At 49.3% G+C, this 103,940-nt stretch overlaps 1 protein-coding gene across 1 annotated transcript; it reads right to left on the bottom strand.

Moving 5' to 3' along the window:
* Window positions 1-43,676: 43,676 nt before the first annotated feature.
* Window positions 43,677-88,704, bottom strand: Dmbt1 (deleted in malignant brain tumors 1). The gene is given in 26 exon segments (XM_047553880.1): window positions 43,677-44,134; window positions 46,453-46,841; window positions 51,189-51,373; window positions 52,277-52,485; window positions 54,538-54,688; window positions 54,921-54,953; window positions 55,815-55,832; window positions 56,402-56,722; window positions 57,080-57,282; window positions 57,557-57,710; window positions 59,379-59,420; window positions 60,345-60,698; window positions 63,257-63,286; window positions 63,362-63,391; window positions 63,954-63,986; window positions 67,006-67,332; window positions 69,892-69,921; window positions 69,997-70,026; window positions 70,587-70,619; window positions 73,640-74,054; window positions 74,664-74,686; window positions 76,617-76,646; window positions 77,541-77,895; window positions 81,779-82,183; window positions 82,616-82,626; window positions 88,644-88,704. Coding segments are annotated over 26 exon segments (4,194 nt in total). The 3' UTR covers window positions 43,677-43,812.
* Window positions 88,705-103,940: the final 15,236 nt, after the last annotated feature.

Below are 103,940 nucleotides of genomic sequence, written 5' to 3'. Positions count from 1 at the left end.
CATACGTAGTGAGTAAATGATGACATAATTCTATGAAGTGGACTTTATATTCTTTAAGAGCTGGCAACTGGATTTACCTTAGGGTAAGTGGTCTTTCTTGGGGAAAAATACCTTACAATTTATTTGGGACTGGCAGGGTGTCATTTAGGGAACCAATAAACAAAAAAAGAATGGTTAGACTCTTGGCATGTGGAATGAAGAAGTATTTCATGTTTTCCTTGATAAGAAAGGAAGAACAAGGGAGAGGAAAGAGGAGTTGGGGAGACAGAATCAGGCTGGACACTGTGCAGGGGTAAAGGACCTTATAAAGCACTCCGGAGACAGGGAGGCTGTGGGCTTTTGAGACTACACGTGCCTAACGTGTCGCTCTTGAATTGTTCGCTCTGCAGAGCCATGATTTCTCTCTGAGGCCCTCAGCATCAGAAAAGACCACTGAACTCATGAGTTCTCTGTCTGAATGGGGTGGGGGTCTGGTGTTCGTGCATTGAGGAAAGGGCAGAGGTTCACATCCAGCAGAGATGCAGAAGGGAGACGGCATGTGTGGATCCAGAAACCCAGAGGCAGGGGGTTACTGAGACTGCCTCCTGGTAATCCAGAGAAATCCAAGGAAGACTTTGGACTTTAATCAGGGTGACATTGGGAAGTTGATCCTGCCGTGTATAGAGCTTTAAGGAGCACTGAGCTCAGGCTGGCTTTTGGTTACAGATGAATAAATGAATAAATATGTGAACAAAATGTAGGTATTTAGAAATGAAGGCAGTTTAACTATTGGGTCAGGCATACGTTATATATCACCCATATCACCCTAGTCAGCTGACCATGAGCACCGAGCATGAACACCCATGGTTACCTTCTATTGCCACATTCTCTCTCCAGAAAAATTCAGGGGTTGGGTGGTGGCATTGGTCCCAAGTCCACTTGTCCTAGTCAGGATGGGTTTCTAATATGGTTCTCGGAGGGAGCCCCGGGGGCACCAGGATGCTATTGTTTGCTGAACTTGTGGTCATGTTACACTGAAGACATACTGAACCATCCTTATTGAGATACTTGAGGGCAGTAAACTTAAACTGGACCCCTTTGGGGTTGGTGGAAGAGCAAGCAGAGCATCTGGAAAATAAAACAACTGGAAAAAGTGGGGGGAGGAAGAGAGAGAGAGAGAAGCAGAGAGAAGGCTTGGGCTTCATCCCCAACAAGCTAATAAGCACTTACTGAATGAGACGCTGCCACTAGGAGCCCAAAGTCTCCCACCTTAGTTCCCTCTTGGCACCATGAATCTCTGGATCCACTACAGGCCTTCAGGCAGACTGGGTGGGAACCCCTGTGCCATTATGTGGTGAGCTGTGGGATCTCAGCCAAGTCCCAAACCTTTCTCAGCCTCGGTTCCACCTGTGAAAGTGGGGCCAATAACACTGCCTACCTCATAAGCATAAGAGGAGTATGTGGGATAACTCGTGGGAAAATCAGAAACAGATAATGAAGCAGGAGGCTTAACAAGCACTTCATATTACTTCATATTAGCTAAGAGTTTATAAATCTGAATCTGCATTATGTTTATGGACTTCAATCTGGTTGTTCCCATCCACTTGCCTCATATCCTGTCTATGCCACTCTCTTAGCTCAAGGCCACTTCCAGGCAGAACTTTCTCTCCATCTCACAGCCACCTCTTGGCCCAAACCACCACCATCTCTCCCATGAACTAATGCATGATGTTCCTCAAAGGACTCACTTATAACTCACAGCCCACCCAGCAGCTAGTGACAATTGAAAAACCACAAAGTAGTTATGGCTGAGAGCTTGAGGGGAGGTTCTAGCAGGGGAGCACGCTTGACTGAAGAATGGTCCTCCTGTATTGGGGAAGGCCATCCTATTCAACAGCACATAGCTTCGGAGGGTCACATATGGAGCAGTGACAGAGGAAGGGGACACCTGCCTAGTCAACCAGATCAGCCAAATCAACCCTGGTGATCAGTGGGGTGGCAGGAGTTGGTCAGGTCGTCCTCATATCCAGAAAGTGTGGTATATACGCACAATGCAATTTACTCAGCCATAAAGAAAAATGGAATCATGGCGTTTGTTGGTAAATGGATGGAACTGGAGAACATCATGCTAAGTGAAATAAGCCATGCTCAGAAACTCAAGGGTCAAATTTTTCTATCCTATGCAGAAGCCAGAACAGGGAGGATTAAAGTCTCACAAAAATAGAAGGGGAACCAACAGAGTAGAGGAATAAGATCCAGAGGGGAGGGGAGGGGAGGGCGTGAGGAAGTGCTAGGGAGTGAAGTCTACCACATTATGCTGTGTCCCTATCCAGATTCAGCACATGAATCCTGCTCGGACGTAGATCATCATAGCCCACTAATTAAGATGATGATAATAATAATAATAATAATAATAATAGAAGGGAGATCAGTAGAGAGAGCAAGTGGATTAGGGGAAGGGAGAAGGGAAGGAAAAGGGAAGGTACTAGGGAACAAGATTGGTCAACTTATGTTATGTGTATGTACAAATGAATCCCACAATTAGGTATAATAGTAAATCACAAACAAAAAATAAATTAAAAAACTGTTATGGGTTTAATTGTATTCCTCCAAAAAGATAAGCCAAAGTTCTAATCTCTAGTACCTCAGAATGCAACCTTATTTGGAAATTGGATTTTAACAGAAGTAATTAAGTTAAGGAAGTTTGGGACCTTAAGCCAATACTATAACCCAAGGTATTTACCAAGATAATAAATGATTTTTTTCAGGATTTATTCAACTTGGAAGGGGGAAATATATGGAATTAGAGAAATATATATTGTAATATATATATATATTTATTTATCTTATGTAGAAATAAATATTAATTATGCTTCCTACCTGACTCATTATTGTTCTTTGGAATAATGTGAAAAGTACTGAATCAAATTAATATATTAATACATTAATGGATGTTAAGTTGGTTCACTAGAACACTTAACTTTTCACCTCACCAGAAGACAATATCTCCACAGAGTTTCCTCAGACACGTCCCAGTGGAAGACCCTTAGGAGCCCTCAAAGCTGTTAAATGAATCAAAGAATAATCGGAGAAGCCACCAGCCCGTAAGTGACAAGTGAGACAGTTAGATCCCACCTCAAAACATCAAAGAGAACATTTATAACCAACTTTGAACTCAAAGCAGGGACTTCTCATCTCCATAAACACTGTAAAAAGTTTCACTTCATGTGTGGTAGGAACAAAATACATCTGTGGGCCAACTACTATCCTAAGTAAAGCAGAACTGTGGGTTTTATGGAGAGTTGGCTATATATATGGTCATGCACATTTGGGCGTGATGAAGAGATTTCCATTCCCTATTCTACATGTCAGAGATAAACCCTAGTTGGCTAGGTCCAAAGTGATACCCATGTCTGACCAAAATGTGACATGACAGCTTGACAGCATAGATAGCTGGAGGATCATTATCCCACAAACTTCTTAATTTGGCTCTTTTCGGAGCTTTTCACGGGACTCATGCACATAATATAATTTGTTATAACCATGTAATACGATTTGGTTTTGATCAGTGGGAAGTAGGAGAAGTTCAACATTCCCTCACAGAAACATTCTTGATCATCAACTGTACTGCCAGAACGGATCACAGAGACCAACGCCATCTCATTGGTTGCCTGAAGATCCCTTCCTAATGCAGGAGAGATGAACAGCAAGTAGCTCTTCAGCCCTAAGAGAGGCCTTGACACATGAGAATCCATCCTATATTTGAAGCAGATCAGAAGGGACTTCATGGTCCCTCCCAGTGATGCCATGGCTCCAACTCAGTGACAAGAGGACTTTGAAGTAAAAAGACAAACCCCAACTTAGCTAAAGGGAGACTTCAGTTGAAGGATGATAGCAATGAGTCGGATGCTCCAGTCATGGCATTGACTAGTCTCGGGGTCAGAGAGCAAGGAACTTTGCTTCCAGGGTGGAGGACAGAAGCCAACTGGACTGACGGTTGCGGGTGGGCTGGGCTGGGCAGGCAGTGTGACCAGGAGGTTGACCAGGAATGCACCTCCTCAGGGGCAGCCGATTTCCTGAAGGGTGTTTGGGAGGGTTCTGCTTTGCAATGTTCATAATCCTGTGTGAGGAGAGAAGCTTGGTTAGGCCAACTGAGGAGCAATTCATTCTGGGAAAACAATCATTTATGAGGAAAAGTAGAGGGAAAAAAAAAAGAATGTGAATTCGGGAGACAGTGTTTAGGTTATCCTAGAAAGTGAGGGCTTTTCCTAGACTTCACCAAGTCTAGGACACTTCTCAAAGAGTGGTCTTTTAAGGGGTCCTCTCCCTGAACACAAAGGAATGTGGACTTTCTTTCACCTTCCCCTTTCCCAGTATCACTGGGTTCAGTCAAGTCCAGCATTGCCAAGCCGATGGTTGCCCACCATGGGGTGTTCTTGGACCGACTGTGTTCTTGTTTCTACAGTGCTTAGCTCATGCTTCTGCCTGGTTAAGCATAATGCAAATAAACATACCCAAGGTCAACTGCATCACCAGGTCAGCTGCCCCCTCCAGCCCATACCCTCATACGGCCCTGTCCCCTCTTCCTTCAGTGCTTCTCCTGTTGTAGATGGAGCTCTGCAGACTCCAGGCCTCAGAGGAGGCTCCTCCTGCTGCAATACAGGCTCTCTGGAGAGATGGCACCCTTCCCTGCCTCCTGAGACTGAGCAGGCAGAAGGGCAGAGTGGGCTCCCTGAGGCTGTCAGTGGGGAGGGATGGATACATTTGGAATTAAAAATTGAGACTGGAAAGGAGGATTTAGGGATTGTTAAAGCTGCAGCAGTTACTACTTTGTTTTTGGCCATGAATGTGTCCCTGGTACACACATCTCCCATTACCATTTAGACTCCAACCCAAAAGCACATGCCGTCCATGGAAGGCAATGGAAAGAGTGGAATACTGGCCGCACTTACTGCTTTGCTTGTTGAGTAAACAAAATGATGCTGAAAATTTGTCTAGACAGGAAAAAAACAAAGAGAAGAAACTGGAAGTCACTGACTGCTTCAAGGAGAATGGACAATAGGCACCCCATGGGTAGGGTTCAAGTGCAGAGGCCTGGAGCCAAGCAGAGAAGAAAGGGCATCTCCGTCCCCATCCCTGGAGTAGCCCTGGGTGGGTGGAAGGAAGGCCTGGCTCTCAGCATCCAAACATCAGCTCATTCCCTGCTTTCTCCTTGACTTTGTGACTCCAAAGTGCAAAGTCCCCTCTCTGGAGTTAAGTGAGAAAGCTCACCCTGATGGGAGTGACCCACCAGTCCTCTCAGCCTCCTGTCCCAGAAAACCCTCGGTTCCAGGCAAACCTAGAGAGTTGGTGACAATCACTCTGATCCAGACGTTTCCTGTTTTAAATTCTGTAATGAGATTTATTATCAACTTAATGTAAAATAAACTGATTGAATACAATTTTATAGTGAGGAGAAATTTCAATTTATGGAAGTTATATCCTTTCTGAGACCCAAGTACAGTACTGAGATGCTCAGAACTGCACAAACTCCTGGCATGCAGGGGTGTGGTGCAATGTGAACTTTCCTCATTATCCACTCTGCACAGTGTAAGAGGCAGGTGGCCCTGGGTTCAAGATCTGATTGGCATTAGTAATTGTGTGCCTTGGACAAGTCATTTACTCTTTCTATAGCTCAACTTCCTCATCTATAAAGTTAAGATATTAATACCAACCACATAGAGTTCTTTTCAAGAAATAATCACTAAGATTTCCAATTTATCACCTACAGTGGTGTGTATACCATATACTATCTATACCACACTTCATGTATAAGTCCATAAGTAAGCACAAAGTGTTAGAATACCATCAATCAAGACAAAGGCTTATGTATTCTGCTTGCATGTCCATCATCTGGGTGAAAGGTACAATTCTGAAAATACTTCTAATCATGGGTCTATTGAATCTCAAAGTTCTAGCTAAATTGAAATTCTGGGGTAAGATCTCCCTACAAAATAACAGGACATGTGTATGTTGCTGAAGAGGGTCACAGAGTCACACTGACTCTCCCTGGCCCAGTGGTGATCCACCAGCATATTTGCTCAACCTTATTTTGACAGTCACACAAACAACCTCTTACCCATCATGACACACAGCCATGTTTTGGGGGCAGGTAGCATAAGCAGACACCCCACTTCCACCTACCTTTTGAAAACTCATAGAAACATGCCTCAGTGTGAGTGACTGGTGGGGTTGAATTTGCAGAGTATGAGATATTTATACAGCTGCAGAATGGTTTATATGTAAGAGATGCCTTTACAAAGTCTCTTAAGGTAGTCCCACTCAGAGGTCCACATGCGTCTTCTGCCTCTTTACTCACGCAGGTGAGGCTGTTGGGGTAGAGGAAAAAACAAGCATCAGCCTTTGGAATCATGGCCCCCTGCAGCCTGTGGTCTCCCTCCACCAAGGGCTGGAAACCAGATCACGCTGGCTTTGTTGGTGAGAAGAATCAGGCCAGATGTAAACAAGGGAAGAAAAGTCTCAGTTCTCATGAACAGAGGACAGTCACCTGGGAACTCCCACCACCCTGGGATGCTGCCCCTCACTGGGGCAGCAGGTGGCTTCCAGATCTCATGGTTTCCACTCTCCCAGGAAGCTCTGCCAGTGGCTCTGGGATTCTCACACAGGAATTTTAATTTTAGAGATCAGGTTATGGTTCAGGTCTCTGGTACATCAAAACAAAGGCAGAACAGTGGAGTGTGTCCTTGTCCAGGGTCTCAGCAGCAGGATGAGAAGCCCCTCAAGTGACCGAGTTATTCTTGTTTCTACTGTCCCTTCCCATGGCAGGTGAGGTGTGGAGCAGAGTAGCAGAGTCCAGCAGCACAGCGTCCCTCCCTGAATATGGGCAGGGGAAAGGGGTTGTTCCTCCCTATCTACCGAGAGACAAACTTCACAGGGGCCCTGTCAAACCTGGGAGGGCTCCTCACTTCCCTCTTCACCCTCTGCTTTCACAAACTGTCTTCTATCCCTCATCCTCATGTACCCATCCATGCCTCGTGCTCACAGGAAGGAAGCCAGGGCTTTCAATGTTATAACAAAACAGCAGGTGTAAGATCCCACCAGGGCACATACTACGACATCCTTTATACTAGTTACACGCTTGACCAAGCCTGGATTCCTCCTTGGTTCTAAACCTGGTCAAATCCAAATGTAATCTTTGAAAAGTACAAAAGACCAAAGTAAGGACATTTTCAGAACAGTGCACACTCTGATATTTGGAGAAAGGGTAAAGCAGGAAATACCTACTTATCTCATCTCTAAGCCTCTCACAAATCTCCTCCTCTTAAGTACCCGCCTGGTCTTCTCCACAACACCTTTTTTTCCATAATCCCTGAGTTAAGATTTGGTAGATAGAAGTCATGCTTTTTTATACAACAGCTCTTAAGTTGTCCTTACAAAGCAACTCCGTAACCTAAGGATGGTTTTACTCCTGCATCATCTAGAGAGACCGGATCCCTTTGCTACAGAATTTACATCATTTGTAGCCTGCTGATTCAGGCTGTATTTGGCTTTGATCTATAGTTGATGAAGAGGTGAATTCCACAATAAATGAAGAAGACTGCCTGGGATATAAATGCTGCAAATTGTTCTTCTCTTTGAGAAAGACATTTGTGGCCTCCTAACTACTGTCTGTATTTCTTATTTTTTTCTTTCTTTCATCTCCTTCCTTCCTTCTTTCCTTCTCTTTCTTCCTACCTGCCTTTCTATCTTCCTTCCTTCCTATCATTCAAGAACTATTCCTGGAATCCCAAAGATAGATCAACTATTCCATTAGAGACAAAGAAATAAGCAAAGACAACTGCATGCTTTAAATTCTAAAGGGAGAATTTAAAAGTGTTAGATAAGCATGAAGAATATAGAGACCTGTTCACCTGGGAAGAGAACCAGGAAGTGTTTTGGAAAACTTAGCCTCAATCATAAAATACAAACAGAGGTCCCTAAACATAGAACAGATGCATCTGGTAGGGATAGAGTATGCATTCCAGGCAGAGGGCATAGAATGAGTCAAGTTATGAACCTATTAAGTAATTTCCTGTCCAGAAATCTAAGTGTGTTATGCCTCCAGCACAGAGATGGGAAGCTGGGGCCAGGGGCATCCAGGAACATGAGAGACTGTGTAATGTCACACTAACTAGAATCAACTTTATCCAAAAGGCAAGTAGGCATTGAAAGCCTTTCAGCAGGGAGTCAAAAAGTGAGTCAGAAGAGGGACAAAATGGAAGATGATGGAGCATGAAGTTCCAGGCATGGGTCCCTCCACTGAAACAGTGACTGAGCTTGCAACACCTCTCAGGAGTAATGGCATTAGCCTGTGGAGTCCATTCAAACTTTGCAAATGCAGGGAGTGTTCGATGAGGAAAGAGGTTAGCCTTAAAGGAAATCTCTGCCAGGACTATGGCTAGTTCAACAAAACTGGAACAGATACTCAGGAACTTTAACAAAAAAGAATAGAATCTTTGCAAATACAGTTTGGAAAAATCTCTGAACATATTGACTTCTGTAGCCCTCAACAAGAAACAATTTCAGTCCCCTGGGGAAGGAAGAGAAGCTTATATCCATGGATAATATAGTAAAATATCCAAATGTCCATTATTCAACAAAACTTGAAATATATATATTATTAAATATATATATATTTAAATAAACTTCCTAGATATGATCAAAGAGATAGAGGATACCATGGGTACAGACATAAAGGAAATCAGGAGAACAATGCAAAAGCAATCCTAGAATATCAAAAAAGATATATAAATGACAAAACAGGGTTGATATTCTGAAGACAAAAAGTACACCACCTGAAATGAAAATTAACTAGAGGAAAGAGCAGCAGAATCAAACAGGTAGAAGAATTACTGAAGCTGAAGGTAATGCAATTGAAACCATCCATTTCTAGGGAAGAGTGAGGAAACTCATTTTTCAAATGAGGAATAGGGAATAGAACCTAAGGAATCTATGAGAAACCATCAATCATATTGACATTTGCTTTATGGGTGTACTAGAAGAAATAAGGAAAGAAAAATATTCAAGATATAATAGAAGAAAACTCCTCAGATTTGATGAAATGGGTAAGTGCATTCATTGGCAAAAGGAAAGTCTCTTCAACAACTGGTGCTGGGAAAGTTGGATATCCATATGTAGAAGAAACTAGACCCCTCTCTCTCTTTATATGCAAAAAGAGTCAACTCAAAATGGATCAAAGACTTAGATATAAGACAAGAAACTTTGAAACTACTGGGAAAAATGTAAATATAAGGGAAATGCTTCAGGATCTGTACAAAGACTTTTTTATATGACTCCAAAGTTCAGGCAACAGAAGAAAAAAATTGACAAATGGGATCAAACTGAAAGCTCTGCACAGCAAAGAAAATAATCAACAGAGAAGAAATAACTTTCAGAATGGGAAAAATATTTGCCAACTATTCTTCCAACAATGAATTAATTTTCAGAACATATAAGGATCTCAAGCAACCCAACAGCAAAATGACAAGTAATCTGATTTTTCAATGGGTTAATAACCTGAATAGACATTTTTCAAAAGAGAATATATGAGTGATCAACAAGTATATTAAAAATGCTTGACATCACTAATCAAAACCACAATGAAATATCTTCTCCTGTCAACTAGAATGGCTATTAACAAAAGACAAAAATTAACTAAGTGCTGGCAAGGATGTAAGGAAAGGGGAACTCTCATACACCATTCCTGGTAATGTAAATTAAAACAGCCATTATGAAAAACACCACAAAGATCAGCAATCACACTGCTGGGTATCTATCCAAAGGAAATGGAATAGTGTATCGAAGAGATATCTGACTTGCATATTTATTGCAGCACTATTCACGATAGCCAAGACATGGAATCAAACTAGGTATCCACCGGTGGATGAATGGATAAAGGCAACATTGTGTGTACACACAATGGAACAGTATTTGGTCATAAAAGAACAAAAAATTTGTTACTTGAAACAACATGGATGGAACTGGGGGACATTGTGTTGGGTGAAATAAGTCAGAGACAGAAAGACAAATCTGGCATGTTCTCACGAATATGTGGAAACCAAAGTTGATCTCAAAGAAGCAAAAGATAGAATGGTTGCCAGGCCCTTGGAGAGGTGTGAGGGAGGGAGGAAAGGAGAGAGGACGGTCAGCAGGCATGGGGAGGAACAATTTCTAATATTGTACAGCACTGAAGGATGACTCTGATTGACAGCAATTAATTGACTATTCAAAATAGCTAATAGAGAGGATTTTTAATGCTCCCAACACACACACACACAAATGATAAACGTTTGAGGTGACAGAAATCCAAGAGCCCTGACCCATCATTACACGTCGTGTGCACGTGATGAACACCACACTGTACCCGTCAATATGTGCAGCTACTGTGTGTCCATCAAAAATAGCATTAAAAAAAAGTAAAACGATAAAAGCACACAAGGAAAGGGACACCATAGGCAAGATGGCGCACCACCACTACTAGGGCAGCTGTAATTTGAAAAAAGCAAAACAGAAACAAAACAGCGGGTGTTGGCAAGTGTGCAGAGAAGTGGAAGCCCCATACATTGCTAAGGCGAGCATGAACCTGGATAGCTGCTGTGGAGAAGAGCTCAGTGGCGCCAGTTAGTTACCATGGGATGCTCCAATTCTACGACTAGGTGTCAACACAGAGAATCTAAACAGGGCCTTAACTAATATTCGTTCATGAACGTTCACAGCAGCATCACAGTAGTCAGTAGTGGAAACACTCTCTGTCTATCGAGAGATGATCCCATTGACAAATTAGGGTACAAACATATAATGAAATAGTATCTATTACGCAGGCATGAAAAGTGCACAGAAGTAGCTCCAGCGTGGAGGAGCCTCGAGTACATTGCTCCATGAAGAAAACCAGGCACGAGCCACAAGCTCTCTGAAGCCATTTGTAGGAGATGCCACAGGGGCAGATCTGGGAGAGCAAAGATTTGACATTGCCCAAGGGTGGGGATACGGGAGTTTGAGAGTGATGCTTAGTGGTCGCAGGTGTTCTCCTGGGGAACTAGGGAGGTAGTAGGTGTGGAGCAAGGCCCATTTAATAAACACCCCTGAGCTAAAACACTCAGTCATCTTTATTTCAACAATTTTTAAAGAGTCCGATTGGGTTTTAATTCATCGGGGGCTGCATAGTGGGCAGATAGGAAGAGGCCGAGAAGGGTTCCTTGCCTGAAGAGGAAAAGATGGGTCGTCGCACCAGGACCTGACGACAAAACACGAATTCTCCATTTGAAGGAAAGGTGAAACAGTGTTGACTGTATCCACCTCTTGTGCTTCGTGAAAACTTGATTTCCTCTGAAAATACACAGAGAGAAAAACGAAATGAAAAGAGAGGAGTTACTGCTGGGTCGAGGCCTGCGGTCAGAGTGTGAGAGTCACACTAAAGAGGAGCCTGTGCTAGTGCCAGGGCTGAGCAGAGAGGCGGGTATCACTGTCACTGTCCCCGTCCTGGGGGAGCAAGCTGGGGCTCACGAGGGAAGGGCAGAAAGAAGGCAGGGCTCCCCAATCCAAGGGCCAGCTAATTCCCTGCTTTCTCTGTTTAGTCCTTCTTGTTCCTCCACACCCCTCCCCCACATTCCATTTAAGTGCGAAGTTCCCGAATCGCAATCAGGAAAGTAAACTCTAATCAAGAGCGCTGATTTTGGGCCCGTTTATCCAATATTTACACTTTCAGCATGTAACATCCCAGGAATGTCCCAGGAATCCCATTCTGTCCCGGACAAGGCAGGACAGTCTCTGGCCCTAATTGTGATCGGAATGTTTCTTGTTGACTCTTCTGTTATGACATCAAAAATCTATTTGATGCCGCAGTAAGTTGATCAAATACAATTTTCATTTGAGAAGAAATGGCACATCTGAATTTATGGAAGTTACACAATTTCAGGGACCTGGGTCAGGTACTTGGTTTCCAAAAGACCCTCCCATACACACACAGCGTCCCATGACTGACAGGGCACCGTGGTTTTTCCTCCTGTACAACGTGATAGACGTGAGCACAGATTCCACATAAGACGGCTCTGGTCAGAGTCTGCTATGATCTGCGTCGAAATGTGCCCCAGAGACCATTTGTAGCAGGATCTGCTGCCAGTCAGTGGTGCATTAGGGGGTGGTAGGAACTTAGTGAGGTGGCACCTCATTAGAGGAAGAAGGTCTCAGGGGGTGGGCCTTTGAGGTACACATTTTGTCCTGTCCCTGGCACACACTCTCTCTCCTCTCTCTCTCTTTGCTTTCCAGCCACCGCGAGGCTCACCGCCATGATGTTCAGCCTTGCCTCAGGTTCAAAGGAAGGGGCCAAGCAACTCTGGACTGAAAATTCTGAAACCACCATGCCAAATAAATCGTTCATCCTTTAGGTTATTTTACTTGGGCTTTGACACAGCAATGGGAACCTGGTCAGCAGCAGAGTTCTTGTTAACAATTGTGTTACGTGGCTCCCAATAAGTTATTTACTCTTTCCCTTTCTGACTCTCAGATTCTCCTCTGTTCAGTGGTCACCGTTATACCAACCGCCGGGGGTTCCTTTCAGGATGAAATAGAAAGCCTATCTAAAATACCCAATAGGGTTCCTCTGGAGTCTTAAGTACTCAAGAGTGTCACCTGATTGTGATTGTCATCATATTACATATTTAATGTCATCATGTTCCATTCCCAATTTATAAATAAGGACACTGGATTTTTTTGAAAAATGAAAGTTATTACCTAGAGGCACCTGGCAACTACATACCAGTTTGCTATTTTTGCTATTTTTGCTCTCTCGCACATTTAGCTTGAGTTTGATGGACCCACTGTAATTAAAGGAGATACATGTACTAAACAGGAAGCAGAATGCAGGTGCTGAAAAGTTGGGACCTCCTGTCCTCCCTGTGCACCATTACCCACGGCATAGACAGAGCAGCAGTCCTGAAGAGCGAGGACTAAAATTTGTTTTTCTTCTCCACAATGTCACTGAACTTCAGGCAATGGCTTCCTGTCTATGCTAACCTTCTGTCAGGATTCAAATGAAGAAAAGGCACTCAGAAGGAAGGTGTCACCCACCTACCTTGGCAGTCACCATGGACATATGCCCTGGAGATCAAAGTTGGAACCTGGAATGTCCTGGATATGTGAGGACCAAATGGTCAAAAGAGAAATGAGAGCCAAAAGGCATAGTTGGACAAACTTTCCCAAAGGTAGGGGCTCAAGAGCTGACCCAGGACTTGCATATGCTCCTCTCGCAGAGGAAGCTGCTGGGGCAGAGGGAAGAGCGGGCATTAGCACGGGAACTGCCCTCCTACCAGGCAGCGGCCCAGCGCCAACCGTGGAAACCAGGCTGAAGCAGCTGTCCTTGTAGAAAGGAAAGGCCAGGAAGCCCAAGGGAAGGGATGGGTGTCGACTCTGCTGACACCAGCCACCCAGGAACCTTCTGGAACCTGGAAAGCTTCCCTCTACCTGGGCTGAAGCTGTCATCTAGGTCTACCAGGGAGCCTTACCTCTGGTCTGAGATTCCAACACAGGGATTTTGATACCGGGATCCAAGTGTATTTCGATTCCCCACCAGTGTCAAAATGCAGTCAACAAAGTGATTAGTTTCATCAGGCCACAGACTCTCTGCCAGGATGAGAGGACTTAGCCGTAAGTGCGAGGCTGTCACTCCCTGACTCCTGCTTCCCCCTGCCCTGGAAGATGGGGCAGGAGGGGGACAGCTCACCCCCACCCTGAACCAAGCTTGTCCTCCCTGACCTAGCCAAAGGGGAGGGGGGCTTCCAGGTCCTTCTAGTGACAGACCAACTATACCTGGGAAGCTCCTGTCCTGGGAGGTTCCTCCCGCTTCCCTCTTCTCCCCAAACTTTCAATTCTGGTTCCCTACCCCTCTTCTTCTTGTAGCCCCAGAATGTCCTATGATTGTAGGAGAGGGGCTGGAGCCTCTCTGGGGTATAACAGAACATACAAGGCTCTCTTTAGTGTGGCCCTTGGCCCAGTCCACGTCCTTCCTCAGAGTCAAAGACAGTCAGATCCAAAAGCCAATCTTTGAAAAGGGCCCAGAGACAACATGGGGAATGCTCAGGACAGTGCATCCCCCTGAGGCCTGGAGACAGTGTGACATGGGGAGTCACCAGCTTCTCCATCCCTGGGCCTCTCCTCAGCCTCCTCTGGTCTTGTTTCCCCACCTTGGCCTCCTGTGCCACACTTCCCTTTTCAGAATCCCTGGATCCCAGGTTGGGTAGATGATCTAAGTCCTAAGTTTAAGGCAAACATCTCAAGGATGAACTTCATCCGACAGAGCACGGCAAACCTATTGTGGGTCCATCCCCTTGGTAGATCTGGAAGGGGCAGGAGAATTGGCCACCCAGATCCCATCAGCCTTCTCATCCACCGTCATGGGTATGGTTGGCTGGGTCTGGAATGGATGCAAATGTGTGTCCATGCCAAAATCCGTGAAGGCTGTCTGGGAATAGAAATGCTGCGATTTATGGGTGCATTGGAAATATCACCTGTGGTATGATCAGGGCATTCACTCATTCATTGAGTCGTTCATTGAAAAAATATCCCTTGGCCCCAAAGTTAGAGCTCTCCTTTGGGTACATTTAAAAAAAAATAAGCAAGGGTAATTTCAGGCTTCACGTTTCACCTTCAGATTTCCACGGAGTAACTGAGAAAGTGACAAGGAGACGGAGATCCATCCATCCAAGAAAGGGGTCATAAAGGCATTTTGGAAGAGTTAAACCTCAGACTGAATACACACACACAGAGGCCTAAGCAGGGGCGGAGGCGTCAGGTAGGAACGGAAGGAGGCCTCCAGGCAGAGGGGATGACTTGAGCGGAGCCAGGAGCTGTTAGGACTCAGAGCAGAGGAGCGCGGAAGAGAGAGGAGCTGGGAGGAAGAGCAGGCGGCGGAGGATTTCGTAAAGCCGACCTAAGGGCCACTGGAGGGTTCGACCCGTAGTGGAGACGGATTGTGTCCGCCCTTAGAAGCCTGCCATGGCGGGCGGACCCGTCCCCGGAAGCCGCAGGAGCACCTGCAGAGGAACCTCACCGTGGGCACTCGCCCAAGGACAGGGAAGCCCACGAAACCGCAGTGAGATGAAGTCAGTGTGTCCAGACCCAGGAAGGGTCGTTCCCGACTGCTGAGCCAGCCTTCAAGGTCACACGTCCCAGGCTCTGCAGAGAGAAGGAGACATCAGGGTGTCCAGGTGGCTCCCAGCCCCAAATCCCAATGGCATTCACGGGGTTTATTTCCTGAGTCTGACGGTCCCACAGACAGTGTAGACTTTAATTTTTTTTTATTTCTGTCTTACTCTTCTCGGAGGTGTTGGGAGAGCCTCTTCCATTTTGAAGTACAATTTATTGATGGTCCTTGAGAAACAGAGGAATTTTAGCGTCTTTGAACTAAAACACGTTTCATTTGGCCCGCATCACCAGGTTGGGGAGCAGAAAGTTAATCCCAGATCTCATTGGTGTTCCCTGGGGTTCTTTGCCTAGTGCAGGCCAAAGACAGAGCCAATAACTAGTTCTACCTATGAGCGGCCAAACTCCCCTTCAGGAGAGGACGCACCGCAGGGTGAAGATGCGTGGGACTGGCCCACAGCACTGCCTCTGCTGGAGCCTCATCTCCATGCCTCACGATGAGGACAAGAGTAGCATCTCCTCAGGGGTGTTCTAAGGTCACGTGTGTTCATGTTTGTAAAGCTGTGGGCAGGACTCAGCACATTTGGAGTCCTCTACTGACAGTTAGTAAGGCCTGCCTGGGAGGCCTGGTCCCTCCTCCAGCCTCATGCTGCCCTGTCCGCTTTTCCTTGCCTTCTCTCATTTTTCCTCCTGCATGTGGAATCTCAGGCATCCAGGGGCAGCTCCATCCTGCTGCGACACAGGCTCTGTGGACAGAGGTCCCTGTGAGGCTAACCTTGCTTAGGGCCAAGGAGGCTCTCTGAGGCTGTGGAGGATTGTGGGTGGGCTGGGGAGGATGGACTAGGCGAGGGTCTCTGAGAAGTGGGGAGAGGACTGTAGGGATCGTAGAGGCTGAAACCGATTGCAAAGAGTGACCATGTTCTTTTGGACAAGAACTGTCCCCTGAAATGTCCTCCCCAGGAAGCCATTCAGAGTTCAACCCCAAGAGGGAAATGGAAAGAATATTGTCCATAGTTACCTCTTGTTTTTATTGGTGATACTGCTGAACCTGAAAACACACCAAAACAGAAAAACAACTGAAATTTCTGACAGTCTAAGATGATGGACAGTGAGCACCCAGTGGAGAGGACCCTGATCTCAGAGGGCTGCAGCCAAGCAGAGAGGAGAGAGCGTCGCTGGGTCACCGGAGGCAAGGGTGGAAGGAAGGACTGGCTCTCAGCGTCCAAACACCAGCTCATTCCCTGCTTTCTCCTCGTTTTATGATTCCTCTCAAAGCACAATGTCCCCACTCTAGAGCCACAGTGAGAAAGCTCAGCTCTCAGCTGGCGGCCATCTTCCTGGTTGGTCCATGACATTCACACTTTTACAATGAAATCCCTAGCCCACTCAATGAACCGCACTGTTTTTCCTCTTGCTACTTCGTCAGAAGACATTTAGGAGGAGGAGGATCAACTTTCCCAAATTCCCCGGAACTTGCTGAGTCGGGCACTGAGTGTTCCACTCTCACAAAGCTCCCTAACCATGGACTTACCAGGAGACTGGGTCATCTTAACCTGACCGGAATATTTCTTCTTGTAAATTCTGTAGTAAAATGAATGATCAATTTGATGTTGTAGTAAACTGATTGAATAAGTTTACAAGTGAGGACAAACTTTCTTTCTTTTTTATTTTTTTTTTTTAAGACAATTTACTATTCAGGGACCCAAGTAAGATAGTTGGAGCCAAGAGATGGGACTATAATCACTTTGAATCCCACGGGTGAGGGATACAGTGGTCCATCATATGGCAGGATGTAGTAGACGTGACCTCTGCATCAGATGGCCCTGGCCTGGGTCCTGGTTGGCATGAGAGCTCCAGCCTCACATTCCTCATCTGTAAAATGGGCATGTGTACACCCACCACTCAGTGCCCTTTTCAAAACGAAACCCCGAAAGCATGTTGTCACCAGCGGCAAGGAGGAGTCAATGAGTAAATTTGGTCCAAAATCAATTGGTTTTTATTTGATGCTGATCACACAATTATTTATCGTTATTCTAACCTTTAGTCACACCAATATCACACATAACTTAATCACTGAATTATTATAGGCCCCAAATAAGCAAGACTCACTCCTTACTGAGACCCGTTCCTAAGGTCCACTCCTGTGTGTCGTGTCTTGAGTCAAAGGGCAGCGACTCCCAGAGGTCAATCAGGAAGACAGTTCAGGAGGTCTCGCTGGGGAACTCCCTCCAGCCGGAGTCCTGATGGCGAGGACGGTTGGAAGGTGAAGGAGGGCGACGAGGTCACGGCAGGCAGGCCGGGTGGAGACGTCTCAGGCAGGATGCACACGGGCAGCTCCGCGGTTGTCGGGGTCTTAAGCCCCCTTGCTCTTCTCGACCAGCGACAAGGGAAGGGGACACTCCCCAACAAGGTCAGATCAGGATAGGTAGGGCCGACTGACCGCCCGCTCCCAGCCCTCCGGGCAGAGGACAATCAGATGCGTCAGGGAGACCAGTCACAGCAGGAACTCGTTTATTGAGGAAGTCACACAGCTTTTATGTAGGGTGGAGGCTAGGCGGGAACCAGTCAGCTTAAAGGTCAGCAAGGCAGGGGGGTTCACGCAGGCCAGAGTCCCTTAGGGCTATATGGCAAGCAGGAGCTGATCATGTTCGTGGAACTGTTGTTAACCAATCCCTGACGATGGTCCGGTTTATCGTCATTAACTTTTTTTTTTTTTTTTTTTTTTTTTTTTTTTTTGCGGTGCTGGGGATCGAACCCAGGGCCTTATGCTTGCAAGGCAAGCACTCTACCAACTGAGCTATCCCCCCAGCCCTATCGTCATTAACTTTTGAAACCGCCTTTGAGGCCTTGATCTTGCTCACTCGCCAGGGAGTATGGAGTCAGCCTGAGTTAGTTAACGTGTCATTAGTCCCAACACGCGGTCACTTCCACAGGAACGTCTCGGTCACGGTCAGGATGATGGATGGTCCATCAAGCAACAAGCAAGTCAGTGAGTCCCCTTCAGACTTGGCACAACACTGGCGTCATTGGTGTAAAACGGGGACTGGAGCTAGGCTCATCCTGAGTCCTTTTAAACCCTTTTTATCAGACCCTGCCAGCTGGTCTTGGTCTGAGGGAAGTTAGTTATCTTATTCAGGGTCAGTTGCACATGTCTCCAACTTGGGGGCAACGTCAATCCTATCTTGGGGCAACACCACATCATTACCTCATTACAGCACAAGCAAGTTGTTTTTGTAAGTTACACAGCACACAGAATGTCACACATTTAATTGCGCTCCTTACAGGTGTCTTTACAGGGGTGTCTGGAGCCTGGCAAATTCCGTGTGACCCTGCACTGGCTGTTCATTGGATTAGACAAAGGGGAATGAAGGGAAGGGCGGGGGATGGGAATGGGAAGACAGTAGAATGAATCAGACTTAACTTTCCTATGCTGTGTACGCATACGCGACCAGTGTAACCGCACATCACGTACAACCACGAGAATGGGATCAAAATGAGAATGGGCTGCATCCCACGTATGTACAACATGTCAAAATACACCCTACTGCCATGCATTTATAAAACAACAGGTACATTTTTTAAATCCTTAGGGGTCAAAAACATAGACAAATATAAATTATAGCAGATGATTTGTTGACTGACAATGATAATAAACTTGTATTTGTGTGGGTATTTGGTGGTGTGTGTGTGGAAGTCACAACGGGTGAAAAGGACAGGCAGATAAATCCCACTATCTCCTTCCAGGTGGATGTTCCAAAGAAACATTTGTAATGGTAACAACCAATCCCTCTTAACTGCAGACAACTGAATAGTGCCCCTTGTATTTGCTCTGTCTCCTTTTTTCTTATTTTATCCTTAACTTTTGCTTTCTGGACAGACCATAAAATACTTATATTTAAACAAACAAACAAAACACTGCTGCAGGTTGAGTGTCACTTTGTTCTACCCCAACTTGTAAATGAGGGAACCCAAGTCAGAAAGGGCAGAATGACTCACCTGAGGCCACGTGGAAGGTAGGTAGCAGAACAAAGGTGAGAAGCGTCATCACGGTCCCCCCACCCCGGGCTCCTCGTGGTCGCTGATAGACTGGACTCTTCTAACCCAACACCAGAGCAAGCCACCAGGAAGCCAGGCCTTCGCTGGTAACATCATACAACTTGATATCAAGGGCTCTCTTGGAACATCAAAACTTCTAGAACTGCATACACGAAGTCACACACTTATTTTGTACTTCTAATTTATATGCATGCATTCATCTACATACCGATGTTTACATGTGTGTATCTGTACATGTAATTGCATATGTAATTGGGTAAATGAGAACGTACACGTGCATAGAGGGTATATTTATTTTATGCAAGTATGTTCAATGTTATGAAAAACACACTAGAAAATGTGAAATCACTTATAGTATTAACAAAAAAAGAAAAAACACTATATTTTCTGAGGAATTCATGCCTAGTCACCTGGACAAAAAGAAAGATTTTGAAGATAGTTTTCTTATTGGTTTGACCCAACAAGGAAAATCTGGGTCTCTGGAAATGCTGGGATCAACACATCCATGAAATAGTAGAACCCAGAGAGGTGTCACAAGAGGCTCTCTTATTCACACGCTCAGTCATGGTCCAACAGAATGTTGACTCAACTTTATTCCAGACTCATTTAGTTCACAAATTCTGTAGAGAGGAACACAATAGGATATTGTCCCACTTACCATGTGGAGCTACAAAGTAAATCACATTGAAGATGGGCACAGCTTGCGGCAATTTGAGGAGTACTTGACAGTGGCAATGTTGGAAGATGAATGTAAGTCTAAAGAATCTCTACCACAGACTTTCTCAGGCTCCTGGACTTGGAGGGCCATGGAAGACTTCCAGTTTCTCATATGCACAACTGGGTCTGTTGGGCAGAGGTAAGAGAGGCACGAATGAGTGTTTGGAAGCACCTCCCCCAGCAGACAGCCTCCCCCCACGATGCCTAGAAAACAGGTCACACCAGACTCACCTGTGAGGAGGGCAAGGCCAGAGGTGGACAAGTTCTTCTCTAAGTTCTTTTGTTGAAGGGAAGTTGCCCCAGGGATCTTGCATCATGCCGGAAGCCTCTCCTCCACATGCGCTGCAGGTGGCTCCTAAGGGTGAGCAGAGGCAGGGACTTGCCAAACAGATCTGAGCTCCAGAAGATCAGCATGATTGGCTCAGTGCAGAAAGGCGAACAAGAGATTCTACCAGAAAAGATCAGTGGCCAGACCGGGAAGGACTTTCCTGGTAAACAGCCTAAGTTTACCCAGAAGCCCAGGCACCACTGAAGGCTTTTCCACAGGGAATGGCATGGAGTCAAGTCGGTGGTGGAGGGGTGGGAGGTAAGCTGGAGGAAGCCAAGGCGGGGACTTTTAGAAACTGCCACACTGTCTGCGAAGAAAACCCACAGCCCAAGTACTCCCCGATGAAGAAATCTGCAGCCTGACCTACTGTGGTGCCCCAAACACGCCATCCATGTTCAGCTGGGGCAGCTCCCGGCAGGTTTCCGAAAACTGCCAACATGATTCAGGCAAAGGCGCCCACATTCGGGCTTCTCTACAAACAGAATAGGACCAGGGCAGCTCCAGTCACTGAGGAGCTGCCACTTGTGGGTGGAATTTTTGTTAATCCTCCTAAATTAACAGTTGACAAGAGAGTGCGGGCTGCCTCCCCAGAACCGCATGTGGACAGGCTTCCCGTGTTTTCCTCGCTCGTTTTCAGGGGCGCTGTACTCACTGGCAGCACAGTTCACTTCTGACCAGTGGAGAAGGGAAGACATTTAACCCCTCCTCGCGGAAATACTCTTTATCATGGAGCCCACGGCCAGACTTGTGAGCAGAAAGTCGGCACAGAACACCTCAATTCTACCTCCTGGAGAGCTTCTGACGAGCCAGGAAAAGAGCGAACAGGCAGCTCCTGCCCCGAGAGAAGCCTAACCCATCCATCTAAGGACGATCCAACTCCTCAGAAGCCTGGGGAAGCGGACCCACCACCCAGCTCAGAGACACTGCCAGCTCCAACACTGGGAACCAAGCTGTCCACAGCATCTGCACCAAACCCCGTTGGCAAAGGGCTGGGCCTGCACCTGGCACCTGCCTTTCACCAGATCAGTCAGTCCGTCCGTCAGCAATCCCGAGTGCCTGCTTCAAAGGCCTTCCCCTCCCTGCAGCCTGTGTCTGCGGGCTGCCCTGGTCCCCTCTGTCTTGCACGCTCTGGTTTCTCCTCCTTCACAAGGAGGACCCTCAGCTCCTGACTCCACATGTTCAGAGGAGGCCCCCATCCTCCTATGATATAGGATCTGTGGACAGGAGGCCCCTGTCCCTGTCATGAAGCTGAGAGCAGAGGGGAGGGCACAGGGCAGGGGCCCCTGGAGCTGTGGGTGAGTCATCAATAGGAGGGGGAGGGGCAGTGAGGGGGAGAGGTGAGAGGGAAGTTTCAAGCAGACAGCGAAAGCATATTCCGCTTCCCTTTTACCAAGAACAAGTACCACCCAGTAAATGACTTTTCTCGGTGAGAACATTAGTCTCCAACCAAAAAGTACATCGTCTCCATGCAAGGTGAGGGGCAGACTGAGATGACACTGAGCATCTGTACCTTTTAGCGGTGCTTGCTCATCTGGTAGACCTATAATGAACCAAATCAGAAAAGAAAAAAAGAATCTGTAGTTTCTCAGTAGTGAGGGCCAGAGGAGGGACAATGAGCAGCCTATGGAGAGCAGCCCAAGAGCAGAGGAGAGGACATCGCTGTCCCCATCCCTGGAGCAGCACTGGGTCACACGGAGGCAAGGGTGGAAGGAAGGCCTGGGTCTTGGCATCCAAGCACCAGCCCACTCCCTGCTTTCTCCTCGTTTTGTGATTCCATTCAAAGTACAATGTCCCCTCTCTGGAACCACAGTGAGAAAACTCAGCTCTCACCTGGCAGTCATCTTCCTGGTTGGTCCATGACATTCACACGTTTACAATGAAGTCCCTAACCCCAGATCCTGTGAGTCCTGGACAAGCCAGCACATTCACGCCCATTAACTTTAACTCCCAGCTAAATGCTTCCTCTTGTAAACTCCATAAAGAGACCAAGCATGGAACTGACGTTCAAGGAAACCAATGGAATACAACTCTCGCATTCAGAGAGATGAACCATCTAAACTGATGGAACTCTCACCACGTCAGGGCCCTGAGTTAAATATGTGTAGCCCAGAGACCCAAGAGCACTCGCATGGCATACCTCGGTGATATACACTGTGGCTCCTTCTCATGACCTGGCATGACGGGCAGAGCACAGCCTGTGTCTGACAGTCCTTGTGGGCAGGACAGTGTGCACCTCTAGACAAGCTCTTTTCAAGTTAGCTGCTTCCCAGAAGCCTAAGTAAACTAGGGCTAATAATATGGCCAACAGAGGGATCTTGTCTTGATGAAATTAGATATCCTGTCTTCCTGAGATTAGCCCTCCTATCTAAAACAGGATATCTTGCTGTAGAGTGTATATGATGTCGAAGAGCACGTTACGTGATGAATAAGCACGAACTAATTTCTACCACTATGGTCTACCCAATATTACCTGTTCCTGTCCCCACCTCGTAATTGAGGGAAATGTGGCAGAAAGACACGCGAGAACTCCCCTGAAGCCACATGTATGTCAAGAGCAGAATGGAGACCAGGCAGCTTGTTAGTGTGACCTTTCTGGCTCCTTATTTGCCACAGTTTCACAGATCCTTGCTAATCAAAGAATCGGAATGATACCAGAGAGTCCAGGAATCTGTTGGCCACATCTCTCCAAGTTTCCCTGGGAATAGAGAACTGGTTTGGAACTGCTCCCAGTAAGTCCCCTGACACAGTGAGCTGAGAGCCATGGCTAGAGGACAAGTCTGTCTACAGTGGAGCCAAACAGGAAAACTTGGAAAACTTGGACCAGGAATGTCAAAGAGAACCAGGACTCATTTTCTTCTGTAAGCAGGTCAGTGAGTTTCAGGTGCTCCTTCAAGCTCCAGGACAAAGCACCAGCCAGCGAGCAGATGGGAGAAAAGTGAAGCCCACAGCATGTGTGGTTTACAGGGACCAGACCTGGCCCTTCTTCAAGTGTGGAGTCAGACTCTGCAAGACTAGTTCAGGAAGATCCTGACTCTGTGTCCTTTCCTCTTTCCTGTCCACATTCAGGGAGGACTCCCGATTTCTCAAGGCCTGCCAAGTTCCTAGAAACAAAGTTGGGCCCACCCAGAACCACTCTGTCCCCAGAAGGACCTCACCAGTCATGAAACCAAAGGCAGTCAAGGCAGCAAAATATCTGACCTGTCTTCCCGTCCTCAGGAGAGGACCCAGAGCCAGCGTCCAGCATCCTAACACACTCAGAGGGACAGGGGAAGAATGGCTTTTCTCTGTGGCCTCTTTGTTCCTAAATTTGTCCACCATCATTGACTCTCCACCTCCACTCCCATGCTGCCTCCTGCTCAGCATACCCCAGGCTGGCCTCTGCAAGTCCGCCTGCCCTGTGAGGCCGTGCTGGAGGGCCACCTCACCAGGAAGCCTCCTAGGACCACTACATCTGGGAGCAAGCCTCTGGACCTCAAAGTCAGAGCTGCACCACTGCCTGGTGCAGGTGTCCTGGTTTTGCTCTTCTCTGAGCTCTTTGAAGGCTTGTGTGCAAGTTGTTCTTAATTCTTGACTGAATGATAAGGCTTTGAAGGGTAGAGAATTACACTGTGTTTCAGTGTGTCTGAAGAGATGACAGAAACTGGGACAGAAGACTAGTCATATTATATATATATATATATATATATATATATATATATATATATACACACACACACACACACACACACACACACACACACATACATACACATATTCCTATTGGTACAAAGTATGCATATTTTATATTCTACATATTATGTAGTTTAGATACTATATATTTTACATAAACACATGGGAATATACCCAGAAGATAGGGATCATGACAAGATCAAAGAAAAAGATGACATGTTCTGAAAACATATGCTCATCTTCAGGGTGACAGGTACAATTTCAACAATAATTTTCCTATCTGGTCAACCAGTCCCAAAGATGTAGGAATGACAAAGTGGGAGGGAACCTCTGCCTGCGTCTGAAAGGGTCACTGATTCATGCTCACTCTCCTTCATCCCAGGGAGGCCCAGGGGATGCTGACTCAAGTGCATCCCAGCTGTCACCTGCACAGCCTCAGAGCACACACCACATGGCCAGCCTTACACAGGGCCGGGGAACATCCGCAGGAAGCCCTTCACAACTACCCGCCTTTTGCATGATCAACAAAACATGTAGTAGAAAGAAGCAGGGCGACTGGGTTTTCTGATGTAGTTGAAAATCCAGTGTGTCTCACCCTCCTAGGAGAGGGCAGCAGCCTCTCTGGGGTATATCAAGACATGGACAGGATGTCCCACCAGGACATACATGGGTCCCTTTAGTGCAGCCCTGGGCCCAGCCTGAGTACTTCCTCAGAGCCAAGGACCACCAGAGCCAAAATCAATCTTTAAAGAGAACCAAGGAACATGTGGAAGAAAGTCCAGGACATTGCAACCCTCTGAGACCTGGAGAAATGCCGGCCCAGGGGACGCTGACTTCCCTAACCAGGTTCCCCACCAACCTCCTTCTCTCCTAGTCAAGTCAGCAAAGTGAACTCAAAACCCCAGCACGCATTTGAGCGAAGGCATTCCCAGGGAAATATAATCAATGTTGTTCAAGTCGATGGTCCATGTGCAAAGTGTTTTTGTCCCCACATAGTCGAGGAGTCCTCCCTCCATTTTTGTGATCATGCCCCCACAGTCTTTATATTCTGCAATAGAAGGAAAAGAACCTCAAACTCTAGGGCACCTTCAGGCCTGAGATGGGCTGTAGCATTCCTGGGCCCCATAGCTGATGATCCTCCTAACTTCCCATCCTGAGGACCAATGACCACAGCATCGATGACCCCATCAGGGTGGCTCTGTTCAGTCTTTTCAGAGGTTTGTAGGGGACCTGCATGCCTTTTACAGTACCATTTGGGTTGGACCAGTTAGATGTGGGAGAATGTAGCACCATTAGCACATTGTGAGCAGAAAGTAGCACGAACACCTCACGTCTGCCTCCTTGGAGGTCTTTTCCTAGGACATATTAGAGAAATAATAAAGAGGTGTCGTCCTGCCCCAGGAAAGCCATAACCTATTGACATGTGGGACTCCATGTCATCCTAAGACCTGTTGGAGGGACCCACCACCCTGCTCAGGGACACCTCAGGCTCCAACACTGGGATGGAGGATGAGAACAGCCCCTTCTTCCAGTGTTCTAGGATGCCAGGGGCCCACCTTTGTGCACTTCTTTTCTGTATTTTCCTGGTCGCTAAGGGTACAGGTCAATCAGTGGGCGCCTGCATCACCAGGCGACCTGTGCTCTGTCAGGACAGCATCCTCTGCTGCCCTGTACCTCAGGGTCCTCATTTCTCCTCTGGCACATGGAGCTGCCCTCGATTCTGCAGCCTCTAGGTGTCCAGAGGAGGCTCTGTCCTCATGTGGCACGGGTTCTGTGGAGAGGGATCCCTTCCCCTCATGGTGAGGTTGGGAGGTAGGGAGGGTACAGGGTGCTCCCTGAGGCTGTGGAGGAGTCCTCCGTGGGTGCACGGAGAGGGATGCTGGAGGCTGAAGCATATTTTTAGGTACAGAAATACTTGTTTCGGCCATAATAGTCCCCAGGACAACCCCTACCATTGGGAGTCCAGTCAGAGCACCTATCTTCTGTCTGGGGAGAGGGATGAGGGATGATGATGTCTGCATTCATATGCCCTTTTTTCTGCAGTGGAAAGGACTGTGATTGAGAGACACCGATAGAAAGACAAATGAGAAGTTGTAGCTACTCCGTGGCCCAGGCTGGAGGGACAATGAGCACCCCATGGAGAGCAGCCCAAGAGCAGAGGGCTATAGCTGAGCAGAGAGGAGAGGACATTGCTGTCCCCATCCCTGGAGCAGTCCTGGGTCACACGGAGGCAAGGGTAGAAGGAAGGTCTGGCTCTTGGCATCCAAACACCAGCTCATTCCCTGCTTTCTCGTTTTTGTGATTCCGAAGTGCAATGTCCCCTCTCTGGAGTCACAGTGAGAAAAGTCCGTGGTGAGGTCCCGACAAGCCTTTACCTGTTTGCCCACGACATTGACATTTTTGCACTGCAAGTCCCAAGCCCTAGGAACTCCACAGGCCAATACTAACCTGAACACTCCTTATTAAATTCCATAACAAACAATCAATTTTTTTTATTGTAAACAAATGGGATACATGTTGTTTCTCTGTTTGTACATGGTGTAAAGGCATACAATTTGTGTAATCATAAATTTACATAGGGTAATGTTGTTTGATTCATTCTGTTATTTTTTCCCTTCCCTCCATCCCTCCCACCACTCTTTTCCCTCTATACAGTCCTTCCTTCCTCCATTCTTGCCCCCCTCCCTAACCCTAACTCTAACCCTAAAACTAACCCCTCCCATGCCCCATTATGTGTCATCATCCACTTATCAGCGAGATCATTCTTCCTTTGGTTTTTTGAGATTGGCTTATCTCACTTAGCATGATATTCACCAATTTCATCCATTTGCCTGCAAATGCCATAATTTTATCATTCTTTATGGCTGAGTAATATTCCATTGTATATATATTCCACAGTTTCTTCATCCATTCATCAATTGAAGGGCATCTAGGTTGGTTCCACACTCTGGCTATTGTGAATTGAGCAGCTATGAACATTGATGTGGCTGTATCTCTGTAGTATGCTGATTTTAAGTCCTTTGGGTATAGGCCAAGGAGTGGGATAGCTGGGTCAAATGGTGGTTCCATTCCAAGTTTTCTAAGGAATCTCCATACTGCTTTCCAGAGTGGCTGCACTAATTTGCAGCCCCACCAGCAATGTATGCGTGTACCTTTCTCCCCACATCCTCGCCAACACCTGTTGTTGCTTGTATTCTTGATAATCGCCATTCTAATTGGGGTGAGATGGAATCTTAGGGTGGTTTTGATTTGCATTTCTCTTATTACTAGAGATGTTGAACATTTTTCCATATGTTTCTTGATTGCTTGTAGGTCTTCTTCTGTGAAGTGTCTGTTCATTTCCTTAGCCCATTTGTCTATTGGGTTATTTGTATTCTTGGTGTTGAGTTTTTTGAGTTCTTTATAGATTAGTGCTCTATCTGAAGTATGATTGGCAAAGATTTTCTCCCATTCTGTAGGCTCTTTCTTCACATTGCTGATAGTTTCCTTTGCTGAGAGAAAGCTTTTTAGTTTGAATCTATCCCAGTTATTGATTCTTGCTTTTATTTCTTGTGCTATGGGAGTCCTGTTGAGGAAGTCTGGTCCTAAGTCGACATGTTGAAGATCTGGACCTACTTTTTCTTCTATAATCTGCAGGGTCTCTGGTCTGATTCCGAGGTCCTTAATCCATTTTGAGTTTAGTTTCATGCACGGTGAGAGATATGGGTTTAGTTTCATTCTGTTGCATATGGATTTCCAATTTTCCCAGCACCATTTGTTGAAGAGGCTGTCTTTTCTCCATTGCATATTTTTGGCCCCTTTGTCTAGTATGAGAAAATTGTATTTATTTGGGTTTGTGTCCGTGTCCTCTATTCTGTACCATTGATCTACCTGTCTATTTTGGTACCAATACCATGTCGTTTTTGTTACTATTGCTTTGTAGTATAGTTGAAGTTCTGGTATTGCGATACCCCAGCTTCATTTTTCCTGCAAAGGATTGCTTTAGCTATTCTGGGTTTCTTATTCTTCCAGATGAATTTCATGATTGCTTGTTCTATTTCTGTAAGGTACGTCATTGGGATTTTAATTGGAACTGCATTGAATCTGTATAGCACTTTTGTAGTATGGCCATTTTGACAATATTAATTCTGCCTACCCAAGAACATGGGAGATCTTTCCATCTTCTAAGGTTTTCTTTAATTTCTTTCTTTAGTGTTCTGTAGTTCTCATTGTAGAGGTCTTTCACCTCTTTTGTGAGATTGATTCTCAAGTATTTTATTTTTTTCGATGCTATTGTGAATGGGGTAGTTTTCCTAACTTCTCTTTCTGAAGATTCATCACTTATGTATAAAAATGCATTAGATTTATGAGCATTGATCTTATATCCCACTACTTTACTGAATTCACTTATGAGTTCTAAAAGTTTTCTGGTGGAATTTCCTGGTTCCTCTAAGTATATAATCATATCATCAGTAAATAGGGATAGTTTGAGTTCTTCTTTTCCTATTCGTATCCCTTTAATTTCTTTGGTCTGTCTAATTGCTCTGGCTAGAGTTTCAAGGATGATGTTGAATAAAAGTGGAGAAAGAGGGCATCCCTGCCTTGTTCCAGATTTTAGGGGGAATGCTTTCAGTTTTTCACCATTTAGAATGATATTAGCCATGGGCTTAGCATAGATGGCCTTTACAATGTTAAGGAATGTTCCCACTATCCCTATTTTTTCTAGTGACAAACAATCAATTTTATGTTGGAGTAGAACAATTGAATAAATTTTGAAATGTGGCAAATTGAATCACTTTTGTTTCTGGAAATTTCTGGGACCATAATGGCCACAGAAAATCAGTTCTACAATCTGCATATGCTCACCTCCTTTGGATCAGTGGTGGAGCATTTGCATGTAACACATGCACATCATCCTGCACACTTGAGTCAGCTATAGACTACTTATCACACTTACTTCAGTGTAAATGCCATCAAAATAATAGTTACAGTTCATTGTTTAGGAAACCTCGACAAGAAAAAAAGTGTGTTTTGTGCAGTGTAGACACTGGCACCATGTGTCTGAGTAGGACCCAGTCTGAAGCGAGTTGACTCTCTGGCTATAGAACCCATAAATATGGCGGGTTGCCTGTGTTGGAACCCAGATAGGACTGAATGCAGCCACATGGCGTCCTGCAGTGGACATGGCGCCATGGCCTCAAGCAGTGGGCAGGGCAGTTCTGGAGGAAGACTGCCCTGGGTCACAGTTTTGGTTGGCATCACAGCTGAATAGCTTTGGGTGAGTTATTTACTTTTCCAAGGCCTCAGTTCTCTCACCTGTGAAATGGGCACTAAATAACAACTGCCTAATAGGGTGAAGAGGAAGAAGCCACTGGATACTCATGACACAGTGCCCCACAAAGTGTAGCCGGCCACAGACGACCCTGTCACTTTATCACATTTTCAGGACATTCTCTTCATTTCCCAAATCAGATGATATTTCTTTCCTTGGCAAATTAGAAACCATCTTAGAGCCCTAGAATCTATTCTCAGCATACAGGTCAATTAGAAGGACCCTGTGAGTACATCTTAGCACCTTGCTAGCTGTCCTCCTTCCCTTCCGAGGTCCTTCAAAGGAGCTGGAGTCTCTATTAACTCTTCTCCAGAAGATAAATACATGCCATGCCAGCAATCAGACTCCAGTGCAAACACTTCACATGCCCATTACTTGGTGAGACACGTCAGTCCTGGACTGCAGCCACCATGATCTCCCCTGATCTAGATTCTTAGGTCAGGGCCTTGAAGTACAGAGAACAGGCTTCCTCAACCATCACCAATGACTCTGCCTCCAGCAGCGGGGCTCACGCTCACCTTAGGAAGCTTTAATAATTAACTGTCCCTGAGTCTGCCTCAAAGGAGATTCACGGTTCATAAACTGCTCACGTTATCGCTGTTGAGGGCTCATTAGTTCATATCTGAGCATCAGAGAGGTTGAGGGATATGCCAAACTCACATAGCTCTTACTACAAACTTAGAGCTGGCCCACCCTCCCGCACTGAATGCAATTTCCAGGGCCCACCCCTCTGCGGGACAAGTGATTCCCACTTCCAGGGAATTCTAGACCCGCTGAGGAGTTTCTGTTTATTGTGGCTCCCCAAGTTGCTGGAGCCAGCAGGTGACAATGGTCTGGGGCAGAGAAGAGCCCCACCTCCTGCGGGCTCCTGCAGGGGCCCTAGACCCAGCCGAGATGCTCACTCTGCAGCACCTGGGAACACCTCCAGAGCAAGAGCAAACCCGACTCTCTCAACCCCTCCAGGTGAGCCAGGCTGGTCCCCAGTATAACCTCACTTTAAGTTTTCTTAGATAGGACGGGGCCCTCAGAACCCAAAATAGGGGGCCAGGAGACCAGACAATGCTTAAAAATCAGATGATATCAGACCGGTGACACAAACATTCTCTTTGTCCCTTCCTCCTGTAGCTTGTCTGCCATGGGGTTTGTTTGTGAGTAAGAAACAAACTATAAAATCTCCAAAGTCGTTCAGGAGCAGAGAGTAACCCTGGCTCAGGAACATGGTGACCTGAACTGATCAGCAGCGTCCAGGTGAAGGCTGCCAACACCCTCGTCCTGAGCAGGGCCTGGCTCCAGTGGCAGGGTGAACTCGGCTCAGGCAGCTTGGGACTATATGGAGGCACACCTGGTCTCCTCCCTCCCCATCTGGAGCCAAGATGGGTCAAGCTTAAGGAGCTAAGGGTGCCCTCAGAAGGTCTCGGGAGGGGAGTGTGAAGGGGGCTAGATGCGACTCACACTTACTTTTCTCAGCCAACTTCCAGGTCCTCATCACCAGGGTGGGAAATAAGGGCCAGTTAGTCCTTCTCCTTTCCTCTGCCAGACCCCAGGGAAGAGACCCCATTTGGCCACAGGCCATGTGACCTTGCTGGGGAAGCCTGTATGCCTTGGGCTGACTCACCCCACATTCCCCTCTGCTACGCTGCATGAGTTTCATGATACTGGGAGGTGAGGGAGGCCAGACCCTGGGACAGATGACCACCTGAGACCAAGACATGTGCATGGGGTCACTGGACATCAGTGGCAGAGCAAGGGCCAGGGCTTGCTCCCCTGCCTGCCCAATCTCTCCAGGAGTCCTCTGAATGTCACTCAAGGACAGAGGCACAGGAACAAGTCCTGGAGTGCTCCAGGTGTGAGGGGGTAACGAGGGAGCTGCTAGATGGGCAGGCCACCACGGGAGGGGTTGTCCAGCTGTGCGCACGGGTGTCTGCATTTATTATACATTCATCTGAGAATCACAGGGATTTAGAAAGGCTGCTTTTGCAGAACGACTTTCATTCACATCTGCAGAGGCCCACTGGGTAACTAAAAGCAGGACTAAAACATTTCTGCCCCCATTTCGTATCTGTCTCCTTTGTGACCTTGAGCTTTGGTTTGGATTCCCCTCTTCCAGGGCCTTTCTGTACAACTCTGCTGTCGTCATGTCAATCGTTTAAGGAGTGTTCTCCAAAGCTGGTAATCTGTCCTTTTTAAGACTGAGGACACCAAGAACAGCTAAGGTTTTTTCAAGATTTGTAGGGACATTTCAACTACAAGCTTTACAATGTCCTCTTCCAGACCCCTGGTGTTGCACCCAGAAGTCTCCAGCCATTGCCCTACAGTTTCCAGAAATAGCAGAGCCTTGAAGGCAGATCATCCCACAACGAGGCTACCCTACCCCTAAGCAGGAGCAATCATCTCATGGGAACCAACTGCCCCCTTGCAAGATCCCAGGTTTGATAGATAAACACCCTGAGCAACAAATGAAGATTGCACCCTCAAGGGATAAGGACTCGTCCAGAGCCTCTGCAGAATCAGAACTTAGATAATGATTGACCAGACCAGAGTTTGACCAAGACTGCTTAATTATGCAGACGTCTTGCCCCTGCCCCAAATCTTCCTCTACTTAAACCTGAATTTCATGTCACTGCCCCAAAGACAGGCCTGAGAGAGATGCTTGATATCATTTTGACTCCCCAAGATGGCCAGATGGATTAAAGTGACTTTCCTGCTTTTCGCCTTTGCTTTTCGATTTGGTCTTTGGAGTGAGTGTCCAGACCTAATTTGTTGGGACATCCAGGGTGGAGCCTCTCACCTAGGACTCTGATAACAACACCAGAGCCCTCATGACTTATTCTCAGGGCAGTGTCACCATTACAGAAAAAAACATCAGAAGCCCCTCTGGAAACCAGTCTGGCAGATGCTCAAAAGGTTACATATGATGCTATGTATGGCCTGCCACCAACACTAGGTGTACGTCCATGAGAACTGAGAACACATGTCCACACACACACTTGTTCATGAACATTCATAGCAGGACTTATTCATGATAGTCAAAGTGTAAACAAAGCAAATGGCCATCTAATGAATGGGTAAATAAAATGTGGTGTGTCCAGACAAGAGAATATCAAGCGATCGTGTGAAGGACTTACAAAACATGGATGAACCTGGGAAACATCATGCTGTGTGAAGGAAGTTAGCCACAAAAGACCACAAACTACATGGTTCCATTCACATGAAATGATCATAAGAGGCCAATCCACGGAGACAGAAAGCAGGCTGGTGAATACCTAGGTGTGGGGTGGAGTTTGGGAGCAAATGAGTTTGATGGATATGATATTTTTCTTGGAGGCGATGAAAATGTTCCATGATAGACTGTGGGGGCGGCCGCAACTCCGTGAATATTCTAAAAGTCATTGAATTGTGAGCTTTAAGGGGGTGAATTGTGCTTATGTGAATTACATCTTTGTAAGGGTTTCTGTCACATCATGCGTGGATGGAAAAAGGGTTAACTGCCAGAGGACAATGCTGGCTATAAATCAATTAATTACCCATAAACTTATCTAATCAATAAACACACAAGAGCCAATACTCTTTTTTAAATGAGAGGGGGTGTGACGGATCAGGCCGTCCCAGATCTGGCCTCTAACATGACGGAGTAGCCCAACCCTCCTTTATTTTATAGTCACACAGGTTAAGAGGCCTGGACTGGGAGGGACTTCTTCTGTAATGAACAAGATGGGGTGGAGTTAGGGGACCCATTTGCTCAGGGAACCTATCATAGAACCAGACGGTAAGCCACTCCCACACAGGGCCACATACGCCCCTGGCGATCTGGAACAGTCCTGCATGGCTGCCTGGGAGTCAGGCCTCAGTGCCTCATGTCTCAACCACGTCTGACTCTGCTAGGTAAGGATGACACTCCACATACCTTACTAACACTGCTATATAACAGCATTAATGGATGTTAATGCTACAAGGAAATTGTTAAGAGAGTGGGAACACTCAGGGAAGGAACCCATCACACACACACCAAAAGCAGCTCCATCACTTTACCTGTATTTCTCTAGCAATTGGCCCAAATTCTTGTGAAGAGGTGGGGGAACACAGGGACCCAATCCCACGAGCTGGGGTTCCTCCTCCACCTCGGGCTGCTGTGCGTGCTAGCAGCTCTAGACCTTGCACTTCCGCCATGTCCATCCTTGGCTTCCATGACTTTGTTTCTTCGGGGCAGTGCTTCTCAACCTGGGCAAATTTCCTGTCCCCACTCCGAATGACTTTTGATAATGTTTGCAGACATCTTCCACCATCATGACTGGCAAATGGGAGTGGCATTGGATGGGTAGAGACCAGAGATGCTGCTCAACGACACATCCAACAAAGCAGAGGGAATTAACCAGCTCTGAATCCTCCACAGGCCCAAGTGGTGCTTAGGGGGATTTCATAAAGTGACATTGGTGAGTCAGTAACATTTTTACGTTTTGCTACATTGTAACAGCCCAACTGTCTACCAAGGACCATTACCAACAAACACAATAATCTGGAGAACATAAGTATCCATTTTCCTGAAATCAAACCAACTCTGGATTTCACCAAATTTTTAAAAACAGCTTGATCAAATATGCAGGAAATAGTACCTAATTTGTGAGTAGTGGGATGCTGGGGATCAAACCCAGGGGGCCTCTACCACTGAACTACATTACCAGCCCCTTTTCTAAATTTTATTTTGAGACAGGGTCTCGCCAAGTTGCTGAGGCTGGCCTGTAACTTGGGATCTTCCTGCCTCAGCCTCCTGAGTTGCTGGGATTACAAGGTCATACCTATACACCTGGCAATAGTTTTTTTTAAAAGGTGCACTTCCCTAATCTGCAGTGGGGTTGGCATCTTTTTGAGTGTACAGAGTTGCTCTGCTCTTCTATGAAACGCCCGTTCCTGACTTTGGCCCATTTCCTATAGCATTGCTCTTCTCTTCTTCCAGTGGATCACAGGAGCCATCTTGTCCTTTCTGACCCACGCCTTCCTTTGCACACAGCCCTAATGTGTTGGTAGTCTGAGGGGCTCAGAGCTCAGCACCCCTGCAGAACAGGGTGGACTCCTGGGCTGCGCTACCTGCCCACTCAAGCTGTTCTGGCTGAGGGATGGAGGGAGAAGCAAGCCTGGAAAGTTTTCTCCTTGCTCCACATTCAGTGCCAATTCTAGTTCACTGGTCAGGCCCCAGAGTGTTGCTAACATAGAGCACAACACCTTCTCCTTCTCACTCTGGAAGCCGTTTGCAATCACCACCTGCTTGCCTTCCTTCCGCCCTGGGGTCGCAGAGAGGAGGGAGGTCCTGACATTAGCCCCCAAGCCCCTGCTCATGAGTCAATCCCTGTCCTTATTTCTAGAGCCTATTGAAGATGGGGTTTCTGAGACCTGCCACTGAAAACATCCTAACCTCTCCAAGGTCCCACAAACAGAAAATTAGAGAGTCATAGAAGAGCAAGGGGTTGTGATGCCTGTTGGTGCCGCCCTGGCTTTTTCACTTTAGGAGATACCAAATAGCCTGGGCAGGTGGTCACCAAGAAACCTTCCCGATCCTTCTGACAGAATATTAACTTCAGTCTCTTAGTGGTCCTGAGGCTTATGAGCACATCCGCTACTTCAGTTCAGTGCTTCACCAAAACCTCCAGCCAGTCACAACTGTTAGAAAACACATCCAAATAAAAAGAGTGAGAGGGAAACAAAGAAAGTATGAATACTCATCCTGAAGATTCACATAAAACCATTCTTTATGACTTTGCTAACTTAAACTCCATCAATTAGGGTTCCAAAAATCAAATTAATCAAAAACCAGATACTGCTACAATCCCACCCATACTCCTGTGGAACAAACAACCCAATACCATTTTGAGAATTTATTACTAATCTTTGGCACAAACTCAGGAAGTTCAAGTGAAAGTTCTAAAGACTTCATTTTTGTGTGTGAAAATATCCAAATTCCTATGTGGCTGTTCTGGCTGGAGTTCTCTTTTGCTTCTGTATTCCATGGCCATGGTCACCAGAGAGATTAAGACACAACTGTCTTTTAAATGCACCATTGAATGTTCCCTCCATTCCAAATCAGCTCCTCACTTACCCTGTGGCAAATGCTCTTCCTGGTGCATAGCATAGTTCTGGGGTTCTAAGTCAATGTTACCCTGAAATCCTTTCCAACCACAGCTTTTGAGTAACAGGTCTCCGTGTTCAAAGTACACCAAAAACTTGATAACTATGATCATTAAAAAGGGGAAAGGGATAATGGCAAAATCTCAAAATGAGAATCAATAACAAAGGGAAGGATGGCTCCTTTGGCCACAAAGAAACCTGCCAGCACCAACATGACCAGGAGGTCACACTTCAGATCCCCACAGGTGGGATTTGCCCCTGTTACGAGCATCAGTCCTGTGATATTCCTGCCAAGAATGCAAGACCAGATCCACCATAAGGAAGTATCGGATGGACCCGAACAGAGGGGCATCACACAGTCACTAAGCCTGAACTCTTCACAGCTTTCAAGGACCTGGGAGGTGGGGCAGACTGAGGACCCCGGATTGGCCAGCACTGAAGAGGCGTTGTAACTAAATGAGGGTCTGCTCTCCAGTGGAATCCTGGACCCTGAAAATGAAAGAGACTTGGTGGGGACCGTTGGTAACATTGGATTGGAGGCCTCACCAGAGCTGATTTCTGGAATCGGCGACAGGGCAGAAGGATGTCTTTGTTTGACAGAAATCCTTGCTTGGCTTATTCAGGGCTGATGAGGCATCTCGTCTGCAGCTTGCTCAGATGGTTCAGGGAAAAACGACTGATGAATAAACAGGGAATAAACAGAAGGAGAGAGGGTGGTGGAGCAAAGGAAGGGAGAGGCCGCAGAGGGATCTGCCTCTCGTGGATCTGGGAGCTCTCCGTGCTCTTCTGGCAACATTTCTGTATGATGGAAATCACTTCAAAATAAATTAAAAAGAAAAAACTCAAGTTGTGCCTTCAATGATACCGTTGGCCATCTTTAACATTCTTATTAAAACCTCCATGGGCACGTTCTTCAAGGTTAACCTGGAGTGAACTGGAGTGAGTAGGCACCTCGCTGACCAGAAAGCAGGCTGGCGGTTGAGGACCCAGGAGAGGACAGTAGGAATGCCTGCCGGACGGGTGCAGGGCTTCATCTAGAGATGGTGAAGAAAACTTGGAACTAGAACAGGAGGGGATTGCACACTATGGTGAAGGTTCTAGAAGCTACTGGATGGTATGCTTCCAAGTGGTTCAATTCATACAGTTTGAATTTGAACTCAATAGCAAAGCTGCAAAACGAATCTGGAGTCCATTCACGACCCGATTGCTGACTTCTCTGGCTGTCATCCTTAGCATTTTATTCATATGTTTGCGTTTCGTAGTTTTGGTTTACAGCCCATTTGGAGTGGGAGGTGTTTCTTCATCAATTTCCCTTTGTCTCTCCCTACTTCTGCCCTTCCCCTGCTTTCCCCCAACCTCCCACGAGTGCTGTCCTCTCCTGGCCTCAGGGTTTCACGGGTGCCCCCACTCGGCTCCCTCCTGGGCCCACAGCCTGGAACCAGTGGAATCAACTGCAGTGGGGGTGGGGAGAGGGCAGAACTGCCAAAGATGGGGGCCTGGGCCCTGTCTGTGTCCTTTTCTCCCACAGTCCTGGCCCTCTGATCAACGGGATCACATCAGTCTCTCTTGCTCGCTGGGTGGGTGGACTCATTTCCAGAACCTGTCCAGTGAGCCTTCCCAGCCCTGTGGGAACATGCAGCCGAGCTTCATCCCAGCTTGCCCCTGGGTTTCCTGTCGTTTCTGAACCTGGGACACATTGCTCTTTTACTTGAACTTGCCAATTGACTTTTTGTTTCTCTTTTTATAGACTCTCCCTTACTGCTAGTGTTGAGTGCCTGGGAGATTGTCCCCGCAGGGACTCACTGTAGCATCTGCATCAGACAGTAAATGAGATGTCGAGAAGTGGCTGGAGAGTCGCCCCTCAGAAGCTCAAGGTGTGGCAAGGCCTGCAAGCAGCAGTCAGAAGGAGCTCCCTGCTGGAGGCTAAAGTTTGAAAACTACTTTCCGATACAGCTCAGCCTTTTTCAATTCCCTTGCGCCATCTTTATATTTCACTCGAACAGGAGCACCTCTAGTTCAGCAGCCTTCATCTCCAGGGACAAAGTCGATTTTCCCCTCCATGTTACAGGAAGAAGTAGGCACATGTTTATAGACATATATACAACGTGAGAAAAATTCAAAGACAAGCCCCAGGCCTGGTTTTCCTAAGCTTCTAAGGCTGGGCTTGCTGTCCATAGTCTCGGTGAGGGAGCTCAGCTGCAGTGTCCAGCCCCCATCTTGAGAAGTTGGCCCCAAAACTCTCTCTCTCTCTCCTCTCTGAGGTAGACTACACTTCAGAAAGGAGTGAGAGTAGGACACGCCTTCACATCCACCAACCACTCCCTGGGATGGAGCCCCGCTTAGGACAGAGTCCTAGAGCTCCCAGTCCTCTGAGATATTCCTCTTCCATTTCTTCTGGAGGTCAAAGACTATCATCACTGCCTGCGTTGTGCATAGTGAGCCGCAAATATTCTTGACAGCTCTGCGAGTGATATTTGAAGACTTTTTCCAATTGTTATGGGCTGGATTGAGCCCCACTCTGCCAAGATTCATCTGCTGAAATCCTAACTTGAACGGGACTGTATTTGGAGACAGAGTCTTTAAAGAGGTAGTTAAGGTTAAAGGAGACATTAGGAGCCCCCATACTAATATGATGTCACAAGAAGAGAAGATTAGGACAGAGATGCACACAGAGAACCTGGACTTCTGGTCTCTCTCCATAACTGTAAAAAATCAGTTCATGCAGTTTAAACTCCCCAAACTTTGATATTTGTAATTGCAGCCCTAGCAAACTAGTTTACCAATTCACATCCCAACACTAAACACACACACACACACACAGATGCACACATACACACACACACACACATACAAAGGCCCACATGCTTTTGTGATTCCTATTTCCAACTGAGACTGCCTCCCTAGAAATCAAAATCATTAAAACAACCCAGACACTGACCTGAGTCAAACATAATCTCAAAAACTCCTGAATACGGACGATGAAGGCAGTCGAAGGCAGCATCAGATGCTGCATGTCTGACTCCGTCTCCGACCTCAGGCTCCTTCTAGTCTGATACTTTGGGTGTGAACCTCTTCTCCTCTGCAGGCCAGTCCCCAGAATCTAGGGTGACCAGCCAACCCAGTTTGTCTGGGACTGAGAGGGCTCTAACTTACAGGACTTTCAGTGCTAAAATTGGGAAAGTCTCAGGAAAATAGACCAGGTTAGTCACACTTCCAGAGTCCTGGGGGAAATAGAAATGAAAATTCAGTGATCAAAGTAGAAGGAAGGGACACAGATTTTATGACCAGGTGGCTTTCACCATGCAACAGGAGTCAACCAGCCCCCCTAACAAACCTGATAGGAGAGCCTTCCACTGTGATTTTATAGGTCCAAATGTCCAGCAGCTTCCTGGTCCCTCTCACACACTCCTCTCCTCTCCTAACATCTCACCAGTGACACCCACATGGAAGGAAAGCGACACATGAAGGTCTGTCCTAAGAGTCTTCTGATCCCGGTGAGCTCCAGCATTTCAGTCTACAACCCACACCACCCCTGAGGTTGGCACTCCCCATTGGCACCTCAGCCACCTTGGTCCTCCGACCCTTGGATGGCCACAGAGGAGAAGCATCAAGAGGAAAGCGTTCTTCCCCTTCGCCCCCAACACTCCCCTCCGCTGAAACCTATAATGGCGTAAACGGTGGAAGCGGATTGGTTGAGGGGAGATTCTGACGGGATTGGATCACAGGAAAGTCTGGGTGGTAGCCTACCCAAAGCTCTCTTGACCACAAAGTAGGCTGTAAATAAGGATGGGACAAGTTTTGGAAAATTTCACCCCTCTGTTGACTACTAACTCTTCAAGAATCTTCACTCAATGGCAGGAGCCCTACCTCCACAGAGCGCTCTTGCTCTGTGTGCTTTGGACCCTCCTCTTCCTTCTGAGCAGTTGCCCCAGGCTGAGCCCTCCAGGTGACAGAGGACATCAGTGCCCCACAGGCTCCATCACTCACTCTTGGAGCTTTATCCTTCGGGAGATCCATCTTTGTGTCTCACAGGGATGCTGGTCTTCACTCCAGAGCATAGACAAAAATAAGAACTCCTGGCCAGGAGTTCCAGGACAAACAGAACTGTCACCTGCAAGTGGCCTCAGGCCAGAGATGTGAATTAGGGTTGAGGGACTTCTGGCTCCTGTGTGGCTAAGAGGGGCCAGAGAGGGAATTTGGTGCTGAGCTCAGGGTAGGGAAGAGAAGGTGAGGCCTCAATATCTTAGTGACACAGCTCCTCTAGGTACCCAGTGCATGCCCTGTCCCTGTCCTGCCTCTGGGCAGCTTATACCTCCTCAGGGGCCCACAACCGTGGTCCACCTGGGCTTTGTGGGTCTTGCTTTCCTCAGAGCCTGATGCAACTTGCCAAGACCTCTTCTGGCCTAGGTAACCTTAGATTTCAAACCTACTCAAATAAGATGCCTTTCACCAGAGGTAATGCAAATGGAGGAAATTTCAACATAGTGGCAGCCCAGTAAAGAGTTTTTCCAAGCTCTCCTAGCGTGTGGATCCCTTATGGATGAGCTGTGGGCCATGGCATGTTGGGAAATGTTGACCAACAAGTTCTGGGAATGATAGAATCCTGATTTGAAGCATAATTCCCACTGGTTACATGCCTCCCCCAGGCCATTTGATGCTAACAATATGGTGCTACTGGGAATAGACAGGTTGTCACTTAGCATTACATAGCATTTCTACCAGACAGATACGATAATGCAAATAACCTTAGGCAATGATGGCAGTCATATGGAGCCAAATAATGAGGAAGCAGTGAATATACCTTTGTTCTTAATATAGTTTACTAAATTATAAGTCTCTACATCTTAATTCTTAGTAACAGCTGTGCAGATGAGACCCTTCTCCAAGCTCCCATGCCTATTCCACACTCCCAGATCAACACTGTCAACTGGGAGGGGACTCTGAGGTCAAACCCATCTCGCTCTGGAACTAATGACCATGAACTTGTTCTGATGAGCACATCCTGAAAGCCACTTTGATGCCATCAAACATGTTGGATTGTGAGTCCCATACTGGCCACTTCGGGGGTCCTTGGGTCAGGGACAGGCCAGAGTGTTTAGTGTCTGCAGGGGTTGTTGGGAAACCACCTTCAGCCTATGGTAAGAACTTGGCTGGAAAGAAGAGCAATTGACAAGTGTGTTGTGAGAGAAGAAAATCAGTTTTGTTTCCTTATGGATTGAGGAAAGGGGGCAGAGGAGAGTTTTCCAGAGTCTTTTATTAAAGCTGAAAACTGCAGCAGCTTCCTTTAATGAACAACTACTGGCTCCCCAAGAAACCAAGTAGCAAGCACCCACCAACAAAACAGCATGGAGGCCAAACCACGGCACCTTTGACTTCCACAAGCAGGATGTCAGTGGGTGATGGGAGGAACACAGCTCTGCATGGAAAGGGCTGGAAGGTAGGTTCTGTCCCCAGAAGAGAACAGGACACAACTCAAAACAAGTAGTATGAGTCCTGTCCCTGTTGTTCTCACCACTGGGGCACCTGTCCTTCCTTTGAGGGTTAGCCCAACACAGGGTCACTGGGCTCGGAGCAGGTGCACATCTGCTCAGGCCCTACCTGGGCTGGTGCCTGCCTTTCACTGCATTGCCCCTGATTTCCAGGACAGGCTGGCCCCGCAGGCTGACCTCCAGGCTCTTCTGGATCACCCCATTCCAGGAGGGCAAGAGGGGTATGGCAGTGACGGCCAGGAGAAGAGAAACTGGCAGCACCAGCCCCTGGCTCCTCTGCTCCCTGGAAAGGCTCAGAGCTCCCCTACAGCCCACGGGGAGCTGGTGGCAGCTCTCAGTCAGCTCTGGTCAGAGCTGGCAGCTCTGGCCGAGTCTCAGCTGGAATTAACCGCCCCTTTGTCCTGGAGTGTCCCCAGCTGCTGCCCTACTGGGGTCTCAACCCACTCACGTCAGAGTACAAGTTAGGCTTGTCCTAGCAGCTCCCTCTTGGGGAAGGGGTCCAGAGCCTGGCTCCAGGGGTGTACATCAGCACCACCAGCACAGTACACAAACATCCCCCTTCCTACAGAGTTGAGCTAGAGACCTAGGGTCTGTCTTGACTTCTCATTTCCAGCAAATTCATTGCCACCTTGGAATCCATCCCTTCCTTTGTCTCTTCTGAGCTTCTGGGGTCACCTGTCAACCCCCTTCTCCCTGGAGATATTGTGCAAACAAGACTCCTGTCCTAGGGACCCTCAGAGGTTTGCATCCCCCTCCCTGGACCCTCTCCAGCCCACAGCTGTGGACACACTGTCACAAACAGAAATGTCTCCTGGAGAAATGGGGACATCATGCTTCATTTTAAGTCACAAGCACAAGGAATTATGGTGTGGTGAGCATTCTTTTCTTTCTCTGGTCTTCATCCTTCTTATCTTGCTCAGGACAGAACCAAAACATGCCATACTGGGAGGACATAGTATCCATTCCCTGGAGGGTTCTGGAAGCCCTTTACTGTTCCTGCTGACAGGATCCAGTTGAGGAGTCCAGTATGTAGGTGAACCTCTGTATACACTGACCAAGCAGACACTTGCTTTTCAAAGGGATTCCTTCTTCAGTTTGCCCTATCATAAGGAAAGCTTGCAATCTGCACTACAGCCCAAGAAGCTGATTGAGAAAAGGAATTCTATCCAGAGAAAGCTCTGTGGCTGCTAGGATTTGGCTCACAGCTGCACGTGGGTGTAGATTTGGCACCATTCATCTGTAACCGTCTGCCCAGCCCTGAGCCTGTGGATTTGGGAAAGACCTGACTCCCGCCTTTCTCCACTGCCACCTCACCCAGCCCCGAGTCAGAGTGCTGCTGGGTGCCAGGCTCTGCACCTGTGCTTCTTCCATCCTCTCTGGGTGCCCGAGTACACGGGATCCGTGTCTGAGTGAGTTCTGGCTCCACGTCCTGGTGCCCGGAGGAAGGCCACTGGGGGTGTGCTTCATCCGCCCAGTGTGAAGCCTGCCGCAGCCAGGACCACGGCTAGAGAGGCCCCACTCGCCGGAGACGGCGGTGCTGTGGTAGCCCCCCCGGGAGCTGGCTGGCTTCTCTAACGTCTGCCACAGCCAGGGCTGGGGAGAGAGGAGCCAAGACAACAGAGCTGGGACCAGGACCGAGCCCAGAGGACGAGGACAGGGCAGAAAAGCAAGGACAGTGGTGTCCCAGAACCGTTCAGAGGGGAGGGATAAAGAAATCAAGGAAGTGGTGACGGGGAAACCGAGGCCAGGCCCCAAACGGAAGTTGAGTTCAGGCTCGAGGGACGGATTGCACATCCTCTTGTTGCCAGGAGAGGCAGGGAGGGGTTTTGAGAAGGATCTCAGAGCTGGGCTTTGGGAGAGCAAGTCTGGCCTGTTTCCAGATGTACTGGAGGGGAGAGGGTTGCAAGAGTCCCAGGCAAGAGGCAGACAGGGCCTGAGCTACTGCAGTGGTGCAGGGAGTCTAGGGAGAAGAGAGAATGCCCGGGCCAGCCCTCCTCCGCCCCACAGGCCTTTCCTCCGAAGCTCCCACCCCATCAGTTGTGCCCGCACAAGATGTATTTCTGACTCCATCTCACGCCCCTGGAGTGTCAGCTCCTCAAGGGCAGCATTTTGATTTTTATCTGTTTATTTATTTGCCTCCTGGCACACAGTAGGCCTTCAATAAACTAATGCGCTGAATGAATAAGTAAGGAAAGAGTCTAGAACCAGCTGGCCACAGGGATGGGCCTAACCCAGGGCATAAAGAAAAGGAGCTGTCAGACACACACCCAAGGGTGGCACCCTGATTGTGAAGAGGGTTTGTGACCACTACTGCCCCACCCCTGCCATCATCACCATGGCCAGCACGTCTACTGACTTGTCCCCAATCTGGGAAGATATCCTGAGAAGCACGTGGCAAACACTGCCTCATCCACGACCCAGACCAAATAGCACAGCAGAGACTGAACTCCCTGCTCTAGGTGGGGGACAGGAACCAGCCTGTGAAAGGCCACTCCATTCAGCAGTCCCAACGAAGGCCTCCTGGGTCCCCACAGCTGCCCAGACCTGATTTCAACATGCCTGCTGTTACGGTTTGTTCTCATGAGGAGGAATAAGATTGTCATCGATACTATTCATCTCAGTGGCAATGGTAATAGTCACAGAAACTACCCAACACCCAGTGACTCACACCAAGCAGGGGCCAAGGCAGTTTAATTAACATTACTTTATTTAACCCTCTCAACAGTCCTAACGGATGAGAAGCGTGGGTTCTGGCAGTTCAGACCCAGGAGAGAGAGGTGCCAGGTCTGTCTGTTTCCAGGTCAGAACTCTGCCCACACCTACACACGGGCCCCAAAGACCTTGAGCCTTGGGGGAAGGCAGCAGCCAGGTCTAACTCACTCGGTGTGACCAGGCACAGCACAGTGTGCCTGGTGCATGATAGGTGCTCAATCTGAGTGGGAACCAGCAGAAGCTTCCCAGGTCCTGGAGAGTCACGGGCGTGGGCGCAGGCGGGCAGTGGAATTCGAGGGTGGCCGCTGACCCAGGCTCCTCTTCTCTTCAGGGGGCGCCTGCAGCTGGATGGGCCCCAGGACGACGTCCACCTTTTCCTGGTAGGCGCCCACGTCCCTTTTGGCTCTCACCACGCAGCCTCTGTAGCAGCGTGAGGAGTAGTCGTAGGCTCTGCACACCACCAGCTTACACTGCAGGTACACGGAGGGGAAGCGGTTCAGGAAGTGGAAGGAACTGAATTTGAAGCGGACGATGCGAGGTGATGGCTGGTAGTAGGTCTGGTAGGTTTCATCCTTTATGCACCTGGAAGAAAAAAAACGCAGCTCGTTAGCTCTCACCAGGGCCCGGGATTCGGCATGACTCAGTCACACCAGGTGCGGAACTCCTAGACCCCCAGGCCTCCGGCCCACCTCGTCGCCCTTCGGCAGGGTGTGTGGATCACAGCTTCACGGAGCAGCCTCCAGACAGATCCTGGCAGCTCTGGTACACCCCCAGCATCTTTAAGTAGCAAATCCCCTGGGGTTTCCAGATAGACGAACAGTCCCCATGGTGCACGATGGGGTGGGGCCCAATCCCAATGACCATGTGCTCCAGGGCCCCCAGGAAGCTGGGTAAGTCAGGGAATGGCTCAAATTTGGAGCCCAGAAGCAAGGCAGCACTGGGCTGCACGCTGGGTACCGCTGGCACTCCCTGACCTGCCTGGCCGCCCACTCCCAGAGTCCGCCTCTCCTGAGCCTGCTGGACCTGTGCAGCTCTACTTCCCACACTGGCCCGAGCGCCCTCCAGAACCCCTCCTCCAGGATCCAGCACTTCCCAACTGGTTGGTGCTAGAAGGAAAGTGTCCTAAGACTCTGCTTACGGAACTCTGCTAAGAAACTGATAAGGAAGCATCTCCTGGTAACCACATGACGGGACAAGAAAGGAGCAAGGAAAACTGACCCAGGGGCTGGTTCTAGGGCAGCCTGTCTGTCCTGAAATCCAGGCCTTGGGTCTGTCTGCTCACCCTCCTGCTTCCTCTTCCAGAGCTTTCTTCCTGCCTCTGCTTTCAACTCAGCTGATCTCAAATACCCAGATTTCTTTTTCCACAGCAGCCCTCTTAGCCACTAAGATGGGAGGTGGGACATTCAGAGGTGGGACATTTTGTGAAAGGGCAGGGTTACCTGGGAGCTGCCTGGGCAATGACTACATTTCCCATAAAACCCTGCCAGTCTGGGGCTCTGTGTGGGCCAGAGCTACACAGCCCAGGCTGCTTTTCAGAATCACCTGGGAAAATTGTTTAAACTACAAGAACAAAATTTAAAATAAAATAAAAATGCAAGACACCAAGTCTGACCAAAGAGAAAGCGTGTGGACAGGAAGCATCTGAGCCCAGTTTATTCTCATGGGCTCCAGGGGGAAGATGTGGTTGAGGGCCAGGCGGAGTCAGTGAATCCTATGTTCCAGGCCCATTGGGGACATTATCCCCAAGTGCAGCTCCCCATTCTCCCAGCAAAGTTCATCAATCATATATATGGCGGAATGTCACCATAGACAAGAATCCTTAGGCCAGGAAGAAGGAAATCACTCCCTTGGCTGCATTAATTTTGATCATTTTACACCACTTTAAATGCCACTTTGTTACTATTTGAGGAACAGGGTTCTAGGTAAGCTTTCTCCCCATCTTTGCTGCTGAGTGGGCGGCTATGAATTGAACCAAATACGTAGACTATGGACAAGACAAGCCTCAATATCTGTTTACTGAACTGACACATGCTCAGACTATACCTGGAAAGAGATGTTGTCTTGGGATCTCAGGGAAGGGAGATTCCCAGCAGCACCCTCACCCTGTTAGCATGACTTCCTGGGAAGCAATGGCTGCCAAGGAGTAAGCCAAGCAGCACCATGCCACCCACCCGCAGACTACAGAGTGGGGATTGATTGGACCTGCACGCCCTCATCTCTGGACCCCTTCCTGAGTGCAGAAGAGTCAAACCCCACGTCACCAGCAGGCCTCATCCGGGGAAGCTGGAACCTGGGAGAGCAGATCTTCCTGAGCTGGACTAGAGACCTTCCCGGACTGATGGAGGTCATGGGGACCTCCACTGCCTTTGGTGTGACTACTCTGTGGACAACCTGCTGTGCCCACTACGTGCTAGGGGCCCATCCACTCTTTGCCATGTAGTCTTCCCAGTAACCTTCTCTTGTGAATGTCACTGTCCTCAGTGGACAGGTGAGGAAACTGGCCCAGAGGTACATACTTCAACCTTGGTCGGCTCTACAACCAATGCTTTTCCCACTGCATGCAGGGCTTTCTAACCTCAGGCTGGAGTTGGGTCACCTGGTATCTAATCCCAGTTCACAGCCAGCCTGACCACTGGTGGGTTCTTCCATTCTGACATGTGATCAGGAGATGGGGCAAGATCAACCTGCCTTTCTAACCAGGAGGTGGTCCAGGACACGGCACAAAAGCCCCTCAAAGGGAAAAGCCACATGATGTGACTACATATGGCATGGGATCTGTCTACACTTGAACTGCTAGGAACTCTGGTTAATCAAAGTCTGGAGTCCTCAAACCTTTAGGCTGCTCATTGTTTGACTTCTCAGGCAAAGGTTTAAATCTTACTCAGAAAGACAGTCCTTACCCACTCCGGATGAGATCATAAGTCAAAGATGAGAAGTCGTTGGGGTGTGGGGAAGCCACACAGGTGTCCACAAACAAGGCCAGGGAGGCATCAGAATGGAGGATTTCAGCCTGAAGATACAAATTCTGGTCCAGATTCACTAAGTATGGACTGCTGGTCACAGGATATAAGAAAGAGGGCGATGTGTAGAAGGAAATGTTCACGTCGAAATTGCCATACTGGACTTCTTTGACCTCAATGGTGTCATTAGCAATGTACATGGTGTGGACCCAGGTGTTCTGGAGCATCTTGCAGCTGACATGAATGCGGAGGTCCTTCTTCCTTTTGATGATGCCATTTGACACGGTTGCTTTGAGGACATTGGAATAGTTGATGGTGTCATTCTCTACCTAGGAGAGGCAGGTCAAAGAGCAGAGTCAGGCAAATGCCACCTGCTGAGGGAATCTCATTGCTGATTTGGGTTAGAGTGAGAACAAGTGACAATGAGATTCCAAAACCCTTCCAGAATCACAGACATGGCACATGCCTCTGCCATGGTGACTTTTACCAGGGCTGGATGTCCAGCTCAACCAGCAAGACCCCTCCTTGCACAATCCCTGCTTCCCCTGACACTTGACAGGGACCTCAGTGTGGGCCAGTTGTCGGCACCTCTTGGAGTTCCTCCTCATAGCACAATGGGCTATGGTACATTGACCTGCCATGCAACTAGCCAAGTTGGCATGGATTCCAGGGCTTAGGGCTCAGAATAGAATGTTCTGTTTCGTCCTCATTGTTGCCGGGGTCTCAAGCTAGTCACATACTTGTTGGGTGGGGCGGGCTGGTGAGGTCAGGGCTAATTGCTTTCTGCTTTGCCACGTGGTGATTGATTCTATGGGAGCTGGAAGCCACAGAGATCTGCAGTTGCATCTGCAGCAGCTCTTGACCTCTGAGGTTGGGACTCCCTCGAGGCTCATATGGACAACTGAGTGAGTCCTGGAAACCCTTGAGCCCTTCCTGTCCCACCCACTTGTACCAAAGAACCATCTGCAACCATGCCTTTCACTAAGCAGGAAGAACGTTGGTGCCCCCGCCATTTGATGTGCCCACCATCTCCGGAGAGTGGCCTTTCCAGGGATGGGAGTCTTACACCTGGGGGGCCTGTGAGCATTTCAAGGAAAAGATGAGGCCTAAATATACATTTCCCCCCTTTGGCTTGCCAGTGTGTCACCAGTAGCTTGGGTAGCATCTATAGGTACCTGTGGAATGAATGGAAAGAACAGGAGCCAGAGGCCCAGTGGAAGTTCTGTTATGAATGGAGCATGGGGCAGCTGAATGGCCAAGAGGACACAGGTGGAAAAGGTCCCCAAGAAGCTCCATGATTGTGATCATCTGGCCCCAGCAAGGTAAGCACAAGTGTGCCATCGCCAGGCTGCAGTCTACAGGACTTCCTCCCGGGCTGGGTAATACTATGGTCTGAAGTAAAGCTCTCCCAGTTCCCTAACTGTGACTGCCAGCACGCCACCGGTGCTTTTGCAAGAATGGGCAGGAGAATAACATAATAATGACCTAAACGGAAGTCCTAAAACATCAGGCAACTTTGCTTTTCCAGAGAGAGAGAGAGGTTTTCTGGGTTAGTCATGTGCCTATCAAGGGCTCAAATTCCATTACTCCATTCCTCCATTACTGGCTGGCTGGGACACTGAACAAAGTCCCTTCTGAAGCCAGCGTTTGTACAACTCAAATGGAATTGTTCTTCAGAACAGAATGTGTTGGAGAATTTTCTACTTCTTGCCTGCATTGCAGAACTCTGAGTATGTCTCTTCCTGGTGAAACACGGGAAAAGAGAGGAGCTTAAGAAGATACTTAACGAGGTTTTCAGCACCTCTCAGCCTCCTCTCTGATCATTTCCTTTTCCTTGCCCCAGACCAGGAACTTGGGGCAAGTTAATCTAGACCAGCAGGGGGCGCCAGAGGCTGCACTCTGGGCCCAGATCTGGGGAAGAACCAGAGGAAAAGGGATCTGTGCTATCTGCTCAAGAAGCACAGTACATTTTCTCTTTCCACTTTCTAAAAGGAAAAAAAAATTTTTTTTTTGCTTTACAATTCAGTACCAACAGTTGTCACAATCAATCGTATGAATTGTGTCACCTTCTTACGCTTTCAAAGATAAGCTCAAGTGCTGTAACTCTGCACATTAACAGGAAAATGTTCACATACTCTCCATTTATGTATGGTTTCTGTGGCAGAGCTCAATTCTGAATCCACTCCAAACACAAACGTGGAGTGAAGATTTATTTCTTGCTCAAAAGAAAGAGTTCTAATTCTTGATTAAAATTTATTATTGGCATCTGCCCAGTTCAGAAGGAAGCTATCTTGGTAAGTAATAAAGTCTTACAGATAAGTCAACTGATGTTCTATAGGGACCTGGACTCTTCCTGCCTATACCCTCACGGGGGAGATCTCATCTATTCAGTGACATCAAGCAACATATGTCACGCACCTGCTATGAGGGGGACAGACTGGCAGAGCTATGGAAACCTCCAACTATGGATAACACAGTCCTGCTTTGTCTCCTGGTTCCAGTTCATGATCATGTGATCCTGGGCAAATGGCTTAACTTCTGGAAGCCTCCATCTCCTCGTGATTAAATGGGAATAAAGTTGTCCTGGGAATTTTAAAAGTTCTGTAGAATTCTTGGTTCAGTGCCTAGCCTACATAGTAACTATTAATATTACTATAAATAAAGCCGGGTGTGGCAGCACATGCCTGTAATCCCAGCAACTTGGGAGGCTGAGGCAGGAGGATCACAAGTTCAAAGCCAGACTCAGCAACTTAGTGAGGCCCTAAGCAACTCAGTGAGACCCTGTCTCTAAATAGAATATAAAAAGGACTGGGGATGTGACTCCATGGTTAAGTGCTTCTGGGGTCAATCCCTGGTAGAAAAAATAAAAAATACTACTATAAAGTCTTGGGCTCTGTATCAGGGCACTGAGGTTGCAAAGATGAATACACATCAGTTCACCCCAAGGCACTCAATTTGATAGGTGACATGGGCATTTAAATAAATGGGGGAATTAGGATGTGGCATCACTGCCCACCACCAGGCAAGTGAGAAGAAACAGGGGTGGCGCATTGTTTGGTTGCAGCTAATGGACGAAGGACCATCTGTGGGTTGTTCAGATGCCCATTCTCCAGGCTGCACATTCAGAACACCTTGACAGACTGACTCCAGGGGCGAAGCTCCTGACAAACCAGAACCCAACATGACTTATTTACCAGGTGAAATACAAAAGCCAGGTTGAATAAACCACTGTGTGACCAACACATATTCTTCCCACCACATCCCTCCCAGAAGGAGCCCTGGCATATGTAGGGGGCCTGGGAGACACGCAGCAGGCACATCTAGATGGCAAGTGTCCCCTTCCACTCTGTGTTCAAAGGAGCAGATAATGGGCAGCCTCACCTTGGCACCTAGCACAGTGCCCTGGGACACAGCAAATGCTTGATATGGCAATGACCCTAACTAACCATATCCACACAAACCGGCGTCACATACATTGTACATATGTGAGCATTTCATGCCAAGTGCACCCTGCAATTCTAAACCAAATTAAGGTATTGATGCTTTTCCTGCCCCATCACAAAATCTTGAAATAATTATTTAGGTGTCGGAACTTAGAATGACTAACTTGAAACACATTTATATAAAATTAAGTGCACCCATGACTAATGGGTGCATTGAGATTTGACAAGGCAACCGCTACCGCAATAAAATGTGGCATGTGCCATTGCACCTGCCTTCGGTGACCATCCCCTGCAGCCTGGCAGAGCCAGCCATGAACCAGCTTTCCATGGATGCGCATTTCTTCTCCACTTCTAAATGCTATATAAGTAGAATCATGAAGCAGGTCCTCTTCAGCTTCTGGTTCCTTTTGCTCAGCAGAATGTTCCTGAAATGCTTGGGTTCTGGAGTCAAATGTTGCCCTTCATGGTCAAGTGGTCCTGGGCAACCTGCCTGACCCCTCAGCTCAATGCACCATTTTTTAAAGAGGCAATAACAATAGGAGACTACTTAATGATGATTTCGGGAGAGAGACGCAGACAAATCACGGAATCTATAACCTGTAAGATGACGACCATTCCCGTTTGCCCAGGATTGAGGAGTTTTCTGAAACAGGGAATATCCCATGCTAAAGTCTGCAAAGACCTGGGCAACCCAGGATGGCTGGTCACCCTAGATGGTGACAGCTCAACAACCGTACAGGCAGAGACCAGTTTTAATTGTGAAGCTAACGAGTCTGCAGGCCTCTGCCAAGACTCAGCAATGTGTTTACAACATGTTTCCTAAGTTTTGTAAAATATATTTGTATTCTTTGCTCCGTGACAATCCTGCTGCTCTCACCGACTTCAACCCCAACTGTATAAGCTTCAGGCCTTAAAAACCCAGGGCTGCCCCTGGAAGCTGTTCTGGGGATCACTAATGTGAGTGGCAGCCTGCCAGGTGCCCTCTCTGCAGGACAGAGCTGGAGAAACTACCTGAGGAGCTTCAGGAGCTTCCTCCCTCTCTCCTCCCCGCTCCTATTTGGGAGTAGTTGCAGCTCTATCATGGTACCGAAGATTTCTATCCTCCTTTACTCTGATTAGGTTACGATCATATCATAATGGTAACTTCTGGATTCCCAGGATTCAAGAAGCTTAATACCGACCGCTGTAAGAAAGCAGCTAAATAGGAAATAGAGTGGGCAGCCCCAGGCTTACCTGCTTGAGGGTGCCACAGCCTGAGTAGGGAATTGTGAATACCACGTGGCTCCATGTTATCTGGGGCTGACACCTGTAGTTCCCACTCCATCCAGGAATGACAAGGTCCCTGGCAGAATAGCCCAGGGACTGGAGGTAGACCTTGTTCACGCTGGCCTGCATGTGATTCGGCAGACAGAGCAGACCTGATGGGCACAGGAAGATAATGCCCTTGGTCAGCTCCTCCAAACCCCACAGTCCTACTGGGCACTCCTCCCAGATAAAGATGGTGACCCAGATGGTCAGCACGTAGGGTACCTGCATGGAATACACTTCACGTCCACCTCCCAGGGCCCTGGGCTCAAGCCAGCCCCATCCTCGGGAAAGCCCCATGAGGACCCATGGACTGGGGTTTCTCTAACAGAGTACTACAGGTGGGCTTTTAAACAACCCAAATGAATTGCCAAACTACCACTTACCCACAAAGTAAAGTGAATTGCCAAACTACCACTTACCCACAAAGTAAAGTGACTAGAGTCCAATTGTGGAGAAGACACGAAATCAAGTCATTTAGATATGAAGAAAGCCAAAGCTTTAAATCCTAACTACATAAAAAAAACCATGGACATCACCTTCCCAGTCCTTGGCCAAGGTTTACATTAGCTCATATAACGTCCTAAATCAGGACCATGTGGCCTTTGCTGGAAGTGGCAATGACCAGCTCCATCCACCTTCGGCTAGAAGGCAAATGTGTTAGGTCTCAGGACATGGCCAGTGTCCCATACTCTGAGATGGTCACAAAACTTCCAGCCAAGTAGTCACCTGTGCTGTGGGCACTGACTTCCCACCACGGGCTGAGCGCATCCTCTTGCGCCTCCTACTGTGTCTCTGCCGACTACAATAAGGCCCATACGCCACTCATCAGTCAGAGCGCGTTTCAGGCAGCCAGAACCCAGAACCTGCCCACGGCCTCTCTCAGCAGGAACGCAAACCTGGGACCTGACGGGGCTGCTCTAATTTCTTATTTCACCACCGAGGAGAGCTGAGCCGCAGAAGGCCCCCGGCGGTGACCGCCGCACTCCTAACCCAGCACTCCCCAGGGCACTCACTGGTGCTGTCATTGGAAGGGGTGGAATAGAACTCAGCCTGGAAGCCTCTCCGCGTGATGCTGACGTCGCTGATGAAGCGGACGGACATGAAGTTCGACGTGGATGTGAAGGAGCCAGTGGCGCCATTACAGAGCTTGGCGATGAGAGGGGAGCTGTGGTGGGGGCCGTCGAAAACCTCGATGTAGTCGAAGCTGCAGCCCGTTTCAAGCCTAGGGACAGGGCACCAACTTTAGCCCGCTTTAGTCTGGAACTTGACACAGGGGTTCAGGCCTGGCGGGGGGTCAAGAACTGCGTGCTAAGAACTCTGACATTGATTTTCTTGAGTTGAGGGGGTCTGTCTCCCCACGACCACTATGCTTGGATCTGTGTTCAGTTTTTGGGGACACACGTGAAATCTGCAGCCTCTCTGCCATAATCTTTCAAATCATAAAAGGAAGGGTTCACATCCTAATTTAGACCATCTTTCTTCCATCAAAGGATTCCTGGTTCCCCCAGAATAAAACAAACATTCAATATAAGTAGCGATAAATGTGGGTGAGGATGTGGGGGGAAAGGTACACTCATACATTGCTGGCGGGACTGCAAATTGGTGCAACCTCTATGGAAAGCAGGATGGAGATTCCTCAGGAAACTTGGAATGGAAGCACCATTTGACCCAGTTATCCCACTTCTTGGTTTATACCCAAAGGACTTAAAATCAGCATACTATAGTAACACAGCCACATCAATGTTAATAGCAGTTTAATTTCACAATAGCTGGACTATGGAACCAACCTAGGTGCCCTTCAACAGATGAATAGATAAAGAAAATGTGGTATATATGCTCAGTGGAATATTACTCAGCCATAGAGAAGAATGAAATTATGGCATTTGCAGGTAAATGGATGGAACTGGAGACTATCATGCTAAGTGAAATAAACCAATACCAAAAAACCAAAGGTCAAATGTTCTCTCTGATATGTAGATGCTAACGCACAATAGGGGGGAGAGAAGAATAGAAGTTCATTGGATTAAACAAAGAAGAATGAAAGGAAGGGAGGGGAATGGGAATCAGAAAGACAGTAGAATGAACTGGACATAGCTTTCCTATGTTCGCATGTGAATACGTGACCAGTGAAACTCCACATCATGTAGAAGCATGAGAATGGAAAGTTATACTCCATGTATGTATAATGTGTCATTCTACTGTCATGTATAACTAAAAAGAACAAGTTTTAAAAATGTAAATAAATAAATAAAACAAAAATATCCATGAATTCATAGTGATGGAAACAAGTAATTGAGTAAATAAATATTAGGTTAGTCAAATAACCTCTCTGAAGCTCAGGTTTCCTATTTACGAGGGTGAAATAACCCTGTTCCTGCACACTGACGAGGGCCACGGTGAGGCTTCAGTGAAATGGCCTATGGAAAAGTGCTTTCTAAGATGTCACTAACGGTGGCCGTCATTGCCATTGAGATGTTGGCTAAAGAATCAGTCAGGTTTAGGTGCAGCCCTTGTATTGTAGTGAGACCCAAATAAAATACCTTTTGCAAAATCCCACATGAATTTCTAAAGCAGAAACTTCCAAGGTCACTCATTTTGCTCTGCAGTGACTGTTAGAGGAGAAATCATGGTTTCCTGCATCCAGGATTCTAAAAATTATGGGTTCCTCTTCCTGCTCAGCTTGGCCACTCCCTCCTTGGATATTAACACACTTTTGGTGATGTCTCCTTCAGCTTAGAACAATGATTCCCACTGAGGAACAGACCACCTGGCCTCCCAGCAGATGCCCACCTCTGCCTAATCCAGGGAACTCATGGAGGAAGGAGGGAGAGGCCAGGGAAGAGGCCCAAATGGGTGCCATTATTAATGGGATTATTTGCATTGTTCCCCTTGAGAATATCATTACTCCTAACAACAGTCCCTCCCAGTAGGTGACATTTCCCAAGCATTTTCACATACTTCTGTCCCAGAATCAACAAAGGAAAGGAGAGCAGGCATATTATCCCACTCCTTGGGTTGAGCCTTGAGAAAGTGGAGTGATTCCCATGGTCACATAGCAAATTAATGACAAACCAGGGACCTGAAACCAGAGCCCTTGTTACTCAAGGGATCTTGTCCCCAGACCACCACCCACATGGGCTGCTCCTGTGCTAGGTCAAAAACTGAACCCGTAATAAAAAAATGTCGCTGGACAAACCCCACCCCTGAATTGCCCATGCCTTCTCTTTCTAAATGTCGGGTCCCCAACTCATTCCGCTTGCACCCACGCACTCACTGGACGTCTCTGAAGATGATGGTCACACGATAGTTGTTCGGGACCTCGATGTCCCACACACATCTGGCATTGTTTGGATAGTTCCCAGGGTAGAATGGGCTAGAAAAGTTTCCTGATGATTGGGACAGGAAGCCTCCGCAGGAGTAGTTCACTGCCAGAACAAAATGGAAACATGAGGAGCCTGCAGCACACGGCTCAGTCACCTGGAGGAATTTCTACTCAAAACCCGACAAGAGGAGCCTGGACCTGCACCACCCACTGAGGGCTGGGAGAAGCCCCCCAGGGAGGCTGTGCCCCACCCTCTCATCGCCCTCCACGGGAGCGGAGGGAAGGAGGATTGTGGGCATCTCTGCCACGGACTTGGCAGGGAGCCCAGAACTTACCATTTGGGTAGCTGATGGTGGAAACAGGAGCTGCTGACAAACAGAGAGAATCGTGGTCAGCTTTCCAGCACTTTTTACGTGGTTGTTGAGGGACGGCTTGTTTGTGCCAGGCACGGCACCAACCCTGGGCTTATAGTGGGGGCTGGACTCAGGCTTGCCCTCAGTGGGAAGAGAGGACCAAAGGCATGGACTGAGGCCCAGGTGGAGGAACGCCCGGGGAGGGGTGGGACCAGGGGCTTGGCTTCTGACCCAGAGTGAGTGGGGAACAAACCAGGCAGGCGGGCAAAGAGGGGGGTTTGCGCAGAGGGAATGTCATGTGCAGGGGGGCCTGCCATGAGAGATTTGAGGACTGCAGTGCAGACGGCGAGGGGGACACTAAAAAGAGGCAGGGAGTGAGTTATGGAAGCCCCAAAACCGGGACTGACATTGGCATTTCATGAAGCGCCTTGGTCTGCTCTGTGGAGGATGGATGGGAGGGGCAGGTCCAAAACTGCAGCTGCAGGAAGCCAGGAGGTGAGAGGAGGTGAGGGGAGGGTGGAGAGGAAAGAGCTTAGGTGCCAGGAGAGCACCGGGAGGAGCAGAGGGTGAGGGGGTCCTGCCCACTGCACGGTGAGCTCTGCCACACAGCAGGCCCTGCTTGGCCCACCCCAGACAGGTTTGGGGTCCGAGGACAGGCGTCTTTACAGGTGGCAGGCCCCTACTGGGAACGCCCTGGAGATCTGAGGCCCGACTGACCAGGCCACTGAAGGACCAAGCTGTTCTGGGCCTAGAGAGAGGCCAGCCCTGCCGGGTTGGGCCGTCAGCTGCAGGGCCTGCAGCGTGCCAGGCAGGGCATGTCGGTCAGGGCAACGCAGTGAGGTGGCGCCGGAAGTGAGTGGAAATTACAGCACTTACTAGGTGTCGTTGTGTATCCTGAAATGAGACAGAAGAAAAGCATCGGTCACAAAACTGTGGCTGGGAGGGGTGGTCAGAACAAAGCAGGGACAGCCCAGCTAACTCCTAACTGGCCCTTCTAGTGAGGGCGCTGCGGCCCACTGAGTTACCACAGATGAGAGGAGGCCTAGTGCGTTTCCCTGCCGCTCTCCCAGCCCCATCCTTATTTGAGGGTCATCCGCACCACAGAGCTGAGGTCCCAACCACCATCACTTTCTAGCTGCCAGAAACATTCTAAAATCATCGCAGTTGCCATTGGAAGCAGGGCTGCCATGATCCCCCCACTGAAGAGCAGAGAAAACTGAAGCTTAGAGAAGTTGTCATCGCTGAGGTCATGGAGCCACATGTGTCTCCAGCATGTGGCCCTGGGATCCAGAAACCATCCAAAGGGAAAACAGGCCCCTGCATGGTCTTCCGAAGGGGACAGACCAAGGGGATGAGCTGACAAGCTCCTGCTGTTCCCTCCTCACTGGCAGTCACTGGCCTCGAGCTCTCATTTGAGAGTGGGTCACAGGTGAAATGGGCCCTTCCGTGACATTGTGCTGTACCTTCGCAGATGACACCAGCATCTTCCTGGTGACCACAGTTGTGGGAGAACCATTCGCGGCTCCGGCACTGCCAGAGTGTGGATTCCGTCCCCAAGCAATCCACGTCATCCAGGGTGATGGGGCCAGAGCCAGATCCAAAGAAGGCATTTCCTGGGGCTGATCGTGCTGGTCCACACCCCAGCTGTCTGCAGACCACCTGTGCATCCTGAATATTCCAGGAGTCATCGCAAACTGTGCCCCACCTGCCAGCATGGTAAACTTCCACACGCCCAGCACAGTTACCATAGGAGGAGTTTCCATAGACCAGTCTCAAGCTGGCATCTGAAAGACACGTGCAGCGAAAGATGACCACATCCCACCACGAATCTCAACCAAAGAGTCCTCCAACCTTTCCCCTCCCCCATTTTCAAAGGTCCCCCGCCTCGGGATGGAGAGGTGCTGGCTCGGCAAGGGGAGTCACCGGGACTTAATAGCAGACCCCAGGCCAGGCATGTCCCCTATTCTGCACATCTGGTTGCCATGGCCAAGGACCAACCACTCCTGAGGCTCACACGGGTCAGCCGTGAGATGAGAATGGACAAACACTGCCAAAGCCTTTCTTTGATTTCCCCGGGAGCCACAATGCACTCATAAGAGGGGGCTGGATAAATCCAGCAGGCCTCACGGGTCTGCACTTACCTCTGGGAAAGGAGTTATACCAAGCCAAGAAGCCACGGTTTTGGACACTGGCATCACTTCGGAACTGAACAGTCATCCGGTTGGTAGAAGATGTGAATATCCGGCTGCTGTTATTACAGATCCTCCCCAGATAATTAGTACTACTCGGTGGTCCGTCGATGACTGCGACGTAATCAAAACTGCAATTGCTGTGGAGCTCCAAGCTGCGTGGGAAAAAACGTACCCAAGTCAACACTGGAATTCCTGCCACCCACCCGCTTCCTGGATGGTTTGGACATTACAAGTGATGCTGTGGGTCACGAGCTTGTCTTCTAGCTCTTTCTCCAACAGATCAAAGGACTTCCCAGTAGGGATCAAAGCATCACGAAAGCGCATCCATGACACCCGAGAGTGAAAAGCGTCCCAGCCCAGGCCTGAACCACCAGGCGTGCTGTGGGCACCGACCGACCCTTGACCAGGGCACCTAGTGAGACTTACCGCAGGTCACTGAAGCCCAGGTTTATGCGATACCCAGAACGCACTTCTATCTCCCACACACACATGGCATTGTTGGGGTAGTACCCAGGGTAGAACGGGCTGGAGAAGTTCCCACTGGGGCTGTTTAAAAAGCCACCACAATTTGAAGGCAGTCCTAGAGAGGAGAGAGAGAGGGACATCCTCATTGTCTTCAGGTGTTTCATGACAAGCAGTCCTCCTCAGGGTGAGGGTCTTCACGTTCATCCTCCACACGTTATGACATGACTTAATTGTAACTTAGACGCAAGTCTTTTGTGCTACAAGTAGTAATTGCTTAAAACTAAATTATCATCTAGGCACACAATGGAAAACTATGCAGTTATTAAGCCTTATTGTATAGGAATAATTTCAATGCCATAAAAAGCATTAATTTTAAGGCAGAAGTATTTCTCATATCCCCTCAAGTGAAAGTGAATGCTAAAAAAAGGGGACATAAATCATACTCTACTGTGTGTGTGTGTGTGTGTGTGTGTGTGTGTGAGAGAGAGAGAGAGAGAGAGACATTTGCCAAAATGCCAATAGTAATTATGCTTGTATTCACTCATTTATTTATAATACTTCTGGAATGGTAGACAAAATACTAGGTAATAAGCATGCAGTAATGAAAAAGGCAGATGTGGCCTCTGCCTTCAGGAAACACATGGTTGAGCAGAAAAGATAAGTATGATTTTTGCAAACAAACTTCCAATGCAGCAAATTCCCAGCATGAACTTTGGGAGGGCTCCATGCCGTCAGGAGCTTGAACCCCCCTCGAGGCCTCACCCACCCCTCTCACAGTACCCCCACGGAGCCAGCTCCATCCCTCCCTGGACCTCCACAGCACTCCAGGCTGGAAGAGCCTTCGGCATTCGGACCTGTGTCCCTTGTAAGTTTCAGCTTAAGTGTCACTTCCAGAAAGAACTGCTCAGCTCCCCAAGGAAGGAAGGTCTCTGGCACACTGGAGCCTGTCCTTGAAAGCACTTGTCCAAACTGGAACTTCATAGCTCATTTTAGATAAATATTTAATCCTGTAAGTGAACTACCTGAGGCCGGTGATGTGTTTATCTTTTTCACCATTCCATACTTTATAACCTTTTTCAGGGGCAATTTGGCCAAACACAGAGAAAACACTCCACGTGGGAAGAGCCAATATTCATCAGGCACACTGTATACCAGGCACCGTGCTACCATTAGCCCCCTAGGTCTATGTCTATCCTAAAGGGAAAAAAAAATGATAATATGTGCAAAGATTTCTCTATGAAAATAGTCTATGTTACAGAATCATTTAGAATAATGAAATATAAACCACTTAAAGGCACAGAGACTGAGGATCTGTTAAACAATTCATGCATAGCTGGACAATAAAAATAATATGGGCATATAAAATAATGGTGAGGAAAGACTTAATGATACAAAAGTAGCCAGATCACATTTTAAGAGCAAGAGAAAGGTTTTGGAACTATAGTGTGCTAATGAGAAAGCATCATCACTATGAAATGATCCATTTATACTCTGTCGCCCTTCTTCCTTCCCAGGTTTTGAAGATACTATGAGAAATAAAATTATGGTCTATTTATTTAAGAATATTTCTCTCATTGAAATGAAGAAGCGGAAGTCCCTAGTCGAAGCCATCCTCCTGGCAGGGGAGGTGTGAAGGGTGTGCATGTGCGTGTGTGTGTGTGTGTGCGCGCGCGCGTGCACAGTGGGGCCTGCCAGCGAGTGGGCAGGTGTGCAGACTGAGCTGAGTTCTGGGGATAAGCTAAGGAATAGGACATCCGGTCCCGAATGTAGGCAGGATACTTACTAGGAGTGGTGGGACCGGTGGTGGTTGTTGAGTGCCACCAATCTAGAAAGAAAATGAAAATCTTTTAGAATTTTACCAGCTACATTTTAAATTCCACGGTCATTAGCTTGAGGAGCCCAGTTCAGTCATTTTCCTGATTAGAGGCTGGAGTACGTAGACTCAGTAAGGGCTGCAGACTGCAGTGTTTCCCAACATATTTGGCATAGAATATTATCAATGCAGCACAAGAATGCTCTGGGAAGGGATTCTTTATTAGACAAACATGCACAGTCAATTTACTGGGTCATGTCCACAGTTACTTATGTTCTAATTCAGAAATTTACATCTGAAGTGACCCAAGGCCCAGAGCCTCTTGCACAACAGCATCAGAATGAACACTGTCAACAGCAATAGCAGGAGCTGGTGGGTCTCTCCAAAGCTGAGCCAGATGGAGGTGAGGGTGCTGGGGACTCAGCATGTCACCTTCACAAACCTCAGAGCCCTCAGAGAGCACTCACTCCTAAGGCCCTGTGCCCTGTCCCACTTCTCCTTCCAGAAATGAGAGGGGAATGCTCTGGGCTGGGCAGAGCACACTCACCTGGCAAGGGAGGGTTTGTATGTGCATCTCCAGGAAAGGGAAGAAAACATGAGTCAGTCTCACTGCCCAGGTGTGTTGCAAGGAGCCACAGGATGAAGAAAAGACAAATGCTGGAAGCAAATTCCTCCTCATTCTCAGAAATGCTCCCTGGGAGCAGCACAAACCTCAAGGGCTTGTCTCCACACAGTAGCATTGGGGGAGTTCATTCTTAAAGCTCCAGGAGACTTGACTCCTGTCTGACACAGGAAGAAGCCACAGTACAGCCACCACAGTCAGACACACCAGTGACATCCGCGATGTCATTGCCTTGTGCAGGTATCAGGAAAAATGCCAATCTCCCAGACTCAGGGTAAGAGAGGCCAGTATAAAGGAGCCCTACTTGAGCAAACCTACACAAGACGACAGAGAATTCTCACCTGAGCAGATGACTCCTGCGTCCTCATGGTGTCCACAGTTGTGGGACAGCCAGCCTCCGTGGGGGCAGTTCCACAGGTAGCGCTCGCTTCCAGAGCACCTCACGTCATCCAGCACAATCGGCCCTGAGCCCTGTCCAAACCAGGCATTCCCAGGGGCAGACACAGCCGAGCCGCAGCCCAGCTGCCTGCAGACCACGTTGGCGTCGTTGGTGTCCCACAGGTCGTCACACACGGTGCCCCAGGAGCCTCTGTACAGGACCTCCACTCGGCCTTGACATCGGTTACCTCCATTCACCAGTCTCAGCTCCAAACCATAATCAGTTGGTCCTAGAGATGGGCATTAGCTGTCAGTAGGGAAGTGCTGTCCCAATCCCAGTGAGGGGCTGGGGAGGTGGCTCAGCGGGACGGCTCCTGCCTGGCACGCACAAGGCCCACGTACTGAAAAAAACATCCAACTGAGATGCGGCCTCACTACCCCTAGGACACTGTGATGATCGAGTCACACCTTGACCAGTGCTGGGAACTACGGGGAGACCAGCACCCTCAGCCCTGCCAGCGGGAACACCAGCATCCAGCAGAAAACAGTTCAGCTTCTCCACAAGTCACCCACTGACTTAGCATGTGACCCAGACAACCAGCTCCCAGGCCCTTCCCCAGAAGGATGGGAACAGGCATGCCAGCAAAGAGTTGTGTGTGCTCAGGACAGAGACAGCCTGTGTGTCCATCCTGGGGTGTTGGGGTAAGCGCAAGGTGGCGTGTGCATGCAATGTGGGCACATTCGTACAGTGGAATGGCGTGTGGCAATGAAAAGACAAGACACGCTCCTACATGCAAAACAAAGGGAACACATGCTAAATGAAATAAACTAATGCCTCTTCCATGTGAAATAACCAGGACCTGCAAATCCACAGACACCCAAAGCAAAACTGCACTTGCCAGAAGCTGGGGAAAGAGGAAGAGATGAGATTGGTCAGTGGGGTTTTGGTTGGGGATGATGAAGGGTCTGAACCCAAATAGTGGTAATGGTTACACAACACCACAGACACTCGCTGTCATGGAGATACACAATTTAAAAATGCTAAATGGTAAATTTTTAAATTGTACAATCTAAAATGGTAAATTTGGGTGGGAATATCATTCAGAGGTAAAGGGCTTGCCTATCCTGTGCAAAGCCCTGGATTTGACTCCCAGTATGAGGAGAAGAAAATAAAATGGCAAATTTTATGTTATGAATATATTTTACCAAAATAAGGCAACAAAAAGGGAAATGATATTAATGGGCGCTCCATATACACACATGCGTGTATATGTGTGCAGACCTTGTATATACACACACGTACATAATGGATATATGTGAATATATGCATTATCATATGTCCAGAGTCAATTGTTAGTTTATAAAGAAAGAAAAATCTCTATTACAGAATTGCAAAGAGAACGGAGGCCCTGGACCACTGCTTCACGCCCACCATTGATGGTCTCCTCGGTCTCCTCTCTGAGAGAGAAAAGCTTCCTGCTCTCTCACAGCACTCGTGTCCTTCTCCACCTCACTAACTGGCAAACAGTGGCCATTTCCAGGCCCATAGACCTGGCAAGGCCCTGCCCCGAAGACCAAGGGAACCTTCAGGGAGCTTAACACTAGCTCGGGAACTTCTCCCTGGAGGGTGTAGATTTGCTGAGGTGGTTTTGGAGTGAGGCCAGGAGAGCCCACTATTTGTCACCCTCTCAGAAGATTGGGGAAGCCAGAGTTGTCATGGTGAAGGAGCAGTGACTCTGGCCACGGTGCCTCCCTGCTTGCAGGGTCCAGGATCCCAGTCTCAAGACAGAGCCACAGCGAGGATGAGCTGTGACTCCTATGGTCCCTAAGGCAGACAACTGAGCAGGTTGACAGGACACAGAGAGGCCTGCGATCCTCCATGGACACTCCACTGACAGCTCAGCCTCTCACCCAGGGACAAAGGACAGCTGGGGAGCAGACACCTGGGAGAGGAAGGGGGATAACAACAGGACCCAGCCGAGAGCTTCAAAGGAAAGCAGAGGTCTCCTCGGGGACAGCTTTCTCTCTTCCTGTTCTTTTTGGTATTTGTTTGGTTTTTAACACATTCATTTACAAACAGAAACTTACTATTTTTAAAAAATCACAAAAGCTTCATACTGCAAAGTTCAAAACGGGCCCAGTACACACATCTTCCCCATTTCCCCTAAGAGAATTGTAACTCTGAACATGGACAAATGATCCTGAGTCATCGGAGCACACAGGTGACTCTGCAGAAGGGATCTCATGCCAGGGAGGTGGTTCAGAGTCTTTCTGGGAGTCATCAGTCATAAAAGTGGGGCCAGGTGGACTCTTTCTGATGGTGGGATATAGACTTGGGTTGAAACTCCTGCCTCTCCCCTATGTGCAGAATGCAAGCTGACAGTGACCCCACACAGAATCAGTGTGCCTAAGAAACACCTAGGGGAACAGATGTTCAGAAACTTCTAGGTCCAGCTATACCTGAAGCCCCAGATCTAAAAGTACACATCTTACACCTCTGAACCAACTAATTCTTTCTAGCTTGTTTGAGTTGGGCTCATGTCACTTGCCAGCAAAAGCATCCTGACTCAGATCCCTTTTCCAGCATGAAGCACAACAGGGTTGAAGGGAACCCTTCATGGTGAATGAGCTGGGGAGCAGATGGAGACTTCATGCAAAGTCCAGGGTCCACCCCACACCAGACCAGAGCTGTCTCAAAATTCTCCAATGTCAAAGCCTTAACTGAATCAAAAAATGCTTACTAGATGCAGTAGTGGTTGTATACCAACAGTCCAGAAATGGAAAACGAAACCTGATTAGAAGGAAGGGGGTGTGGAGTCAAGGTTGAACTTAATCCAAAAATGCTCACCATAGACAGGAGTTGATGGACGCCACCAACCTGAAAAGGAGAAGAAGCCAGATTAGAAGCCAGGGCATGTGGAGTCAAAGTTGAACTTAATCCAAAAGTGCTTACCATAGTTAGGAGTTGTTGTATGCCACCAATCTGGAAAAGACAACAAAGCCAGATTAGAAGGCAGGGGTGTGGAGTTGAAGTAGGGTCTAGGGACCTGGGACTGGGATCAGGGATAGCGGAGTCAGAGAAGCTCTGTGGCTCAGGGAGCATGAAGCCTTTCTAGAGCGTCTCAGTGAGCAAGACCAGGCCCTTGCAGGTGCACCACAATGCCAACCAGGCACCCCAGTCCCCAAAGGGAAATACGATTATTTTCTGAAGGATGGTTTTTTTGGTTAAAACAATCACTCAGGACATGCCTGGGCTATATGACATGAAAAATGCCTGCTGTCCCCTCCCACAGGAGTGGGATGATGTGTTCCAGTAGAAATGGCCCAGGGGAGAGGCTCCTTGCCACCACAGCACTGGGGACTGCTGCTCAGCAACTCAGGGCAGGGCAGCATCTTCCTAGCCCACCAAGCCAGGAAGGAGGATGAACATTCTGTGGGCTCAGCAGCCAGAACGTTCCATAGACCTTCTCAGAGCTACCAGCTGGGGCTGTGAACAGGAGCAAGGAGAGAGGGTCACCCAGAAGTCAGGAGGCAGATGGACTCACCTGGGAGTGGAGTCCCTGAGGGAAACGAGGCACCTGTGGGAGAGGGAAGGGTGAGTCAGATGTGTTACACGGAAGTGGCAAAGCTGGGACTCAGGAGGAGGACAATGAGCAGGTCAGGCATTCTTCATGCTGGTCCCTTCCCGCAAAGGGGAGTTGACTGCCAAATGGAGGCTCCTGCGAGGAGTCCAGGCAGATCCCGTCCTCCATCCCATCCTCAAGGGAGACACTGGCTAGATGTGGTGGTCAAGTGGAACCTACTCTTCCTCTGCCTTGTGGTGAGCTGTGCGCTGAGTCAGCTGAAAGGGGTCCCCGGAACAAAAGTCAATGGTGCACCTGTGCACAACTGCAGTCCTAGCCCAGGGGACTCCAGGTAGATGTCCCCCTATGGGTGGCCTCAGCTGAAGACCACACTTCCCAATGGAGCCTCTGGATTCAGCATGGCTCCGTGGGCTGCTCCCTCCCTCACCCTCTGTGCCACATCCCCCTGCCACCCCGGTTGCTTCAGTGGGGCAAAGGAGCCCTGGGGGAGGGGGTATGGGCTTCTCTCCTTGACTCTAATTTGCACTTCTTCAAAGTGACCACGTGCTGGTCTCACGGCTTATTGACACCCTGGACGAGGAGTTATACTACAGGGCTGAACCTGATTCCCAGCAAAGAACTAAGACGACGTCCAGAAAATGGGAAAAGCCCCAAAGCCACGAGGTGAGGAGACTAACATGTCTCCTTCCTCTCAGAGCAAAGCCCAAGACAAAGAGGGAGGCCTCGCTGAGGGTGGAGCAGGATGACTGGATGGGAGACAGTCCCCTAGGGGCCAAGTGATGGGACCCCAGGGACAGAAGTCCCCTGAGGCCTGACACAGACCCGCATCAGCTGCCCTTGTGGAAGTCGCTGGAAATTCACAGGAGAACTCATGTTCAAGCATGACACTGATTAACTGTGAGGAAGAACTCCTATCTCTCCCGATCTTTGTGGGTTGTGTGGGGCCTGTGCTCAGTGGCTATCTGCATGGATGTCACACCTCAGAAATCTGAGTTTTGTCACTGCTGGTCCCAGCGCTCAAGGGTTTAAAGCAGATACACTGCAGCATAGCTTTGTCCTGGCCTGAGCTGCTCACTCTTTGCATGGAATCACAGAAGAGGGGATGCAGAGGCCACCAGAATCACGTTTGGTTCAAAGCACATGATTCTCCTTACAAGTGCCAACTGACAAGACGCCTTCGGCACGGCCTAGGGGTCAGCCATTGCTGGAGGAATCTTCTAAGAAGCAGCGCCCTTCAGCAGGGAACTGGGACACGGTCTGCTCTTGGGGAAGCAGGGCTCAAATATCCACTGTTCTGCCTCCCTTGTCCATCACCCCAGGCAGCTGCTTTACAGAAAGCCCAGGGAGCAAGGGCACTCCCATCCTCTGCGAAGACTTTATGCAAGAAATCGAGGGGAGAGAAAGGAAAGAAATGTCCAACTTGGAGACAAAACGGGCCACCCAAATGTGCAAGGCAGTATGGTTAGGCACAAAACAGCCAGGCACGATGGTGCACGCCTATCATCCCAGTGGCTCAGGAGGCTGAGGCTGGAGGATCATGAGTTCAGAGCCAGCCTCAGCAACTTAGCCAGGCCCTAAGCAACTGTCTCTAAACAAAAAATATGAAAAGATCTTGGAATGTGGCTCAATAGTTAAGCACCCCTGGGTTCAATCTTCACTACCAAAAAATGAACAAGAAAAAGAACAAAAAAAGACATAGAAGTCAGAGCATTTCTATGTAAGTTTTATGCACCAAGGCACGATGCCCACAGACTTGCAGTCTGGGAAAATGCACGTGACCAGAAAAACATCTCTGTGCACATGGAGAAATTGCTAGCAAGATTTCACACGTGTGCAAAAAGGGTTTCTTAACCCTGCTTCCCAGAGTGATCTGGGAGGGACAGAGCGTGGCCTGGGGGTCCAGGGTCACATGTTGGAAGCTAAAGGTTCAGGTACAGAAGCGGCAGCAGAGGGGCCTCAGCAACATGGTGCTCAGCTCCCCACAGCAGCCGGTGTTGCCTCCCTGCAGGACACCCAGCCCTGTGGGACACAGCAGGGCGTGGGTGACATCAGACCTGGGCCTGGAATCCTTGCCTGCTGGGGTTCCTATATTCCCTGCCTTTATTAAGGCTGAAGACCATGGAGCAACACTGTCCTCAGGAGTCCTCCGTGGTCCTGCCAGCACCCTGGGTGCTGGGAGAGGCAGACGCCACCCAGAAAGTACCAAAGTGAGCACAGCAGTTTCTGGGGGTGAGTTTCACACTGACCAACCATGGCCTCCCACGGGGACTCCCCTGAGAAGGGCAGCCCCTGTCCACCCCCACCCCCATTCTGAAGTGGACAAAGACTCCTCTTCTCCCTCGCCAGGATGTCCCCAGTTGGCCACCCTGATGATTGTGACCGCATCAGACATGGCCCCCATCACCACCAGCTCTGGTGGTCTGGTGAGTCCTATTGCGGACAGCAGGGCCCAGGTCAGGGCCCTCCCCCTACACTGTCTCGCACAGGCAGATGACCACACAGGCGGCACCTCAGCTGGTGCCATGGCACACTCCAGGAATTCCCTGGGATGCGGTCACTATGAAAAGCTGATGACCTGTGTGGCTGCAAACCCACAGGAAAGGGGGCATTTGCCCAGAGTGATGGGCCACTTTGAACTTCACCCCGGGGCCAGGTGACTGGGGACCAAGGAGGAGAGCAAAGGGAGAGTCAGTGAGATGGGGTGGGCTGGAGAGCAGCAACGTCCCCACAGGAGGGAAGGGCTCCTCAGGGAGGGACGTGCAGGCCAACAGTGCCCTCCCAGGGTCCCATGTGAGGAGGACTCGCCCAGCCCCTGGGTGCACTTCCAGCCCAGAGAGTCCTCAGGCTCAGCCTGGAGCCGTTCCTGCCAGCACACCTCCCGCAGGTGCCTCCTGTCTGTCCAAGGGCAGAACCACAGGCCCCACCCAGGAGCGGGCACACAGTTGAAGAGCAGCCCAGGGCGCTGGTCAGAGCCCATTCCCAAGGTGAGAGTCTGGGGGTGCCAGGGGCTCACGTGTGCAGATGACTCCTGCGTCCTCACTGTGTCCACAGTTGTGGGACAGCCAGCCTCCGTGGGGGCAGTTCCACAGGTAGCGCTCGCTTCCAGAGCACCTCACGTCATCCAGCACAATCGGCCCTGAGCCCTGTCCAAACCAGGCATTCCCAGGGGCAGACACAGCCGAGCCGCAGCCCAGCTGCCTGCAGACCACGTTGGCGTCGTTGGTGTCCCACAGGTCGTCACACACGGTGCCCCAGGAGCCTCTGTACAGGACCTCCACTCGGCCTTGACACCGGTCACCTCCATTCACCAGTCTCAGCTCCAAACCATAATCAGTTGGTCCTAGAGATGGGCATTAGCTGTCAGTAGGGAAGTGCTGTCCCAATCCCAGTGAGGGGCTGGGGAGGTGGCTCAGCGGGACGGCTCCTGCCTGGCACGCACAAGGTCCACGTACTGAAAAAAACATCCAACTGAGATGCGGCCTCACTACCCCTAGGACACTGTGATGATCGAGTCACACCTTGACCAGTGCTGGGAACTACGGGGAGACCAGCACCCTCAGCCCTGCCAGCGGGAACACCAGCATCCAGCAGAAAACAGTTCAGCTTCTCCACAAGTCACCCACTGACTTAGCATGTGACCCAGACAACCAGCTCCCAGGCCCTTCCCCAGAAGGATGGGAACAGGCATGCCAGCAAAGAGTTGTGTGTGCTCAGGACAGAGACAGCCTGTGTGTCCATCCTGGGGTGTTGGGGTAAGCGCAAGGTGGCGTGTGCATGCAATGTGGGCACATTCGTACAGTGGAATGGCGTGTGGCAATGAAAAGACAAGACACGCTCCTACATGCAAAACTAAGGGAACACATGCTAAATGAAATAAGCTAATGCCTCTTCCATGTGAAATAACCAGGACCTGCAAATCCACAGACACCCAAAGCAAAACTGCACTTGCCAGAAGCTGGGGAAAGAGGAAGAGATGAGATTGGTCAGTGGGGTTTTGGTTGGGGATGATGAAGGGTCTGAACGCAAATGATGGTAATGGTTACACAACACCACAGACACTCGCTGTCATGGAGATACACAATTTAAAAATGCTAAATGGTAAATTTTTAAATTGTACAATCTAAAATGGAAAATTTGGGCTGGGAATATCATTCAGAGGTAAAGGGCTTGCCTATCCTGTGCAAAGCCCTGGATTTGACTCCCAGTATGAGGAGAAGAAAATAAAATGGCAAATTTTATGTTATGAATATATTTTACCAAAATAAGGCAACAAAAAGGGAAATGATATTAATGGGCGCTCCATATACACACATGCGTGTATATGTGTGCAGACCTTGTATATACACACACGTACATAATGGATATATGTGAATATATGCATTATCATATGTCCAGAGTCAATTGTTAGTTTATAAAGAAAGAAAAATCTCTATTACAGAATTGCAAAGAGAACGGAGGCCCTGGACCACTGCTTCACGCCCACCATTGATGGTCTCCTCGGTCTCCTCTCTGAGAGAGAAAAGCTTCCTGCTCTCTCACAGCACTCGTGTCCTTCTCCACCTCACTAACTGGCAAACAGTGGCCATTTCCAGGCCCATAGACCTGGCAAGGCCCTGCCCCGAAGACCAAGGGAACCTTCAGGGAGCTTAACACTAGCTCGGGAACTTCTCCCTGGAGGGTGTAGATTTGCTGAGGTGGTTTTGGAGTGAGGCCAGGAGAGCCCACTATTTGTCACCCTCTCAGAAGATTGGGGAAGCCAGAGTTGTCATGGTGAAGGAGCAGTGACTCTGGCCACGGTGCCTCCCTGCTTGCAGGGTCCAGAATCCCAGTCTCAAGACAGAGCCACAGCGAGGATGAGCTGTGACTCCTATGGTCCCTAAGGCAGACAACTGAGCAGGTTGACAGGACACAGAGAGGCCTGCGATCCTCCATGGACACCCCACTGACAGCTCAGCCTCTCACCCAGGGACAAAGGACAGCTGGGGAGCAGACACCTGGAAGAGGAAGGGGGATAACAACAGGACCCAGCCGAGAGCTTCAAAGGAAAGCAGAAGTCTCCTTGGGGACAGCTTTCTCTCTTCCTGTTCTTTTTGGTATTTGTTTGGTTTTTAACACTTTCATTTACAAACAGAAACTTACTATTTTTAAAAAATCACAAAAGCTTCATACTGCAAAGTTCAAAACGGGCCCAGTACACACATCTTCCCCATTTCCCCTAAGAGAATTGTAACTCTGAACATGGACAAATGATCCTGAGTCATCGGAGCATACAGGTGACTCTGCAGAAGGGATCTCATGCCAGGGAGGTGGTTCAGAGTCTTTCTGGGAGTCATCAGTCATAAAAGTGGGGCCAGGTGGACTCTTTCTGATGGTGGGATATAGACTTGGGTTGAAACTCCTGCCTCTCCCCTATGTGCAGAATGCAAGCTGACAGTGACCCCACACAGAATCAGTGTGCCTAAGAAACACCTAGGGGAACAGATGTTCAGAAACTTCTAGGTCCAGCTATACCTGAAGCCCCAGATCTAAAAGTACACATCTTACACCTCTGAACCAACTAATTCTTTCTAGCTGGTTTGAGTTGGGCTCATGTCACTTGCCAGCAAAAGCATCCTGACTCAGATCCCTTTTCCAGCATGAAGCACAACAGGGTTGAAGGGAACCCTTCATGGTGAATGAGCTGGGGAGCAGATGGAGACTTCATGCAAAGTCCAGGGTCCACCCCACACCAGACCAGAGCTGTCTCAAAATTCTCCAATGTCAAAGCCTTAACTGAATCAAAAAATGCTTACTAGATGCAGTAGTGGTTGTATACCAACAGTCCAGAAATGGAAAACGAAACCTGATTAGAAGGGAGGGGGTGTGGAGTCAAGGTTGAACTTAATCCAAAAATGCTCACCATAGACAGGAGTTGATGGACGCCACCAACCTGAAAAGGAGAAGAAGCCAGATTAGAAGCCAGGGCGTGTGGAGTCAAAGTTGAACTTAATCCAAAAATGCTTACCATAGTTAGGAGTTGTTGTATGCCACCAATCTGGAAAGGACAACAAAGCCAGATTAGAAGGCAGGGGTGTGGAGTTGAAGTAGGGTCTAGGGACCTGGGACTGGGATCAGGGATAGCGGAGTCAGAGAAGCTCTGTGGCTCAGGGAGCAAGAAGCCTTTCTAGAGCGTCTCAGTGAGCAAGACCAGGCCCTTGCAGGTGCACCACAATGCCAACCAGGCACCCCAGTCCCCAAAGGGAAATACGGTTTTTTTCTCAAGGATGGTTTTTGGTTAAAACAATCACTCAGGACATGCCTGGGCTATATGACATGAAAAATGCCTGCTGTCCCCTCCCACAGGAGTGGGATGATGTGTTCCAGTAGAAATGGCCCAGGGGAGAGGCTCCTTGCCACCACAGCACTGGGGACTGCTGCTCAGCAACTCAGGTCAGGGTAGCATCTTCCTAGCCCACCAAGCCAGGAAGGAGGATGAACATTCTGTGGGCTCAGCAGCCAGAACGTTCCATAGACCTTCTCAGAGCTACCAGCTGGGGCTGTGAACAGGAGCAAGGAGAGAGGGTCACCCAGAAGTCAGGAGGCAGATGGACTCACCTGGGAGTGGAGTCCCTGAGGGAAACGAGGCACCTGTGGGAGAGAGAAGGGTGAGTCAGATGTGTTACACAGAAGTTGGCAAAGCTGGGACTCAGGAGGAGGACAATGAGCAGGTCAGGCATTCTTCATGCCGGTTCCTTCCCGCAAAGGGGAGTTGACTGCCAAATGGAGGCTCCTGCGAGGAGTCCAAGCAGATCCTGTCCTCCATCCCATCCTTAAGGGAGACACTGGCTAGATGAGGTGGTCAAGTGGAACCCACTCTTCCTCTGCCTTGTGGTGAGCTGTGTGCTGAGTCAGCTGAAAGGGCCCCCGGAACACAAGTCAATGGAGCACCTGTGCACAACTGCAGTCCTAGCCCAGGGGACTCCAGGTAGACGTCCCCCTATGGGTGGCCTCAACTGAAGACCACGCTTCCCAATGGAGCCTCTGGATTCAGCATGGCTCCGTGGGCTGCTCCCTCCCTCACCCTCTGTGCCACATCCCCCTGCCACCCCGGTTGCTTCAGTGGGGCAAAGGAGCCCTGGGGGAGGGGGTATGGGCTTCTCTCCTTGACTCTAATTTGCACTTCTTCAAAGTGACCACGTGCTGGTCTCACGGCTTATTGACACCCTGGACGAGGAGTTATACTACAGGGCTAAACCTGATTCCCAGCAAAGAACTAAGACGACGTCCAGAAAATGGGAAAAGCCCCAAAGCCATGAGGTGAGGAGACTAACATGTCTACTTCCTCTCAGAGCAAAGCCCAAGACAAAGAGGGAGGCCTCGCTGAGGGTGGAGCAGGATGACTGGATGGGAGACAGTCCCCTAGGGGCCAAGTGATGGGACCCCAGGGACAGAAGTCCCCTGAGGCCTGACACAGACCCGCATCAGCTGCCCTTGTGGAAGTCGCTGGAAATTCACAGGAGAACTCTTATGTTCAAGCATGACACTGATTAACTGTGAGGAAGAACTCCTATCTCTCCCGATCTTTGTGGGTTGTGTGGGGCCTGTGCTCAGTGGCTATCTGCATGGATGTCACACCTCAGAAATCTGAGCTTTGTCACTGCTGGTCCCAGCGCTCAAGGGTTTAAAGCAGATACACTGCAGCATAGCTTTGTCCTGGCCTGAGCTGCTCACTCTTTGCATGGAATCACAGAAGAGGGGATGCAGAGGCCACCAGAATCACGTTTGGTTCAAAGCACATGATTTTCCTTACAAGTGCCAACTGACAAGACGCCTTCAGCACGGCCTAGGGGTCAGCCATTGCTGGAGGAATCTTCTAAGAAGCAGCGCCCTTCAGCAGGGAACTGGGACACGGTCTGCTCTTGGGGAAGCAGGGCTCAAATATCCACTGTTCTGCCTCCCTTGTCCATCACCCCAGGCAGCTGCTTTACAGAAAGCCCAGAGAGCAAGGGCACTCCCATCCTCTGCGAAGACTTTATGCAAGAAGTCGAGGGGAGAGAAAGGAAAGAAATGTCCAACTTGGAGACAAAACGGGCCACCCAAATGTGCAAGGCAGTATGGTTAGGCACCAAACAGCCAGGCACGATGGTGCACGCCTATCATCCCAGTGGCTCAGGAGGCTGAGGCTGGAGGATCATGAGTTCAGAGCCAGCCTCAGCAACTCAGCCAGGCCCTAAGCAACTGTCTCTAAACAAAAAATATGAAAAGATCTTGGAATGTGGCTCAATAGTTAAGCACCCCTGGGTTCAATCTTCACTACCAAAAAATGAACAAGAAAAAGAACAAAAAAAGACATAGAAGTCAGAGCATTTCTATGTAAGTTTTATGCACCAAGGCACGATGCCCACAGACTTGCAGTCTGGGAAAATGCAAGTGACCAGGAAAACATCTCTGTGCACATGGAGAAATTGCTAGCAAGATTTCACACGTGTGCAAAAAGGGTTTCTTAACCCTGCTTCCCAGAGTGAACTGGGAGGGACAGAGCGTGGCCTGGGGGTCCAGGGTCACATGTTGGAAGCTAAAGGTTCAGGTACAGAAGCGGCAGCAGAGGGGCCTCAGCAACATGGTGCTCAGCTCCCCACAGCAGCCGGTGTTGCCTCCCTGCAGGACACCCGGCCCTGTGGGACACAGCAGGGCGTGGGTGACATCAGACCTGGGCCTGGAATCCTTGCCTGCTGGGGTTCCTATATTCCCTGCCTTTATTAAGGCTGAAGACCGTGGAGCAACACTGTCCTCAGGAGTCCTCCGTGGTCCTGCCAGCACCCTGGGTGCTGGGAGAGGCAGACGCCACCCAGAAAGTACCAAAGTGAGCACAGCAGTTTCTGGGGGTGAGTTTCACACTGACCAACCATGGCCTCCCATGGGGACTCCCCTGAGAAGGGCGGCTCCTGTCCATCCCCATCCCCATTCTGAAGTGGACGAAGACTCCTCTTCTCCCTCGCCAGGATGTCCCCAGTTGGCCACCCTGATGATTGTGACCGCATCAGACACGGCCCCCATCTCCATCAGCTCTGGTGGTCTGGTGAGTCCTATCTGGGGACAGCAAGGCCCAGGTCAGGGCCCTCCCCCTACACTGTCTCGCACAGGCAGATGACCACACAGGCGGCACCTCAGCTGGTGCCATGGCACACTCCAGGAATTCCCTGGGATGCGGTCACTATGAAAAGCTGATGACCTGTGTGTCTGCAAACCCACAGGAAAGGGGGCATTTGCCCAGAGTGATGGGCCACTTTGAACTTCACCCCGGGGCCAGGTGACTGGGGACCAAGGAGGAGAGCAAAGGGAGAGTCAGTGAGATGGGGTGGGCTGGAGAGCAGCAACGTCCCCACAGGAGGGAAGGGCTCCTCAGGGAGGGACGTGCAGGCCAGCAGTGCCCTCCCAGGGTCCCATGTGAGGAGCTCGCCCAGCCCCTGGGTGCACTTCCAGCCCAAAGAGTCCTCAGGCTCAGCCTGGAGCCGTTCCTGCCAGCACACCTCCCGCAGGTGCCTCCTGTCTGTCCGAGGGCAGAACCACAGGCCCCACCCAGGAGCGGGCACACAGTTGAAGAGCAGCCCAGGGCGCTGGTCAGAGCCCATTCCCAAGGTGAGAGTCTGGGGGTGCCAGGGGCTCACGTGTGCAGATGACTCCTGCGTCCTCACTGTGTCCACAGTTGTGGGACAGCCAGCCTCCGTGGGGGCAGTTCCACAGGTAGCGCTCGCTTCCAGAGCACCTCACGTCATCCAGCACAATCGGCCCTGAGCCCTGTCCAAACCGGGCATTCCCAGGGGCAGACACAGCCGAGCCGCAGCCCAGCTGCCTGCAGACCACGTTGGCGTCGTTGGTGTCCCACAGGTCATCACACACGGTGCCCCAGGAGCCTCTGTACAGGACCTCCACTCGGCCTTGACACCGGTCACCTCCATTCACCAGTCTCAGCTCCAAACCATAATCAGTTGGTCCTAGAGATGGGCATTAGCTGTCAGTAGGGAAGTGCTGTCCCAATCCCAGTGAGGGGCTGGGGAGGTGGCTCAGCGGGACGGCTCCTGCCTGGCACGCACAAGGCCCACGTACTGAAAAAAACATCCAACTGAGATGCGGCCTCACTACCCCTAGGACACTGTGATGATCGAGTCACACCTTGACCAGTGCTGGGAACTACGGGGAGACCAGCACCCTCAGCCCTGCCAGCGGGAACACCAGCATCCAGCAGAAAACAGTTCAGCTTCTCCACAAGTCACCCACTGACTTAGCATGTGACCCAGACAACCAGCTCCCAGGCCCTTGCCCAGAAGGATGGGAACAGGCATGCCAGCAAAGAGTTGTGTGTGCTCAGGACAGAGACAGCCTGTGTGTCCATCCTGGGGTGTTGGGGTAAGCGCAAGGTGGCGTGTGCATGCGATGTGGGCACATTCGTACAGTGGAATCACATCTGACAACGAAAAGACAAGACTTCATGCAAGTTTATGATCCACCCCATCCAAACCAGAGCTGTCACATAGAGTCCCAAATGTCAAATCCTTAACTGAATCAAAAATGCTTTAATAGGGAAAGTAGCTGTTGTATACCAAAAATCCAGAAATGGAAAACAAAGCCAGATTAGAAGTGAGGGGGTGTGGAATCAATGTTTAACTTAATCCAAAAATGCTCACCATAGACAGCAGTTGATGGACGCCACCAATCTGGAAAGGAAAAGATGCCAGATTAGAAGCCAGGGCGTGTGGAGTCAAAGTTGAACTTAATCCCAAATACTTACCATAGCCAGGAGTTGTATGCCACCAATCTGGAAAGGAAAAGAAAGCCAGATTAGAAGGCAGAGGTTGTGGAGTTGCGGTTGGGGAAGTCAGAGAAGCTCTGTGACTCCGGGAGAACGAAGCCTTTCTAGAGAGCCTTGGTGAGCAAGACCAGGCCCGTGATGTCCACCACAATGGCAGTGAGGTGCTCCAATCCTCAAAGGGAAAATATATTCTCACCTCTGGTGTCCCAGCTGTCATTGCACATGGCCCCAGAAGCCCTGTTTTTGGACTTTCACTGGACCTTCACACTGGTTGTTTACATTCACCAGCCAGAGGGATAATCCAGAATCTGTCTCCACTAGGGGACAAAACCCTTTATCCATCCTCTCTTGACTTGGAGGCTCTAAGCCATGTTCCTCACTTCCCTGAGCCAAGTGTCACCAATGAACATGCCCAGAGCTCATCATCACAATGAGAAGAACAGTGATGATCTCTTCTGCGAATCTCCCATGACCCCATGGGTGGTGACAGGTATTCACACACTCCTCCCCACTCTGGACATAAACAGCAAAGAACTCCACAGCCATGGGGGACCAGCCAAGACCTTTTCAAGTTCAGCTGCTTGTTGGCACCTACATGGTCTTGTCTAGGTTCTGTGAAGGGGGCAGTGGATGGCAGGCCCTTGTCCACATAGAAGTCAGTACAAAAGCTTTGACAGTCACCTGAGTCTACAAAGCCTGGTTCATAACCAAAAACAAGGCTCTGGTAGGATTAGTGACCATTTCCAATGAAGCAGAATCTGATCCCTTGGAGAGAGATCTTCCCTGAGCACCTGGATCAGAAAGCCCCTGGAATCACCTCCCGCTCACCCACCAATCAGGTCCACGGCTTGGTTTTTACAGTGTCTGCTTTCTCCAACCCACGGGGGTGTGTACTAGGCAGGGACCACCTTAAGCCTCAACCCATCATTTTCAAAGCCAGATTTATCCACAGACAGGCGACGAGCGGCCGGGATTGTTGGGAGATTTCTTTACCTGTTGGTGCCTGTGAGGTCGGGGCAGGCCATGTGTCTGCAAATGGCAACAAGGAGAAAAGCTAAAATTAGCCTTGAAGGGAAAGTTCTCTGTCCCAAGCAGGCCTCACGATGCAGCCCACTATGACTCCTGTCAGGTTTCCCCGAGTGTCTACACAAGGCTCCTGCTTACGAGCTCATTCATGGGACAAGTTCCTGCTGCCAATCAGACTGGCCCCTCCATCTCTTTTAACCTGGGTTGCTCTTTTCTCAGGTAGAGAATCTCCATCTGTTTGGCGACCCAGGTAGCACCTGGTGTGCCACCACCATCATTCACACCCGGATCCCTGGAGTCAAAAGTTCAAAGAGAGCAGGTTGCACCCCAGAGGAGAATCCATTTTACTGGAAATTAGAAGCGCCAAACATTCATGGCTGCTCCATCTATGTGGCATAGCCTCTTCATCTCTTGGGTACAGATCTGTCCTGCAGAATCTGAGGGGGTTTCTAGAAGTGAGGGCAGAGGTATCTGGCTTTCATGACATGGCCTTCTACGGGAGGTCACAATATACCATCATCGCTCCCTAGCCAGCTCATGTCAGTCTTGAATATGAAAGGACCCGAGTTCACTGAACACGTGACTATTTTCTGAAGCTGAAAGTGTTATCAATGAGAACTAATTCTACAATCTGGAAAAAAAAAAAAAAAAAAAACTCAGGTGGATTGAGGAGATGAAGGCAACTTCTGACTCCTAATGCCAGGCAAGAACTGTCCTGCTGGGAGTGTCCCAAAGAGGACAGTAATGTGTGCCAAGAGAGGTGAAGTCCAGAGGGGGTGAGCACAAGAGTAAGGGATGCTGGGACTCACCTGGGCTGAGTGTGGACTGGAACAGGGCACCTGCGAGAAGGAAGGTAAGACAGAGACTCAGCATATTTACAGGTTGAACTGAGGCTCTGCGTGCGCCCCCTCGTGGACGCTGGCAGAAGCCAACCTGAATCCCTCATTCTCCCGAAGTGGTAGGATTAGGCCTCACCTGGGCCAGGCAGGCCACTTTAGCCTTTGCATCAGTATGCAGGGGAGCAGTCAATGGCTGTCCTAAGTCAAGGAACTGCCTTCAAGTTAGGACAACTCTGAGGTCCTGTGTGGATTCTAGAGATCCTCCCTGCTGTGAGGTGTCAGCAACCCCGGCCCTCGCTGGGTCATTACACTCCACTGATTACCTCCCTGCCACCCCACACCCTGACCCGTGTCCCAACCTCTCCTGGGATCACAGGTGAGTCACTGACATTTGAAACCTTTCCTCTGAGTAGCTGTTGGTAGTCCCCAAATGACTACAGCCTCTAGGAGAGGGGAGGCTTTACAACCACATCCCCAAAAGGCTTTATCCATGAAGAGAATGTTAGGGACCTCTGGGGTCAGGAGTTGATGGAATGCCCTCAGCTACATTAATGGCTTGTTGTTTCTGCCCTCTATGCCAGATTCTGAAGCTGCTCACTGGTGCCCCATCACCTCCAAACCAACATTGGGGTGCTGCTTTCAGAAAGCAGAAAGTACTGACCCTGCTGCTTCACCCACTAGGAGTCACCTGTTTGGCTAAACTCCAGAGCCACTGGATACTGTGAGTGCATGGATCAGGGACCTGAGTGAGAATTGCGTTTTCTCTGAATATTTACCGACTCACAATGGGGCCCAGTGGTGACTGACCACAGAATGAAACTTGGGGAGCAGGGCTTGATGCCCTGATCAAAACTCATTCCTGGAAAGGGAGGCCCAGCAGTCTTCAGGGCCTACCTGAGCAGATGACTCCTGCGTCCTCCTGGTGTCCACAGTTATGGGCGAGCCAACCTCGGTGGGGGCAGTGCCACAGGTAGGACTCATGCCCCGAGCAGGCCACGTCATCCAGAACTATCAGCCCTGAGCCCTGACCGAACCGGGCATTCCCTGGGGCAGACACGGCCCAGCCACAGCCCAGCTGTCTGCAGACCACGTTGGCGTCATTGGTGTCCCAGCTGTCATCGCACACGGTGCCCCAGGAACCCTGGTACTGGACTTCCACACGGCCCTGACATCGGTTTCCACCATTCACTAGCCTCAAGGCCAATCCAGCAACAGTTCCTAGAGAAGACACATGATTTCTCATTTCATGCTGTTTTCTATCATGGTCAAGGTCGTGTAGTTGTGTGCAGACAATACCACTTTCCAGCAGCTAAGCTCCACTGTGAAATTTAAAGTCCACACGGGAATATGGAATGTGAGTTTCTTCCCATCCTGGACCTTGGACACCTTATTCTGTGAAGGTCCTCATCCCTGACACCTCATTCTCCTGACCTCACTGGGATGCACATACCAGTTCCATACTCCTTTGACATGAGAATGACCATGTCAATTGCCATGACCTGTGTTGAATCTACCCTGAATGATAGCCAAACTTTCAGCCAAGGTCTTGCAGTACAGATGACCCAGTCAGCCGGATTCCAAGGGATAACAAGGGCTAGAGATGGCTAGAGTTCCCCGAAACAGGACATCAGTCCCACCCATGTATGCCTGGAGACTTTTCTGGAAGATCATCTTACTCTGATCTTTCTAACCACAAGATTTCTTTTGACTCAAAACTAACCTGAGAGCCAACAGTTTTGTGACCTAAAGAGAGAGCGTGGAGAAAAAGAGCTGTTGCCACTGTATCTGCAGGAGGCAGGAAAGAAGTGAACATGTGAAAGAATCATGTTTGGCCTTCAGATGGTAGGAAGTATCCTACACTACACGCTGGAGGGATCTAGAGATTGTCCAACATGACCCGTCTCTAGAATAGGCCTGGGAAGAAGCCTTATACCCTCTACAGGGGACATGTGAGGCCCCTACTGAAGAGAAGCCTGCTAACATTAGGATGTCCTGTGAGGAGCTCTGAGACATCTCTCTGGGGTTGTAAGGATGACTTGGAGCACATTATACACAAGCTCCTCTTGATCCTATAGGCAGGGTCCTTGGGGTCAGAATGTTTGGGGACAACACAGAGCCATGAATATGGAGGAGCTGGGAATCTAGACTGGAGAAATGATTCCACTGATCTCTGTCCCAAAGTACACAGGCTTCTGAAGACCCCCATATTCTGACCGACTCTTCCTCACTCACAAAGAAATGGGCAATGAAGAAGACTGACAAGCTTTCTGGATGAGAAGGCATCAGTCCTTGCACTAAGCATTCACAACACACCCACCACTCCATCCCTGAAAGTTTTCCTGAGGAAGAGTCAAACCCATAGATATACCTACAGAGAGGAACTCATATAAAATTATTCATTACCTATTGCAATGGAGGTCTCAGCGTTTGCTATTTTTGGCTCTGTATATTGTAATTGTAAAAGATGAAAAGCAAATAAGACAAAAATAAATAAATAACAGAAAAGATAAAGTTAAGTCTCTGAGAAGAATCAAGATCTGGAAGTAAACTGAAATCTGTTGAGATGTCATTCCTGATCTGGATTTTGACTTGCTGCATGACAAGTCAAGAAACTGTCTATTTGGGAAGAAAATATCTCTGAATCAACCTATTGACTATGAATCTGATCTGCCTACATACGACCTGTACAGAACTTTAGGGGATGGATCCCAAAATAATTTATGCCATTCTTGTACCTCTAACTGATTTCTCTTATCTAATTGCATTGGCTAGTATCTCCAAAACAATATTGAATAGTAGGGGGCGTCATAGGGTATGCTTGCCTTGTTTCTTGCTTTCCTGAAAATGCTCCTAATGTTTCCTTTAAAGTAAGTCATCGATATTAAATCTCTGTGTTCAGATTGCTCCAAAGATAAGGGCTGACTCATGCTAGGGCTTGGAGAGAAGACAACTGGAGAGCCACTCCCAACCTGCTGCAACCAGAGCTCTCAGCTTCTGTCTGAGTGGCCTACTGGGCTTCTAGGTCTGGATCTACAAGAAGTTGACCCTCCTCCACACTGGAGAGGCAGTTGTAAGTAAGTCCTATCTGCAGTCCTGTGTCATAGGCAGATCAACCCAATCCCCCCTTCCCTCACTCTCATCCCTAGTTGGGCCAGTTGCACCCTAGGGCTTGTCAGGCCCAGCTGCTATTTCCCCATCAGGACAAGGTCCTGATGGGTATAGACAAGGGAACAGGTTCTCCTCTTAGAGCCGCTGCAAGTAAGAAATTGTGGACTCTTGGAAAAGGATATGGCTAAGTTTGAATAAAGCCAGTCTCACCCTCAGTTCTTGTGACATTTGTGTCCTTAACCACAGAGAATAGAAAGAGAAGGTAATATCAGGGATACACCATTGGCCTGAGGAACAGAAATGTCTGACACACATACCACTGGGATTCCTGGCTGAGCTATGCCAACCCCTGGGCAAACCAGAGGCCTTGGTATGGAGATTGTCCTTGATCTTGGCTTAGGGTCAAAGTTTCCCAGGGGAGATAGGAAGTGCCTTCCCTTCCCTAAGGTCAAGCTGCCAGAATCTCAGGCTCTGTTGACTGTGCTTCTCTCACTGGAGGTAGCCAGGGGAAAAGGACCGCTGATGCCCACAGACTGAAGGATCATGATTTCCAGGGTGACTCAGTAAGGGTTCGGAGACAGGGCCTGGGCAAGGATGATGCCTAAGCAGGTGTGTACCTGTCCCTCCAGGCTTTGCAACCCATGACCTGGCACCTGAAGCTGACCAGGGGTCAGCGTGAATGGGTGAGAACCACAGGGCACTGAGAACAGCAATGAGACCCCTAAGAACAGGACATGGGGCTCCACCTTAGAGATCCTTGGAGATTCGTCTGGAGGTTGATTTCTTCCCAGCCTCAGAGACCTGACCCATGAGAGGGAGGTCCGCTTAGGCCGGAGCCTTCTTCAGAAGGAGGGCTGAGCACCCCATCCCGGCACCCTCAGAGATGAACCCCTCGGATCATGGGGGCATGAGTCCACAGGGATCCCACATGACAAACATTACCTTCTGCCAACACTGTTGTCAGGGGTGCCTCGGAGGGAAGCCAAGTAGCTGCTGAGGGAGAAAGGAAGAGGTCATCGGTGATAGCCTCACCTGAGGAAGGTGGCCTTCTGCTTTTCCAACCTTGGAAGTAGGGACTGGAAACACACATGCGGAGGCCCCCTCCATTACTAAAAGGTTATGTTTTTTTCCTTGTGAAACCCAACACCAATCTGTCACTTGATCACCTGGGATGCCCCCACAAGCAGTTTTTGACACCATCTTCTCCCTCCTCTGCTTCCAGTCTCCACCCAAGAAAAACCCCACCCAGTTCAGTAATGGCCCCATGCTAGTCACAAGATTCGACTTCAAGATTGAAAGGACACCCTCAGATGATAACTATTTGCCATCAGTGAGACATTCCTGAAAAGGTGACCCTAACCAGGAAGAAAGGCAGTTTCCAGAGTCCTATCCTTAGGCAGCTGTTCTGAGGTGGGGTCACAGTCACACCCTGTAGAAGCTGAACTACACAGTCCAGGCCACATGGCAAAAGCCAGTGGAAAGCTCAATAGAAACTCCTCTTCCAGGGGACACAAAATAGGCCAGCAACCTAGGAGCTTTTTTGTGCAGGAAGACCCCTTGGTGACTAAACAGGTGCCAGCACTGTGTGAGCCACAGAAATGCAGCCTGGGATGTGCTGGGTCGGGTCGGGAGCTCTCTTTTCCACCCATGGTGTAAGCATCTTTGTCTTGGCATTTAATTCCCAGTAAATAGGACATATTGGCCACGCCTCGATTTGATTTTAGTTCACAATGAAGTCGGAGGGATCAGCGGCTGCCCCATCCTTCCCACCTTTTAAGGAAGGGAAACTGCTACTGAGGCCGGTGACAGTCGGGCTTCTCCTCATCGAAACCAGCCACAGAGGGATGGCGCCAGCAAGCTGAGACCAAAGCTGGCCTCACTGTTTCCCAGCTGTGGACAGTGGGTCCACAGCTCTGAGCCTCAATGTCTTTGTGAAAAGGACAGTCATACAGGTCCTTTAACACCAAAGAAGGCATGACTGAAGCAGAGCGGGTAAGCTGCAGGGTACACACACACACACACACACACACACACACACACAGGTGCTATGGCCTGGGGAGCGCATGCCTTGAGGTGGTAGCTGCTCTACCTGAGCACACGACTCCAGCGTCTTCCCTATGGCCACACTCGTGGTTGTACCACCCATCATGGCGGCAGCTTGACAGGTAGGCCTCCCTTCCTGAGCAGTACACGGCACCCAAGAGAATGTTCCCCGAGCCCTGACCAAAGTGAGCCCCGCCCAGGGCGGACACGGAATGGCCACAGCCGAGCTGCCGACAGACGACATCTGCATCCTGGGTGTCCCAGCTGTCGTCACACACGGTGCCCCAGTAGCCTTGGTACAGGACCTCCACCCGGCCCTGGCACCGGTCACCGCCATTCACCAGCCTCACAGGTAAACCTGCATCAACACAGCGGGAAGCCCAGGCCTTGGCGCTCTGGGCGGGGGGCCCCTTGGTTTGCGCCGCCTGGCGCTCCCTTTTCTCATTCCTCTGAGCGCCCAGTGCTGTCCCCACCACTGATTCTCCCCCTGGGGACCTCAAATGCCACTGTCTTTGCCACCCTCTCACTTGCTCGTCCCCCGGAGGCCCTCATGTACTCCACTTCCCGGACAGAGGCCGCTCCAGAGCCACCACTCAGGTACTCAGCCTGGAAAGTCCCAGCCCTGAGCTCCAGACCAAAATTCAGCGGCCTCTAGGATGTCCCATCCCGCCACCCCAAACTCAGCTCCGTCTCCTTCCTCCCCTTGGAAGGACGGTGCTGTCACGCTGCACACAGCTGGGCTGGAGCTCCGTCCTGCTCCTCTTCACTCCACGTCCCGCCGAGCCCGGCCGCCCTTTCCCTTCCCTTCCTGCTCACACTGCCTCAGACGCTCCAGCACCGTCAGGGTCACGCACAAGACGGCCTCCCCTCCCCTCCCGGCCTCCCCTCCCACAGTAGAGATGACCATGGCTGGGGAGTCAACAGGCACCCCGCTCCTGCTTGGCACGATGCCTGTAAATCCCCCACAGTGGAAAGCTACACTGCGTAGTCAAGGAAATAGACAGCGAGTCCCGAGGGATCTTGGCCAACGTCCTGACCTCAGCAGCGAGATCCTGGCTGTGGCTCATTTGTGGTCAGTTTGAGATTATGGGAAATCCGTGACAGGGTGAAATGAGGTGCAGGGTAAGGGAAAGGTGGTTGCTTTTGTTTGGCAGGTGGTGTTCAGGGAAAGAGGGAAGAAAGGCCAGTCGGGTCATTTCCAGGGTGTTCCCGAGGTGTCTTCTGAACCTGTTCACTCTTTCTGTGACCCCCTTCTAGAATTCCTATGATGATCCCTCCAGAAGGACTCACTATCTCCCTGTCTCAGCCTCACCCTTGCTTGGGGTCTGTCAAATAACAGACTCTCAAGTCCCACCCAGGCCACTTCTGCAGATTTCAAGGCATGTCTTAGAAAAGGGGGAAGCTCAAAAGTGCCAGGGATCATTTGTCCAAGATGACCCTAACCCATCAAACTTGGTCACAAAGGTCTGTGCACACTCAATGCAGATAGGTGTGCATGCGGGGGGCTCACTTAACAAGAGCCATAGACAGGTTTCCAGTTCCAGGTTCAAATCTCTGCTTTGCCACTTACCAGCCATGTGACCTTAGACTTATAAGTATTGGCAAATTACCCCAAAATACCCTAGTTTTCCCATTTGCAAAATAGGCATAATGATAACTTCAAGTGTTGGGAAGATTTCATTTGCCATGTGCATTATTTCGGCACTTACTGTGTGACAGGTAGTAATATAGCTTGTTATATAGCAACTCATTTAATGTATAGAAATAATTCTGTGCCAGTGACATAAGAAGTGCCTCACAGAGGTCCACTCTCTTCGAGATAACTGCCCCTATTGTACAGAAGAAGCGGCACTGGATATTTTCAAGTCTCTTCTGACACTAGACTGAAGCTAAGTCTATCCAACAAATGGCTAAGAGAGAAGGAAGGAAAGTGACATATGGGATTAACTGTGCACCTGGGACATGGCCAGGGGCTTGGCACCCACAACCCTTGTCCCCACCGCACCCCCAGGCATTCGTTTTGTGGCCCTGACCAGCCAATAGCAGCAACAAGAGCAGCAGCAGCAGAACTGACTATGCCAAGCAATAACCAAAACTCTGGGAAGAAGAGTAAAGAGAGAAAAGGTCTTACCATGCTCTGCAGGCCCCAGGGTCCATTGATCTAGAAAAAAAACAAAGGCTTCTTAGAAAAGGGGTCCCACCGTTTAGAAATGATCTAGAGGTCACAGAACTTGGCTTCCGCTTTGCCTCACAATCCTGCCAGGGGGCGCTGTGGTTCAATCTTGCCGTGAGCACCCCTGGCCTTGTTACTCGTGTTTGTAACAGCACGTGAAAGCTAGTGGGTTGGCGATGAGGCCTCAATATTTTCAGATATAATAAACAAAAATAGGTGGCATGTTAAATGTGTACACATATCCACCACCGCTTCCCTTGGAAATTCTTAGCAATGTAACGCTTCTGTAATCACCTTGACTATACTGAAGTCTCATTTGGGCCAAGCAGGAGGGTTTCCCAAAGTGTGGTGGGGAGACTGGCCTTAGGTGTGGGTCTGCAGAGTTCCTGAGCCCCACCTCAGGCCTCTGAATCAAGCTCTCTCAAGGGAGGGAGTTGAATGCAAAAACCTGTGTTTATGTAATTATCCTACTTGATTCTGACATGCCCTGAAATTTGAGGCAGAGGTAAATTAAAACTGAAGAACATAACTACATCCCCACGAGGTCCAATTGTGCTAGGGCTGAGGGAAGTCCTATTGCCTCTGAATTTCTATAGGACCAAATCACACCTTTATGTAGTCCTCAGACCATCCATTGAGGTTCCGTGAGGTAATGTTTATTCTAAAGACAAAAATAGCTGTCTAGGGTGGAAAACACTATAACTTAATACAGAACATTCTTTTCAAAGTACTTACCAGGTGTCAGAGCATCTGATTCTGTACCTGTAAAGGAAGAAAAGAAAACTGAGATGTGTTTGTGTTTCACCCACAGGGACCCTGAGAGAAGCCACCTGTGGAGCCTTACAGTCAACTGTGAAGCAGAGACAAGCAACTGGCACATTGACAGCTGATGTGGGCATCCAGCCCAATGACCTGAGCAGGTGCACTAGATTCCTCTGCTTGCTCCCTCCCCCAAAGCCAAGTTAAAACAAGGAGACTCCATTTAAATTTGTCCTAACGGCAACGCATTCTAAAAGAGTGACTTGTGCCTGTGGGTTCCACATCCACAAATGCAACAGACTGGATCCAACACATGTGGGGGAGAAGTGCATCTGTACTGAGCATGTGCAGCCTCTTTCTCTTGTCATTATTCCCTGAACAGTACAGTGTGACAGCCACTTATAAGCGCTTACATTGGTTCCATTCGTAAGTCACCGCGAGGTGGTTTGCAGTGTGCGGGAGGACGGGGAGCTTAGGGGCAATAGTGCACATCTTGTGTAAGGGCATGGAGCAGCTGCGGATGTGGGCATGTCAGGGCAGGAGGCATAAAGCTGAGGGTGGGGGCTTTGGCCACGCCCTGCCCTGCCAAGGCCAGCACCGGCACACTCAGTCAGCCACTCCGTTAGGTTCTTGGTAGTGCAAGGTGCTGGGCTAGGTACTAAGTGGTTGAGGCGTGGTCCTTCCCCTCCAGGGACTTTCAGCAGATCAGGATCCGTAGAACCATCCTGTCTAGCGCAAGAGGCAATGCCAGCCAAGACGCTGTGAGAGGCTGTGAGTGGCACCTAGGCTGTCCGTGTACCCATTTCTGTGTTCCTGTGGGTCTGTTGCTGCCTGCATTAGTGTGTCTCTGTGTCTGTGTGTCTGTGTGTGTAGGCGTGAGTATGTCTCTGTGTGTGAGATGCTTGTGAGTGAGATATATGTGAGCATGTGAATGTGTCTGCGGTTGTGCCTGCGTGTATCTGTGTGTCTACGTATCTGTGTATGTGAAGTTGTGTCTGTGTGTCCGTGGATGTATCTGTTTGTACGTGAGAGTGTGTACACAGATGATTTTGTCTGCGTGTCTCTAAGTGCGCAGCTTATTTCAGGGAAAGTCTGTGGTACGAAACAGACGTTAGATTTAGCGGGTGGAGCGCGGGGAGAGGAGGGGGAGACGAGGCAGCGCGGGAAGGCCGTGGCTGGAGGCCGTGGCTGGAGGAGGGGCTGCTCAGTGGTGTGAGACAGCCAGCAGCACGCTGCCCTGAAACTCGAGAAGAGTAAATAAAACCGGAGCAGAAAGCAGCAGGGACTGTGGGGGAGCGACACACGGTGTTGGCAGGTGGGGTGTGGAGACACACAGGGCCACAGAAGACAGCGTGGGGTTCGGGGTGCTGGGCGCCAGGCTGCTGTGCTTGGACTGGATCCCCAGGTGAAGCCTCGGGCTTGCTCCTCATTCGGTGGCTTTAGGCAGCTACACCAGCCGAGCTTCATAACACCTGCTGGTGTGTGTGCACACTTGAGAAGATTAAAGAACTGTGCCAAAGAGTAACGAGACATCTACGCGGCCAGTTATTTAAGTGACTCAAAAGTCCCCCCCTTCAAACGTCGCCCATGTTAAAAATATCCTCACAGCGCCTGGAAGTCTCTCCACTAGGTTCTCCCCTGTGAGGACCCCAATCCAGTTACCCTGCAGAAAGGCCAAGTGTGAAGACTGACGACCTGCCGGGAGCGAGCTTAGGAGCGATCACCACTTTCTCGTTTTACAAAGCGTTGGACTTGAAGAGAGGGGACTGAAAGAAGCGAAGGTAAAAAATGTCTGGACTAGTTCAAGACCTAAAGAAAAGCAGCAGAGCCACCGCGGAGAGTCCCATGTGGCCCGAAACCTGTCGCTGACATCCCTCAAGTCCACAGCTCCCGAAGCCGCACGTGCCCATGGAAGACACTACAGGCCTTACCCGAGTCGCTCCCACTTCTCCTTCTCCAAGACCCACACTGCACGCAGGAAATTACATTCGGATGGAACGTCAGGAGATGCCCGACCGTCCTGAGGCACGCCAGACCCCTCCAGGCCCTGTTCCTCACACCCTGTGCAGAACAGGGAACATAACCCACCTGCAAACGGAGACGCTGAGGCTTGCAGCGGCCCCACACGGGTCAGTGACAGAGCAAGGACATCACTGGGACCAGCACTGGGGGCCACAGCCACTCCCACCCAGCCCAAACCTGGGCACCCTGCCTGTTCCTCAAGAGTTTGTGCAGAGACAGAGCTGAGGAGAGGACCGGCTGAGGCTGGGCCCCAGGGCTGAGCTGAGGCCCCAGCTCCTCTCTGCTCCTTGGCCCTGTCACCTGCCAGCTGCTCCCCTTGGACAAGCCACACACGTTTTCTGCGCCTCAGTTTCCCCTTTGGAAGTGTGGAGATAATGGTATCCACCTGGTGGTGGTCAGCAGGTATAGACTAGAGAGGCGAGTCGCCCGTGGTAGAGGCATAGACACCCTTCCGTCTGGCATAGGCACACTGTGGTAAGATGGCAAATTCCCCAGTTCCCGAGCACTGCTGCCTTTTACCCCTTTTTAAATAAGGACGGAGCACTTGGCTCGTCCTCCAGGGCTGACCCGACTCCCCTGCCACTGTTCAGAGCCAGTGCACGTCTGCCCCCTTGAAGGCAGGAACTGAGGCCCGGCCTCCCATTTTTTTATGCTATCAAAGGAGAGACAGTCTGTCCAGGCCCTAGAATGTCGAACCCCAAGGTGGGAGCTGAGGCCCTCCTGACGAGAGGAGACAGTAGCTGTCCCCAGTCAGCTGCCCACTGCATGAGCACACTCACCCCACCGTCCAGCCCTGCAGTCTTGACTTTGGGTTGCTGCTTTCACAATGCCGTCTCCCAAATGAACCTTCAACATCGGAGCTTCCCCCACCACGCCTGCGCCTGCCAGAGTTCTGGCAGCTATCTGGAGACAGGGTGACTTTTACATTGCCTCCTGAAATCCATGAACCCAGCCAAAAGTGACATCAAAGGAAAGAAAATGGGAGGAAGATAAAAGGGGAGATGGAAGAAGAAAGGAAGGAAACGGAGGGACCAAGGGAGAGAGGTAAAGAGAGACTAGACGCCAGATAGGGGAGGGAGACAGAGAGGAAGAGACAGAGACAGGAGAAAAGACAGAAAGGAAGACAGACAGGGACAGAGAGGGAGGCAGAGAGAGGGAAGGAGCAAGAGAGACAGGTGAGACAGAAAAGGAGACAGACAGGGAGAGAGCCGGAGAGAGAAGCAGGGGGACGGCGGGCAGACAGGTGAACCTTCTTGCTCACACAGCCATCACAATGACCTGCCAGTGGCTCTGTCCATCATTTGACACTCTGAGAGCACAAAGCCGTGCTTGAGTGACTGGGCTTCAGCTCAGCTGTCTGAGCAGCAAGTGGCCAACACAGCCTGGAATCTTGGCTGTGGCGTTACCTGACCGGATCTTGCTCAGCAAACACAGGTCACCCCACCCGATGCACCCGCAGAGAGAAGACGCTCAGGAACATCTTCAGGAGAGTCTTTCCTGCCCATTTTCATCACACACACCCCATTAACCCCACTGTGGTAAAGCTTGAGGACCTCTTAATAACACACACACACCCTTCTGAACTTCAGGGACTTTCCTAAGCTCCACCAGTCATTTCCCCATTGAAAAACTCAGTGAAAACATTAACATAATGATAGGCATTTCCTAACTACAACAACCATTTGTATTTCCTAACCACAAACAAAACAAAAAGAAGACATTCCTCCCAAACACTGGTGAACATTGACCATGATCCACAAAGAGCCACCTTCTCCCCGATACAAACTCCCCAAGGAATGAAGTCCCTTGATCTACCGAAAGAGTAGATCAGATTTGGCAGGATTTGGGTTTGCAGGAAAACAATCAAAGAATATAACAATTAAACAGAATACCTGCCGACAGAACTGGACCCCACAAAAGACATAGGTGGAGGATGACAGTGGAGATCCCCATTTTGCTGGGCTCCTCTCAACTTGAATGGAAATTCCTTGACATTTATAGGTTCCCGACTGAAAGAGGCGTGTCTCCCAGGTGGTATATTTCTATTGCTACCATAAATCAATGTGAAGGAAGGACAGGACTTTGTTAAGTCAATGGCTAATCTGTGGGAACAATTGAGGTGTGTTTGATTGATTGCCGTATGAACAATCTGGCCACGGCCCAACGAACGGCAAAGACTCTGATATTAGAGATACCATTTCCAACTTCCTTCTAGGTGAACCTCGAAGACTCCCAAGTGCTCCCTGAAAATGAGCTGGATTTTCATCTTGGAGAGTCTGAATTAACCTGTGGGAAGCAGGATGTGGGTTGTTGGGCAAATAAGGGACAAGGTGCCAAGGGGCAAAGCATCTCTTTGGGATAACTGGTCCTGGCAGGACCTTCTCTGGTTGGGTGCACATACACTAGGCTCAGAGGAACCAGAGCGACATTACTGATGACATGACGAGGGAGTGGGAGGCACGAAGGTTCATTCCACAGAGACCGTACCCATACTGGCTTCGGCTGCCATCTTCTGGGTCTCATGCTAGTTCCATAACACAGGGGCTGAGAAGCACATGACCTCAGACTGAACCACCTGCAAACATTTCACACGGCTTTGATTTCTTGCTCTTGGCATTCACACTGTATGAGGCTGGGAGCTTGGAAAACTCACAAAACCTGCCCCCAAGCTAAGCTGCCTCGCACACAATCCCTCTTCTTGGGTTGGTGATATCAGTACCACCTCACTCTGCAGGATTCCCTAGTCTGCACCCCCAGATTCTGATACTCCCCAGTCATCTGCCAAGAAAGTTACCTGTCATGCATTTGTGTCGAGACATGCTCTATGGGTGAGGAATCCCAGAGAGAAGCAACTAGTCACCCATTACCCCACCAGGGTGAGCAATGCCCTCCCTGGCAGCTGAGGCCCGGAGGCTGGCAGATGGACCTTGGCTTTCTCGCCATGCACTATCAATCCCTAGTCTCTGGGCTGCATTCTAGAAGGATATCTTGAACCTAGATTTTATGTCAACCACCAATCTGGATTCAGGACAGGACATTTGCCTCTGGCTTCGTCCAAATAAAACACATTTCTGTGAGACAGGCCCACGGTGTTTTCTTCTCCTGTTGTCAGTATAACTGTTGAAAAGTATCCAATGACAAGAGAATAGGGGCACATCTGCTAGGGAGCCTAAGAGCAATCCTGGATTCTGAAGTCAGTCTGGATCATCAAGAAGAGTGTGGTGGTAGATTAGCAATGTCTGCCTGACAGCAGGAAGTGGTGGAGGACTCCTACCTGTCTGGGAGGGAAGGAGGGTCCTTCCCACACAGAGCAGAGGCCCGGGCCTCCTCTTGGAGACCTGTAACAGATGGTACACTTGCACACGTTGCTATGGGGACACCCAGAAAAGCATCTAGTCAGATGGCAGAGGCAGTCTCAGAGAGGGCGGTGCCTAAGCCAGCAGGGTCAGCCCAGCAACTGAGACCGAGAAGACACGCGGAGGACAGGAGGGACTTTCCCGGGCTCAGTCGGAGTGAGACTTCCCAGTCAGTTGGTCAGGAGGCCAGGGAGACTCATCAATATCTGGGCTCACCTGAGCGTCCTTCTTGGATGATTTTCCCAACGGTGTGGCTCGGGAAAGCCCATTTTTGTTATTTTGGTGACCTCCTCCTTTCTCCATGGTGGCTTGCAGTAAAAACCCAAGACGACAGGGATTGGGATCTTCCTGCTCAGGGAACCCCAGGAAGAAGGAAGTGGAGAGAGCCTGCTGCCCTTTCAAAGCCAGCCCAGGTAGGTGTTCTAAGTGGGAAATGGGTGCACAGTGGGTCAGAAAGGATGGGTGGACCTGGGCATGTGGGACAACACAAGAGACCATGCCACCTGCCACCACCACAGGCTGCCTTGGGCTCATCGCCAAGCACCTTTCCTTGTCCCTTGACCCTTTGGACCTCATAAGACTCTGTTCAGAGAGGCCTCCTCGTGTGTGGAGAGGAGGGTTCTGGGGAGCACAGCCCTTGGGCAGTGGCCCCCACCCCACCCCTCCTACTGTTTAGAAGTGTGTTTCAAGGGCAGTTCAGACGGAGGCCTGCAGCCTGAAATCCTCTGCACTGACACAAAACTGCCATTAAGAACAAAAGGACGCCAGGCGTGGTGGCACACACCTGTGATCCCAGCCACTCGGAGGCTGAGGCAGCAGGACAGCAAGTTCTAGACCAGCCTCAGCAACTCAGCAAGGCATAAACAACTTACCAAGACCCTGTCTCAAAATTAAAAATTTAAAAAGAAGAAGAGCTGGAGATGTGGCTCAGTTGTTAAGCACCCTTGGGTTCAATGCTCGGTACCAAGAAGATAAATAAACAAAAAAGGACAACAGGAAGAAAGAGAAGCCACTGAAGCCCTGAGACTCAGTGCCACACCCATTCTGAAGCACCTTCCCCAGTAACAGGGCCCAGTGACCTGCACAGCAGACACCAAGGCAGGGCCACGCCCCGGGATCCCAGGGGAGGCCTGTGAGGGGAAGGGGCCATTCATGGCTACCCCACGAAGCTGCAGGACTCTTCCCTGAAGCAGGGAGGTTCTGCTGGGCCTTCCCTCCCACCCGCTCAGGCAGCTCTTCCCCTCTGTGTCCCGACCACCCGCTGCCCGCGGCCCTCTCTCCTCCCACAGGGCAGCCTGTGGGCAGAGTCAGGCAGGGTGCTGAGAGACCCTCCGGGGGTGGCCTCTGTCCTGTAGCTGAGCTGGGCTCCCAGTTGGGGTTGTCCTCTCCTAAGCTGCTCTCTACCCATACATGTACCAGGAAGCTGGAGGGAGACTGAGTGTCGAGAGGCAACAGGGCCCTTCCACCCCCCGGGGGGTCTCCGATTTCTGAGCCCAGGAGCCAGGAGACCAGACAGACAGGCAGACGAACTGAGGGAGTGAGAAGGACCAGGAGCCTCTGTGGGGTCAGGAAGTGGCACCTTTGGCTTCCAGCCACCGGAACCCAGAAGGCCCAGTGAGGTGGCTCCCCTTTCGGTGTCAGGTAGACCCCATGTCTCCCGTTGTCCTGGTCAAGCTGCACACCATAGCCGTTAGCCATCGCCGCTGCTGGAGCCACCTTGGGTTATGGTCGCAGCATCTACAGAGTCAGTTTGCAGCCAGCCAGTCTTCCCCACCGACTACGAAGCCCTGCCCCCGCCTCCCCACACCACCCTGCCATGCTTGCAGGAGCCACTGGGTCTCACTGTCCCTTGCTGCCCCTCCGACGGCACAGCCCCAGGCAGAACAGGGCTCTACAGAGAGTAAAGGGCTACTGAGAGCAGCCAGCCCCTGCTTTCAGGTCACCAACATCAACCTTCAACTGGGGACCTGAGGTCCTGAGAAGGAAAGTGACTGGAAGAGCTGGCTCAGTGTCCAGGACAGCACTCACTGTCAAAACCACCTCCTACCAGGATGGATGCGTTCACTGCTCACCAGGATGCCACCCAGCCACAGACTTCCAGCAGCACACACAGCCCTCCAACCACTCTTGAAGGAGAGAAGTCAGATGGCATCCCTGCCGTCTTTTCCAGAGTAAGGCTGAAAGCCCTCGCCAGGGTTCATAAGGCCCCTGTGCATCCAGATACCATGGCTCCCTCCCCGCTACTCAATCCACAATCGTGGGTCTCAGGACCTTTGCGCTTTCAGTTTCCTCCGCCTAGGAAACTCTCCATACAGCTGCAGGCTTGTACACCTGCAGATTTTTTGCCAATGTATCATGTTCCCATGCAATCTTTTGTTGGAAATACCAAGGTGCCACAAGAAATCAAACAAGTGGGTCTGCAAGACAAAACTGTCCTGCAGAAGGGGGTGCCCCCAAAGAGAACCCCGTGAGTAAGCCCACCTGGGTGGGCAGCTGCCTGCTTTTATCCTGAACACAGTACTGCCCCTTGCTCTGCTAGGAGGAGTTAGGGTCACAGTCTGTTCAATAGCTAATTTAAGATTGCGGAGGGCACAGGAAGAGGGCTAAAGTGGTGACGGATACCTGTTAGGGAATTTAAAAACAGCTCCGTCCTGACCTCATGGTTTCCTAACTTAAAATGTCTGCAAGACACATCTGAAATTTCAGTTATAGTAAACATGTTTGTGTATTAAATTACAGCTCTAACTTTAATAGGAAAAAAAAACATTAACAATTTCCCCCTCTTCTATTATCAATATAAATTCTTTTCTTCAAATTTGGACATCTTTTGACACCCATGTTCAACTAGATCTAATAGAGGAAGATTATTTTGATATGAGATGGTAGTTTGATGAGAGCAATCTATGCCAATGGTTGAATAAGACCTCTCATGCATGGAATCATGCAACATCTATCTCCAGTCATGATCCCCAGTACAGTAATTAATGGGGTAATGATAGTGTTATTAGTTCTCTCCACTTACCCAACCATTGTTCCATTGGGCTAATGAAGGTGCAATTCCTGAATTTTCTGTTGATACCATACAAAGAACCATTCTACTCTCCACGTCATTACACTAGGAGCATCTATTTGTTTTGCAATTCCCTTGGGAGTATCTCTGGTATCATTAATAATCCTTTGTTGATTATAATAAATGTAATTAATCTAATCTTTTTCATTTAAAAGTAGACTACTTAAAGAGAATTGATTCAAAATCTGCTGCTATCAAATTTCTGACTTTGAACTCATTAGGAACCCCTCGAGGGACTCCATTTGAATCTGTATAAATATGGGGTCAAATGACCCACCTGGAAAAGAGAGATTCCTTTTCCTCCTAGGGGACTGAGATTGATTTGATCTGAGAAATGCCAGTGTGTAAGGGATCGCCAATGGAATCAGAGTGCGGGTTCCACTCCAATTGGCCAGGAAGGTCTCAGGTAATGGCCCTCCACAATACCAGCCTGGGCAATAGTTAGCACGGTTTGATTAGATATCTCCACAAAGGACCAGCTTCACTGCATCCAGATATATTTCCCGAGGAAGCCAATTGTTCCCCACACCTAGAAAAGCATGAGGTGTACTTGGTTCCAAGGGAAGGAGGTCAGATGGTCTTTGGGGCTTTTGCTCTGTACCCCTAATTGCTGGGAACGACAATGACAGGGTCTTGCAAGACTTATCTCCCCAAGCTGGGTTTTCCTGAAGGAGGGATATCATGCTTCCCATGCACATAAGGTCCGAGGTCCACCCAAGCGAGAATGGGACCTTTTGAGCTTCCGGCCTCCCCGTTGGGCAAGAGAAACAGTTGCTTTTATTCAATGTGCAATCCCTTCCATTCAGGCTTTTATCTCACTGTACCCAATTTCTGTTTTAAGAGTTTGTAGTAAATCTTTTACTTCTATGGTCACCTTGGTAACATCATTTAGATTCCCAAGGATTAATTTCCCTAGAATGTGCTAGACAGAGGTATTTGTTTGCCCCAGATAATTGCCCCTGATTCTATAAATCTCCACAGGGGAGTACCTGACAGGCATCACATTTAACACTACATTAATGATCACCTTACAGGATGTGATTTTCCACATTGCTATGAACATTATTAGAGTCTTCTTAAAGTTCATGGGTGGAATCTGGATGGGACTGAGGTCCATTGCTCCTCCCTGTCAGAAGCTAATGTCCCCTTTACACATGGGTAGTGAGTCCAACCTCCTTCTGCCACCAACCAGCTATCACAGTGGGCAGGACATGGAAGAACCCTTGCCAAGCAGGGTCAAGCTGGTTTTCCTTCCTGTATCAGGACACGGTCACCTGGCCTATGTGAGTTTGCAGGGAATTACAGAGGTGGTGTCAGGGCTAGGAGGGCCTGACCCTGGGGGATGGTAAAGTAGAAGAGAGTTCTAATGTATGAGTCTTAAGAAATGGACACTTTGTTTCAAAAGTGGGGGAACCTGCTGTTTTTCCTAAATATGGTGACCCATATAACAGTTCACGTGGGGACAGCCCTCCATCTTCCTGGGGAGCTGTTCTGAGGAGAGCAACGAGGAGGCCCTTAGTCCAGCGGAGTATTGTTTCTGATATTAGCCTAGTGGTTCGTCTTTTAGAGTTTGGTTCAGTCTCTCCCTCTTCCCTGGGGAAGCTGGGTGTCAGGGGGATGCTATTCCCATTTTCTGTTTAGGAATCTCATGAGTTTTTAATAACGGTTCCCGTGAAGTAGCACCTATTGTGTGAGTCTGTATTTTCTATCAGACCAACTTGAGTAATTATAGATTTTAATAAGACCTTGGTCATGTTGTTGGCAGTGGCTCTGGGCAGGGGGATGGCTTCTACCCAATTAGTGAAATGATCCACTGTTACCAGCAAGTATTTTAAAGGTCCTATTTTGGGCCTTTCAGTAGAGTCACTCTGGATGTTTGGAAGGGTCTTAATCCAGGGCTCCTCCCTCCTGGGGCTGTTTTCTCAAAGCCTGTTTATTGGCCCTTCTACAGGTGACACAGCTCAGCTGGCTTGTTTGGCCATGCTACACATTCCCATCATGTGTCCATATGTTCTTTTCTTTTTGGTGGGGGGATTGAATTCAGGGGCACTCGGCCACTGAGCCACACCCCAGCCCTATTTTTGTATTTTACTTAGAATAAGGTCTCACTGAGTTGCTTAGCACCTTGATTTTTGCTGAGGCTGACTTGGAATTCACGATCCTCCTTCCTCAGCCTCCAGAGTCACTGTGATTACAGGCGTGTTCCACGGCACCCGGCACGTATGTTCTTAACAGAGCATCACACGTGGCTTGTAGGCCCCTGTGGCCCCTTATAAAGGTGGGTCATCATTACCCTCATAATAGATTTTGTGAGCATCTATCTGTTGCAGGTAAAAGCCATTTTCCCTCTGGAGTTTTGGGGGCTCCCAACTTATTGGACTGAATATTGGGATAATTGAGGGAGGGGATAAAATAGGGGTTAAATGGAAAACCAGGACCCCTGATTGGAGGGCAGCCTCTTTAGCTGCTTCATCTGCCAGACTCTTTCCCTGGGAGACCGTGCTGTGGCCCCTTTGATTTCCTGGCACATGCACCATAGCTATCTCTTCTGGTAATAAAAGACTTCCCAAGATTTGAATAATTAATTCTTTATGTACTAAATCCTTTTCCTCACTATTAAATTACATCCAGTCCAAATGTTTCCAGGAGTGTGGACAACTCCATAGGCATATTTAGAATCTGTGTAGACAGTCTCCTCCTTTCTTTTTAGAAATTTTAGAGCCCAATTCAGAGCAAATTGTTCACAGTTCTGGCCACCCGATGGGTTGCCTTCCTGTCTCTATTATTTTTTATTCTATTCCATCTACTACAGAATATCCATCATGTCTCTTTCCTTGAATAACTCAAGAAGACCATCTTCCAAGATTCTAAGGCCCGTTGAGAAGGGAATTTCTCGAAGTCCGGGCCTGACCTGGGTCTGGTATTCTATCAGATCTATGCAGCGGTGTTCAGCAGAGTCTGAGGGTTCAGACAGTTATCAGTTGTGAGTGTTAAGTCACTTCTTTCCAGAGAATGGCCTCATATTTTAGAAATTTGAAGTTTCACATTTTGGTGGAAGTAGTCCTGACCCAATGGGGTGTGCCCCCTGTTAGGCTCCCCCGAAAGTCAATATTAGACTTTCCTCCACCAAAAGGGCAGTAGTGCCACTGATTGGATGCACTCAGTCCATCCCCCGGAACCGGAAACAAGGGTCTTTATCTAGAAGTTTAAGATACAACCCCTTAGTTTTAAGAGCATAGGAGCCTATCCCTAATCTACGATATCCTAGTATCGGCATGTCAGTTATCCCTGAGATCCATTCTGGGTTTAATCTCCATTTCCCTTTGCTAATTAAATGTCCCAGATGTTTGACTCTTGTCCTACAAATTGTAACGTAGTTCTTGAAACTCTTTATTCTTGTTGTCCCAAGAAGTTAAATAAGTCAACATTTGCTTCAGTTACATTTTTCTTCTCATCTCCGGAGATTAACAAACCGTCTACATACTGGAGGAGTTTAATTTGTGGTGGGCCCTCAAATATTTTTAGTATTTCTTCAAGAATTTGTCCAAATAAGTTGGGGGGGGGCTTGTAAACCCCGGGGAAGGACTGTCCATTGATACTGCTGTTTTCTCCCAGTCTGAGGATTCTCCCATTCAAAGGCAAACAAATCTCTGTAGTCCTCAGACAAAGGACATGCCCAGAAAGCATCTTTTAAATTTACAACACTAAGCCACTGGTGATTGTGAGGTATCTGCTAGTAAGAGTGGGACTACGGATGTCTGTCTTGAATAATCTGATTTACTGCCCTGGAGACTTGGACTGATCTATAAGATCCATCTGGCTTTCTTACTGGTAATATTGAAGTGTTATGGGGACCTACAGGGTTCAAGGAGGCCCTCTTCGAGTACCCCCTATACCACGATTGTAATCCCAGTCTCCCTTCAAGAGGGATCGGGTATTTTCTCCTGCTTCTCCTTTAATTTTTAGTTCAATGTGTATTGGGGTGACCTTAGATCCTCCTCCATCCCCCTCTTTTGTACAGACCTCAGGAAGAATCTTTTCTTCTTTAGCAGAAGTTTAAAGGAAATTTGAATTTCCCTACCACTTATTAATCCTATTCCAAGTTTAGCCATTAAATCTCCACCTAAGAGATTGGTTCCTGCCTCAGGCATAAAAGGAACTCCCTTGGGTCTGTCTATCTTGGTATCTTCCCTGAGTCTTTTCAGAAATGGGGAAAAGAAAACCTTCCCCTTTACTCCCGATACCAGCAGCTATCTGTGGGACATCTGTAGATGGGAGGGATGATATACCAAAGAGGAGCGAGCTGTCCCAGAGTCAATCAGGAAAATTATTTCTCCAAATTTATCAAGGGAAGAGCCCCCAACCTCCCTAATCTTCAGCAAAGGGCCTGAGGGGTGTCTCCCTTTCCACCTTGTATGGCACTTATTTTCTCTTTTTTCCTTCTGTGGTGCTTTGGCCTGTTGTCTCCTTGGTTATCTTGATGGATACCCTTTGTCCCTGATTTTGGGACTGGTTTTTATTGGATGACTTGTTCTATAATTTTAACCTTTAGTTTCTGCTTCTCTTCATCCCTCTTTACATAGACCTTCCGAGCTTCTCTCAGTAATTCCTCTAGATTTCCACCTTCCGATTTTCTAGTTTCTGTAATTTTTTTAGCAGTGTCAGGTCAACCATTAGTCACAAAATGTAGCTTTAACATTCCTTGCCCTAAGGGGTCATCAACATCATATCCAGAATATTTTCTCATTTGTTCCTTCAATCTATCTAAAAAATTCTGCTGACCCTTCATCTCTTCCTCGTTGTATATTAAAAGCCTTGGCTGTTTTGGAACCTAGGGACGGCCTCCCCAGGCAGGCCTCCGTTATTCCCTTATAATCAAATCTCTGAGGTCTCAGTGGCCCTGTGTTTCTCATTATTATTATCCCAGAAGGGTTCTTGATTGGGAAGTTTTACATCAGCCTGCAGACCTCGGACCAGTCGCTGCTCATGTTCCCACGTTGCCATTGCTGACTCCTGATGATTCCTCTTTCTTCCCCAGAGAATGAGATACTTAAGATAGACATAAGTTCAGCCCACGTGTAAAGTTGAGGACTGAGAAATTGATCTAATTGGTCAAAGCCTTGAACAGCAGCTTTGATCCCCAGTTTAAGTTCCTTACCTCTGAGCTGGAAAAAGGGGCATTTACAAACCCAATCTCACCCCCTCCCAGAGGAACCTTGCATAAAGCGTGGAGGGGGAGGAAAAGGAATCCCATTGTTTTCTCCCTGTTTGCACTGCTCCGAATCTTTTCTTAGTCCAGGTAGGGAAGGGCCCAAAGCTGGGGGAGGGGCAGAAGTCATTGCAGCCAGCCCTGATTCCCCTTCACCCTCTGGGGAATCATTCCTGGGGGCAGGAGGAGATGAATTCTGTTCCTCTGTTGGATCAGGATTTGAACCCTGGGAACAGATGGTGGGGGAAGACAAGGTAAGAGATCCTGTTCATTTGATTCTTCCTTCTGAATTTTACCCTTTTTATTCTTATTCTTAGCAGTTTTAAGAGGAAGAGAACTTTAGGTCCCCTTTCTCCAACAAAGAGTGAAAGGAAAGTGAAACACGTAGAAGGAGCACCAGGCAGAGAGACCTCAGGTAAGAAGCTTTATCTGCCAGTCAGAGTATGACAAGGGCCATCGCTCGGAAGAGGTGAGAGAAGGCGGGAAAATCTGACTCTGGGGTATCTTATAGGGTTGCCTGCACGAGCTGTCTGTGTGAAACCTTGCAGGGCTGTTAGGACAGACAGAGGGATTTCAGTTAAGTCGGTTAACAGGTGGTCAGGGGGACCGGGAGCTATCTGCTAACTTTGGTTTCCTCTGCAAGCCTCTCTCTAGGGCAGGAAAGTGAAACTCATTTTATAAATGGTAGGAAGGATTTAAAATGGTTGCACACATGTTAAGCTTTGAGCCTAACAAAGAGTGTGATCTCTCTTCCTGGTTACAAGGGCTTTTATCATTTATGTCTTCTATCAATAATGGATATATCCAATCTTCATCTGCCCCAAACTTTGACCAAAATACTGAAGGTTTTAGGATAGTTTCCGAAGCCCAAATTAAACAAGAGTATTTTATCATCTTTGATCTCTTTCCCTTCTATGCTGGGATTATCTTTCCAATATCTTTGCTGGTAGTGCAGAGGATTATCTGGGGGAATCGCGGAGTCTTTTCCCCTGTCCGCATCCTCTTACTCTGGAGTAGGGATTTTGCTGTCCATCCCATTTCCCTGGATCTGATCTTGTATTCCTGAGTCTTAAGTCTCCCCTTTTTATTGAAGGCTCTTTGCACTGTGCCCCTACTCAGGGCTCTGTTGCAGAGTGAGTTCATACTCACTTCATGTCCAAGACACTCACACAACCTCTGGGATATCCTGACCACCAAGAAGTACTTCTCTCGTGAGCTCAAGAATAGATTTTCCTTCATTGATCCGTGCACAGACCTGGGCACCATGATGCTAGATCTCCACGTTGCTGGTCCACTTTCTATTTTGGGATCACGGTGTCCTCCCTGACTCCGAGGCCTCTGCACCATGGCAGCAGGATGCATCTCCTCTAAGAAGGGAGGCCCCAGGATCCCCTAGACAATGTATGGAGCCCCACATTGGGCACCAAAGTTGTCAGAAATGCTGAAGTGCCCCCCAAAAATCAAACACATGCTCAGAAGTGAGTCTGCAAGGCAAAAGTGTCCTGCAGAAGGGGGCGCCCCCAAAGGGAACCCCACAAGCAAGCCCACGGGAGTGGGCAACTGCCTTCTTTTATCCCTATGGCAGTGCTGCCCCTGCTAGGAGGAGTTAGGGTCACAGCCTGTGCAATGAGCTAATTCACAGTTGTGGGGGGCACAGGAAGAGGGCTACCGTGGTGACTGGATACCTGTTGGGAAACTTAAAAACGGCTACATTCTGACCTCATGGTCTCCTAACTTAAAGTTCCATTGTACATGGTGAAATTTAAGTCACAGTGAACATGCTGTGGTTACGTCACATCCTCACTGTGATAGAAAGCTCCCACCTTACACTTTCCTGACGCCCCACAGCTCCTCCTGGCCCCTCTCTTCACCCCGCTCACCACCCAGCTCCTTACATTTTGCTTCTCGATTCTTTTGTCTGTTCACATCCACTAAAGTGCAAGCTTCTACCAGGCAGGAAACTTATCTGCTTGGTTCATTGGTGCATTGTAACCAACGGGGCCTGGCACCTAGCGAGTGCTCAAGAAAACCTGCGCACGAGACTGGCTGAGCGCGGGCAGATGCGGAAGGAGCCCAGGCTTCTCTGCACGGGAGGACCACGGGAGCTCTACCTCCGCAGTGCCAGCCACGGGCTCGGGATCGCACTGATCATTCCTCCATCCATACAGCAAATAGCACGGAGCTCCAGGCGAAGATGAAAATGATCTCTGGCCTCTTGGAATTCATAGAGGAGGGCAACACAGGCAACCGACAAGGTATAACTAAGCTAGGAGATGCGCTTCAGGTTGCAATAAGGATTATGAAGGAAATAAGGCAATAGAGCAGAGAGGACCTGCGGTGGGTACAGCAGTCAGAACTGCGTTAACTCCATAGCTGCCTAAGGAGCTGAGGCTCAGAGAGGTTAAGTTACTAACTTGTATCACACAGCTAGAAAGTAGAAACAGAGCTTAAAAGGAAGTCTGACTCCAAAACCTGGTATTATACACTCCAGACACTTAATCCTCTTCCTTCTCCTCAGAAGACTGTTTCCATTGACATGGCGGACCTTGGATTTGAGTCCCTGCCACCAAAGGATGTTTCACTATTCAGAAATGTCCAGTGGATGGGCTGAGAAGGAAAACACTCTGGGCCATCAGAAGGGGGGCAGATTTGTTTGACACAGGCCCTACAAAAGATGCCAAGCGCCTGTCCCCAGAAGAGTGAAGGGACTGTTTTCAATGGCAACACTAGATCTAGAGTAACACAACTGGGATTACTTAGGCGGCTTGTGGTCCAGGGTGAGCTCGCAGCCAAACAGAGAAATGAAAGGTCACAGCTGTGGCCCTCCAGCCCCTCTGCTACCGGCGTTTCCCTCCCTCTCCCACCCTCACGCCCCAAGAGCCATGCTCCCTCACCAACAGGAAGCGCCATCTTCCTGAGGCTATTTGACAGTCTTTCCCATTGGCTAAGCCAGTGTGCTGCCTTCCAGGGGCTTTTATGACTGGGCAGGTCAGCCTGGGCGTGAAGGTGGAGGCTAGGGACACCGGAGCAGCTGCCTCAGGCCAGGACCTCGCATGGAATGGAAAGCATGGCCCAGCATCCGCCTTCCAGATTCAACTCACCAGGGCCATCAGATTCTAGGAAATCCAGTCACACTGATTATACACACCAGGGAGTAATTGGTAAACCAGGAAGCCAATTCACTCACTCACAATAGGAGTATACTTTGGCTCCAGAACTAGTCCGCTTAACAGACCAAATTATATACCAATAGTTTCCTTGGGAGCAAAGAACGAGAACAAGGAAACTGAATGGAATCCAAAAGAAACTCTTGTTGAGATAAAGGAGCCTGTCACGGTCCTTCCTTAGGAAGTTTCTGTATAAAGAACTGTTCTAGACACCTCTAAATGCCTGTTGTCACAACTGACCCCCCCTGAATCTCAGACATGTGGTCTCTGACAGGACACCTAATTAAGCCACTTACAAACCAGAGCACCCAAGAGCCTGAGCACAGTCAATTCAGTTCATTTAGTAAGTATTTGCGTCCAGTGCAAGCTGGGTCAGAGAGGTGGCATTTGTTGCTCTTTTTGCTAAATTAAGAGGATGGGCTCAGTTCCTGTCACTGAAGTCTTAAGATTCTAGAGGGGGTGGACGATGGCCCAGTGTCCACCCAGTGGGTACGCCCAGCTGCAGGACTTGCCCCCTCAACATCTTCACTCCTGACTGGGAAGGGATTTTGAGGGATGCACAAACAGGAAGCCAAAGATGCAACCAGTATGCATGACAATCTGGAAAGACAGAAGCAACTAGCCAAGTGAGAATGTAATCAAGTGCACCCCAGTCGGATCAGTCCTCGCATCTAAAAATGGCAGCACAGCCAGGCATGGTGGCACCGGCCTGTGATCCCAGCTGCTTGGGAAGCTGAAGTGGAAATATCCCAAGCTCAAAGCCAGTCTGGGCTAGTTAGTGAGAGCCTGTTTCAAAATTTAAAAATTTTTAAGGGCTGGGGATATAACTCAGTGGTGCAGTGCTTCCCTGACGTGTACAAGGCCCTAGGTCCAATCCCCAGCACCACACGCGCACACACACACCCCGGCTGCATGAGTCTCAGGTGGTAGGGATGGTGGAGTGTGGTTCACGGAGGCAAAGGTAAGAACCACTACAGGGTTAGAATTGATTGGAATTGAGCAGAAGACCAGTGAAATAGACAGATGATATTAGGTGCTCTAATTGCTGCAGGGGGCCCCTGAACAAGGGAAAACCACTTACCTCTGAATGGATCAGTACCAGCCTGGGTGCATCCAGCCACTCATTCATAGCAGAGCTAGTGGTCAAAGAAGAGGAGGGGATTGCAAAGATGGCACCAAAGCCCTGGTTTCTAGTGTGGGCCCAGGACCGCCAGCATCCCCTGAGGACCTGTCAGAACTGCAGAGCCTGAGGGCCAGCTGTGTTCCAGCAAGCCTCCCACGTGCTCAGCAATGGAGAGCATCTCTGCTAAGCAAACCTGCAAAGAACGCTGTCTGTGTGCCAGCTCGCTCAGTGTCTGAGGACACACGGGCCAGTGTGACTTGCCCCCAGCACTCCAGGAACGAAGCAGAGCTAGTGGTCAAAGGAAAGGAGGGGATTGCAAAGATGGCAGAAACCATCGTCAGAAACATGAACCAGCTGCCAAGAATGGCCCCCAGCTCTGGACAGAACCATTGCCACCTCTGAGGATGCCACCTGTGATAAGGAACCCAGGAGGAAGGTGGGCACTGGGGACAGTGCCCCTGGCTCTGTCCCATCCCTCTCCTCCTGCTCCTCCTGATGGACTCCATCTACTCCTGCAGCTTCAGCATATTTGATGCACTGCGGACCCCAAATCTCTCCTCAGTCCCCCTACTGTCTGCCAGCCATCTCCACCCAAAAACACTTAACCTGCACATTCAGGGAGTTTAGCCTTGGAGGGGATGGACAGGGCCCAGAGCAAAGGCACACCGAGGCTCTGGCCAGTATCAGGGTGACAGCTGGGACTGGCCATAGAGAAGAGAGGCCGTCCCCTTGCCGGGACGTCTCCTGCAGCCACACTCGGGTATCCCGGATGAGGGTGGAGAAGGTAGCCAGGTGGCCCGGGGCTGTGGGCCTGGGAGAGGACACCAACGCAGGGGTAGCAGAGACAGCAGCGAGGCCGGCGTCAGGTGGCTGGTAAACAGGAGAGAGATGAAGTGAGGCGCGTCCCTCACCAGCCACGCCGTGGGCTCAGAGCAGCGGAGGGCAGAGGGCCTGGCTCCAGGTGGCCCCGGCCCAGCAGGCCACGGTCCTGAAGTCACTGAGGCTAGGGCCCAGCTGGGGGGCTGAGGGCCAAAGCAGACAAAGGGAAGGGCAGTGGGCACAGGAGGTCCCTGCTTCAGTCACAAGGTGGACTTGCTGTTTCCAAACTAGATTTCACCAACCTGAAAGATTCAATCAATTTCATTTTTGAGATCAAAACTAAGCTGCCCTTTTTTTTTTTTTTTTTAAGTGAAGAGATTTCTTCACCACCGTTTTATAAACTGAAGGACAGCTAAACAAAAAGGGGCAGTTCGGGCATAAGCTC

Source organism: Sciurus carolinensis, chromosome 5 (assembly GCF_902686445.1).
Source record: "Sciurus carolinensis chromosome 5, mSciCar1.2, whole genome shotgun sequence".
Lineage (NCBI taxonomy): Eukaryota > Metazoa > Chordata > Mammalia > Rodentia > Sciuridae > Sciurus > Sciurus carolinensis.
Note: the sequence above shows the minus strand (reverse complement) of the source record. Positions and strands in the feature narration are given on the sequence as shown.